A 144,179-nucleotide genomic window follows, 5' to 3' on the forward strand; every position below is an offset into this window, starting at 1 on the left:
CCAGAGTTTTTGGTGGGAAAACGGAGAACAAAAGAGATATCATTGTTATATGGAATAAAGAGCAAAACCTAGAAAGGCATTCCATGATCTTGCTTCGTGGTTGGTCATGCAGAAATTGCAGGACAGGAACTAGAAGATATTGGTTTGGTGGGGGCAGGTACGCATGACGAAATATCTTTTAGTGTTGCAAAGTTTCTTCCCGCAAGGTAGGGAAACTGATAATGTAAATATGAATAGAGAGAGTTGAGTATAGTTTCAACAGCATTTTCACAAACATAAACTATCGGGTACACAGTGACGAAGTTTTGATGGTGGGTTGGATGTCCAGGACATGGAAATGGATCGTGGTAAAAAGCCATAGTAATAGCCCCACCTCTCCCGTGCATCAATTACATAATGAAATGACGTTCACTCTGTCTAAAACCTAGATAACCATATTCAAGCAGATGGGATTTAGTCGTGGGGGCAGCGATGGGACGACAACATCAAGCTGGTGGCGTTGGAAAGACAACGTCCGGCGGAGGAGATTGGTTCGGGCGACATCAAGGGACAGATGATCGGGCATATCATGGGAGACAGCAGATATGCGCCCCTTAAAAGTTTCTCGCATTCGATTAAGCATATCATTAGCTTTTTAGGCGTGTTTGTAGTTTTGTCATGGACCCTTTTAAAATCTGCTCTTCGCATCTCATCCAATAAACTAGAGAATGCAGAGTAAAGTTCTTGCAGAAGTGAATATTATAGAAAGGAAAAAAATAAATGAAGAGAATTTGCTAAGTGTTGGTCGGAAAGTTGAGAATGAAGTTTATGATTATCCTAGAAAATCACAATCACCTGTGCCTAACCCAAAAGACAGTTCGATGCGCGTCACGTACGGAGAATCGAATTTCACACCGAACGACTTTTTCCTTAATGGATCGATCAATTTGCAAGAAGACGCTGTTTAGACGTAGACGAGAAAAGAAAAAGTAACTTTACATTTAGAGGAATCAAGGGACGACAAAGCGGGAAGAGGTACAAAAGTGGAGCTAGATTATAAACATCAATCCTCGTGAGGATTCAAATAAAATGGACTTTATTAGGTTCGACCAAATTAGAGAACATTCGAACGGCTGAAAAATAGAAAAACCAAATCTCTAATCCCAAGCAATGACACCCTTTCTTAAAATCTTAAGATACTCATTTATCTCAAATATCAAATTTCAGAAGTCGAAGTAGGTTATGTGGAGGTAGAGGTGGAGCAGCTTTTTGGATTCTCAGTTCTCATGTCGTGTGTTGCCATAGTGCATGGCTGGTGGGCATGATTATCCCTGATATCCCGTCTGTCGATGCGTGCACAGGTGCATTCTTTTATTGCTCCCGCTCGTGCCAAATTCTGCAAAGGAAGTTACCTCATGCGCACGTCCAGTGTCCTGTCAGTGAACTCTCGACTCTCATTCGTGAGCCATAATTCAAGTGGGCAGGTCAATTCGCAATTTGGAGAATCTCGCCAACCGATTGATATAGTGGCTCCTCTTCTTTGAGCCAACTCCATTCGCTCATTACTGCCTTGCCCAGATAAATCTACTAATTATTGCCCTATTAACCTTGGTTCCATGCTTGGCCCATGGCATATAGGAACCTGTTGTTACGGTTGGCCAAGAAAAAGCTTTACTTTTCATGTGGGGTTAGTCACAAAGATGTTTCGGTTTTAATAATTTTGTAAGCCGCTCAAACGGTGAAATGAGTGTCAAGAGAGGATGGGCAGATTGCATGTGATTTCTTGGAACTTTGAAATCACAATAGACAACGGGAACTGTTCATCCAGATTGATTTGACGGTGTGAAAGGTGCCACAGATGCACGAATTCATTCGGATCCACCAATCCACACAGGGTTAACTGTGAAATATAGAGTAACCGTGCTTTCAAAATGTCATGTTTCTTGATCATTTCATAAAGGTCTAGTGACGTGGAAGCAGTCGTGAAGGGCAGTGGTGAGCCTGAGGCGGCGACAACAGGCAATGATGAACCAGCTGCGGCGGTGCATGGTGGGCAAGGGAGAGAGGGGGGGTGAGGGAGGGAAGGGGGGAGGGAAGAGAAAATCACGTTCAACATTTGTGATTTTGCAAGATTTTGAGGGAATTTTGTTAAGGTCACATAGACTTAACCCGAACTCCATATTATTTAATGGTTTGCATATCGCTCATTGAAAGTGGATAACTTTAGAGGCTCTCAATTTTTATTTTTTTTTATATGAGGTTTAGGTTTAGGCAGCAATAGCTAGTATAATTTAATAAGACGGACACCGAAAGTCTCCACGACTGGTTCCAGCATTCCTGCAGACATCATGGGACGTGCATGTAGAATTTATGTGCGATGGGAATGCCGCGTGTTAAGTCGACTCACTTGACCCTACGCTACACCTTCGTTCCAAGTCATGGTGGGTCAATCTCCTAATTTGCATAGAACCTACGTCCATCACTGGCTTGCATGGTTCATTTCCATTTTGGAAATTCATGATACATTTGATAACGTTTCTATTTCGAAAAATAATCTTTTTCAAAAATACTTTTTTCTGTTTTTGTTTTCGAAAACAGTTTCTAAGCATTTGAAATTTTTAATAACTACACAAAATTTATGTTTCCTGAAGAGAAATATATTTGGTATGACCACATATATTTTTGTGAACTTAGAATTTCTTTTAATTTATTAATAATTTTATTACAATTTTCTTTTCTTTTTTCTTCTCCTTCCTTTAGCCAGTCGCAGGTCAACGATCAGACGGACAAGGACTAGCGAGGTCGCAAGCCTCGGGGGAGCCTCACCAGACATCGACGAGGTCACCTTGAGCCTCGCCCAGCCACAGCTAGGTTGGCGTCGCCCTCGCAATGGTTAGGAGAGGCTCGAGGGGGCCTCACCAATGGCCAGCCTAGCCTCCCCAGCCACAGCGAGGCTCCGGCAAGGTTGCAAGGCCTTGTTTGGCCAGTCGCCAACCGACGTCGAGGCCAGCGACCAGTTAGGAGAAGAAAAGAGGAAGAAAAAGGAAAAAAAAAAAATGAAAAGGGAGAAAAGAAAAGGAAAAAAAGCTTGATTTTTTTTTTTATTCTTGTTTTTGGAGTTGTTCTTGGGAACAAGAAGTAACTTTTTATTATTATTATTATATTCCAAATCTATTCTTGTGAACAAATTTATTCCTAGGAAAAAAAAAACTTACCAAACGCATCTCTGTTCTAATTCTGTTCCCGAGAACAAAATAATAAAAATACCTATTCCCGGAAGCTTTACCAAATGCAGCCTTACTCGTTCCATTTTTCTTTAAGGAAAAATTATCAAAAAGTTTTAAACCTATCATATATATATTCATATCTAAAGCTTTTTTAATTTGGTCAATTTTTTCTTAAACCTTTTAATAATTTGCTAATGTAATCTAATCAGACAATTTTGGCTTGAAATTGTTAACATGTATGATGACCGTCCTACATGGCACAACAGGTACTAATTTATGCAATTTTTGTATTTTTTAATTTTCTAAATTTTAATAAATTTCCCTTTTTCATTTATTTTTCTTTTCAATCTTTTTTCCTTCCTTCTTCCTCCACTAGTCGCCATGTCGACAATGTCTAGCAACTAGCCATAGGAGAGGGCCAGTGAGGTCTAGCCTCACCCAGCCATAGCCTCTTCGACCATTGCCAATGGCCAGACCTCGCCAATGGTTGGGCAAGGTTAGATCTCGCTGGTCGACGACCATAGCCAAGGTTCGCTGATTAGCAAAAGGACAAGGAAAAAAAATGAAAAGAAGAAAGAAAAGAAAATTTCAAAAAAAATGTAAAAAAAAATTGTCAACGTCAACACTAGCAATGTTACGAAAGATGGTTAACATCCATATTAGCAAATTTTTGGCCAAAATTGACTGAAATACTACATTGGCAAATCGTCTAAAAGATTATGACTAAATTGGCCAAAAATTGAAAAGTTTATAACTGAATTAGTGTCCATACAATAGTTTTCGGATTTTTTTTTTTTTTTTTTTTTTTTTTTGGTAATTTTCCTTTCTTTAAGAGTTCTTATATTGAATAATTGGGTTGCCTAGTAAATTTGAATTGATAACTTGCTTGGATAACCAGTTCAATATATGACCTTAGTTCAATTATCAAATTAGCGGGTTTTGTGCAAAATTATATGATATATAAAGTTTAGCTTATCATGAGGCTCATTAACCGAGTCCATGGTAGCTCTCTATACATGTGTGTTGAATTATCTCATATTGCTTAACTAGTTTTTATGCTCCAATACCAAGATAATAGATACAGTGGAAAAGTAAATATCCCAAAACCTTGAGCCATTAGATGAATATAAAATACATATGAATATAAAATGCAATATTCAAGTATCCTAATGACGTGCATATAAAAGGGGAAAAGTGTCAAAACAGTCATAAACTCTTTTGCATTTGTGCCAATTTAGTCCTAAATTTTTTTATTGATGTCAATTTGGTCCTAAAAATTTTCACTTTGTACTAATTTAATCCTAAACTTTTTCACTCAATGACAATTCAATCTTTTTCAGCTAATTTTAGCCAAATTTTGCTCACTAGGTGCCGGTTGGCTAATGTGACATGATTAGCGTTGACATAGACAACTTTTAATAGTATTTTAATATTTTTTGAATTTTTTTATTTTATTTTCTCTTTCTTTTTTCTTTTTTCTTTTTTCCTTCTCCTCCTCCTTCCTTCAGCCAATCATCGAACCTTGGCAACTGGCCAAAGACCTCGCTAGATCCAGTGAGGGCGAGCCTCGCCAACCATCACCTCTGGCTAATCGTCGAGGTCTGACGACTGGCTAAAGGAAGGAGGAGGAGAAAGAAAAAATAAAAAATAAAAATAAAAGGAAAATAAAAAAATTCAAAAAATATTAAAATATTATTAAAAGTTTCCACATCAACGCCGATAGTGCCACATCATCCGTTTGGTACCCAATCAGCAAAATCCGGCCAAAATTTGCTAGAATGACTAAAGTGGCACTAAATCAAAAGGTTTAAGAATTTTTTGACACTTTCCCTCGTATGAAAAGTACTAGCACCCTATATATAGGTTGAGAAGATGATCAGATTTAATTGCAATTAATGTCAATTATAACTTAATCTCAAATAGTGTTTACTTAAGGCAAATGCTTCAATGGATTCTTTTCTATTCGATGTGCGGGTTGCAGAACATGGAATCCATTTTCAGTCACATGCTAGCATGGGAAATTGTTGCCTCATTGTTGACCTATAAGAGATTTATTGCACACTTAGATCAATTTATTTTGTGGAAAATGAACAATTTAAACAATATTTTTCTGAAAATAATTGATTATATTTCTTGGAATAATTAACCAACAAAAAATACTTTCATTATCAATAATAATTTATTACTAAACTTTTTGGTAGATAATAAAATTATTTATCTTTCATACATTTATCTATCGAAAAATATTTTCTAAGATGTGATTTTTTCATGAAATAGACAAACCTTTAAATTAAATTTTCCTTTTCATGATATACCTGAAAATAGACGAGTGTAACTTCTTTTGTTGCTTCTTAATTAAGGGGGAGACATCTTGTCTTTCTTTATGGGGCAGAGTGCATTTTGGAGGGGCCTTGGGGGGAAAATTGTTGTACGTGTCCGTGGTATGGACCCTATGTTAATAGATGATTTTTGTGTCAATCCTCATATGCTAGGGACGAATCCTACACCACGTGTAAATCTAATCTTGTGGCCAGTGATCTCGACATGGCGTCCCGCAGATTATGTTGAATTGACCACTTTAGTGGATTGATTAGGTTCGACAACTTGTGTCGTTAATGGCAGTCAATTTGTTTTGTGGAAGTGGATGATGGAATCTGAAGATAAGTAACCTTGGTTTTGGAAGCGTCTAATCATGAGTAACATCAATGGCCCGATAAAGTTTCCACCAAAGCGGAAGAGATACAAAGCCAATTTGAGTGGGTTTCAATTTTTATTAATCATGTTCTCTTAATATACCTCATCCTCCATTGCGTCGCAGATCCATTTCCATTAATGAAAACGTTCACCCAAAAACCGATTATCTATATGGTTACACTAATCAAGTTTATAAAGGAAAGAATATTTAGGTAATTTCTCTAGCACTTACTCTCTATTGCAAGTAAACCAATCAAATGGACAGGTTGGATTTAGGTCCAATCAAAAATCATTAATCACAAATTGACTCATTTAACCCGTTTTGATCCATTTTATTATAATACAAATCTAATGACCCATGTTCAACCTGATTCATATTACTAAAACACTCATACATCAAATTGAAATAAGAATGTAAAGTAAGAGAGCACAAGATTGACTAAAGACGAAAAAGAATAAAGAAAAATTTTAGAGATAGATTGGGACTAAGTAAATTGTAATCTAATTTAACATCTATGTTATTTTAAGTTTGACCATTCTAAACTCATTTGTAAGAATATAACTTACCTATGAGTTTTTTCCATGTTTTTTTTTTGGTCATATCATTAAATATTAGTTTAAAATGGGGCTTTTATGACCTATAGTGTTGGGAATTTAGGAGGGGATGTGCAACTTGCCACTTGCAAATAGACCTATCAAAATAGGACATAAATTCCCAGCACAAATGCTTCACGATTAATTGACACATTTAGAACATTCCCCGTATGGAAACTTTTGTCCTCAATCAGCGTTTTCAAATCTCGCCCGGTCAATAACCGGTCTGGATTCGGTTCCCTGGTCAATTAACAGGTCTATTTGCAAGTCACAAGTCGCACATCCCCTCCTAAATTCCCAGCGCAAATGCTACGTGATTAATCGACACATTTAGAACATTCCCCGTATGGAAACTTTTGTCCTTAATCAGCGTTTTCAAATCTGGCCCGGTCAATGACCGGTCTGGATTGGGTTCCCTCGTCGACCGGTTAAACCGCCGGGTTGATGATTTGCACAATTCACGACTGAGGACAAACACAAGCACCTAGTAGTAGTTCTTTAGGCTTCGGTGTTAGGCACGGTGCCGACTCTGCTTGTACTTCTTCGAAGCTAGACGGGTCGCAGTTTTGGAGAAATTCAATTCAATTCTTGACCACTCTACATATTAACTAAAAACTAGATCGGACCAAGGTCTTGGAACCATTGATAAGTACTTTCATAAAGAGAAAGAGAGAGCCCCCCTCCTTATGTTGCATCTGGCTACACAAGTGAATGTTTCTTTTATTCAGTCACTGAAAAAATACAATAAATTTCAGGGTTAATACCTTAAAAAACCCCAAACTGGTACACTTATGACAAATTTATCCCAAACTATTTTTTTGACCATGAAAAACCCAAAACTGGTAAACTTGTGACAAATTTACCCCGACTGATTATAAAAAACCCTAAACTTGTACATTTATGACAAATTTACCCCAAACTAATTTATTCGGCTACAAAAAACCCCAAACTAGTAAATTTGTGACAAATATACCATATGCTAAATTGGATTAATACCACAAAAAAATCATAAAAATTGTAAACTGTGACAAACTGAACGTAAAATCCTAAATTGGTATACTAGTTAACTGTCACATGTCATTTAATTTAATAATTTGATAATAAAATTTAACGAAAACTAATATAGGGTAAATTTGTCACAAGTGTACCAGTTTGGGATAAATTTGTCAAAAGTATACCAGTTTTAGGTTTTTTGTGGTCAAAAAAATAGTTTGGGGTAAATTTGTCACAAATGTACCAGTTTGGGGTTTTTTATGGTATTATCCCTAAATTTCACCGAAAGTCTCAATTTTTTTTTTGTATAGCATTTAATGAAATTAAATATCATTCGATCAATGTAATCAAGTCTTAAAACTTCTCAAGAAAGATCAATCAAATTCTTTTAGTGGATAACAAAAAGGAATTTCCTCCATGATATTCGGATATTGCTAGTGTGTCAACCTCAAACGATGCTACTAAATATAAATTTAGGCTTGATTGCACTTTTCAAGAAAGAAGATTTAGTACTTAATTGGGTCAATCAGGAACATATAATCTAAAACACAATAACATTATGTATATAAATTTTAGAACTATAGAGGCATTCCTTTTCAAAGAAATGGTTATTGTGGTACACAAACAAACTTCGCTTAGGGCCTGTTTGGTAACCAGCCAAATAGTGTTAATTTATATTCTTTTGTTATTGGCAGTAAATTTGGAGTAGAATCGCGTTTGGTAAAATTTTTGTTTCCGAGAATAAATTTGTTCCCAGAAACAGATTTGGAGTAGAATCAAGAATAAAAAAAAGTTGATTCTTGTTCATAAGAACGATTCTTGTTCCCGAGAACAATTCTAGAATCAAGCACCTATTTTCTCTTTTTCTTTTCTTTTCTCTTGTTCTTCTTCCCTTTTTCTTCTTCTTCATATGTTGCCGCCATCATGGTTGCTGTCCGCCGCCATCTGCTGGCCACCGCCACCAGTTGCTGGCAATCGGTCCAGCGAGCTCACGGTGGCCAAGTGAGGCTCGTCTTGGCCTCCCCCGATCACCAGTGAGGCTCACCTGACCGGGCAAGGCTCAACTGACAAGGGCCAGCCTCGCCGAGGGCCGACGACGCTCCGGTGAGGTCGTCGACCGTCGTCTAGCCAGTCGTCAGTCATCCCAAGGCCGGCAACCAGCAACTTGAAGAAGAAGAAGAAGAGAAAGAAAGAAAGAAAGGAAAAAATAATAAAATTATTTAAATTAAAATAAAATGATTTGGAGTAGAAATTTTGAGTACGGTACCAAACGTAATTCTATTCTGGGAATGAAATTTTGGATAGTTACCAAACGACTTAAAATGCTTTAGAAATTGTTCCATGGAACAGAATAAAAAAGAATCATTTCTAATCAAAAATTGTTCCCGAGAACAGAAGTATTACCAAACGCACCCTTAAAGTCGCACAAGGTCTTGTCACCTTTGGTGGGGCTACAAAAGCAATGAAAAGCCTCCCCTAGAGAGCACATACGCAATATGCTTCACCATCTCCATCCATACAATAACTATTGGAAAAATACTAGATAATAGCAAATATTCCATATACCCTCTATCTATATTTTTTCTTCGATGGAAATGGAAGGTAAAGTGAATTCCATTTTGAAGTGAGGTCATTTCTCAAAAAATAGTCCAAAGTGGACTTTATCTTAGATAAGGGCCTGCCGGCAAGCATTTGATTTTTCCAATGACTGAAACAGGTGCATTTTCATCCATAACAAAATTTGGATAAAGATTAGAAAGAAAAAGACTGTAAAAAAAAATAATAATAATCTGAGATCGGCACCATCTCCAGCAAACTCTGAAATTGCTTCGTTTCTATATCCATTCTTCAATGCCACGAAGCTCCAATTAATCAAATTCGCAAAATAAGTTGTTGATATTGGTAGGGTTCTCTTGCTTCTTTTTCCTTTTTCTGTGTTCATCTTACATGGGATTAGTTCTTGATTTTCTGGAGAAGCATGCCCAAATTGAAAAAAGTTCAAGCATAATCCTCTGAAACCGTTCAAATTTAGCTAGGGCAAAAGGTGAATGGAGTTTTCAGCATCGTCCCATCTATTACTTCCTCTCCACCTTGATTGATACCAACACACGGACACACACATACTCATGGACGGACTTCCTGCAAAAAATAAATGAAGAAGGATTGAGAGCAGAAAGAAAAACGCAAGCTCAAGTTCCTCGGTCTCTCGCTTTTGCTTCCCACCACTACACACGGCAATCTGCCACCCCAGTCACCTTTAGAGGAGCATTGGTAGTCACCAACATCATCTTCGGTGGACCCAAACTGAGAGTTCCCTAGTTTGCGGCCATCCCCATGACTACGGATTAGGAAATGAAATTTGCGCCTCATCTTCACTTCGATTGAGCCAAAACATCGATTGAGAAATAAAGAATGGTCAAGAAACAAATAAAAAGTGAGAAAGAGAGAGAGAGAGAGAGAGAGAGAGAGAGAGAGAGAGAGTTGAAGATCCGATCAAAGCTGAAGCGAAGCAGCGATTTCATAGCCCTTATTCGTTTCTCGGTGTGGTTTTTCAGTAAGCCCTAATCGTCTCTGTTTCGCTAAGTTACAAGCGCAAGCTGAACCCTAGTTGTTTGCGGAGGTTTTGTCGGTGGAATTAGGGTTTTGGAGGTTGCTTTTCCCGGATGGAATGTCCTAAGTCGAAATAATTTAGGGATTTATTTCTAACCTTATCATATTTTGTGAGTGTTTATTAGTTTGATTAGGGTTTCTGGAGTTACATGTATAGCTTTGGGGATTGAGGTGATGATGGAGTGAGGAAGAAGCTTGGGTATGCAGAGAGCAAAGTCTAAGCGAGAAAATCACTTAAGGACTTAAAAAAGACGCCGCTGTGAACAATACTGGAATGGCTTGGACGAAGAAGAAGATGAGCAAGAAGAAAGTAAATGAAGGGGGGAAAAAAATAAATCCTTATGACAAAAATACCCCCATTTTGGCCACTAGAAAAATCAAGTGCTCGCCAACTAGCAAAGATTTGGCTAGCCCAATGAGGTCAAGCCCTTACTTAAGACAAAGTAGCCACTTTATGTCCTTATTTAAGACAAACTCCACTTCAAAGAGAAAATGACCTTATTTTGACCCTTATTTGGAATTTTTCCTAAATAATATTAGAAATAATAATTGCTGGAAATCTATTGAAAATGATTAAACAAATCAATTTATCTAAGGCATGCAAGTATTGTCCTTAAAGATAATTCATATTCCTTATAATATTCAGTGCGGAATACAAAACTTGAAGTTAGGCTCCAACAATTAAAAAAATCATTAGAATATTTAAATAATAAACCACATCTTTATCTAACAGTTTAAATTTTTAGAATAATTGGTTGTGATTCCTCCAAAACTCACATTTATATATATGCTCGACATCTTTCACACACTCTATATATGCACTAAAGTGTAGACAGAAAATACAAAAAAGGAACGATAGTCAAGCCAACTCAGACCTCATGAAAAAATTTGCAATTGGATCACCACAAAATATAAAAGTTTGGGTCTTAGATAAAGCAGCCGATACATAGAAAATTCTAAGTCATGGGTACATTAGGAGCCAATTAACCCACCGATGAAACGGTTTTGACTTGTTTGTTACTTGTCCCTCTAGCCATTGTAATATAAAATTGCGTTCCCTCACCCCAAAAGAAAAAACTTTTGCGATCGATCCACTACCTTCTGCATCAAACGAAACTTTTGTAGGTACAAACAACTGAGGTAAGCCTCTAAAATGGTGTCCGGAAGGCCTAAGCATTGTTGATAGTATTGTTTATTAAGCATCACTTTACACATGTTGCAAGTGTAGGAAGTCAGACACTCAAAATCAACTTCTAAAGCTAGAGCATATTCTTCAATTTTTTGAAGACGATACCTTTTATTTTCCAGCACAAGCATTAGCCTAAGATCAAAATCATCAATCAAACCCAATGATAATCACCAAAAGGAAGTTTGAAACAAAAACTTTGGAAGACCTTACTCCTTTCAACCCACTTTATCAAGATAACGACAGTCACGAAGGTGTCTGGATAGAATATAAGAGAGAGGGACAAAAGGCAAAGATGAAAGATAACGTAGTCTATTCTCCACGCATAAGGGTGATCAATATCTTGCACCACTCGACATTGTGTAAAAAGTTTATCATAGTGGGAGAATCTGTAGACTTGCGTCCTTTGCATAGTTACTTGTTTGATTACGCAGCCAGGAGTTTTGGTGGGAAAATGGAGAGCAAAAGACATACCGTGTGCACAGTGGCTAGGATTTGACAGTGCGTTGGATGTACAGGAGATGGAAACAGATCATTGTAAAGACCCATAGTAAAAGCCCCACCTCTCCCTTGCGTCAATTGAATCACGAAATGATGTTCAACCTGTCTAAAAACCTAGACTACTATATTCAAGCCAACGGAATTTAGGCATGGGGGCAGTGAGGGGACGGCGACGTCGAGACGGTGACAGTGAAACAACAATGTTGGGGAAGAAATTGGGTGGGCGACATCTGGGGACAGATGGTTGGGCATATCATGGGAGACAGCAAATATACACTCCCTAAGAGTCTTTCCCGTCAATCAAGCATATCATTAGCCTATTAGGCATTATTTGTAGTTTTAACACATACAATTATTCTCACATAAGGAGCGCTTACTAAGCATTAAGGGTGAGGGACCGTCTCATTGAGCTAGTGATATGGAAGGTAATAAGTAAGAAATACTTGCACTTTAAATCATGCTTTCCTATATCAAGAATGATGGGCTCCAAAGTGGGTGTATTAATTTTTATACTCAATTATTTGTATTCTTGTTTCTAGCTATGGAGATTGTGAGATTGCGTTTTTGCAACTAAGAAGCACTTGAGAACTATTTATGGAGTTTTTGGCCAAACCCTCTCATCACAATAGCTAGCATTATATTAAACCAATTAAGAAACATTATATCTCTCTTTCCAATACTAGAAAAGATAAATTACAACATTAATTAATGTAGCACACATCTAAAAAAATCTTACATTCTCTCGCTTGAGTTATATTAATTGAAATTATGCTATATGTGCTCACCTTGGTTTAGAGATAATTTTTAATATTCAATCATGTTTCATGAAGTTTCAAACACCGAATCATGGCAATAACTACACGAATATACATAAAGCCTCCTATGATCACAAGTGTTGTTAACTATATTGATATGAATTCAATATGGTAGTGGTAATAGATAACAACTCTCACATTTATGCGTCATCCTCTTTATCAGACAATATTCTTTTACCTTAAGTGTCACAAAAAACCTGATGTGCCACTAGAGAATATCTTTATGATTTCAATGAATCCATAAATATCTTATCCTTATAGTTAATCATTCTTTATATGTAACAAGACTTATGCTTAAAATTAACAACCGGATGCTCTTAGTCTTAACTCAAAATTTACACAATACCTTGAGATTTTCTTTAATATGTATTCAATAGTATATGGATTAGGATAAAGCGCATGGCCTCCAATGGCACCGCACCGAGCTGCAGAAAACCCTGAAGGTATCCAACCTGGCCTCGCCGTGAACTGCATGATGCCCGTCGATATCAGAAGTGTAGAGTTTGAGAACACTTCATCGAAGAGGCCAACGAGTACAGTCAAATAGCCGTATTTTCTTTCCAATCCTTAGCTTTGTGCATTATCATAAAGAACAACAAAATAAATTTTTCAACAATTTTCGTGTCCCTTATTTTATTTTATTTCCCATGATAATGGGAACTTTTTTTTTTTAAGGACAATTTGACGTCCATTGTCTTACCTTAATCCTGCCGCTCGCGTTCTCTCTTTTTTTCCTCCTTTTTCGCAGGCGCACATAAAGACATGAAGGATTTGTTGGAGGTCGACACGACATTTAGAACAACACATAACGTGACAAAGCAGTCGATTATGTCAAAATCCAAACATAGTGGATTTGCATTGAGTCTATATATAATACACATATTTTTTCTATATATTATAATTAACTCTACCTATCACATCATTTAATCAAATGAGTCTATCTAGTATCTTTTCAATTTGGCTGTTCGAAAATATAAATCTCTCTCTATCTCTATCTCTATCTCTGTGTAGCGAACACATAAAAACCAATATCTCCACTCTCAAGCAATGGTGAATTTTAGCTCAAGAAACGATATGATTGATCAAGCTTGAATTTGCACGGGCTGAGCTCTTTCAAAAATTTGCTAATTGGTTATCTGATTGATGACTCCAAAATATATGTAAGAGAACATGCTCTGTAACACAAAACATGTCACGATGGATATGCTGAGAGAGGTTGTTACCTACCATTTCAGTTCTCCAAATCCCAAATAACTAAAGTGGATTGCCCATGATACTTGACTTTCTTCATCATTAAAATTCACAAATTAATACCGTTTTTCTAGACATAGGCTCAATTGATGGGGCTCAATTGATGGGCAAAACACATGAATTTGATCATTTACCGAGTGAGAAAATTGATCATGAAAATCAGTGAACAATAGAAGACTGAAGGGAGCCCAATGATTTTAGGGTATCTCATTTAACTCATTTTCCTCGAACTTTACATGGAAAATTTAATTTTTTTTTTCATTGGAGTCTCGTAATTATAAAATCCATGTATTCTATTCGTTATTTAGGGTTCATGCGTAATAGGATGGCTCTCATTTTCAGGGACGAAATGCCTTTGATGACGATAGCATGACTAGGTTGAACTTTTTTCAAAAGGATTCGTTATGTAAAAATGATAAGAGTAGAGAAAATAGAGCAGGAAAAACAATACAATGAAAGAAGGACTAGGTTTGCTTGATCACGGATCGCATAAAGTTGCATGGAGAGTAATTTGCTCGCCTAAAAATGGAGGAGGACTAGGTCTGCTCAATCTGAAATTATGGAACAAAGTATTACTAGGTCGCATGTTATGGACTTATCTTTCCTCTTCCCTATGGGGTAGTTGGGTTTTCAGCACTAAATGCACAGGTACTTCAATTGTGCTACTTAAGATTACGGGCAATATGACTTGGAGTTGACAATAAATTCTGAAGCTGAGACCCGCTCTAATTTCGATCATCTCTAGCTCTAGCTATTGTTGCAAAGAGGTATATTAGGAACTTAGGCAAGTGAGGCCGATTGTGGAGTGGTGTGTTTTGACATGGACCAATGATATTAGCAAGCATAATTTTATAGGTTGGCTTGCCTGCAAAGATAGATTACCAACAATAGAGGCCATATCACGATAGAAGCCTTCAGTTGATATTCAGTGTAACTTTCATATGTCTAGTATAGAAGACAAAACTCATTTATTCTTTGAGTGTAGCTGGACTAGGGGTATATGGTGAGGTATCCTCACATAGACTACTATCTAGCGTTCTTCAAGAAGATGGGATTTTGAACTTCATTGGATAATAAAGTTATCCTTCTTAGCGACCGTGTATTGTATTTGGATGGAGCAATCATAGGCATTTGTAAAATAAGTTAGTTGAGACACATCTTTCTTTGGCTGGATTGTAAGAGGTACGGCTTCACTTTTCCATAATTGTAGACCCTCCCAGGCAAAAAAATTTGTTGGCAACCATGTGGAGGCTTCCTACCTCCATATTCTCACTTAATAGTCGCGGTTGTAATTTTGGGGATGCTTTTAAGCCTTTATACTTCAGCTGATTAATGCATTTACATTTTTATACCAAAAAAAAAAAGACAATGAAATTACATGGTTCGATCTACTTGACCTATTTCATTAATGAAGGGAAATGAGAAATTTCATGAGACAAAATTCGGAGTGCAATGAAGAGTAAAAAAAACTTTCATAACCCAGTTTACATTATTATGATATTTAAATAATAAACTATGTCTTCATCAATAGTTTAAGTTTTAAGAATAATTGATTGTAATCCCACCAAATCTCACATATATATATATATATATATATATATATATATATATATATATATGCTCGACATCTTTCACATGCTCTCCATATACAATGAAGCCTAGACAAATGCAAAAAGGAACCATACTTGAGCCAACTTGGACCTTATGAAAAAATTCGCAATTGGATCACCACAAAATACCAAAGTTTGGGTCATAGATAAGGCAGCCGATACATAGAAAATTCAAGTTATAGGTATATTAGGAGCTAATTAACCCACCGATAAACCGGTTTTGACTTGTTTCTTACTTGTCCCTCTAGTCTTTGTAATATAAAATTGCGTTCCCTCACACCAAAAGAAAAAATCTTTGTGATCACTCCACTACCTTCCGCATCAAACAAAACTTTTGCAGGTAGAGACAGCTGACGGAAGCCTCTAAAATGGTGTCTGGAAGGCCTAAGCATTGTTGATATTACTGTTTATTAAGCATCACTTTACACGTGTTGCCAGTGTAGGAAGTGAGACACTCAAAATTGGCTTCTAAAGCTAGAGCATATTCTTCATGTTGTTGAAGACGGTACCTTTCATTTTCCAGCACAAGCATTAGCCTAAGGTCAAAATCATCAATCAAAACCAATGATCAATCACCAAAAAGGAAATTTGAAACAAAAAATTTGGAAGGCCTTACTAATTCCACCCACTTCATTAAGATAAAGACAGTCACGGAGGTGCCCGGATAGAATAAGAGAGAAATGGACAAAAAGCAAAAGGTAAAAGATAACGTGGCCTATTCTCCATGCATAAAGATTATATATATCGTACCCCATTTGACATTGTGTAAAAAGTTCGTTATAGTGGGAGAATCTATAGACTTGCGTCCTTTGAATAGTTACATGTTTGATAACGCAGCCAGAAGTTTTGGTGAGAAAATGGAGAGCAAAAGAGATATCATTATTATATGCCATACGGAGCAACACCTAGAAAGGCATTCCATGATCTTGCTTCGTGGTTGGTCATACAGAAATTGCAAAATAGGAACTTGAAATATATCGGCTTGGTGGGAGCAGGTATGCATGTTGAGATATCTTTCAGTGTTGTAAAGTTCCTTCACGCAAAACAGTGGCGAGGATTTGATGGTGCGTTGGATGTGCAGGAGACGGAAACAGATAATGGTAAAAACCCATAGTAATAGCCCCACCTCTCCCTTGCGTCAATTGAATCACGAAATGATGTTCAACGTGTCTAAAAACCTAGACAACTATATTCAAGCCAACGGGATTTAGGCGTGGGGGTAGCGATGGGACGGCAACATCGAATTGGTGGCAGTGGAAGGACAATGATGGGGGAAGAGATTGGATCGGGCGACGTCTGGGAACAGATGATTGGGCATATCATGGGAGACAGCAGATGTACACCCCCTAAGAGTTTCTCCTGTCAATCAAGCATATCATTAGCCTTTTAGGCATTGTTTGTAGTTTCGTCACAGACCCTTCTAAAATCTGCACTTCGCATCTCATCTAATAAACTAGAGAATGCAAAAGTAAAGTTTTTTGCAAAGGCGTACGATTTTAGAAAAAAGAGAGAATTTGCCAAGTGTTGGTCGAAAAGATGAGAATGAAGTTTGCGATTGTCCTGGAAAATCATTATGGCATGTGCTTAACCCAAAAGATAGCCCGATGCACGCCACGAACGGAGAATCAAATTTGACGCCGACCAACTTTTTCCTTAGTGGATTGATGGATTTGCAAGAAGACAATGTCTGGACATATACGGGGAAAGTGTAAGCCACTTTACATTTGGAGGAATCAAGGGACGACTAGCGTCAAAGTGGGCTGAGATACAAAAGCTGAGCATATGAGGATTTAAATATCAACTATAAGCAATGTGATATGAAAGTAGGCTGTACAGATGTGAAGGGGGAAATTATCAAAACAGTCCAAAAAATATCATAATTTTTTCAATTTAGTTATATATCTTTCTTCTTTTTTTCGCCAATTCAATTCTAAACTTTTTACATTTACGCCAAATCAACCTATCCAATCAATTATGGCCAACTAATGCTGACGTGGACACTGACCAACATTGACGTGTCAATTTTTTATACATATTTATTTTTCCTATTTTTTTATGTTTTTGTTCTCTTTTCTTCTTCCTCTAGTTGGCTCAGTGACTAGCCAAAGGCTAAGGCCAATGACGTCAACCTCACCGACCACTAGGGTAGTGAGGACTAGGTCAAGCACGCCCAAATTTGGCTGGGCGAGCTCCACAATAGGAAGGGCAAGGGCTAGCTTTGCCTTTGCTAGGCAAGGTCATGGCAAGGCTTGCCCTCACCCAAATTTGCCTAGATGAGACCTCGGCCAGTGCTGCGACGGCGAGGGTGAGGGCTAGCCTCGCCATTGCTAGGCAAGGTCAAGCTCACCAAGGCATGGTTTGGCTCACTATCGCCTTGATCTAGTTGGGCAAGACCTTGGCTAGCACTGTGACAACGAGGGCAAGAGCTAGCCTCACCATATCCCTCACCCAACCATGGTAAGACCGTCCCCTGCCCAGATTTGGCCAAGGTGAGCCTCACCATGGCTACGTTAGGTGAGACTCACCCCGCCACCCCAATGGTCATGAGGTCAACCTCACCGGCCTAGCCTATAGCCAATCACCGAACTAGCCAAAGGAAGAAGAAAAGAGAAAACTAAAAAAAGGAAAAATCAAAAATTGAAAAAAAAAATTATTGAAAAAATTGATATGTTAGTGTCGCATCGGCCAACGTCCATGTCAACTCAAGCCAAAAGCATGCCTGATGGATTGAATTGGCACAAATACAAAAATTTAAGTCTAAATTGACCCAAAAAAAAAAGTTTATAACTAAACTGAAAAAATTGCAATAAATTTATAACTGTTTTGGTAATTTTTCTATGAGAAGGGGAGGGATATGTTATCAAATATCAAATTTCATAAGTCCCAGTAGGTTGTACGAACAGGGGTACCCCTTCACCTAGTTATGTGGAGGTGGAGGTTGAGGTGGAGGTGGAGGAGTTCTTTGGATTTTTCGGTTCTCATGCTGTGCGTTGCCATAGTGCATGGCCAGTGGGCGTGATTTTGCCTAATATCCTGTCTGTCGGTACGCGCGCGGGTGCACTCTATTATTGATTGCTCCCGCCCGTGCCTAGTTCTGCAAAAGGAAGTGCCTGATCCGCACGTCCAGTGGCCCTGCGGTGGATGGAGTCCTGCTCGTCGACCCTCTCGACTCTCATTTGTGTGCTGTAATTCGGAGAATCTCGCCAATTGATCGATTTAGTGGGTCCTCTCCTTTGAGCTGACTCCATTAGCTCATCACTGCCTTGCCTAGACAAAGCTTCTAATGATTGCCCCCATTAACCTTGTTTCTTCGCTCGGCCCATGGCAAATAGGAACCTCTTGTTATGGTTGGCCAACTAAAAAGCTTTACTTTTTATGGGGGTTAGTCACAATGATCTTTTTTGGTTTAATCAATATTGTAAGTGGCTTAGACAGTGAAATGGATTTATGTTCAGACTCTGTATTATTCGACGGTTCAAAAATTGCTCATTGAAAATGGATAAAATAATGAGGTTTAGGTTTAGGTTTAGGCAGCAACAGCCAGTAAAATTTAATAAGACGATGTCGAAAGTCTCCATGACTGGATCCAGCATTCTTGTAGACATCCTGAGATGTGCATAACGAATTTATGTGCCATGGGAATGCGGTGCCGGTGTGTCAACTCACTTCACCGTAGGCTATATTCATGCTCCTAGTGACGATGGGTCACTTCCTAATTTGCATAGAACTTAAGCCGTTAAATGAATATAAAGTACAATATTTATATATCCTAACAACATACATCTGTAATGGATATTAAGTTGAGATTTATGGTAAAAGAGAGAAAAACGTAATATTATGTACATCCTAGATGAAAAGAACAAGCCCCTATATGTAGGGTGAGAAGATAATTAGATTTAATTACAATAAACGTAAATTATAAACGTAAATCGTAATATTATGTAAGCAATACAAGAAATCATTATTTTTCAAAACGTGAATTTTTTATTCAACAAACAGAACTTTAAATCAAATTTTCCTTTTTGCATATATACCTGCAAATGGACAAGCGAACTTCTTTTGTTGTTTCTTAATTAAAGGGGAGACATCTTATCTTTCTTTTCCTATATGAGATAGAGTGGATTTTAACGGGGCAACCAGAAGGAAAAGTTCTTATACGTGTTCAAAACATATGAGCAAAATTTCATCTCTGCCGTTCAATGGAATGGATCCCAAGATCGAAAAAATTTGTGTCAATCATCGGATGATAGGATGATTTGCATATTGTATGCACAATTGGCTGATGACTTGATTGCTGATTAGATAACCAAGTGAATCCTACACCGCTCATTTGGCTATTGATCTTGACATGGCGTCCGGCATATTGAATTGACGATTCTAGTCGTTCGACAATAAGTTTTGTCGTTAATAGCAGTCGATTTGTTTTATGAAAGTGGATGATGGATAGTTAACTTGATTTGGGAAGCGTCTAATCATGAGTAACACCAATGGCCCGTTGAAGTTATCACCGAAGAAGAAGAGATGCAAAGTTAATTTGAGTGGGTTGCAAATTTTATTTATCATTTTCATCGACTATACCTTATACTCATTTTTATTGGGTCGTATTTCCATTGATGAAAACTTTCGTCCTAGAACTGATTACCTATATGGTTACATTAATCAAGTTTACAAAGAAAAAGATATTTTCATAATTTCTCTTACACTTATCCTCCCTTGTAAGTAAACTTACCAAATGGGTGAATTGAGTCAAATTTAGATCATATCGAAAATGATTCAACGCAAATTGATTTATTTAACTCGTTTTGACTCAATTCCTTACAATACAAATTTAGCAATTCATACTCAATACAACCCATATTACTGATACCCTTCTATATTTAACGCAATCTATAAAAACTTATACTCAAATTGAAGTAAGAATACACAGTGAGCAAGCGTAAAATCGAATGAGAGGGCAAGAGAGAGAATCATAGAAGTGGGTTTATCTTGATTAAATTGTAAATCCATTTAACACGCTATTATTTTAGGCTTGGTTATTTTAAACTTATTTACGACCCATCTACTAAATATAACTAATCAATTTAACAATCCAGCCCATTTAATATGAGTTAAGAAATGGATTTATGACCTATTTTGAAAGGTCTACTTACAAGTTACAAGTCATACGTCCCCTCCTAAGTTCCCAACACAAATGCTACCTGATTAATTGACCTATTCAGAACATTCCCTATATGAAACGTTTGTCCTTGATCAATGTTTTCAAAACAGGCCCATTCAATGTACCAATCTAGCTTCAGTTTGCAACTAGTTGAACCGTTGGATTGATGATTTGCACAATTCATGACCGAGGACAAACACAAGCACCTAGTTGTAGTCTAAGTAGCACCTACACACAATACAACACGACACGCTGACATGTCATTTTTCAAAAATAGAGAATTACAACACATCTAGACACATCGTATATTAAATGAATATTTTTATTTTTAATTAATTCGATAAATAATTGAAAAAAAAGCATACAATGAATTTACACTAATAACATTAATAAATTTATTTATAGGAAATTCGAAAGACATTCATAGTTAATGCGTATCCATATTTAGGGACATATTTCTAACTTTAACAAAAATTATTGATGAAACTAATGACTAACAAGAAATTAAAATTCTTTTACCAAAAAAACAAGAAATTAAAATTAACTTATTTAAATAAATATATAATTTTCTACGATAACCAAAATTTATCATTATTTAACATTCAGTACTTTTATTTTTCGAAATGATTTTATAATCTCCGTTATTTATTTTTCTGATAAAAAAAAAGTCCCACAGGGTCCACTGCCAACACCCACCCCCTAATTTATTTCACTTCCCTAGTTTCTCAATTTTTCCCTTGTTTCTTCACCCCACTTCTCTAGCCTGTCAGTTCTTTCTTGAAAATTGAACACCCTCTCCTCCACCCCCCTCCCTCGGGGAAAAAAGAATCATGCCAGAGTCCCAACAAAATCCCATTTTTAATCACAGCATCGCAGTCACCGTCCTTTAGGTTGCCTCGGTCTCTACTCTTCCTTTGGCGCTCCCTCGCCATCACTCACAACCTTGCCTCCACTCCTTCGCCCTCACCTCCACCCTCCATGGTCTTCTTCAATGATCCTCTCTCTTGGACACGCGTGTTGGAATGTGTCAAGAAAAGTTGACCACGTGTCGGAAAATTCTACATGTGTTGACCGTGTGTCCGAGCAAATCCAACACGTTGACACGTGTTGGACACGACACGGAAGCTCCAGCAACATGTCCGTGCTTCATATGTTGTAGTTCAGGAAGCTTAAATGTGAGGCATGATGCCAACTCTGCATGTACTTCTTTGAAGCTAAAGACAGGTCAAAGATTTGGTAAAATCCGGTTCAATTCTTGACCCCTCTGCTTATTAAGTGAAAACTAGAACGGACGATGGTCTGGGAAACATTGATAAGTGCTTTCATGTAGAGAAAGAGAGAGCCTCCCTCCTTATATTGCATCTGGTTGCAACAATGCCTGTTTCTGTTTTTTTTTTTTTTTTTTTTTTTTTGGTAAGAACCTGTTTCTGTTTTTAGTCATCAAGAAATACAAGAAATTTCACTAGAAGTCCCAATTTTATTTTATTTTGTACAACATTCAATTGAGTCATAAATCATTCAATTGGTGTCATCAAATCTTAAACCTTCTTGAGAAAGCTCGATCAAATTCCTTTAGTAAACAACAATAAGCGTTTACCCCCGTGATATTAGGATACTACCGGCATGTCAACCTCAAACAATGCTGCTAAATATAACTCAGGGCCTAATTGCACTTTTTAATAAAGAAGATTTAGGATATTATTGGGTAAATCGGAAAATACAATCTAAAATACAATTACATTATGTATGTAAATTTTAGAACTATAAGGTTTCCCTTATAAAGAAATGGTTCTGTGGAACAAAAACAAACTTCACATAGAGTCGCACAAGCTGTTGCCACCTTTGGTGGGGTAACAAAAGCACTGAAAAGCCTCCCCTGGAGAGCAGATACGCAGTGCAATTAACTATCTCCTTCCATTGCCATTACTTAATATTAACTCGCACCACAAAAAGAAAAAAACCAATGGGAGACTCCGTGACAGTCCACGTTCAAGCTTACCCGCATCCTCCTCAATCACCATCACCTTTTTCAGAAAAAATAAATCTCCCCACTTTATACCAAATATCGTCTTGCAAAAACCCATTCCATCTCTAGAAGCTACCGCTCAAACAAGTTGTGATAAACATAATCCCCACCTTCATCAGGAGCAGCAAGCAGTGATCCGTCGCAATTTCTCAGTGGAGGGTCCCCTAACTTTCTTTGTTTTCTTTCGAGGGTCAGAACATGTGTTGAGAGAGTTTGAGTCTTTCTTTGCCTATAAAAGGACAAAGCTCCTCAGTAAGTTCGTGGAGTGTGCACTCGCAGTAACAAGAACCGAAACCAATACCTCTTGTTCTGCAGTCCTTCGGTCTATTTTGGCCCATTCGAGTTTTGGCAATGGTGGGTGTAGAGAGCTCTTCCTATCTCTCATGGATTTTCATCATCCAGCAACAGTTATTTCACATTTTCCATTACTTTCCCTGATATTTTTCAGGAAGAGAAGTTGAGTTGGACAGTTTCAGATGCTGTGGACTACAAAGGGTCCCCTGCAGACAGGTCCAAAACTGGTGGTTGGGTTCCTGCTGCTCTCATCCTCGGTCTGCCCTTTGGCTCTCTCCTCTCGTTTTTCTCCGCGCTTTTCGGACACATTGAATGACACCTAATTATTACTGTCACGTCTACATAATCCTTCTTTCAAGATGCATGCTCATCAAAGCTGAAAATGATTAAAAAAGATCTTGATTCACCTCTAATGTTATAAACAAGAGGTGATGATGCAATCACCCGCGCGAAGGATCGGCAGGATTTGTTACAAGACATAAGAAATACAGTCCACACACACGTTTCAGGTGATGATGTGGTGTGGGATCGAGTCACGTCATTTTCTTTTTTTGAGGAGAAGGGATGAGATCCTAATCTCAGGATATTTGCAGATATTTTGCTGATATTGGTGCGATCCCTATTCCTCCCTTTTCTTTTGACTTTCTAAGATGTTATATGCACGTCTTCATGTATTAGTTATCGTTCCTATGTTTTCTTTTGCTCATCTCCTTCTTCTTTGGACTTGCGGGAGATTTCTACTTCTACAAAACGAGTGTTTTTCATGATCAAAAAATTAGTTTGGAGGGACAAATTTATCATAAATGTACCGGTTTAGAGTTTTTCATAGTATTAACCTTTAAATTTATTACATCAAATATTTATTTGCAAAGATCTAATCATATAATAGATATATTTTTACAATGGTTATCACTTTAGTAACCAATCATGAATGTAATTCCCCATGTTTATCAAGATATTGCAATCTTGATATATTTAAAATCTAATTATTATGTAATAATTTATCGGAGATAAATTGAATAACAGGAATAGAGGTATGTGAGAGGCTGTCGACAATGGGAATAGCGGTGAACCTAGTGACGTATTTGGGCGGGACCATGCACTTGCCGAGCTCAACCTCGGCCAACATCGTGACCGACTTCATGGGCACCTCCTTCCTACTTTGCTTACTCGGCGGCTTCCTCGCCGATTCTTTTCTTGGCAGATACAGGACCATCGCCATTTTCACTCTCGTCCAGACTTTGGTAGGTCTCGAATTAATTTTTAGGTGCCTAACTATCGCAATGTTTATCTATTTGTCTAGCTTGCTTTGGTCCCAGTTCAGGTTCATTAGTCTTCAGTGTGGGTCCAGAACATTCTTTCCAGAAACCTTTCAAGAATATTTGATGGTGCCTTTTCGACTTATTCCCTATCCTCATCGATGAGTTTCTTTTCTTTGTGGGTACACGCACGAATTTTATACAGGGCACGGCCTTGCTGGCAATATCAACAAAGCTCCCCCGGCTACGCCCGCCTCCGTGCCAACCCACCCTCCCGTGCAACCAAGCCGATGGCTTCCAAATGGGGATCCTCTACTTGGCCCTCTATCTTGTGGCCCTCGGCACTGGCGGCCTCAAGTCGAGCGTCTCGGGCTTCGGGACAGACCAGTTCGACGACAAGGATAAGAAGGAAAAGGCCCAGATGGCCTATTTCTTCAACCGGTTCTTCTTCTTCATCAGCGTGGGCACCCTGACTGCCGTCACTGTGCTCGTGTACGTACAGGACCAGGTCAGCCGGAGCATTGCCTACGGGACATGCTCGGTCGCGATGTTCACCGCGCTCCTCGTGTTCTTGGCCGGGACGAGGAGGTACAGGTACAAGAAGTCCACGGGGAGTCCCATAGTGCAGATACTGCAAGTTGTGGCGGCTTCGATTAAGAAGAGGAGCTTGGAGGTTCCGTACGATGTTGGTTACTTGTACGAAAATGGTCCTGAAGGGTCTAGGATTCATCACACAGATCAATTTCGGTACGTGTTCATGCTCTCATTTGTTGTTTGTCTCTCCCTAGTTATTTTAGTTAACTTTCAAAGGAATCACTCTTGTTGCACCTGAAATAAAGCATATGAAGAACTCTTTCCCCTTCTAAAGAAAGGAGAGATGTTACTGGACAATATCAGAATCCATTCCTTTTGGCTACAGTTGAGTCATGTCATTTTATGATCGTATTTAAATATCCACTTCCTTATTTTTGTTTTGACTACAGTTGCTTGGACAAGGCAGCTGTTGTTGCTGAAGGCGACTTCGTGCAAGGTGGTCATAATTCCGCACCTAACCCGTGGAAGCTTTGCTCGGTGACAAGAGTGGAGGAAGTGAAGATGATGGTAAGATTGCTTCCAATTTGGGCCACGACGATCATATTCTGGACAGCATACGCACAAATGATCACGTTCTCGGTGGAGCAAGCTTCGACCATGGAAAGGTCCATTGGGAGCTTCCAGATCCCAGCTGGCTCGCTCACTGTGTTCTTCGTGGTGGCCATTATGATCACTCTTGCTGTTAATGACCGGTTCATCATGCCCTTGTGGAAGAAATGGACAGGAAAACCAGGTATATATGCACACAATGCAATAGCGTGAGTTATAGGTACAGATGATATTTCTGTTCCCTTGTACTGTTGTTGGTTTATGAAGCATCGTTGAGAGATGATCATCAGAATAGGAACATTTTGCAAATAGTATTAAATTGATTAACACACACAAAATGTTTGTGTCTAACCATGCTAAGCATTTCTTAATACAGGTTTCTCCAGTCTACAAAGAATTGCAATCGGACTCGCTCTTTCGACTTTAGGAATGTTATCTGCTGCGATAACTGAACGGAAGAGACTGTCGGTCGCTGCATCCGTCGGCCGTGCTACCACCACACTGCCAGTAAGCGTGTTCCTATTGATCCCGCAGTTCTTCTTGGTAGGCTCCGGCGAGGCCTTCATATACACAGGCCAGCTCGACTTCTTCATAACTCAATCGCCCAAGGGCATGAAAACCATGAGCACGGGCCTCTTCCTCACGACCCTGTCACTCGGCTTCTTCCTCAGTAGCTTACTTGTCTCTGTCGTGAAGAAGGCGACAGGCAGCGGCGGGCGACAAGGATGGTTGGCAGACCACATCAATTACGGGAGGCTCGATTGGTTCTTCGGACTGCTGACAATCTTGAGCCTAGTGAATTTCGTTGTGTATCTTGTTTGTGCAGCTTGGTACAAGCCACAAAAACCTAAACCTACTTTGCAAATGGAAAAGATTGGCAACGGATCCGCCATGGAGGACAAAGTTTGATGTGTGCTTAAGTTTAGGAAGGCTTGGAATGATCATGCGGAATGGTAGATTTTGAGCGTGTTCATTTACATAAGGGAAAAGTGAAGAGAGGGGTTGGATATACCTTCCACTTGTAATTTTGACTGGTCAAGTTATAGCTTGTTTTTCCTCTATGTTGCCTTTACTTTTCCTGTAGGTATGTACTCTTACTTCCTGTTGTCATATATGTTTCATATGTTTAGGCCCTTTTATCAACGGTATTACAATGAATGGTACTTTGGCCATCCAAATTATCAAGAAAAGAGTTGCAATAACTACTTATTTTATCATATAATGGAATCACTATTATTTAATTGCTCAGATTTTCTCAAGGAGATTACGGGTGTGTTTGGAATTGGCTTTGCAATGGATGTTTGGGCTTCCAAGGATACTTAGGCTAAATATTTGGTGTTTGGGAACAACTTTGAAATTCCCATTAGGCCAAAGTTGGCCTTCTCAAGGCTGAAAGCCGAAGGTAGGTGTGAGAGTGCCTTAGGCTTTCAGCTTTCTCAGCATACAAGAGGCACTATTCACCTTTTTATTTTCTTCCAAAATTATTCTCACTTACTCTCGATTTTTCCAGTTTTGCCCTCGTCATTGTACTGTTCATCTTTTTCTTCATTAAGGTTGCTCGAAGCTATGAGTAGCTGCCAACGGCTTGGCATGGTCGTGCGGTGGCCCAGGCAACTGTCACCGAGGAGTGGTGCGACCGCCGCCCTATCTAGGTCACGGCAAGGTTTGGGTTGCCGACCTCGCCACCCCCAAATCTAGGTCGTGCGATCCCATCGCAACCCAAATTCGGGGGCGATGAGGTCCTCCTGCGACCTCGCCACCCCGAATATGGGTAGCGGTGGCCACCGGGAGGACCTCGCCGCCCCCAGATCTGGGTCGCAGTGGGGTTGCCCAACCTCGAGCGGCCCTTCCTCGGTGCTCGCCCGACCCTGGGCAGTCCTCGCCAGTGGTCTTTAGGGGTTGCTCAACCCCGAGCGACCCACCCCAGTTGTCTCCAAGGCTGCCTGAGTCAAATGTTGGCCACCAGCGATAGATTTCAATTGCCAGTGGCCACCTACCATTGCCGGTCAATTTTTTTTATTTTTCTTTTGATAATTTTTTTTATCACAAAAGTTATTTATAAATATAATTTCTCCAAACACCATTTTTCAAATATACTTCACAATGGACTTTTAAATTGTAATTTAACAAACACAATTTATAAAAAGTCCCTTCAACTTAAAATTCTTTGTATTTTCCCAATGACTTTCCCAAAAAGGCCAACCAAATGCCTCCTACATATACTTCCCTTTTACAAAAGTTATTTATAAATATAATTCCTCCAAACACCATTTTGCTCAAATGTACTTCACAATGGACTTTTAAATTGTAATTTAACAAACACAATTTGCATTCTAAAAAGTCCCTTCAACCTAAAATTCTTTGCATTTTCCCAATGACTTTCCCAAAAAAGCCAACCAAATGCCTCCTACATATACTTCCCTTCATTGCGGAGATCCCATTGGAATATCAAGCTCTTGTTGTTCGGTAAACAACCCCACTAATTGTCTCTTGGACGACCGAAGGAGTCACCGCATCCCATCTTTATAACTACATAGAGGAAAGTGGCGTTGGGAAGTCGTGTCGTGATGGGTCATGTTTTCCTCCATTCTATGTTGAAATAAGTCTAAAACGTGTGCAAACCCAATCGAGGACATCGAATGGACATTTTTGGATTTTCGTAAGTTGTCAAATTGCCATCTAATTCCCCAAATGTTGGTTGCTTATATTTTTGAGGATTCATCCGACAAAAGTTTTAATACTTTGACCGCGGGTCCAAACTTTTGTATAAGGTCACTCGAGGAAACAGTTGCATACTAATCCCTTCTTAACCTTTACTTCTTTGGATTTCCAACCCCACATATACGTAAAGTTCAGTTTGGTGGTGGTCCCTTGTGGTCTTTGCTTTCAAAATAGACAAAGAGGAAAAGTACTCCAAGGGGTCACAATTCCATGAGGAGAAAAGATGCAAATCTGCCCAACTCTTTTGACAATTTGGCACTTGGCTTCACTTCAAGTCAAGCTTCTTGATTGATCTCGAGTCCAGGAAGGGTCTCCCATCTTATACTTCCAATCAACACATTTGCAAAAAGCCCAGAGCCCACAAGGTTAGCCCACCAAATGAAACTCAAGCAAGGTAAGAGAGGAATCCTTTTTTTTTTTTCTTTTTTCGTCGGAAGATAGTGAATATCATTGTTATCCCGCAAAAAGGGCACCATTAGTTGGAAAGTCTAAGCATAGTAAGGAAATTAAGGGGCTGAGGAGTAAAATAAACCCAATTACTAGGAAGGGAATTGGCTCGATGAACTTTGGCGACCTAATCCGTGACCTTGTTGACTTGAGTCACTAGGAAATGATACTGGGAAAGTTTTTATTTCAACCATTACAAGCTTATAGCTCGCCACATGCGATGTCGTTGGTTGAGATGATGCGCGACGAATAACGTGGACGCGTCCCTTTGAACACGAGGCGGCTCTAATGTACGGCTTCAAACTTCGGATGGGTTGTGCTTGTCGATTACCACATATCGCGTCAATTAAGGATTTGGCTCGTGACTATTGTGGCAAAGATCTTTTTATACCCAAAGCTTTGATGGAATAGCTTCTGTTAAAGTTTCTTTTTCCCAATTTTGATGTCGACGTGAATGGTCATGACACGAGTGGTTGACCAAATATTCACTTTGTTCCTTGGTTGGTGTGGCCACCTTGAAAAGGCTATGAAGGCCCAAAAGGAGTAAATAAAAAAGAAAGTATAAAGGCCAGCATTTTTCAGCGACTGATACGGTACATCATGCAATTTCTTAATGGCAAAGATGATTAATCAGCAACTTCATAATTTAAAGGAAATTGTCGAATCAATCCTAGATTTATTATAGAATGTCGATTTAATGCTAAAACTTGTGCCACCTAAGACAATCGACAATTTTCAACAAAAAATTGACCAAAATGTACTATGGAATTCTGTAAAAATTTAGGATTAAATTAGTAAAATTAAAAAAATCAAAGACCATATCCGCATCATATAGGACCAATTGGTTTACCTGTTGTTGTGCCAATATCAATCGAAACAGGCTAAATTATTCCCTATACCTACTTCAACAAATTGCTGTATACTTTAGAAGCATTACATATATAAAAGACCGGGCCGATGCAAATACTTGGTCAGATGCATGACTCGTCGGTGGCTAAAGAAAAAGACAAAAGGAGAAGAAGATGCTTGGCTAGGAGACACGTGATGTGATCAATAGTTTAGTATAGTCCACAAATTCATCTTGACCATAAACATCTCTCTCGCGTTATCATCTGGACCGACGTCTAACCCAGAATATAGATATAAATATAAAAACTATATAGTATAAAATTATTGACTCCACTTTACCCCCAGAAGAGGAGGAAAGAGGAGATTATCGGATTTATTCATGCTAATCTTGTCCTCTAAACAAAACAAAAAAAGACGAAGCACGAAAAAAAATTGGGACATAAATCAATTTACCATGTAATATCTGAAATTCTTTTGCTCCTCTGAAATTTAAAAAACAAAAAAAAAAAAATGAAGGGTTTTACCAAATTCAACATCAATTTTTCTCGTCGCTTTTCTTCTCATACTCTTCTCCGTTCTTGGACTCCTTCTCCTCCAGCAGCTTCCCGGCCTCCTCGTCGCCGCCCTGGCCGGCCTTCGCCGTCTTGGCCTCCTCCGCGGCCTTCATCGCCTGGAGCTTCGCGTGGTTGTAGTAGGCGACCCCGAGGAAGGCGATGCCGTACCCGAACAGGTTCACGGGGGTCACCGTGTCCTTGATCACCGACCACGAGAAGGCGATGAGCAGCCAGTCCTTGACCACCCCGGCCACGTTCATCGTCAGCGCCGAGGTCTTCCCGACGAGCAGGAACACCGCGAGGTTCAGCGCGAAGGCGCACAGCGAGTTGGTCCCGAAGACGAGGAGATCGAAGTGGAAGCTGGACGTCTGGATCAGCCTCGGCATCTCCATCACCGCCCAGGGCAGGGACAGGAACACGAAGCAGCAGGGCGCGACGTAGTAGAGCGAGGTGATGGGGTTGAGCTTGATCCCGGCGGAGGTGAGGAGTATCTGGATCAGGACGAGGCGGGTGGCCTCGAAGGCCACCGCGCCGAGCTGCAGGAAGACCCCGAAGCCGTTGAACTGGGCCTCGCCGTAGGCGGCGATGGCGACGCCGAGGGTGATGGAGACCATGTTGGCCATGGTGTTGGACCGGAAGGTCTCCTTCTTGAAGGAGATGCCGAGGGAGTAGACGGCGACGGGCATGAGGGCCTTGAGCATCTGGATGAAGGAGACGGAGAGGTAGATGTAGGCGGAGTTGGAGAACCAGAGGGAGAGGGCGTAGAGGGCGCCGATGGGGACGACGTTCTTGAGGTAGAACTCGCGGGTCATGGTGGTGACGGGCTCGACGACCTGGAGGACGCGGACGAGGAGGTAGGCCAGGGAGGAGCAGAAGGCCATGTGGATCATGGTGAGGGAGATGGGGAAGGGCCAGTTGTAGAGCTTTGGGTCCAGGATGTACTTGTTGTACACGATGACGGCGAAGGAGAGGGAGATCCAGATGGCGACGTAGGCGTACGAGATCGCCACCTTCTTCACCACCTCCTTCGACAGCGCCATGGCGGCGGCGGCGGCGGCGACGGCGGGGGCAGGGGGCCGAGGGCGGAGGGCGGAGGGCGGAGGCGGCGGCGGATCTCGATCTCTTTCTCTTTCTCTTTGGTTGAAGGGGAAGGGGAGCGATTAAAAGAGGAGGAAGAAGAAGAAGAAGAAGGAGAAGGAGAAGGAGAGAGGAAAGGGGAGATCGAGTGGGATAGGGGTTTGAAGTTTCTTATTTGTGATGGGATCGTTGACTTGGAAGTTGGAAGGATTCTTCTTTCCGCTTTCTAACTTTTCTCTCTTTCTTTTTCTATTTTTTTTAGGGGTTTAGGGTAACTCTTTTTAAAAGAAAATTTTAATTTTTTTTCCATATTAACCACACCTATCAATATTGATTTGGATGATTCAGGTTTCTTAAGCAATTGTCCATATAAGGTGACTAATTGATTGGGAAACCAATAAATTACACAGATGTATGCAATGTATTGGTCCAAATTATTTTCTAGTAGGAAGGTAATCTTAGTCTGGTCATCCAATGTCTGCTTTTGTGATTTGCATTAATGTTCATTGCTTTCAATAATACAAGTGCTCGAGTGTAGAGATCCAACTAATTAGAAACAATAGAACACTTTACAAATTCCCTACATGGTTTAAACCTTTGATTTGTGTTTTGAATGCGGTTGGTGATATTCGATTGGGTAATCCCATTTATACACATCTTTTGAATTACTTAACAAAGAACTTTGATTTGCGTCTCCAATTTATAGATAACAAATTCACAATTGATTCCATGATGTGCTTAATTGAGCAACTTGTGTTGGTCAACTATTGGATTGAGAGTAATTAACATATTGAACACTTGTAATTTCATGGCTATCTTTTTATATATTATCAGTTAAAACATTTAACTGGCAGATAATTTGTTATTTTTAATTTAAATGATTATTAATTCGAAATCTCCGAAGACATATTTCCTATGTAGAAATAATAATAAAAATTGTTGATTATCACCATCCAAATGTGAAAAGAGAACTTCTTCAGTTTGGAAAAACAACTTCAAGGAAAGCACCTTTTCGTCCTTTCGAGGATCGCAAGCAATGCCGTGAAAGCCGGGGAAAAGGAGAAAGTTGAAAATAATTTTCATTGTATGATATCACTAATTAATCAAATATTTCTATCATAATATTATTTAAAATATTCAATAGTTAAATCTAACCCCAACTTTTACCGACTTCATAATTTCATATTCGCATAGTACGCAATAAGATCACCGAATATGCGATCACAAATTGAATATAATAATCATTTATTAGGCAGAGGTTGCACCATTCTTAGGCAGGGGTTGAACCAGGAGACACCTAGGTTGAAGTCCAATTTTTATGGTTGCACGTCTTTATCAGTTTGGTAAATTGCAGTCTTGACTGGGTTTAGATCTTTCGCTGGAATGATATATATATATAATTTAAAGATTTTGATTTGTAACCGGACCGAAAAATATAATATGATAATTGTTCTGTGTGAATTTTTCTTTGCTTTATATTGCTTTCTTCCCCTGAAAAGCACGCTCATCTAGACAGTTATTATAATCATAAAATCATAAGAAAATTACTTTATTGCTGAGATACCCCGATGAGAGAATTAATGCGATGGTTACCACCGTAATAAGTAAGTTAATTAAGCGGACTATCTCGAGACGAGCGGTCCATCTTTTGTCTGGACATGCTTTGATTGCGCATCGAACGGTCCACCAGATTTGGACTTGCATGTGTGGATCATGGAAATTTAATTTCTTAGGACCCCCGAAAAGTTGGTCAACAACTACGAACTCACGCTTTGATTTTATAGACTAAAGATTCGGGTCTTCAAAAAGGAAACCCTGATTTTTTAAAGCAAATTAATTATTGCTTAGGTTTGTTTTTGACCAAAAGAGAAAGAAACTTAGAGGGGGATATTGTAAACCTAAACAAATCGAGGATATAATTCGTTGGTCTTACCCAGTAATCCATACATGAATATATATTTAAAAAAAAAAAAAAAGACAAGTGAGGTGAGGTGGGATTGATAAAATCTCTTTTCGTGTCGATTTCTTTCGGTAAACATGGCGGCAACTTTTTGTGGATTTTATGGTATAAAATCTTGGCAATTCTCGACATAGATATTTTCCCAAATTTATCTATCTATAAGAAGGGGAAAGAATCTATATATCCACGTCTCTACTAAATAAAAAGCAGAGAAAAAAAAAGGATGGTCTCGACATCATAGTTTTATTTTTTAAAAAAAAGAATTGATGAAATTCCACGAGTTGTGAAGATAAATCTTATCGATAATTACTATCTTTTTAATTTATGGACATGACAATAATTCAAAAGTAGCTATGATAATTACAAAAGGGCGGCTTTGCAAATTTCTCGGACTTTCTAAAGTTGAATCTAAAAATTCCCCACTTCTACGAAATTCCAAATCGTTCCTTTCCAAAAAGATAAAATCTCTAGACGTTATTATTTTCCTAACTTAATTTAAAACTTATTTTCTCGTAATCTTTTTTCGCACACGACTCATGTACACTTTCGCTGGTCTAAATAATTAGAAAAATTTACAGGCCACCCTTGATTGAAGAGGTTTAATTCAGTGCAATTCCAGATCAAACCCTTTTTCTTTCCTCTAACCCGAAAATAAACAGAGAAGATAATCTCTTGTAGAAAAGCAGAATTTCTAACGTAAGTACCACGATGTACATGACAAGCATCAAGGTCTTGGAACGTGGACTCCCGTAGCACCCACGTCAATAATTTAATGGTTTGAGAAACCCTAGGACTTATGCGTCGGTGGGCTTTTCATTTAAAATTGTCCGATTTCTTATTTGAAGTTTTCAGTTCTTGCGTGTTTACATTTACTCGATTCACATGGGACTGCTGACCTAAACGCATGTATCGACCTCCGGTTTTATTCAATCCTTATTTAAAACTTAACGTACGTCCTGGAGCCATCAATGTGCTGCCCTTTGCGCCCTTTGCACCCTTTGCCTCTTGGGGAAAACGACGATACCCGTAACGTCGAGCAACTTATAAAAAAATAATGAGATTTATAGGGGGAAAGATCCAATCTCGTGATGGCGTATTCCACGATCTCGTGCATCCTTGACACCTAGTGAGAATTTGCTAAATAGGAAAATGCGGGTACAGCACCATGTCAAATCGTGATTGGAAGTTCATGGCCTGGCTAATGGCCGCTACCTAGATTGGTGCTGACCCGATTTACCGGACGGAATTAAATATCCTTATTTATTGAGCGGTGAAACCTAATATATTCTTTTCCACTTTTATGTTGCGATGAGATGGCGCTTTGAATACTGTCCGAGCATGGATTCTCCATCTTTTAGGCTCGTCGTTTTAGTGCCTCGACAAATCATGACCGTTGATTTATGAAAATCAGCTTTTTATTGACCATTAAGATTGGTCGAAACGTTAAAAAAAAAAAAAAAAAAAAAAACCATAGCCCGCAGTAGAAGAACAACGCCCATTCCAGAATAAATTCGCTTTCTCGAGTTTATGGCAAAGTAAGAATAATTTCCTCTCGGCCAAAGAGATTGAGCAAGCACAACGCTCTAATCAAATTAAAAGGTCTTCCTTTTTACAAGGTATACAATCTTAAATATCCTTTGAGGCACCCACCCTGTGGTGGACGAGATGGTTCACACCTTGCCCCTGAACCGGAAGGGAAGAGATTCGAAACTTTTCGCCCCCATACGACCCATGGGAAGTGGATCCCTGCAAGTCGCCCCGGGTTTATGCTGTCGGCTGCTGGCTATACAGCGGCTCCCGGTATATATATATCCCTTTGAGACCATCTGTTAAGCTAGTATTAAAACTTTCTGTTAAATAAAGAAATTGTATGGTAAACTTGTCGAGAATATACAGTGCCACTATCATTTGATATTCATCGAAAAGATTTTCGGTGGACACGTATGACTACACAGTATCAAGAGAAGGTTTTTAGGTCCTTCCAAAAGACCTCGTCGTCCATCCTCAATTTGGTCAATTATGAGATAAAATATTGGGTAACATTTATTAAAGATTTGGCCCTTTATGAAACAAAGAATTTTATCTTGAAAAGAATGCTTTAAATCTATAGAAGAGAATCACTTAAATTAAAATAATCTCTTTCTCATCTACGAAGAGTTGATGCGTTCATCAATCAAGATACGGTAGTTAGATCACCGAGGGCTTCATGATGGCAAATTCCCCGGATATGGAGATTGACTCAAATTTATTTTAGCCTATAGTAGTGAACCTTCGTGACTGGGGAGTTGGGGAGTTCAATATTCCCCACCTCTGGATAGAGTGGTTTACGGGGTTTCCCAAATGGACTCACTGGGGGCCCGCCAAGCTCCTCGTAGAGGAGCTCCAAAGTCTAGAATACACCCGACCGACAAAAAAAAAAAAAAAAAAAAAAAGATGTGGTAGTGAAAATGCAACATATTGACTATTGCCCTTCCAACACGACAAAATATTCAATATGATTGTCGTACCACATTGTAGCAATAATGTGATGTAATTAGTCAGTCACTATAGTTTGCATAATATACATTTCATCATACATGACGTCTTGTATTACGCTCCCAAATTTTAATTGGTGTTTTATACTAGGCAGACTACCACGTTTCACCGCAAGTGTTGTAACCATGGCATAACGTACATTCTCATAATAATCATGGATGCTTGTCGAAACTCGTTTTTTCTGCGCTTGTTTTTTGTTTTTTTATTTGATCATTACCATATGAGAATCTTTGGATTTTAATAATTGAGATATGGCCAAATCAGTACGTGTCGTCGCAATGATTTGCGTTAGAAAACCCTCCCAATCATCACTTTTTATATTTATTTTTTTTGTGTATTAGTTTTATAGGTCGTGTTGAAACCATGGCGCAATTAACGCGGTACCCACCACAATCATAGAATAAGAACATAAGTTTGGTGAGGACCCCTTTTTTTTTAAGGGGTTCAGCAAGTGTAAGCAGGAGCAGTTCCCAGAAGTGGACACGATCGATAATGGGGGGAGAATAATTCAAAGAGAGTTGCCGGGTCGCAATCAAGAAAGGGTTAGGCGGCAATACAATTCAAAGGGCACGCGCCAGACTAATCGTAGCTGGCCGTTTGAATAGAGCGAAAAAGCGAAAGCGAAAGCATGTAGTGCAATGGAAACATGTGTGCAGCCTTGTGTTAATGGCATTCGAAATGGTCATGGTCAATCGCTTCATCATCTAACTAGTAGTTCGGCATTGAATTAGGAAAGACTTTTCGGCTCCATTCGTTTCGTGGAAAATGTTTTCCAATAAGTCATTTTCTAGGAATATGTAATTATTTTAGGTGTTTAGATAAAATCTGAAAATAAAGTGAAAAATATTTTTCATGTTTAGTAAGGAAAGTATTTTCCTTCATATACTCTTTTTCATTTATTTTATTTTTTAAAATGGATTTTTCATATTTTTTACAAATTAATTTTTATTGATTTTTATTTTTTTTTATGTCCAAGATCCGTCGGGCCCGCCGGGCAACTCACAGCCCGTAGAGTGCGCGGTGCACCCCGAACCAAGCGTCAATAGCTAGCACAAGATCCAACCACCATGACCCCCTACTTAAGACATGTTGATAACGCAAATATTCGAACTCGTTCCCTCAAGCGGTAAGATAGTAGAGCTCAACCAACTATTGTCATAGATGGATATTGATTTTTAATTATTTTTAATTGTTAAAACCAATTATTAATTTTTTTTCTTTTTTCTTTGTTTTCCATCTCCTTCTTTCTTGGCCGGTTGCCGGCCACTAGCGATTCTCGAGCTTGCCAACGAGCACAAAGCTTGTCGCTCACCAAATTGGTGAGTGCGAGTGTCGAGCTCAAGGCTTGCTAGATCGACAAGCTCAAGGTTCGCCTAGCGACAATCGACGACTAGCCAAGAAAGAAGAAGATGGAAAACAAAGAAAAAATAAAGAGAAAAAAAAAAGAGAAAAGAAATAGAAAAGAAAAAGGAAATTAAAAATAATTTGAATTAAAAAAGAAAAATATAATTAAAAAATAATTCGAATAAAAAAAATAAAAGAATAAGAAGAAAGGGAGGAGGAAGTGTGTGAGATAAGAGAGATCAAGTGAGAAAAATGTTTTACACTTTTCAAAATTAGAAAATATTTTCTCCTAATTTAGAAGGCCTTTTTTTTTTTTTGGAAAACATTTTCCTCAAGGAATTCATTATGTGAAACAAACGCTATAAAATCCGAAAAACGTTTTTCCAAAAATTATTTTTCGCAAAACGAACGAAGCCTTCTTCATTGCCTCTCTCTCCCTCTCTCTCCCTCCCCCACTCTCTCCCTCTCTTGAGTTAATGTTCTTTTTTTCAAATCTATCATGCCAGTTATATAATATGGTCAAGGACCCGACAATAGTTAAAAAAAGTTAAGACTATGATTTAAAAATTATTTTTCTAAAAATGATTATTTATATCTCTCGAAATAATTAGTCAATTAAAAAATGCTTTTCTTATCAACAACAATATATGTCTAAATATTTTTGTAGATGAAAAAAATGTTTTCCATTTATTCATTTAATTATGTAAGCGATACAAGCGATCAATTTTAGGAAAATATTTTTTAGATCGTTCATTTTTTACGAAACAAATAGAGCCCAAAATTAGTTTTCGATTTAACAAGGGAGAATATTTGCTATACCATTCAAATTAAGGTAGCCAATCTCAAGTAAAAGTTAGTAATACGCAATTGTTAATTACACATATATATTGCTAGACTATTAAAACAATTGGTAATTTTAGAGATACAAAATATATCATTACTGTTTAAAACCTATTGGTAACTTACTCGAGTTACTTGTTACAACAAGTAATCAGTGAAAATTGGATGGGATAACGGTACCTTTAATCCCTATAGTTTTTCAATATGTTCAATCTCAATCCTATACTTGTTGGTTTTTTGTCAATGCGGTCCTTGAATTATATTTGTTTTCTTGTTCGACTTAGGCTTTCTGCTAAAAATGTAAAAAAGGGTTGCAGACGTCAATCACTGCATCAATGCCACATCAGCACTTAGTGGACAAACTAGATATTTTTATGCGGAATGGACCAAACTGTTGGAAAAATAAAAGTCCTCGAACCATAGAGAAGAAGTGGGACGAAAGAGAGGAAGGTGCGGTGGGGGTGGCCAGACATGGACATTGGACAACATCAGCCAGGCCCTAGCGACCTCGGTGCCACGGCAAGAATTGGAAGCTTGCTTCCTTTTTTGGCATTTATTGCTATATTCATTTTACTTCGTCTTTTTTTTTTCCTTATTTTGGATATATCAATTTGTTATTTTATTCTTTTAAACTTTTTAAAGACACATAGGATATAAATTTTTTGGCCAATGTCAGCTTATAGATTGAAGAATCAATTTAAAGAAAAATATATGATTCGGGACCATCTGACAAAAAGGAAATTGTCGAGACGAGATTGAGCGAACTGATAAACCACGTGGACGAGTGTTGTCACCATTCCAGATTGAGACTTTTCGACTTTTCTAGCACGAGAAAAAGCACTGCTTAGGTGGTTTCTGCACATTTGTCCGCTCTCCATGGCCCCAGAAAAAGGAGAAAAATCAAACACAACGTTGGTATTCTTCTGCTTTATTTATGCATAATTAAAATATGTAATAATCACACAAATGACCTCTAAAATTTAGTTCGATATGCAACGTATCCCTGAATTTCTAATTTATTTAATGTAGTCTTTAAACTATATATATATATATATATATATATATTCAATTTAATCAATGAATTATATGGAAACTTTCAATGTTTTTCTTGTTCAATAATAATACTAGGGACTATATAGAACCGATTGGAAGTTTATAAACGACATTGCATGTCAAGTTAAGAGATCTCATTGAATAAATTTAAAGTTCAGAAACTACATTTCACATCGTGTTAAAATTTAAAAGTCATTTGTGTCATTCTCTCTTAAAATATAAATGATGGATGTCATATCTAAATAGGTTGAATCTTGTCTTTGGCATTTCGTCTTATATATAGTAGGAAAAACTGACTCTTCCACTAACGTAAATAGGATAAACTAACAAAAGAATACACACGTTTTCTTAGCAAAGGAAAAGGGGAAAAATCATTAAACTTTCTAATAGAGAAAGAAATTTGTCATGGACCTTAGGAAGAGGTGTAGACTCCCACCTTGAGCCCTTTTTTTTTTAAGGATTGTATTATCCATAAGATAGGATTTGTAGCCTCTCCTAAACAATGGATGAGTCTTCATAGAATTCTTTACTCTTTAGGTATATCGACACGATGTTACGTGAATTATTACTAAACTATGGTTACTGGAAATTAAATAGTTTCAATTAGTGATTAATCCAATCGAGGGTGATTAATGATCAATTGAATTATTAGATTTAACTTCGTATAAAAAAATAAATGGATTCCAATATGCCCTACAAGTCTTTGTGAAATTCAAATTACTAAATAAGGTGCAAACAAATTATGAAAATGGCAATAAAATTGCGTGAAACTTTATTAATTAGAACGTATAGCTTACGGTTTTCCATGCTATGCTTGGTCAGTGACTGAACTTGAACATAGACTGCTAATGGAGATGACAAAAATGCATAGAGAAAGTAAAAAGTTCACAAAATCCGATTGGAAAGCTTTTTATAATTAAAGTTGACTACTGAAATTAGGAAATCTAATATAATTCAGGAAATCTAATATAATTCGAGTTTCAAATTCACGATTAGGCAATATCTAGTATAAACCGATTTGTTATGAATGATCTCCTCATCTTCACATCTTCGTTGCAAAGTCTAATGCGGTGTTGTAATCTTTTGTGATGTCTTGATTGCTCTGTCATTTTGTGTGAATGCCCTACTCTTAGATTCATGGATTCTTCCTTTATCTGAAAATAGACCCTTACGCATTGCGATCTTCCTCGGCATAATATCTGCCCGCCTGTCTTGACTTGCATACTACTCCGGGGATGATACGTAATTACAAATTCCTGGGCTGTAGTTATCGCTCAACTGATGGATTCTTCGGGACCCAGTCTTCGAATTCGGTTCATGCTTTGAGTCGATAGATCGTCATCATGCATCATCCACTTCACTTAAACTCCGGGCATGGAAAACTAATTATCAATGAGCTTACCAAGCATTCCATCCTTAGACATTACGGATTAATCACATTGTCACGTCCTTCACGATTGATGAGTCTTGTGAAGCATTCCATCAATTGGCCTTATGGGCTAAGCATATGGCCATGGCCTGACTTAGGCCATTACCTTCTTGGCATCTGGGCCCAAATTTCAAACATGGTGTCAACAACACAATTAGCAAGGCTATTAGATCGCATTCCCCACGGCCGGCCCCGCCCCGTGACGTGTTGTTGCCCCTTCAGGGCATGGGGCCAAGCACATGCTCACCTGGGGCATCGATACTTGCAAGGGGGCACGACTTCTCGTTATATTTATCATAAATTTCAAGATTAAGAATATATGATTGTTTCATAATCATCATGCTCCCTTATGTATATTCATATTCTATGATTATTGGAAGTTTATCGAGAGTTTGATCTACTTATTCATATTAATTTGTTTGTATCTTTCTCATTTCTCACATAATAAGATATACTTCACATGATTTTGACTTCATCATAATGAGTTGCATTTTCTCAATAGATCATTTACCAAACCACCCCTACTCCTTACATTAGATTACTCACATAATTTTGCGAAAGCAAAACAAAATTTCAAGCATGACTACTCATATTAAGAACGTGAGATTTTATACTCTTTTCCAATCATATATTTTGTGATCGTGTAGGCTTCTTAATTAGGGATCTTGTTTGTAAATCGATCTCATTTAGTACATGTTTGTAGCACAAGATATTTATTCACTAAAAAACAATTTACTACATGTTTGGATCCGGTTCCCTCGCCTGGTAGGATATACCAGCTCGCAATACAGGAAGAAAGTCAGCGTCTTGCGTCGTTGGAACATGCGAAGGTTGGAGAAAGCATTATGTTTGCTACTCACGCAACCACCGAAGGACCCATGACCAGACCTCAGCATGAAGGGAAGAGGCGGACAACCCTAGGGTTCAACAAGGAAGAAGAAAGGAGCATTAAAAACCTTGGAGTGGACGGTCTGGATCTCTCAAACCGATTGGACGCCTCTCGGTTGTCCTCCTCAATCGTTGGATCCGATGGACAATATGAGGCCACGTCAACTCCGAGCTTCAAGACATCCAATGGTCCACATTTTGCCACGTCATCAAAGATTAATGGGTAGAATTTTAAGGGAAAATGTAAATTGTTTTGCGATTATTGCAGACGGCCACATCATACGATTGATACTTGCTGGAAATTACATGGAAAGCTTGGAGAAAAAGGGAAAAGGGAAATTGCAACTACTTATCAAGTTACTAGTGGGCACAATGATAAAGTTCATCAATCAATTACCCATGGCCAATATCAGCAACTTATGAAGGCCTTGAAAAAATTGGATACTTCTAAAAAAAAAACATGAGTTTTTCAGGTACCTCTTACCACTTGATGACCTCAATACTGAATGATGCATGGATAATTGATTTAGGTGCTAGTGACCATATTATCTGTAATAAAAGTTTCTTTTCCCTATTTCTGTCCATCTTCAAAATGGGAACGTGACATCTGTCACTATGACTGGAACAGTAAATCTTAGTCCCCTCATTACACTCCAAAATGTTCTCTATGTTCCTAATTTTCATTTCGATCTAATTTCTGTTGCTAGAGTTTGCAAGGAAAATTCCTGTCATGTTCTGATAATTGTTTCTTTTAGGCACTTTCAATTGGCAAACTAATGGGCTGTGGTAGTGTCTCGGAAGGTTTATATTTTTGGAACAATCTTCCAAGTGACTTGGATTTGTCTTATGTTTCATTGAATAAAAATTCATTGTGTAATGCTGCTACCAATGATAAAAATTTCACTTCTCATCAAAGATTGGGACATAGTGCTGTTTTCCCTTATCCCTAGTGTCATATTTGTCCTTTAACAAAACAATCTCGTCTTCCTTTCCCAATAAGTAAAACTCATGCTACAAGCATTTTTTCATTAATCCATGCTAATATTTAGGGACCGTATCATACTTTGCGTCGAGACAGTTCCTGGTTTTTCCTCACAATTGTAGATGACTACTCTCGTGCTACATGGTTTGTTCTTATGCATTCAAAGAGTCAAGTTTTCCATCATTTAAAAGTCTTCATTTCTCTATCCAAAAATCAATTTGGAAAATCCATACAATAGATACGAACTGATAATGGAAGAGAATTCTTCAACAATGAGTGCAGTTCCCTGTTTTCTTCCCACGGAATCCTTCATGAAAGTTCATGTATCTACACTCCTCAGCAAAATGGGATAGTTGAGCGGAAACATCGTCATTTGCTAGAAGTAGCAAGAGCACTTAAATTCCACGCCTCTATTCTAGAAACTTTTTGGGGAGATTGTGTAGTCACAGTTGCTTACCTAATCAATCGCATGCCGACTCGTATTCTTAATGGTCGAACACCGTATCAGTTACTTTTTGGGAAGAAACCAGAGATTCATCATCCGCGTGTTTTTGGATGCTTATGCTATGTCACCACTGTGGGATCTCGAGATAAGATGGGACCTTGTGCTCGTCAATGCATATTCATGGGATATCCGAATCTTCAGAAAGGATATCGTGTTTATGAATCTTCCACAAGTGATTTCTTTGTAAGTAGGGATGTCATTTTCCATGAAGACAAATTTCCCTTTCATGACCAAGCACCTTCAAGTGGGAATTCCAAAGCAAGGGCAACTCCTCCTTATAATGATGAGGATCCACCTTATGATCGTCAATATGTCTCCCTTGTGCCTCTAGAAAATCCAGTAATGCCAGAACCTTCTAATGGTATTTCAAAGGAGGCATCGAAGAACTTGATTGAGGAATATGTCATGCCAATCGAGGAAGACCACGATCATCCTACAGAGGACATTGCTTTAGCTCGTATTTCTACTGGTCAAACATATTATGTGCCTCATCATGATCCACCTCGACGCTTTGGTCGAATCACTCGTCCTCCCACCTCGACCAAGGACTATGTCTGTGCTAGCTTGAATTCTCCAGATACTCATTATCCCATTTCCTTGTATGTTTGTTTTCATCGGTTATCACAAGAACATATGTGTTGTATTAGCCAAATATCATAGGAACGAGAACCTTCCTATTATACTGAGGCAATCAAAGACCTGTTGACACCTGAAATTTTCGTCGACATTTTAATCATTCTTTTTTTTGGCAAAAATATAAAAAAATAAAGAGCCAAAAAGAAAACAAAGAAAACAAAACAAAAAAGAAAAAAAAAAAGAAGAGAAAACAAAACAAAAGAAAACAAAAAGAAAAAAATGAAATGAAATGACGAGAAAAAAAAATAGAAATAAAAGGAAAACGAAAAAAGAAAAAGGAGAGAAAAAGGAAAAAATAAAAAAAAATATAAAAGGGGACGATTCTCTCTCTTGGGGGGGTCTCTCTCTCTCTCTCTGAAAATTTTTGGGCCCGCGGATCCTCTCTCTCCGCTGGTTCCCGTTCTTTGGGCAAAACGCCAAGAACGGATTGACAGACTCCCTCTCTTCCGCCGTAACAACCTCCTCTCTCTCTGGATTTCTTCCCGATCTCGGAGGCCGACGAAGGACCCTGGGGCGCCAGCCATGGCTCTGCTCTCTCCCTCAACGATCGCTTCCAGCTCCAGAAGTTCTCAATCGAATGTTTTCCGGCTCGTTCTCGGAAATTGAACGCTCGCTCGCTTGATCGTCGGCTCTTGTTCTCGCGCGACGTCCACCGGAAGAAAACCCCGGAGTCAGAGGTAGAAAGAGGAGCAAGGGAATCACCCAGCAGCGAGGTCGAGAAGTCGTCGCTACCGTCGTGGAGCGAATCCACCGTACGCGTGCCCTCAGCTCGAGCCCCTCGCCGGCCGCGAGCCCTAATTCTCGAGGTGAGGGATTTAGATGTGAAGCCGATCAGCGGCGGTGACAGCGACGACGACGACGCCAGCAGTTCTAGTTCCACCGGATCTGAGTCTCTCTCGGCGGACCTCCCTCTCTTGATTCTCTACTCTCCGGATTTGACTCGCCGGATCTGATCGATAATATCAGCGACGTCGACGGAGACTGCGTTGGTGGGAGGAGGTTCAGATCCGAAGCGGACTGGCGGTGACGACAACGACTCTTGGCCGATTTCTTCTCTCTGGATCGAGTTTGCTCGATCGGTGAGTTCTCTTTCTATCACTCTCGATCCGTTAGGGTTTCGTTTGCGGTTTCAATTCGTTCGGGTTGTGGATTCTGAACTCTCTCCCTCGGTTCTGTTTCATTGTTCTTTCCCGAGCTCCGGTCGGAGGTAAAGGTCTTCCTCCATTGGCGAGCGATTGAAGATCAAGTGCCAGGCGATTGAAAGTCGTGAGGACCTGATTTTGTCTCAGAGATCATACGCTTGCTTGCTCAATCGGTGCTTCTCTCTCTAGATCAGGTTATTTTTCCTTTTGGTCCAAAAGGGTCGCTATTCACAATTTTATTGAGCTGAAAATAAGTTTCTGTTCACATGATGGCCGTGACAAAGAAACTAGATGCTGAATTTCTGCTTTCGTTGCCATAGAGCTGTAGAAAATTATTAGAGCTGATGGTTCTGGATAAACTTAAGTTTGATGCTTAACTCGTCGGATTTTACCAAATTTTGAAACCGAGCATGATTCCTATTGTTTGCGTGATGAAGTGGATCCTACAAAGTAAGTATTACTCGAGGGAAGTAGAAATGACTGTTCTGGTTGTGGTAATAGGAGTTGTTGTTTGCACTATTATGGACGTTAAAGTCAATGCCAAAAGTTTTATATGTGCTTGTGTGGTTGTCTTCTCCACATTGATGCAGCAAATTTGAATATGCTCATCGCAAAAGAAATATTCGATTGGATCTTTTGAATTGCTGAGCAGGACAGCTACAATTTAAGTTGTCTTTCTCCTTACTTTTGGTCCAAATGTTATATTGATTTCTTGATTTGAGATATTGCTACTTGTAATATGCTGTTTTGCTTCTTTTTCTTTTGTGGCTAGCTGCTGTTAGTATTGAAATGGAATGGTCGATGTGTCGCGATTTTGTATGACTGATAGACTTTCTGTTTTGGCTTAAATGAATTGATAGATAAGGTTTTCTGGTCTTGAGCCCTTCTAGACACAAAAAATACACTTGTAGAGCTTCGATTTGATATGTTGCACGCCCTGAATAGACATCATCCAGTCATCGAAAAATACCGACAAAGTCTGTCAATTCTGCAGTAGTTTTTTAGGTTGATTTGCTGTTTTGACCTACTGCAATTTTCTGTTTTAACTGGATCGAGCTGGAAGATGATGTTATTAGGACTTAATGTCTTCTAGAGATTTGTAATAGGCTTCTCAAAATTTCCATTGACATATTATATGTGCGATTTGGTCATCATTTCCCCTGCCTTTCCTTTTTTCAAATCGAGCTTTGAAATCTGGAATTTGTCTTGAACTGCAATGTTGTCTTTTATGTGGCTAGTTGTTGTTAGTCTTAAGATGAGATAGTAGATTTGTCCAAATTGCTTTCAATATGTTGTAGAATGACGGTGTGACATGCTACTATGATCTATTCTTGATTGACTTGTTCATGTTCTTAATATTTTTAGAAATTCATGCGTTAGGAATCTTGAGGCGCTTCTTTCATGGAATGACATCCTTTATCAATTGTCTACAAAACGGTTTTAGGTACCATGTGGGTTACACATTGATTGCTCTGTTTGCCTTAAATACATATGTTGAGTGAATTCAATGGTGCGTGTTTTGGAATAAGTGATCTTTAGTTGGTTCATTCATTGTTTTGGGTTGATTGAGGACCAAGGTCATGTGGCTTGAATGTTTGTCATGTTATATGATTTGTGTGTGATCGTTAGATAGATGATTTAGGTGTAATACATAATGATGCTAAATCTTGGGATTTCACTTAGAATTTGGTGTAAGGACTTCATGACTTTAGTCACCATTTTTGAACACTAATAATGTCCTGTTCTTTGATGTTTTGATATGTTTGTTTGTTTCCTTCCACTGCATATACCTAGTTATAGGTTTATTAGATTAGGTTTAGATTAGGATACCGAAGATGGAGAAGGCGTGAAGATGGTGAAGGTCGATGTCCACTCCGACTGTTATCATGTAATGCTCATTTTCCCGACATATGTCTTGGGTTTTATGCATTGTATAAAGCCCGACGAGTTGCGGGTTTCCTTTCTTTCTCGATTGTTTTCTCTTTTATATTCTTTAGAATTGCATGATTAGGTTTACTGTTTTATCTTGATTGTTTACTTCATGTCTTGCAATTTAATTTTCATTTTCATTGTTTGATTTCCTTTCATTTCTCAGAAATAGAATAGAATGAAAATGATCAACCACGCATGATCACTTAGTCTAGGAATTGATGATCCTGAAAAATGTAAAAAGAAACGCATGGACATGTTAAGAAAAACACAACATACTGTTTAGGTACCGAAAGGGCGCTAATAGCAATATTAGCGTAACCCAAGTCCCCGAACCTAGATATCTGGTTGCGTAGGAATCGAGGGAACACTCCCGACCCTCGATTGGGTTTCTAGCCGACCCCCAAAGTTGAGGCTAGTGGTGACTCCTGTATATTCTTAAGTTTTTAAATACCTAGATTGTATAAATAAATCCGCTGTCGAGCGGGGTACGAGCTTGGGAGAGCTCGTGATCTCGTGAAAAAACTCTCGTGATCAAAGTACCCTTAAACCCGACCTTTGCCTTCCTTGGATGCTTTTCGAGGGGCGGCGAGATCGGGTCACGACTAGCGAGAGGGAGGATCCCTCTCTCAAGGAAAAAACGGCCAAACGGTCTCTCGGACTCTCTGTCTCTGATCGGCTCGTCATCTGGTGCGTTCGAAACCCTTGATTGGATCTCTGGATCCAATCGCGAATCGGCGAAGGAGCTCTATTCGATTCCTTGTCGTCGCAAATCGCGCCGGACGCCGTCGAAGAGTAGCGTTGCCGCCACCGCCGATTGGAGGCTCTCGGATCTCACCTCCTCGCGTGGCTCGGCCGGATCGACGAACACTCTCAAAGGGATCTCTCTTTGGATTCGTGAGGGTTCAATCGTTCTTTCGGAGGCTCCTTCTCCGTCGAAGCTTGGGTCGAAGGTTTTCTTCCATTAGCAGGCGATCGGAGATCGAGCGCCGGCGATTGGGGATCGCTAGGGAAATCTCGTTCTTTCTCTGTTCGAGTTCTCGCTCTCTCTCGTTCGGAGCGGTCCGGATTTTTTTTTTCTCTCAGCTCGAGGTCTCTCAATCGGATGTTTCTCTCGCTGGATCCGGCTTCGGAAGCTTTGGATTAGGTGTTCTCCGACTCTTTCTCGGAGATTTGACGCTCGCTCGCTCAATCAGGTTCGCCATCTCTCTCTCGATCGCTCTATCTCACGCTTAGCCTGTCGCTCGCTTTCTCTCTCTGTTTTCCCCTATCAATTGCCTACTATTGAAGTTCATTTGCTGTGAGAAACAAGCCACTAAATCTAGGAGCTGAATCTGGGAATTTTGACTTCAATTCTTCAATGATAATTTCTGGCATGATCTATGTTTGTTCTCTAATCATACGTTGTCTTGAATATATTGATATAATCTACTGAGGTTAATGAATTTCTGTGGATTGATGATCAATGATCATGAACTTGAAGTTGATTGAACTTGATTTGCCTTGGTATGTCACTTTCTGTTTTAGCTTAAATGAGGTGATAGATGAGGCTTTCTGGTCTTGAGCCCTTTTAGACATAGAAAATAGACTTCTCAAGCTTTGATTTGATATGTTGCATGCCCTGAACGGACGTCATTCGGTCATTGAAAAACACCTACAAAATCTGTCAATTCTGCAGTAGTTTTTTAGGTTGATTTGCTGTTTTGACCTACTGCAATTTTCTGTTTTAACTGGATCGAGCTGGAAGATGATGTTATTAGGACTTAATGTCTTCTAGAGATTTGTAATAGGCTTCTCAAACTTTCCATTGACATATTATATGTGCGATTTGGTCATCATTTCCCCTGCCTTTCCTTTTTTCAAATCGGGCTTTGAAATCTGGAATTTGTCTTGAACTGCAATGCTGTCTTTTCTGTGGCTAGTTGTTGTTAGTCTTAAGATGAGATAGTAGATTTGTCCAAATTGCTTTCAATATGTTGTAGAATGACGGTGTGACATGCTACTATGATCTATTCTTGATTGACTTGTTCATGTTCTTAATATTTTTAGAAATTCACGCGTTAGGAATCTTGAGGTGCTTCTTTTATGGAATGACATCCTTTATCGATTGTCTACAAAACGGTTTTAGGTACCATGTGGGTTACACATTGATTGCTCCGTTTGCCTTAAATACATATGTTGAGTGAATTCAATGGTGCGTGTTTTGGAATAAGTGATCTTTAGTTGGTTCATTCATTGTTTTGGGTTGATTGAGGACCAAGGTCATGTGGCTTGAATGTTTGTCATGTTATATGCTTTGTGTGTGATCGTTAGATAGATGATTTAGGTGTAATACATAATGATGCTAAATCTTGGGATTTCACTTAGAATTTAGTGTAAGGACTTCATGACTTTAGTCACCATTTTTGAACTCTAATAATGTCATGTTCTTTGATGTTTTGATATGTTTGTTTGTTTCCTTCCACTGCATATACCTAGTTATAGGTTTATTAGATTAGGTTTAGATTAGGATCCCGAAGATGGAGAAGGCACGAAGAGGGTGAAGGTCGATGTCCATTCCAACCATTTTCATGTAATACCCATTTTCCCGACATATGTCTCGGGCTCCATTTGTTGTATAAAACCCGACGAGTTGCAGGTTTTCTTTCTTTTCTTTTTAATTGTTTTCTCTTTTATTTTTTTAGGACTGCCTGATAAATTTACTGCTTTTCCTTGATTGCTTACTTAATGTCTTGTAATTTCAATTTCGTTGGATGTTTTCCTTTCTTTTTTTTAGAAATAGAATAACATGAAAATGATCAACCACGCATGACCACTTAGTCTAGGAATTGACGATCTTGAAAATATAAAAAGAAATGCATGGACATGTTAGGAAAAACACGACATACTGTTTAGGTACCGAAAGGGCGCTAATAGGAATTTTAGCGTAGCCCGAGTCCCCGAACCTAGATATCTGGTTACGTAGGAATCGAGGGAACACTCCCGACCCTCGATTGGGTTCCTAGCTGACCCCCAAAATGAGGTTAGTGGCAACTCCTGTCTATTTTTAGGTTGTTAAATACCTAGACCGTATAAATAAATCCACTGTCACGCAGGGTACGAGCTTGGGAGAGCTCGTGATCTCGTGAGGAAACTCTCGTGATCAAAGTATCCCTAAACCCGACCTTTTCCCTCCTTGGATACATTTCGGGCCTGTCACAACCCGATCTCGCCGCCCCTCGAAAAGTATCCAAGGAAGGGAAATGTCGGGTTTAGGGGTACTTTGATCACGAGGGTTTCTTCACGAGATCACGAGCTCTCCCAAGCTCGTACCTCGCGCGACAGCGGATTTATTTATATAATCTAGGTATTTAACAACCTAAGAATATACATGAGTCGCCACTAGCCTCAACTTTGGGGGTCGGTTAGAAACCCAATCGAGGGTCGTGAGTGTTCCCTCGATTCCTACGCAACCAGATATCTAGGTTCGGGGACTTGGGTTATGCTAATATTGCTATTAGCGCCCTTTCGGTACCGAAACAGTATGTTGTGTTTTTCCTAACATGTCCATGCGTTTCTTTCTACATTTTTCAGGATCATCAATTCCTAGACTAAGTGATCATGCGTGGTTGATCATTTTCATTCTATTCTATTTCTGAGAAATGAAAGGAAATCAAACAATGAAAATGAAAATTAAATTGCAAAACATGAAGTAAACAATCAAGATAAAACAGTAAACCTAATCATGCAATTCTAAAGAATATAAAAGAGAAAACAATCGAGAAAGAAAGGAAACCCGCAACTCGTTAGGCTTTATACAATGCATAAAACCCGAGACATATGTCGGGAAAATGAGCATTACATGATAACAGTCGGAGTGGACATCGACCTTCACCATCTTCACGCCTTCTCCATCTTCGGGATCCTAATCTAAACCTAATCTAATAAACCTATAACTAGGTATATGCAGTGGAAGGAAACAAACAAACATATCAAAACATCAAAGAACGGGACATTATTAGTGTTCAAAATTGGTGACTAAAGTCATGAAGTCCTTACACCAAATTCTAAGTGAAATCCCAAGATTTAGCATCATTATGTATTACACCTAAATCATCTATCTAACGATCACACACAAAGCATATAACATGACAAACATTCAAGCCACATGACCTTGGTCCTCAATCAACCCAAAACAATGAATGAACCAACTAAAGATCACTTATTCCAAAACACGCACCATTGAATTCACTCAACATATGTATTTAAGGCAAACGGAGCAATCAATGTGTAACCCACATGGTACCTAAAACCGTTTTGTAGACAATCGATAAAGGATGTCATTCCATAAAAGAAGCACCTCAAGATTCCTAACGCGTGAATTTCTAAAAATATTAAGAACATGAACAAGTCAATCAAGAATAGATCATAGTAGCATGTCACACCGTCATTCTACAACATATTGAAAGCAATTTGGACAAATCTACTATCTCATCTTAAGACTAACAACAACTAGCCACAGAAAAGACAGCATTGCAGTTCAAGACAAATTCCAGATTTCAAAGCCCGATTTGAAAAAAAGGAAAGGCAGGGGAAATGATGACCAAATCGCACATATAATATGTCAATGGAAAGTTTGAGAAGCCTATTACAAATCTCTAGAAGACATTAAGTCCTAATAACATCATCTTCCAGCTCGATCCAGTTAAAACAGAAAATTGCAGTAGGTCAAAACAGCAAATCAACCTAAAAAACTACTGCAGAATTGACAGACTTTGTCGGTATTTTTCGATGACCGGATGATGTCTATTCAGGGCGTGCGGCATATCAAATCGAAGCTCTACAAGTGTATTTTTTGTGTCTAGAAGGGCTCAAGACCAGAAAACCTTATCTATCAATTCATTTAAGCCAAAACAGAAAGTCTATCAGTCATACGAAATCGCGACACATCGACCATTCCATTTCAATACTAACAGCAGCTAGCCACAGAAGAAAAAGAAGCAAAACAGCATATTACAAGCAGCAGTATCTCAAATCAAGAAATCAATATAACATTTGGACCAAAAGTAAGGAGAAAGACAACTTAAATTGGAGCTGTCCTGCTCAGCAATTCAAAAGATCCGATCGAATATTTCTTTTGCGATGAGCACATTGAAATTTGCTGCATCAATTAGAGAAGACAGCCACACAAGCACATATAAAACTTTTGGCATTGACTTTAACGTCCATAATAGTGCAAACAACAACTCCTATTACCACAACCAGAACAATCATTTCTACTTCCCTCGAGTAATACTTACTTTGTAGGATCCACTTCATCATGCAAACAATAGGAATCATGCTCAGTTTCAAAATTTGGTAAAATCCGACAGAGTTAAGCATCAAACTTAAGTTTATCCAGAACCATCAGCTCTAATAATTTTCTACAGCTCTATGGCAACGAACGCAGAAATTCAGCATCTAGTTTCTTTGTCCAGAACCATCAGGTGAACAGTTTTCTATAGCTCTATGGCAACGAAAGCAGAAATTCAGCATCTAGTTTCTTTGTCACGGCCATCATGTGAACATAAACTTATCTTCAGCTCAATAAAATTGTGAATAGCGACCCTTTTGGACCAAAAGGAAAAATAACCTGATCTAGAGAGAGAAGCACCGATTGAGCAAGCAAGCGTATGATCTCCGAGACAAAATCAGTCCTCACGACTTTCAATCGCCTGGCACTTGATCTTCAATCGCTCGCCAATGGAGGAAGACCTTTACCTCCGATCGGAGCTCGGGAAAGAACAGTGAAACAGAACCGAGGGAGAGAGTAGAGCCATGGTTGGCGCCCCAGGGTCCTTCGTCGGCCTCCGAGATCGGGAAGAAATCTAGAGAGAGAGGAGGTTGTTGCGGCGGAAGAGAGGGAGTCCGCAATCCGTTCTTGGCGTTTTGCCCAGAGAACGAGAACCAGCGGAGAGAGAGGATCCGCGCGCCCAAAAATTTTCAAAGAGAGAGAGAGACCCCCCCAGAGAGAGAGAGAATCATCCCCTTTTTATATTTTTTTTTATTTTTTCCTTTTTCTCTCCTTTTTCTTTTTTCGTTTTCCTTTTTGTTTTCTTTTTGTTTTCTTTTTCTTGTTTTCATTCTTTTTCTCTTTTCTTTTCTTCTTCGGCTCTTTATTTCTCTCTTTTTTTTTCTTTTCTTTTTTTTCTTCCTTATTTCTATTTTTTTTTTATCTTTTCATTTCAAACATTTTTTTTTTTACTTTTACAAATTATTGTTTAAAAAGTCGACGAAAATTTCTGGTGTCAACAGCTGCCCAAGAAGTACTCTAAAAAATTTTGTCCAATCTTAAATTCGATCCCCAGCGGAGTCGCCAAGCCTGTCGCGACCCGATCTCGCCGCCCCTCCAAATGGTATCCAAGTAGGGGAAAGGTCGGGTTTAGGGGTACTTGATCTCAAGAGTTTCCTCACGAGATCACGAGCTCTCCCAAGCTCATACCCCGCGTGACAGTGGATTTATTTAAACGATATAGGTATTTAACAACCTAAAAATATAGGAGTCGCCACTAGCCTCATTTTGGGGGTCGGCTAAAAACCAACCGAGGGTCGGGAGTATTCCCTCGATTCCTACACAACCAGATATCTAGGTTCGGGGACTTGGGCTACGCTAATATTGCTATTAGCGCCCTTTCGGTACCTAAATAGTATGTTGTGTTTTTCCTAACATGTCCATGCATTTCTTTTTATATTTTCAAGATCGTCAATTCCTAGACTAAGTGATCATGTGTGGTTGATCATTTTCATGTTATTCTATTTCTAAAAAAAAAAAAAAAAGGAAAACAACCAACGAAATTGAAATTACAAGACATTAAGTAAGCAATCAAGGAAAAGCAGTAAATTTATCAGGCAATCCTAAAAAAAAATAAAAGAGAAAACAATTAAAAAGAAAAGAAAGAAAACCCGCAACTCGTCGGGTTTTATACAACAAATGGAGCTTAAGACATATGTCGGGAAAATGGGTATTACATGAAAATGGTCGGAATGGACATCGACCTCCACCATCTTCATGCCTTCTCCATCTTGAAGGTCCTAATCTAAACCTAATCTAAAACACTAATAACTAGGTGCGTACAAATAAAAAAAAACAATCAAACACATCAAGCAACCATTTTCATTTCTAAAGAAGTACAATGCGAAAGTCAAGTTTCGAGTGATATCATAAAGTTCAACATTGATATGCAAATCATGTGAAATCAGCATCATAGGAACAAATTTCAAGAGGACGCTTCTAAAAAAATTTTAACACGTGAATTTCTAAAAGTTCAAGAACATGAACAAGTCAATCAAGAATAGATCATAGTAGCATGTCACACCGTCATTCTACAACATATTGAAGGCAATTAGATGCATCTACTATCTCACTTCAAGACTAACAACAACTAGCCACAGAAAAGACAACATCTCCCTAATCAAATCAAGTCCAAAAGATCTAAAAGAATCATATGTTTGTAGCTTAGGACCTTCGAATCCAAGCACAAAATTCAATATAAAATTGTCAAACAGCAAGCATGTCCAACAATCATGACAGCAGTATCTCAAATCAGATTTCTAGCACAGTGCACAAACTTTTGAGATGGATTTGAGCTAACAAAGACCCACATTGGCAACGGGCCATGGAAGCAAAATTACATGCTTTAATTGAAAATCAGACGTGGGATATCGTACCATTACAATCTCATCGCAAATCGATAGGCTGCAAGTGGGTCTACAAGATCAAATACAAAGCAGATGGGTTAGTTGAACGTTACAAAGCCCGGTTAGTGGCTAAAGGCTTCACACAGCAAGAATGTTTTGATTATCACGAGACTTTCTCACTAGTGGCTAAGGATGTTACTGTTCGATCCTTCTTGTCAGTTGTTGCTCGTAGTGATTGGCCATTGCATCAAATGGACGTTCACAACGCTTTTCTTCATGGCAATTTGGACGGAGAGATATATATGGACCTTCCTGAGGGCTTACGGAGACAAGGGGGAGACTAAGGTATGTCGTCTCCAAAAATCCATTTATGGTCTTAAACAGACTTCTCGTCAATGGTACGCCAAGTTTACTAATGCACTCACTACTATGGGTTTCAAACAATCCAGGCATGATTATGCTTTGTTCACATGGACAAAATGTACGTTATCCATTTATTTAATGATATATGTTGATGACATACTTATTATGGGAAGTGATGAGTCTGCCATCAATAGTCTTAAGGAATATTTACATGCCACATTTCACATCAAGGATTTGGGATCACCCAAATACTTTCTTGGGATTGAAATTGCCCAATCAGACCAAGGAATCTCCCTTAGTCAACGGAAATTTGTATTGGAGATTATATTAGAAGCAGGTTTATCAGGATGCAAACTAGCTATCATTCCTATTGAGCAAAATACGAAGTTAACCACAATAGAATATGATGTGGATTTATCATCTCTAGATAATGATCCATTGCTCAAGGATCCATCAAGCTATCAAAGACTTGTCGGGAAGCTTATTTATCTCACCATGATTAGGGCTCCGTTCGTTTCACGTAAAATATCATGTTTAGGAAAACATTTTCCCGAGTTATTTTCCAGGAAAATGACTCTATTTTCCGATGTTCGGTCAAAATCTAAAATTTGAGTGGAAAATATTTTCCATTGTTCGTTAGCTCAAACATTTTCCTGAAAAAAATTATCAAAAATTGAATTTTAATATTTTTAATTGACCAAAAATTTATTTTATTTATTTATATTTTTTTAAATGATTTTTTAATTATTTATATTTTTAAAATAGAATTTTTTTTTTTCCTTCCTCCTTCCTCCTCCTTCTTCCTCCCGATTCCTCCCGAGCGCCTTCGTCCGCCGTCGCCTCCTTCCTCCTCCTTCTTCCTCCTCGTTCCGCCGCCGCCTCCTTCTTGCCTAACGATGGCCGGCCGCCCGGCCGACCAAGACCCGGTGGCCACCCGGCGAGCTCGAGACTCGACCGATCTCACCCGAGCTCGCCGGATCGGGCGATAGAGCTCGAGCTCGCCCGGATCCGGCGAGCCGCGAGCTCCGCCACGATCCGGCGAGCCGCGAGCTCCGTCGCTAGATCCGGCGAGCTCGAGGCTCGGCCGATCTCACCCGAGCTCGCCGGATCTCGGCGACAAAGCTCGAGCTCGCCCGGATCCGGGGCGAGCCGCGAGCTCCGCCGCGAGATCCGGCGAGCTCGAGGCTCGGCCGATCTCACCCGAGCTCGCCGGATCTGGGTGACAGATCTCCCGCGAGCCTCCCGGCGCCGCCGCTGAGCTCCCTCTTGAGCCGGATCCTCCCGAGCGGCTTCGAGCCGTCGGGGAAGCGGAGCGCGGCGGTGGCGGCGGCGCCTCGGCCGAGAAAGGGCGGCAGAGCGGCCGGGGAGGGCGGAGGCCGGTCTCGAGAAGGACGTCGTCGAAGCCGACTTCGCGGCAAGGAGAGCAAGAGAGAGAGAGAACAAGAACCGAAGGAAGAGAAGAGGCGAGGCTTGGAAAATGTTTTCCTCTTTTGAAAAGAGGAAAACATTTTCCAAGCTGCAAAGAAGGAATTTTCCGGTCAACAGAAAATGTTTTCCGTTGACCGTGATTTTCCGCTCACCCGAACACCGGAAAATCCGGAAAATATTTTCCTGGAAGTTATTTTCCGCGAAACGAACGGAGCCTAGATCAGACATATGTTATGTAGTATAGACATTAAGTCAATTCATGCATTGCCCGAAACAGTCCCATATGAATGCCGCTCCTAAAATTGTGAGGTACTTGAAGAAATGCCCAAGACTTGGGATGCTTCTTTCTCGAAGTTGCAATATGGAAATGACAGCTTTCTATGATACAGACTATGCGACTTGTCCTATGAGCCGAAGATCCATCATCGGTTTCGGCATTAAACTTGGGGAATCTTTACTTTCGTGGAAAACAAAGAAATAATCCATTGTGTCTTTGTCATCAGCTGAAACCGAGTACTGAGCGATGGCTAAAACTACTTGTGAAATAGTATGGATGCGAGGGCTACTTTTGGACCTTGTACAAGTTAAAAGGACCAACTTTGTTATTTTGTGACAATGACGCGACTCTCAAACTTGCGGCGAATCCCATAGTACATGAACGGATGAAGCACATAGAAGTCGATTGTCACTTTACTTGTGACAAGATTCAAAAGAGGATAATTGAAGCAAGAGGAATTGGAATAGTAGAGCAACCTACAGATATCTTTACTAAGCCCCCATGTCAAACACAACATGCATTAAGCAAGCTTGGGGACATATACAAGCCACCGACTTGAGGGGGAGTGTTGGAAAATATGCTTGATTTCTCGATCTTTGATCTGATTAAGATTGCAATCAATTAATTTTGTAAACCCATGATTATATTTGATTCTTCTTGATTCTTTTATATTATCCCTTCCTTTATTATTGGCCTTTATGTACCATATGTTGGGGCTATACATTGAGGAAGTAGTTACGATATACATACAGAATACAAAAATCCTTTTCTCTATCTTTTTCAATTTGTGTCACCTTACATTAGATTACTCACATAATGTTGTGAAAGCAAAACAAAATTTCAAGCATGACAACTCATATTAGGAACATGAGATCTTATATTCTTTTCCAATCATATATTTTGTGATCGGGTAGGCTTCTTAATTAGGGATCTTGTTTGTAAATCCATCTCAAGTACTACATGTTTGTAGCACGAGATATTTATTCACTAAAAAACAATCTGCGGTGGATTGCTTTAGTGAGCCGGATTTGAGATTCCATGTGAAAAAAACAAAAGAAGAAAAAAAAAGTCAAATTTCCCATCAGCCAATCATCTCCCTTCAGGACCCACATTCACAGCTGAGTGCCACTCCCAGAAAAAAGCCAACTTTTTCAGAATGCACGCTCTCTCTCTCTCTCTGTCACTCTCTGTCTCTGTCTCTCCATTAACTTTTCCATTGCGACAGCCAACCGAACTCATCACTCCCCCACTGATTCCGTGACCTCCGGCGGTGGTGGAGCAAACCCACCACCCAAAGTTGGATCCTTCCACGATCCCAGTGAGCAGAACGGCAGCCATGACCTTGTTCTTGCCCAATTCACTTTCTTGATGATGTTCTTGATCACGTTCTTGATCCCCTGAAGTCCACCCCCTGACCTCCCCAGTCCCCACCTCGCCTCTGCCATGGACGCGGCCGCCAAGCCCCACAAGAAGAAGAAGTGGTTCCTCCTCCTCGCCTCCACCCTGGCGCTCTCCACCCTCCTCGTCTTCTTCACCGTCTTCACCTCCTCTGCCTCTGCGCACTTTTCCTCTCAGTTCTCGCGCCGCGCCCGCGTCGAGAGGGAGCTCCCCGTCTTCGTGGAGGCCAAGCTGGAGGTCTCCCCGACCCTGGACGACCCGGTTCCGCGGCTGGCGTATCTCGTCTCCGGGTCGATGGGGGACGGCGAGAGCCTGAAGAGGACGCTGAGGGCTCTGTACCATCCCAGGAACCAGTACGTGGTGCACTTGGACATGGAGGCCTCGGCGGAGGAGAGGCTGGACCTGGCCCGGTTCGTGAGGAGCGAGCCGTTGTTCGCGAAATTGGGCAACGTGAGGATGAGCGCGAGGCCGAACTTGGTGACGTACCGGGGGCCGACGATGGTGAGCAACACGCTCCATGCGGCGGCCATCCTGTTGAGGGAAGGAGGGGAGTGGGATTGGTTCATTAATTTGAGCGCTTCAGATTATCCCCTGGTGACCCAAGACGGTATCCAAAGAGACTTCAACTTCGTTTTCTTGATGTCGTTCCATGATATGAATGCCTCTGTTTCTGCAACCGCCCTGATTTTTCGGATTTCCCCTTCGTGTTTAACCGATCCTTTAAGGTCGTTGGTCTGCTCTGCTGGGCTTAGATAAGCATTTTATCAGTGAGCCTCGAAGCCGAGCTGGTAGTTCTGGAAAACTAGTCTTTGTACAGGGTCCAGACTATATTAATTTACTAACATAGTAACATGATCATGTAAATTGTCTGCTGTGATCGGTCGAACGTTTCTTTTTCCGGGCTATGACTATGTTCGTGGGGATATCAAGTTGATACATTTCGGAACTACTGACGACTTGGTGTCGCCATTCTTAACTACCTCTAGCCGTTTGGAAGGGGGATGGTATTGTCTACTTCATCAATAGTTTCTTGAAGTAGGTAGAAGCCGTTATTTCTTCTTCTGTTCCTTGACCTTTGGGGCTTTTCCTTTTTTTATCTTTCCTTCTTAGGCAACTTGAGGAGAGTGAGTCTATGCTTTGATCTGCTTTCACAATCAGGAGTAGGATATTATTTAATTACTCCTTTGGCAGAAACCAACAGACTTGCTCATTTTTACTAGTCAATCCGCTGACTAACCACCCTGCACCTAGGCTTTTGGTCTCGAAAGGTTCAAAGTGGTTTATTCACTCAACGCCTTCTGCGGTGGGTTATCAAAACATTCTTAGTAGTGAAATGGGTTTTTTTGTCGCCAAAAATTCGATGTAAATGAGCATGGAATCGATATCTGTAGCATATGCCTACTGGTCACTTACTGAAGGTACTAATCATGTTTGTCTTTTCATTGCTACAGATTTGCTTAGCACTCTGTTGACTATACCCAGAAACTATAACTTCATTGAGCATACCAGCGATATTGGTTGGAAAGAGTGTGTGCCTCATCCATTTGTCTTTACCGATTGTGTGTGTTGCAGATATCTAGTGAGAATTTCTAAAGTGCTTGTTGCCTGCTTAATGTCTATAGGTACCAGAGAGCCAGGCCTGTTATGATTGATCCTGGGCTGTACAGGATGCAAAAATCAGATGTCTTCTGGGTCCCAGAGAAGAGAAAAGTGCCTTCTGCATACAAATTATTTACAGGTAAAGAATCCACCGAGCAGATATCTCGTTTCATATGTTATGATTTATTTGTTAAACAGTGTCTTGATGTTGCTTTTAAGGAACTTAAAAATTGAAATGAAAATTTCTCAAAGAACACTAATGCATATTATCTGTAGCACGAATACACGTATTACCCTCTCCACATGCACTATCCCTTGTTCTGTTCCTCCTGGAGTTAGGGAAGTTATACGTAGACCTGATCACCAGTAAGAATATTGAACTTAAATCTTCGAAAATGTCGCAGGTCAATTGCTAGAAATTCGTAATTTTCCTTCGCTCGAACTAGAAGCTGACTAGCTCTTTCAGTCCTGAAGAAGCTCATAGGATTTATATAGCTATTAACAGCTCTATTTGCCCGTAGGAAGTGTGAGTCAAGTTCATAAAGTTCCCTCGATTAGTAAGACTTGTGAGTTAAATTAAGAAATAAAAAATTGCATAGTAAAAAGTTAGTAGCCTCTACACTCGAAATGGGAAAATTTCTGTGGAGTTTAGATGCAATATCATCTGGCATGAGAGAATATTAAGCAAAAAAGTTCTATAATGCTCAAACTAAGTTAATTTCAGGTGCATATGACGCACGATGCCTGCAGTCCTTTCCTAAAAAATAAGCTTTGTGATAAGATCTAAAAATCAAGTCAGAGTTTCTCGCTGTTGCTTCTTTTTATATTTACCTTTCCAGAAGTAGCAATATGCAGATTTAGCAAATGACACGCATATCCATGTAGAACTCGTGTGCGAGTGTGTGATTGTGTTATGTATATGTATACTAAGATGCTGATCAGGCTGAGAGATTTTATCTGTCTGCAATATGTAAAATTGGATCTCTAAGTTAAATTCATTACATTCCACAAGCAAAATTTTGACATTTTCAGCGTGAAATTACTGCAGATGTCTTCTAAACAGTGCCTGTGAACACTTTTCAGGTTCTGCTTGGATGATGCTCTCCCGGCCCTTTGTCGAGTATTGCTTATGGGGGTGGGACAACCTCCCAAGAATTGTGCTTATGTACTACTCTAACTTCCTTTCTTCACCAGAAAGCTATTTCCACACGGTCATTTGCAATGCTAACGAATTCATTAATACGACCGTGAACCATGACCTCCACTTCATATCCTGGGACAACCCTCCGAAGCAACACCCGCATTTCCTCACGCTCAGTGATTTTGAGATGATGGTTGATAGCAATGCCCCCTTTGCGAGAAAATTCGGCAGAAATGAGCCGGTTCTCGACAAGATTGACTCTGAGCTGCTCGGTCGAAGTGCTGATGGATTTTCGCGAGGCGGATGGTTTAACAGTGAGGAAAGCATTAACAGTACATATGCCGATCATGTCACACCCAACATTACAGAGCTGAGGCCTGGTCCTGGAGTTGAAAGGCTTAGGAAGCTGATTGCTGGTTTGTTATCGGGGGATGACTTTCACGCAAATCACTGCACATAGCTAGAAAACTTCCGAGCCAAGGGACTTGTTTTGATCACCTGTGCACTGGAAGTCAGCTGTTAATGAAGGATCACCATAGGAGAAACTAGAGATTCTTCTGGGATTCACGAAACAAGATTTGAAAATTACTAGCTGAAAAATCTGGTTACACGTCTTCTCTGATCTGGAATCTCATTGAGCTGTTCATATCACAAAGGGACAAGTAATATATGTATCGGATCTGGAAAAGTCGAAGATGGAGAAGTTCTTATCTTCAACTGCTGCTTTAAATTAGTTGCGGGAGCGCAAGTTTGAGTTCAACAAGTGTTTGGCACATGAGCTGTTTACTATACTTTTGCAATTCTTTGTATACAACAGAAGCATTATAAACAACTGTAATGGTGTGCACTAAAGGTGAAGGTATACACGACCAACTTTTTTCTTTTTGCCACTGCATGACAGCATTTCTAACCCTCGTCCTTTTCACCATACTGCGCTTCATCAGAAGAGTAAGATTGACAGACATGAAGAAAGATGCTTATTGCAAAAGCAGTTTTCCCCCACAGTTTTATGGATTTACAAGCATGGGATAAGCTACTCAGAAATCATTCCTTTTGTTCCGAATTCCTTTGAGCAGATCGTGATGTAGTCCGAGAAATGTCCATTGTAAATAGAGTACGAAATCCACTTGCTAACGAAATAATACGTTATTTAGCAGCTCAAGTGTGGAAGGTGAACGTGAGGGAATTGCAGATTGTCTCGAACAAAGCTTAGCTAGTGCATCAATGTAAGTTGTACAGACTGAAGTTGGAGCAAGGATGAAGAAAGAGATTCGAACATAAATTTCTCGACATGGTCAATTACTACAGGCAGCAAATGAGATCTGTAACTTAGAAGCAACTTCACAAGTTAGACTTGTAAATCAGTATCATAAGCAAACTTTAAGTATAGCAACAAACTTTTCAAGTGGGTCTCCTATCTACGCCAAGGTAATCTGAAGGAGAGGATGGGACTCCTCCTCAAGAAGCAAGTCGAATCTCTAGTTTGATTCCTATAAATACCAAAGCTCGGGCTCTGTTTATTTTATGGAAAATAAATAATTTAGAAAATATTTTCTCGAAAATAAATACTTGTATTGCTTACAAAATGAATGAACGAAAAATATTTTCATTACTTGCAAAATTATTTAGATATAAATTTTTATTGATAATGAAGATATTTTGTTTTTGTTGAGAAAATAGATACACTTAGGTTGACTCAAATCCTACCACTATGATTTAAGAGCCATAACAAGCCTCGTACTATGTAGAGTGTTGTCCCTTTCGAGTCGAAAGACAATGATGATCGGTCCTCTAGCTGCTGAATTGACTCATGAGGAAGGAATTATGTCTAGTGACTCCAAATCATCCATCAAAAGTTAATGGGAATAAGTGTCCAAAAGGTTTGAGAGCTATTATATGATAACCAATTTAATCAATTTACCAATTTAATCCTAAATCTTTTAACGATTTGCCAATTTAAGCATAAATCTGTTAATTGTGTCAGTTTAGTCTTAAACATTTTTTAAAATTTGTCAATTAAGTCATAAATCTATTATTTGATAATTGGTTAGGAGGACTAAATTGGGGCAGTTAAAATATTTATGACTAGATTGGCCACCATACAACATGAGAGAGAGATTAGGTGCCACCCCTAATGTTGGCAGGGCACCCTCCCATGCTACCACTACCAAGCAATGAACTCATGGCCTTTGTCACCTTGCCACCGCCGCCGCCACCACCTCCGCTACTTGATTGGCCCTATAGGATCTCACCTCCAATAGGCGATGGCCTGCATTGCCCTAATCTCTCATGAGGGCTGGTCGACCATTGTCGGATGTCGGAGGCGACCTCGCTCCTTATTCTCCCTTCATTATTTCCATAAAATTATCGATTTTGAGTGTCATATTAATCCTATGTGGTAAACTTCTGTCACCCAACTAAGTTTCTAATGGCAATTGATCGAAGGATTTAATGCACAAATAAAATGATTTCGATAATGTGATTAAAAATGGTTAATGTTATGAAAAATCCTTAACTGATATATTTGTGACAAACTTACTTGAAATTATTTTTTAACCACCCAAAAACCTAAAATGATACAATCGTGATATATTTATCATTAATTAGTTTATGTTAAATTTGATTAATACCTCAAAAAATCATAAACCAATAAGTATGTGACAAACGAAGGGTAATTCATCCTACTTAATAATTTGATGATAAAATTTAACGAAAATTAATATATGATAAATTTATCATGAGTATACTAGTTTAAGAATTAAGTGTGAGATAATTTATTATAAGTATATCGATTTGAGATTTTTTGCGAAATTTTTTGTGGTATTTATTTATTTATTTATTTCAAAGTAACATAGGCGCCTTAAGTTCCATTAGGGCTTTTGTGGGGTTTATCACATCATATCTCTCTCTCCTCCTTCTTCTCCCCTATTCTTAATTTATTTTTATTTTATTTTAATAAAATTTTTTTCCCGCCTTCGAGCCCTAATTCCGATGGCCACATGAATCTGCACCGCTCGATCCGCAGCTGAAAAACTCCCTCCCTCCTTCTCCTCCCGAGCCCTAATTCGGAATCGGCGATCCCAGCGATTCTCCTCCCGTCGGAATCGGCGCCGGCCTCCGCCCCCTCCCTTCTCCCCCATTCTCCTCCGGCGATGTCGTCGGCGAAGCAGCTCCTCTCCGTCATCGAGTCGGCCCTGCTCGGCCCGTCGCCGCCGACGCCCGCCCAGCGGGTGGAGCTCATGCACGCCCTCCGCAAGTCCCGCCCCTCCCTCCAGTCGCTGCTCTCTTATCCCGTACCGCCCCTCCCTCCCTCCCTCCCTCCTCCTCTCGGAATCGCCTGTTTGCCTGCGGGTCGCGCTTGGGCCGACGATATTTTGTGGGAGAATTTGATGTTTGATTGATCTCTCGAGGGAAAAAGGAAGCTTCTTTTATCTTTTAGTGTAGGCTCATGGTGGATTGGTCAGGTGATAGTGGCGCGCGTCGATCGCGTGCGCAGGTTTCTGATGCTGCTTGCTCGTGCTTGGCCGACGAGAAACTGTAGGAGAATTTGATGTTTGATTAATCTGTTGAGGGAAAAGGAAGCACTTTTTTTTTTTTTTTTTTTTTGAGTTTGGTGTGTGTGTGTATGTATGTATCTAGTGTAGGCTCATAGTGCCACTGGTCATGCGATAGTGACGCTCGCTGATTGCGTGCGAGTTTCTGATGCTGTGTTGGGATTGGGTTTAATGGAGCTGACTTGTTGTTTGCATTTTTTTTTTTTTGTTGAATTCTCGGCTTCTGCAGCCTCCGAAGCCGTCAGATCGAGCGCAGGTTCAGGCGAAAGAAGTGAGGCTGCCGGATTCCTCGCCGATCTCGTTGGACGATCAGGATGTTCATATTGTAAGCTGCTATTGGCTGTGGCTATAGCAAACTTTTTCGTGCAGTGTGTCGTTTTAATTTTTTTTGTCTTGCATTTTGAATATTCTTACTTCGACTTCGGTAGGCTTTGAAATGGAGAATAGGAGAAACCAATTGAGTAGTCGAAATGACTTACCGAGGCAGGACTTTTTTGTGGGGATCTTCTTATGAATGTGCTGATTTTTCTCCTCTCTCCTATAAGCGATTGTCGGATACTCTCTCCTCATGAAGTTCTCATTTTGCTCGTTACGGGAACGATCTATTTGTAGTTATGTTCTCTGCTTCATCTTTTGGGCTGTAAATGATTTTGTGTTTTATTTTTTCTTAACCTGGTTTGATATATGATTGATAGGTGGGTTAATGCCTGTCTCATTTTAAGGCATCCATTGTTTTTTATATGAACTGGGTCTATTGAATTCTCTGATTGATGGAGAAGTTTTAAGTTTTTGGTGCATCATTTGATTGTCCTATCATCGATCCATTTTGTATTATGCTATCTATAGTAGATGATCTTTCATAGATAAAGAGATAGATCTACTTTCTTATACACAATGCAATCCTGCCATTTCCTTTTCTGTTATTGCGTGAATGCAATTTGATTTTGTTTTTGTGACAATGAATAGGCTCTGAAATTGAGTGATGATCTTCACCTAAATGAAGTGGAGTGTGTTCGATTGCTTCTTTCGGCCAATCAGGAGGTAGTGTTTTTACACATCTTTATACTTCAGTCTCTTTTTGACTAATTTTATATGCAATCTGCATTTGTGGTTATATTCTTACCAATTTAATTTATTCTTCTGCCTAATTGTTTTGGTAACTTTGTCGGCAATGATATCTATGTGATTTCCCAACTGCTTGCTCTGGAAACTTCTGGTGTCACTCCTAGTGGGGTCTAATGGGAAGAGAGCCCCTAGAAATTTTGCGTCTTGCGGCTGGACTCTGGTATACTGAGAGAAGAGATCGGATGACAGCCTTATATACACTCTTGAGGGTACCTTCTCATTCTTATATAGAATTTTCTTTTGTCATAACTTGAAACTCTTATCCCTTATATCGCCTTTTCAGGCTGTTGTGCTAGATCAAGGATTTGAACCCGATATTCTAGCTGACATTCAGAAATACCTGGAAGAACTTATAAATCTCGGTCTTAGACAACGGTTCATCTCTTTAATTAAGGTTAGTACCTCAGAGTCTTCAAGGATACATTTCTTTGTGCGATTTGAAGTGAATTTGCTATTTCCTTTTATGTGAAGGGGTTTTATATGCCGTCTTCACTGTCACTGAATGTTTTTGTTTGTGCGATCTATTGTTGGTTATTATTGTGTGTTGTAATACAGTTTCAACTCTCACTAATTCTTGAGATTGCGGGTCTCATCTTATTTGGAGATCAAACTGACACGCTGATGTTGTGTTTCAACTTGGGGTCTGTGATTCTGGAATGGTGGACAGTTGCTTTATTTTCTGCTCGATGAGATGCAGTAGATTCAAATTGTTTTCTGATTGTGCTTTTTTGAGCTATAGTAAGATCATAGATTTAAAGGATTTCTTACTGATGAAAAATAGATATCAGTGGCTTTTCCATATGTTTGTGAAACATCTTCTAAACACTTGATCGTCTTACCCTCTTGTGTGGTGATGCCACGCGTCAACAAATAAACGAGCAATCCTTTCTTTCTTTACGTCTTTGTTCTTCGACTTGTTTTTGCTTTCTTCCTCCTTTTTCTTTCATTAGTTGAACTATTGATGCATGTCTTCCTTTTTTAAGCAGGGAATTCACATAAATTAGCCTTGGTGTGGAACTCACATAAGTCATTAAACTATTATGATAATTATGATTTAAGCATTGCAATTGTCACCTTTAAGTTTGTGAAAAATAAATATGTTTAGATGTCTTTCTCCTTGGTCGAGTCTAAAGGAAAAAGATAAGAACATGTAAAGAAAGGATGCTCGATTGATGACATTCTGGATTTATTTACAGAGAGACAATGGGAGATTTTTTCTTGGGTCAAACCAACAGAAGATTGGTTGTGCTTGGTGTAATTATATAAGAAGGAGCTGAATCCAAACTCTCTGCCTCTAATGCTTATTATTTGTCATTCATCCTAAAAGGGTTTTAATAGTCAGAGGGAATAGACTAAAAGATGTGATGCTGCAATGTTCATTGATGAACAATTGCAGTAAAGGTTGGTCATACATTTGCAGAGTTTTCTTTTACACAGAGTGTAAAAAGGAACCAATTTTGTGGACGTCATGGTAGCTTTAGCAATACCATTGTTAATATATCTCTACTTTTTGCATTTCTTGCTCAAAAAGATTGATGGAAAAATGCACAAGCGTTATTGTTACAAACTGAGACAAATGTGTTATCTGGCCTATGAGTTGTAACTTCTGCACCTTTGGCTTTAACCTAACCCAGTAATACCACATAAATTGCTGCTAATGAGTTCCTAATGCATCAGTTTTATAATGGTTCTTATTCCTGTAATTCTTAAATGTGAGGTACTTGATCTCCATTTGGTGTTTACGACTTCTATGCAGTTGTTGAAAATAACATCAAGGTCAACTGCTGTATTATTTTTCCTTCCTGGTATTTTTCTTTTTCAGTTGGCGAAACTTTTCAACAATTCTCTACAAAATCTGGTGGCGACCTTTACGGCAGGATATTTGTATTCTGCATAGTCTTCCAAGCCACGTGAAATGCCCACCAAAAGAATTGCCTTATATATCATAGATAGGCAGCTCACTGGAATGATTGCTACTCTAAATTTGGCTTTTGTGTTGCTCTAATATATGACAACCTACCTGATTAGTGCAAAATCACTCTGCTAACTAATGCTTAAGTAGCAGATTCTTCTTTTGCCATTACTGCTGTAATGTCTTTAAGGATTTTGTTTTTTAATTGATATATGCTCATTAGGGAGTGTGGGGAAGTCCTGAAAGAAAACATTTGAGTGTTACGTAACCGAACTCTTTTATATCCTTGTTCCTGCTGAGTTAACAAGCTAAATTGCTGAGTTTCATGCTAGGAACTCAATCGGGAAGAGCCTGCTGGTTTTGGTGGTCCACAGTGTGAACACTATATTCTAGACTCTAGGGGGGCTCTTGTAGAGCGGGCAGCTGTGGTTTCCAGGGAAAGACTCATTATTGGACATTGTCTTGTCCTCTCTGTTCTCATTGTTCGGACAAGTAAGATGGAAAACATTTATGAGATTTGGCTGTTTGTATACAAGTAGATATACAATAGAATTTGCAGATCAAAGGCTCTGCATCTTTCTTTTCATTTCTCTTTCTTTTTTGATATCTGTGCAGCATATTTATTGTTTAATCCCGAATCATGTTTCTTTCTTCTACAACTGAAAGAAATTTGGTAAATGAAATAGAGAACCATTATTAAAAAATAATTATCAAATCACACCCTCTCTGTAATAGGTAAAATGCCTCTTTTCCTATCTAGCCATGAATTTTCCTTAGCAAGATCCTTGCTCTAGATTTTTTCTTTGAAAACTATTTTTCTTTGTTTTTTACTCTCTTTCCTAGTGTAGAGATAGTATACCACTTAACTGAGAAGATTTGAAAAGCCGGTTTGCATTTTAGAGAGGAGGGAAAAAGATTGGGGGGGGCTTGGGGTTGCATAGGGATTGTGGCAGTGACTTAAACTTTGGCTGCCAGCCAGATATCTCAAATTAGAAGAAACTTAAGTTGGATTGTGTTTTCTCTTGGATAAGGTGGTGGGTTGGTTCCTGGCCTAGAACCAGAAACGAACCCTATGACCCCCAATTCCAATTCCAAAAGTGGGACTGAGAAGCAAACGGGTCCATTCTTATGTTAAAAATTTTTGTAAAAAAATATGAAGTTACACCATTTCATTACAAAAAACATTCCATGGTTCAAATTTTGATGGTTGCAAAAGTTTTTTTTTTCCCCAAAAGAGGCGTCAAAACAGGTTCAAGACCAGTTCAACTTGGGAACTGGCCTGGGAACTGAACCAGTCCTAGATGTAGGATCCTGGAGTTGGGAATTGAACCAGTTTTCCCTGGAATGGCTTGGAATTGACCAGGATGGTTTTGGCTGGTTTCCAGGTTTAATCGGACCTGGTATTCACTCCCAAGTTCTGGGTTCGGTGAAGTTTTATTGGGTTGTTACCTATCAGTTGGTTTGAGAAATCAGACCTGCATTTACCGGGCTAAATCAGAGTGAATAAATTAAAGCCGATGCTGGGGAAAGTGAGGTATCTCTTGAAGGGGGATTGGATCGATTAATTTGATGGATCATCCGCATATGCTCAAGGGGAAGAGGTCAGACTATTTGATGTGAATATGGCCATTCATGTCTGTGGGGTTTCTTCGAAGTTGTATAACTTTGGAGGTATTCAAAGGGCTGATGAATCATGAAGGCTATAGACTTGGCTAGCTTTTCTCCTGGTTGAGTCCTATAATTGTCCGTTACCTCTGTGATACGAGATTAAACTGTGGTTACTATGAGCTAGATATTTGAAATTGTTAACCCTTGAGCTCTCTGAATACGCATCATACTGAGTGTTGGGTAAGACTGAATAGTATTTTAAGAATCTTTGGAGTTTCTCTGAAGATTTTAATTGCAAGGAACTGGTCGTTATATTGTTTCAAGAAGTTGAAATACTGCACATTCTATAGGATAATCACCCGGTCCTGAATAATTATTGATCCTCATGCTGTATTAAACCTCCACTGACTTCTCCAACACCCACTTTACACAAATTGATTACATAATTGGATCTCTAATGACTGTCTGCAATTGAATATATGCCTTGGCAGTACTTTTCCCAGGATGATGACCTGTTTGTGGCTGTGTTAGATATTCTTTGGGAGTGCAAGGGAGTGCAAGGAAGTGCTAGAGTTCTGTATTTGATTGTTAGAGTTAGTTATTTGCAATGGACTACTTTCTCCAGATCTTAGCATTGGGAGCTCCACATTAGATCTTTCTGGTTGATTTCAGAAGATTCTTACTGGAAATTCAAAATTAATTGGTGCAGCCTTCAATATATAGACAATTTGATCATTCCCAAGTCCTAACCAAGCTTTCACACATTTCAGCCTTTAGCCTCATGCTTTACTATCTTGCTTATGAAAAGCAGTTGCATGTTATTCTTCCAACATCAAGTAGATGGGAAGAGGACTAGAATTTGTAGAGTATGTTCGCTACCTTGACGAGGACATCTTTGATTTTTGGTATGGGTGGTCTTTGTAGGTTCATTGAGGATGAAGTAGAGGTACTGGAGGGTGTAGTTGGAGGTCTAGAAAGGGAAAGAAGATTCCCCTATATATATTTTTTTGTTGGTATGTGGGGACAAAAATGAAGACTATTTTGTTTGACTTTCTTTAGTAGCTTTCCCGGCAATGATTTTTGTTGTCCAAGGATTGACAGAATAGTGATGGTTCCAGACTAAAATTCTTGTAGTTTAAATTTTGTCATGCAAAGCTACCCCTAGTTACTTGGGGTACCCTACCTTTGGAACGTGGAATCTGCCTAAGACCTCTTGGAGCATGACATTGACCACCTTTCTAATGAAACAATGACTGATCAATTAATGGTTAGATTTTATCGTCTACGTTGAAATAGTGACAATTTATGACTTAAATACTTCACAATAGTTAATGAAATAGTAAGTTCTTGAATTTAAAGATATCAGACAGTTAAAGATAAGAAATGAGATCATTTTTTTTTTTCAAAGAGGAAAAATAGCTAGTGAAAAGCAATCAAGTTAAAGTGATTGATATTAAGTTATGGATCTAGAGATTTTGGTCTTTAGTTAAATATGTTACAGCAGAACCTGGAACATGGTCCGATGCCTTGGGTATAAGGCAATTAGGGTGGGGATAATCCTACACTCAGGAACCTATATGCACTCATACATTCCAAGATTTTGACCCTATATATTAGGTATCTCCAGGAAACCTTTTAGATCATGTTAGTTTTGTAATTTCAATGGTTTTAGATAGAAGTGTAGAATGACACTTTTTGAGGGAATAAAGTAGGTCTTCTAATATGAGGAGTCTTGATACTTGACCATTAATGCGATTTAAGTATGACTAGACTTGATGCAATCGATCTAATAGCTTTTTTGGTCATGTAAGACAATGGCTAGTGGCTCGCGTAAGAAGCACCTTTTGCCTGTCCCATGATAAAGTCTGCGGCTTGAATGCTGGACCTTCCTTCTTCAAAAGAGAGTAGATGCTGCTGAGGAAACAACTTCTTGCAATGACCTGAGAGTTAGTGGATACATAGGTCGTAGATGAATTTTGTATAGCGAAAGGCTTTCTTTGGTGCCATATCAATTTAAATTTCTTTTTATAATTAAAAGAATGCCATGCATTGGAAATTAAAGTTCTTTACTTCTAGAATACTTAAATAAAAGAGCGCTTACAATGCCCTTTTTTTAGGTGCCAAGGAAGTCAAGGATATTTATTCTATTTTGAAAGACAGTGCTGCTGAACTCAATGAGAATAGTTCCACTACCAAGCAGCAGGTATGTTAATATATAGTGGTTGATGAAAGCAATGGTGGTTTCTGTTTTTCCTATGGAATCAATTTTTTTAAGGTTAATATCTTTCTGGAGATGGAAGGCATTCTGTAAAACTATATTACCTACTGATAATTTTCTGTTGTTTTTGCAGATCGCATTTAGCCTTATTTTCTCACTTGTAATTGCTTTCATATCGGATGCTTTGAGTGCAGTACCTGATAAAGCGGCCATCTTGTCCCATGATGCTTCGTTCATAAATGAGTTCCATGACATTGTAAGACCAAAAACAGAGTGATTTTTGATCTGTATGAAGTGTAAGCAATTTGTTCATTTTCATGCTTGCTGTAGGTAATGACTTCTGGAAATAATGTCGATACTTTTCTGGATGGTGTGAGACTTGCTTGGGCTGTACACTTGATGCTGATTCAAGATATGGTTACTCCTAGGGAGCATGTCCCAAATGCTTCATCAAATGATCTGGAGAAGATTTTTTCGTGCTTAGAAGTAATTTTCAAGAACAACGTTTTCCAGTCATTATTGGACAATGTTCTTCGAACTGCAGCCTATCAGGTATTGTAGTTGTCTTTTCATCCTGATTTACATCTAAGTTCATTTCAGTCAAGGCCATTCTTTGAAGTAGGTAGGAATGTGAGTGTCGATTGTCAACTTTACAACTTTGTAATTGGAGTGTTTAATACTTTTGTAAAGAGGTTTTATTGGTGGATTGAAAGCAAATGGAAAGAAAGTATTGGTAATGAGAGGATTGAAAGTGGAAGGGACCCACAAGAAATGATAATTTTGGCTTTTCTTTGTTTTTAGAATAGGTCCATTGTTGATGAGCCACCTATGTAATAATTTTGGCTTCAGATAATAGTTGACCTGTCTTTTAGCTCCTTATGCTTTTAAGAGAACTGCATGTATTCCAAGGCCTGTATGAACCAACTTTGGGCTTAGAGAGGGTTTCAGTTCGTTGTTGGAAAGAAAATGATTGCTAAGGTGATTTCTCTCCTTGTTTTCTGGCTTGTTTGGAGAGAGAAGAACAAAAGGCATTTCAAGGAGTTGAATCCTCATTCGGATTCTTTTAGCGATAATTGGTTGCATACTCTTCACTTTTTATATAGCAGGAAAGTTCAATTTCATACATCTAGTTTGTTGGAAATGTTAGAAACAGTATTTTCTGCATAATTTGTATATGGGTGGCTTCTACCTGAAGCCATCTTGTATGGGGGTGGTCTTGCTTGATGTCTTCTTAATGAAATTCTATCTTTCATTCAAAAAGGAAAAAGTGTTTTGAGGCTGTGAGCTTGACCAATTGGAACAAGAGAACTTCTATTTCCTGTGAAGCTGCAGCATTTTTCCCATATCCTATCTCTACTTTGCTATCTAAGTAAACAATTTAAGGAGTTTCTCTCTTTGTAATTTTCTTTTGGAGATTTATTCTAATGTCAATTAGTGCTCTTGTTGGATATCTTTGGTGCCTGGATTTATTTCACGTCTGCTATACTGCTTATGGTGCCTAGGCTGTGAGATTTGTCAACTTTTGGACCAAGACAAGTGTTATGACTATAACCCTGCAGCATTTTCTCTCATTGTAATCCTTTTTGGAGTTTAATTCTCATGTCTACTAGTGCTCTTGTTGTTGTCTTTGGTGCTTGGATTTTATTGCGTGTTACTATACTGCTCAATCTACATGACCATTGCAATATTGTCATGCGCAAGGATTATTAAATTTGCATTTCGAGACTTGATGTGTTTGTATTACTTACATATTATCTTCCCTCTCTTCTGTGCTCTTAAGACTGGTTTCTTTATTGTAACTGTCTTTTGGGCATTTGCTTCTCATGTCTTGAGAATATGGCCAGATACCTAGATGTACTTTTGTTAGGCACTTTGTCGCATAGTGGCATTTTTGAATGCATTACATGTCTTGAAGTAGTTTTTCGGGATCCTGATTCTTGCTGCACTAAAGAAATTATTATTTTTCTTTGCTTTGTTGTCTGTTTCTGGCAGAATAGAATGATTGATGATGGCCAGACCACCTATTTCTTTTGATTCATACCTACATCTTGTTGCTTGTTTGGGTGTGATAAGTCTGTCCTCTTTCTTTGTCTTCCCCTATTGATATTGGACAATTACTGCAGAACGACGATGAGGACATGATCTACATGTATAATGCCTACCTACACAAGCTGATCACTTGCTTCTTGTCTCACCCACTTGCCAGAGACAAGGTTAGTTAGATGGTGCTACAGCTAATTATCAATGCTGATCTTTCTACAACACTCAATCTGAATCTTCCTTTTCAGGTAAAAGAAGCAAAGGAGAAGGCCATGAGCATGCTTATTCCTTACCGAACAGCTGGATCACATGATACTTTTGCGGATAAGAACCTGAATTCTGAACCGGCCATTGGATTTGGTCCTGCACCATTTGTATCTCTTTTGGAATTTGTCAGTGAGATTTATCAGGTTAGTCTTGCAGGGCTTTAGCTAGATGAATTGCTGGGGAACATCCTGCGCTTAATAATATTACTTTTGAAATTAATGGAAACTGTATGATGCTCTCTTGCTTGTTTATGGACAGCATACGGAGAATTTCTTCCTTGTTAGAATCTTCTTATCATGTCAAACTAGAGGCAAGCATAAGTTGTCAAGGGCCTCAAAGCCCACCTCCAGAAGTGGATTTGGATCCTCTCAGCTATGGAAGTTAATATCTTTCTTGTTGGAGGGTGCGGCTAAGCTTCTGAATTAATGACAGTGCTCAAAGAAATAAATAAATCAATACGGCAAAGGATATAGGCCATGAATAATGACTGTCTTTATCTGTGGAACTTCCAAGACTATATATTGATTGTATTAAATACTTTTAAGTCTCAGTTTATATTTTAGCTGAATTCTGCACGTGTTTTGATTCAGAGAGAAGAAAAAGTTGATGCTTTTAATACTATGTTTTGTTAGAATTTTGTAATGATTTGAAAAATGACTAAGTTTGTTCTAATGATTGTAGAGCACAAGTCTCCATTAATTTCTTTAGCCTTTTCTACTTAAATTTCTTTTTCTCCCCTTTAGAATTGTGCTTCCAGAAGGCAAATCATATCTACCCAGATCATAGAAGAGTCCACTGTTTTTGAGAAGACAGAAATGACTTAGCTGTTTACATTCTCTATCTGACGACAAGTTCAAGGCATTTACCTGGTCAAATTGTTCAGGAATACTAATGTTTTTATAAGGTTACATGTTAAATAGTCATATTTCGTAAATCTATGTATTTATTCAGTTTCAAATCTGTCTCTCTTTTTTTCATGTACATAAAGTAGAAGGTGCAACCTGTCACAAAAGAAGATGTGCTTTATGTTTAGATGGTTTGAAGTCTACTTTAGCATGTCTACATATAGCTTCGGCACTTGAAGCTCTTTTTATGCATCTCTGTGTAGGTTAGCTATTCCCTGCTTTTGCTGTAAATCATACTTGCTCTGTCATCCTTTTCTTTATGATGGTATTTTCTTGAAGTTAGTTATGACCATCTTCTTATCTTAATTTGGATCAGAGGGAACCAGAGCTGTTGGCTGGAAATGATGTATTGTGGACATTCGTTACTTTTGCTGGAGAGGACCATACCAATATTCAAACACTTGTTGCTTTCTTAAAAATGTTAAGTACATTGGTATGTCAAGCTTTTTTCCCCCCCGCAATGTGGTGAATTTATCTTTAAGAGAAAATTAGGTACCTTTAATGCTAAAAGAGCTTGTCTATGCTTAGTATGTCATATGTATTATAGTGTCTCATCTGTGCATTCCTGCATTTGACCCAATGCAGTAGTCACTAAACTGGTATTTTCTTCAGGCTTCTAGCCAAGAAGGTGCTTCAAAGGTTTTTGAGTTACTTCAGGGCAAAGCGTTCCGTTCAGTTGGGTGGAGCACTTTGTTTGATTGCTTAAATATCTATGCTGAAAAATTTAAGCAGTCTCTCCTAACTACTGGAGCAATGTTACCTGAGTTTCAAGAGGGGGATGCAAAAGCCCTTGTTGCATACTTGAATGTTCTTCAAAAGGTTGGTTTCTTTTAAATGTCCAAAAATCTGCTAGATAGGGTTCTCATTTCAGCAGTTGAGTTTGCAGGGCATTTGGAGTAGCGTTATCTTTTTCCTTTGATGGCTAGTCATAATTAATTTAATAAGAAACTTCTTAAGAACATGCTCTATTAAGTGAATTCATTATTAATCTTTTAGATATTTATTTTTGAATGCATTTATAGATAGGTGTAATTGAACAAGAGCTATGGTTTCTTGCTGTAGGCGTGCATGCACTTTTGCGTGTACATGTGTGTGCATGGGTGTGGTTGTGGGCATGATGCCCATGCATGTGCGATATTGTTGCCTGTAGGACCATTTTTTCCCATTTCATTGAGATCCAATTCTCCATTAATCTGCAATATCCATGGCAAGGTAGTTAAAATACATTTATTGCGTTAGGGAAAGGAATGATCTCTTTGGCCAGAAATTATAGAAGAGTAAATATTCATCTACTCAAGCAAACACTAAAGGCAGTAGCCTCCAACGTAGTTGCATTCCAAAAAATTGTACATGTATAGGGCACCTCTGCCTAGCATGGTAGCAGAGTAATTAGATGTCACAGCCCAACTGATTGGCCCTGTTTAAGGACTGTGCGACCAGGGCCATCAGGATTGGGATATTGGGTAGGGTCCTTGAGGGTCTTTAATGATTGGATTGAGGATCATAAGATGCTACAAAAGAACGTGAGGCCTATATTGTGAAGTGTTACTTTCTTTAGCACTATTGCATACCTTTTTTTTTTTTTTTTTTTGGGGGGGTGTGAATTTTAGCTCTAATAGAGAAGAGGTGATGGTCAAATTCTTCCATTCCTAATGTCAACTTAAGCATAAATTCTAGATTGTTCAAATAAAACATGTCATTTAAAATTTTGAGTAATTTGCATAAAATTAATACAACAATACTCATACTCAGCCAAAAAAAAAAAAATCCAACAAACTTTCATTGACATCACCCCTCAAAATCAACTACTACAAAATATTTCTAGAATTCACTATTAATATAAACTTCCAACAAAATCCGAAGAATTTAACAACATTGCAAACAAATAGTTAAATAAGTAAGTTCAACAAGAGAAGCAGCATTGTCAACTATAAACTTCATTCTGTTGAATGAAAAGACCAAAAAAATAAAATAAAATCGGATGAATGGAAAATGAAGGAAGAAAATCAAAGAACAGAAGCAGCTTCACTAGTCTTAATATCCAAAGAAAAGGCATTTGTCAATTGGAAAAGAGTTCAGCATGGTGCCACAGTAAAAAAAAAAAAAAAAAAGCAAGAAGGTGAAGTTAAATTAAGGTAAGAGATGTAGGTGAAGTTTTGATTCCCAGCAAAATGCCCTTCCTTTGACGGAAGATGAAGTTGAGGTAAGAGATGTAGATGAAACTTGATTCCCAGCAAAATTGCCCTTCATTTCACTGAAGATGAAGTTTGACTCCCCTTACCTCTGCCTCTACTTCGTTGCTGTCTTCAAAGACATCAGGCCAAATTTTCATTTTATTCTTCAGCAGAAACCTGAATTCTGCTTATGAGATGGGCTCATTATTATCGGATTGGATGTGGGATCCCAATCCAACTCTGATGTCCACAGTCAGTGATTTTTCTAGAAGATCCTGATCGCTCAGTGAAAATTGAGTTGTAGAAACATTTGAATCTCGATCCTGACAACTATGTATGTGAATTGTATTGTCCCTACTTGCATATAGTACACCAACTGACTTAAATGCTTAAAAGCCCCAGATCAAAGGAGCGCACACAGTTCTTTGTTGAATAAGTTAGCTAGCAAGCAAGCAATGGTTCCATTGTTTGTGAATAAAGTTGTACTCCTGTGATTAATGCAAACAATGGACAAGGTGGGAACTTGAGTAGGAAGGTTGAGTAGTTGTAGTCCCTTAAAGGGATTTTGAAGCATATTGCCCCCTAGAAGAGGAGATGTTACATATGCTTGAGATTGCACCGCGCCACAAATAAGAAATATAATAAAAATATATATCTACATCACCGCCCCTATAGTAGGCGTGTACGATCCAAGTGGCCTTGGTGACTCATCCTGAACAAGTCGGATTGTGGGAATCACAGGTTGTGACATTAAGGCTTCTGACTCTTACCAAGTAGTCGTGTCTGAACCCAAGGGGTAAATAGTTGCATGAACCAATCCCCTTCAAAAGAGGGTCACAACACTTGCACTTCAATGGGGTTGCAGTGACTGGTTTGCCCCTTCCCGAAGGTTCCCCAGGGCCTTGTGTGGGGTTATGTAGCTATACCTCAAACAAACATTTATAGTAGGTTTGGGGCTCTTATAAAAACACTGAGGTTGCCATGTTGGTTCCCTGTTCTGACCCTGTTACCAATAAGGAAAGAACACCATGGTGCATGTCTAGAGTCATGCATCCCCTATATTGAGTTATTCTATTACCTGGGCTTATCCAAAATTCTCTCAAATTATTCATTATCATGCTTTACAAAATTTTAATTGACCCTTTAATGTGGATTTCTATGAAAACCACTAGCAGTTTTCTATTTGTCAGGTTTATTTGACTGTTTCAAATTGACGAGCACATGTCTGTCCTGATTTTGCTTATTTCTTCTTGGTGAATAGATTACACTCTGAGGTATTGGCACATTCCTTTAATATTGATAGTGGAGTTGATTATGTTGAAATGGTTACCATGAGGATTGCATACTTCATTACGTTGTTTGGAATGAGAGCACTGATTACTCTTTGGATTATAAGTACTTGTAGCTTACGTTCCGCCTGAATCTTTAAGAGATTGATTCTGTCTCCTCTTTGAAGTACTAACTACTGGAAATTATTGGTTTGCCTTTTGCTTCAGGTTATGGAAAATGGGAGTCCTACTGAAAGAAAGAACTGGTTTCCTGATATTGAACCTTTATTCAAACTCCTTAGTCATGAGAATGTTCCGCCTTTTCTCAAGGTCATCATGGTTTTTCCTGCTTCATTTCTATCTGCGACTTTTTTGGACTAGAGGTCAGAAGTAGCCAATTGTTCATGGCTTTTTAATTTTCCTTGAATCAAGTCTCTGTTCACTTCTACAGGGTGCTTTGCGGAATGCCATAGCTACTTTTGTTCCTGTGTCTCCTGTTCATAGAGATACAATTTGGAGTTTTCTTGAGCAGTACGATCTACCAGTAGTAGTTGGTCCTCATTTAAGGAATGCAGCACAATCAGTTGCACCGGTCAGTTATAACTTACCTTGATTATTGAATTTCTTCCTCCTTTCTTTGTTTATATATTTATTTAATTTTTTATTTTTCGGTAATACTGAGTTGTCTTGTCAACTATATGCCAATCCATATGGTCAATGTATCTAGCCACATAGGATTTTGTCATTCGTATTATTTTTCACATGTTTCGATATGTATTTGTAGTGTACACTTGGATTTTGTTTTACTATCATGAGCTTAAATTTCACTAAACCTAATCTGAATAGCCAAAAGTGGTAGCCTCACTATATGTAATGGGAGTGTTTGATCACATGCAAACACTTTCTTGAGGAACCCTTATTTCTATCATTATGCAATCATCTCCAACTTGCATATAGATATGTGCATTAATCAATAAGCTAAAGGTAACATAAAAAAGATGAAGCAAAGCGAACCAAAAAATAAAGGAAAATAGGAAAGACCAATCATGGGTTGACATGTGGCATATCACCTGTAGGCCATTCCCATTGCTCGCAATTAATGGTTAGGTTTGAATTCTACAGTGGAGCCCCTCATGAAATTTGTTCTTTGGTTCACTTGAAGCAAGCGTGGCTGCAGTGGCTATAACACTTCCTGTAGTTAGGTATTCACACAAAGCTTGGCTGAAAGAAGTGCCTTATTTGTTAAACAGAAGACCATATTTTTTGTGCCTCAGGTCTATGATATGCAATTTGAGTTGAATGAGATTGAAGCAAGAAGTGAACGATATCCATCTACGGTTTCATTTCTCAACCTGATAAATATCCTCATTTCAGAAGAACGAGATGTCAGTGACAGAGGGCATAGGTACTGGTTATCTTATTTCTCAATGTCGTATAACATTTCTAGTTGCCAAAACTTTAATTAGATATTCAGTGGTTTTTTTTCTTTTGCAGATTCATTGGGATCTTCAGATTTATATATGACCATGTATTTGGGCCATTTCCTCAACGAGCATATGCAGATCCTCATGAGAAATGGCAGCTAGTCGTTGCTTGTCTCCAGCATTTTCACATGTGAGTTCCTTTTTTCATTTTCTTGCGACGGTTTCTTCCTGCTTTTGCCCTTTTCCACCAATCATGCGTTTCTTCTTTTTTTCTATTTAGTACAAACATTATTTTTGTAAAGACTAGTGTATCTCCCTATTATCTGCCCTTTATCCTCATTGAATGTTGATAAGCTTTATTTATTGTCTGATTTTCAATTAAATAGAAAATATGGTAATTTTTATATTCTGGACATGCATCACACAGGATATTAAAAATGTATGAAGTTAAGGATGAGGATATTGTCAGTGGCATTGAGAAGTCATCACTCGCGGTGGTCACACAGTCTGCTTCGCTTCAGACTCAGCTACCGGTCTTGGAACTGTTGAAAGTATGTGCTAGTTTTTATTTTCAGTTGGGAGCATAATGGCTGTTATTTGTGTCAACTTGGATATCGTCTTTAGGTTGCATATCTTGTCTGGTTATCGTATAATTCTCACGTGCTTATGTATTTTTTTTTTTCAATAGAAGGAAAAAACTGTAAGTGAGCGCAATGTCGGAGGTATCAGGAACTATTTAAATTTTGCGTTCTCATGAGTCAGGTCATCCCCATAGTGAAGCTGATTTTGCATCTTGCAGAGAAGATATTTCCCTTCTATTTAGATATCTGCAGCCATTTTGTTTCCTATTTAGGATCACATAATCTCCTCTTGGAATTGGCCCTAGTGAATTGCACATGCCTGTGGAAAACGCTCCTCACCAACTGAAGCTAGTTCAATGCCTAAATTGCCTGACCCTAAGTGGATCTGTTCCTGGAATTGTATATAATGCATGATTTGTCGTTCACTGCCAACAACTCCTAAATAGCTTCCAAAAAAGTGCTCTTCCCAACAACTGAGAGCAAATAAGAGAAGTTGCAGTCACAATTGTTTACTGAATGGTTACCTTACAGATTTCTCATTTCAAGATCCTTAATAACAACTTAATTCTTGTCTTCCATTTTGTTTTCCATTGTGATTTTTCAATCTGCTAGTACAACAGCCACTTCTTTTCCGCTTTAGTCTCCTTTTGTTGGTTTCTTCACTTCCTTTTCTTTTTTGTTTTTTTGGTTTTCTTAGAATTCTTTCCATCAATGTGCTCAACATCAATAGCAAAACTCTTCTTAAGTGGATCTGCTTGCACAACAGAACAAATTTTAGATGGATTCTTGGCTTTGGTTCTTGTTGGGCTTGATTCTGTGTCTCTTCCTCTATGAATTGCAACTATTTCTTCATTTCATTGCATCGTTGAGTGAACCGGCAAATAAAATGGAAATTTGTTTTACATATTGTTGGCTTTTGGTTCTTATTGCTGTGCTTGATTCAGTGCATCTTTCCTCCATTGCAATTTCCTCATACATGATCCTCTTTTTTGCAGCAAGTGGATAGATTTTTTTTTAATTTTTTTTATGCTACTTTATTTTTTTTACTTGGGGAGGGGGTGTATTTGCTCGAACTTGCACTCATTTCATGACTTAATTAACAAATATTGCATAGAATAGTTTCTTAATCAAACTTTTTCTGGCAGGATTTTATGAGCGGGAAGACTGTCTTCCGGAATGTCATGAGCATTCTTCTGCCTGGAGTAAATTCAGTTATTGCAGAACGAACTAGTCAAACTTATGGTCAACTCCTTGAGAAGGCTGTGCAACTTTGCCTAGAAATTATTGTTCTTGTTTTGGAGAAGGATCTGATTCTTTCTGACTTTTGGCGTCCCTTATACCAGGTGAGATCTTAATATTTGCGATGTAGCTTGTTTGGGGCTTCCTTCTTTGCATGATTACCTTTTCTATTTTTTTGTTCTTATAGTATATTTTCTGTGTTGACGTAGTTACCTCGACATTGAGTGAGTTATTCCACTTAATACTTTAGATGCTACACCAACTTTTTTTTATCTTTTTCAATCATTTATTTTTGCAGTACTTTTCTGCTGTCTTTTGATTTTATGAGATTTTAGATTATCTCTTTTAAAGCAAATTTAACTTCTTTTTTTCAGAACAGGACAGTGGAAAAAATTATTATTATTTTTTCTTTTGGTAAAATTTTAATTTTTTAATTTTTTTTTTGGTAAAAATGGAAAAAATTATTTTATATCTTAAAAAGTCAATATTTATATGTCATGAAAGTTTTAAGGTATTTTTTGTTTAAAGTCAAATTGTGCATATCCCAAGATTTGATATTGTATTGTGGAAGGGTTTTTAGCTTCTAACAAATTAAGCTACTATATATTGGTTCTGATAAATCTATTTAAAGGGCCTTTTATTAAAGCGTATATATGGCTTGAAGCACCTAGAGTGTTTACACCCTGGATCATTTTCTTTTTTAAGGGCCTCTTTGTTTACACTTAAAAAAGAGCAAAAAGTAATCTTTTACCCAGCCAAAATTTGAAATATTATTTGATTTCGAAAGTTATGAAAAATTACATGTGAATCTACATATCAACGTTTTAGTGTTGTGAAAGTTTCAAGAGTTTCAGTTGGGCTGTAGATTTGGATTGAAAGGAAAAAAAAGGAAGTAAAAGTCAATCCAAATAGACTCCAAGGGTCCACTTGTTTGAAGGAAATCTGTTTTCGGGAAATGGTTTTCCAACTTTCTGGTGTTTGGAAGACAGAAAATTAGTTGATCTACGGAAATGTTGTTGATGGATTGAAAACAACAAGCTTAGATTGGGGAAAATGACTTTTCCTTTTGGAAAGAAGGATATCACTTTCCCTAAACCACCAGAAAAATGAAAACTAACTATTTTCCTCGGACATGATTTCCATGGAAATATTTTCATTTATCATGAAGTTTTCAGTGAAACAAACACATCCTAAATCTGATTTCATCTTTAAAATATTTATGTGGTAAATTAGGAACTCGTTGCTGGATATATATGGAATGAGGTACTAAAGTTTTTTTATTGTCCCTATTCTCTGTAAATATTGCTCTTATGGATGGTAGTTAGAATCGTGATTCGGGTCATGATATAGATGATTTTACTGGCCAAATGATGAAGACTGAGTCAACTTGCTTCAAAAGATTTTATAGTTAAAATCAAAGTAAAATCATGAGTGGACTCAGTAAACTCAGTAAAATCGCTAGTTGACTGGCTTTGAATCGATTGCTGATTTTCTTCTGCGCAGATGCAATTCACCTGGATCTGGGCTTCTTAAAGCTGAAAAGCTTATTAAGCTGAAAAAAGCCCAGAAGCTTTTAAAACAGAAAGTATCTAATGAATTATGAGTTCAATGCATTCTGTTTAGCAAAAACACGAATATTCCTTGCTCATTATCAAAAATCACTTATTCACAAACCTCGTGTGGGGCTAATAGTTTTCATTTCACATCTCATGGAAAATCTTTTTCGCTCCGCTTAGCCCTATCCCCCTCTGGACGATCCTATTTGGCAAATACCTAGTGACAAACTCCTATGTACCTTTCATTACAGTATTTCTAAATCAATGAAATGCAAAATAAATAAGAAAAACAAGTAAACCGCTAACAAGTCGGGGCACAAAATTAAAGGGCTCTCTCTCTCTCTCTCTCTCTCTCTCTCTCTCGTACTCAACTCCATCTCCATCCATCTTCCATCCATGACTATTTTGAGATTCTATCTCTTACTTTTAGATGTAATATCTCCTTGCTTTGTCACAATATTTCATCAATCTTTCCTCTTAAATTATTAAAGAAAAGAGATTTAGAAATTTTGTTTTCATTGATTTATACCTAATAATCTAATTGTACTGTGAATATTTACCATGTAATTTGCTTTTACGGCTGAATTTAATTGTTCAAAATATTGTAACTAATTCATAAAGAAACTGAATAATTTCCTTGAATAATTTAATAAATTTGTGAATTCTTACGATTTGATTTTACCAACGACTCATCAACCCTAGGTGAAAATGTGAATTTGACAACTTTGCTATTATGTATTCTTGACGTAAGCCATTTAGGTAACCTTATAGTCGTTTCTAATTCACTATTTGTCTCTCTTGCAAGTAGAAAATCTTAACATGGTATCAATGGAGAAACATTGATTGGGAAAAGGACACAAGTGCTTTAACTTTTGCAAGGTGCTCACTTGAGTGCCATAACTTTTTAATTGCTTACTTGGATGTTATAACTTTATAGAAACATTCACTACAAGTGTTGGAAATTTGTCGTGGCATGGCACTTGTGGTGAACATTTTATAAAAGTCATGACACTCAAATGATGGATCAAAAGTTATGGCGCTTAGGTAAGCACCGTATGAAAGTTATGGCATTTTTGGAAGTATCCGGCTCATTGGTTAAGCCAATATTTAGTGATTAATAGAATGCAAAAAACTCACGCGTCGTGAGAAAACTGATCAAGCAAAAATTTATGTTTTTTTCTTTTTTTTCTTGTTCATTACCAACTGTATCTCAACAAGGGCCATAAGTGTGCTAGTTAACAATTTCATAAAAACTACGGCATTCATGACCTGGATGTAATTTATTGTACCACTGTGAAGATCTGTGGGAATCTATCCTTTTTTTTTTTTTTTTTTTTTTTTTTACAATTGGTTACTTTCCCGCCTCTTGTGGTAACTTCGGATTTCTTGTGTAGTATTCTCTCTTTTTTGCACATTTGTTCGGTTTCATAATGCCTATGGCACCATAGAAAAGCCCAATGTCGAAGCAACTTAGTTTTATGTTCTGTTTTTTTGGTTTTGGTAGATTGTTTTACATAGATGAGACATCTAGTGAGGCATGCAAAGAGTGTCAGATATTTGCTTCTGTACTTGGGATCTTTAATATGGGTACTTTCTGAACCTAGACTATCAGCTTTCTACATCAAGCTTGTGCTTGCTCAGTTAAATTTGGGAAGTGGGAAATTTAAAAGAGACCGCTGAGCTTGGATGTCTAGATGATTTTTGTTAGCATTTGACTAAAGAAAGTCTAGCATTATGAAGGAGCTGTTGCTTCCACTAGTTTTTTAAAATTATTTTGTGACCTTGTGAACGCATCCTAGAACTCATTGTTCAGCCTTAATATTTTGCAGCCTTTGGACATTATTCTATCTCAAGACCATAATCAAGTTACTGCCGTACTGGAGTACGTCAGATATGATTTTCAACCACAAATTCAGCTTTGCTCTATCAGAATAATGAGCATCTTAAGGTATCCTCCTTTCTCTTTCTTAACAAATTATTTCTGGTTTAGAGTTTTTTATTCTATTTGGAATTAGTAGCAGTATGTTTAAGTGGTAGTTTATAGTTAACACTAGCCTTGCATAGTGGGGGTAATGGCCTAGATGGACTTTTCTGAATCATGTGTAGGGAACTGTAGAGTTTGAGTTTCAACAGCACAGAATTTCTTACCTAGTGGGTTAGGAATTAGATGGTGTTATGGTGGTGGCTGTTGGGTGGAAAGTCATTATTTCACGCAACAGTGTTTATTGGCATTGTCATTAGCATCTCTGCCTTTCATAATGACCTGCAGTATTATCTTTTTGTGGCAGTTCTCGCATGGTTGGGCTTGTACAGTTGCTACTAAAATCAAATGCTGCTAATTGTCTGGTTGAGGATTATGCAGCTTGCCTTGAGTTGCGGTCAGAGGAGTCCCAGATTATAGAGAACAGCAGTAATGATCCTGGTGTTCTTATAATGCAGGTCTTGCTGTTTTTTTGGTTTTACTTCATCTGAAAGAGCAGTTTTTTTGTAACTTAGTCCTTTTATTATCTAGAAAAAGAAGAGAAAGCTACAATTTCTCCTTTCTTTTTTTTTTATCTTTTGTAGGTTTTAATTGATAATATCAGTCGGCCTGCTCCAAATATTGCACATTTACTGCTTAAGTTTGATCTTGATGGTCCTATTGAGCGGACTATGCTGCAGCCAAAGTTTCATTACAGGTACATTGAGGAAAATGTGCTGTATCATTTCTTTCTTCTTCTAATGTCATCTTGGTTTGGTTTCATTTATGATGCTTCTGATCTTTCATGTAGTTGCTTGAAAGTTGTTCTTGAAATTCTGGAGAAACTTCAAAAACCAGATGTGAATGCACTTCTTCATGAATTTGGTTTTCAGGTTAGCTTTGTTTGATCTTGGTTGCCATGTAGCAAAAAGAGAAAAATTGTGCCTAAGCACTCAAAATTTGGGTCAGAACTTTGTCGTTATTTGGAACCTCCAATTTCATGTTTTAGATTCTTTTCTTTTTCTCTTTTGTAGCTTCTTTATGAACTCTGCTTGGATCCAGTTACAAGTGGTCCTACCATGGAATTACTCAGCATCAAAAGACACCAGTTTTTTGTGAAGGTATGAGATTTTTTTTCTATTTTAATCTTGCATATATGGTAGTGTTAAAGAGTTCTACATCTGCAAATTTTTGACCTTTCCCCTCAGAATCTCACTTTTGCACTTCATTGCAGCACCTGGATACAATTGGTGTTGCTCCACTACCTAAACGCAGTAGCAACCAGGCACTTCGCATTAGTTCCCTTCATCAGGTTTGGATCTATGACCCCAACTACTATGTTGTTAGAGAAGATTTGGTGAAGATTGAATTGTTCATGTGGTAAGGTTCCACGAATATCCAGGCCACGGGATCATCATGCCTAACACATGCTGAAATCTGAATTTTTCTCTCTGATGAAGTTCAGGCTTTTTTCTGCATTGCATTAGTTTGTCATTTTTTTTTCTTTTTCCGATTTTCGGGGGTAGCACTTAAATGCTCATCAAATTTCTTCTGTCTAGGTTATTACTGCTCGCTTTCCTATGCCTATACTGATTTCTGTGTTGTTGTTTATTGCAACAAAATCAAATTGCACTTTCAGTGGATGGCAATATATATTTGATGGACTCAAGGTACATAAAGTGACCTTGCTATTCTAGAAGCGCTATCAATCAGGATTTTCTCACATTTCATGGTTATAAACAGTGTCAGACATCTGATAAATTGTTTTAGCCTTATTAAACATCTATGATATACTGATAGTTTTGTCATGTTTCTCCTTAAGTGTTAAGCAAGTGATACTCCTTTTTTTAAGTTGGTGTACTTTTTGCTGATTCTCGGATAGGATCTCATCTAATATTTACTTGTGGCTTGCACAACATAAAAACATGCTTGGAAGATATGCATTTTTTGAATCATTGATCTAATTAGCATTTGGAAATTTTGTCCTGGACATCTTCACCCAAATGAGTGCTCAGTGTATGGTTCATATGTTGTGGAGTTGGTTGCATAGTCTATGCTTTCTGCCAGATGCTGGATATCTGTCTCTGAATGATGGTTGTTGAATCTTGAAGGTTAATTAAGTTTGATTGTTTTCTTAATGCCAGTGTTTAACCTGCTCTTATGTTTCTAGAGAGCGTGGCTGCTAAAGCTTCTAGCTTTGGAGTTACATGCTGCTGACATGGATAGCACCAATCATAGAGAAGTGTGCCAGAGAATCCTTGCTCATCTGTTTGGTCAGCAAGCTACTGATCTTGGAGGAGATCACATCATTGCTCATCAAAATGATGCAGAACAGATTGGAACTAGTGCTGTTGATAAAAATAAGGTATTGAGAACTTTACGTTGCAATATTTTAACAATAATCTTACCAAATGCAACTCACCAGATTAATTTTCCCAAAAAATAGGGTAGTAAACGACATCATTGAAAACATTATTTGCTTCAAACTGAAATTGGGTTTTAAATTGAGTGCAAACGAAACCCTAGCCTGATAAATGGGTGTTACACTCCTTAGCCTGATCATAGAAGATCTTTGATTGCTCTAACGACTGATCTTAGATATGATGGAATCATGATCAATCAGGAGGCTCTATCATAATAACAGAAAAAGTCTTTCAACCATTTCTCTAAATTCACTGTGAACCATAATTTACTCTTCCTGGAACTGAACTCAGGTTCTAGAGTTGCTTGAGGTTCTCCAGTTTAGATCTCCTGATACCACCACAAAGCTTTCTCAGGTTGTTACGAGTGGAAAATATCAAGTTATGGTGAGTCTTCAGAACCTTGGATTCATAGCTTTTGTGACTTTTATTCCTCTGAGCTGCATTTGACATTATACATATGATAGGCTGAGGAGATACTCATTAATCCAGCAACTTCAGAAAAAGGTGGAATCTATTATTACACCGAGCGTGGTGATCGCCTGATTGACCTTGCCTCATTAAGTGACAAGCTCTGGCAGGTCAGTCATTCGCTGGCAGAGTGACTTTGTGAGATCCAACCTCTTCTATTCCTAATGCTGGGCTTTACTTATTTCTGCTGATAAATTTTTTCTGGTGCTTATGTTTCTTGCTGTGCCAGAAGTTGAATGTTGTTCATTCTCAGTTGAATAGCCTTGGCAGTGAACCTGAACTAAATGAAGTAAGAGAGACTATTCAATTGTTGTTGCGATGGGCATGGAAGTACAACAAAAACCTTGAGGAACAAGCTGCACAACTTCATATGCTTACAGGGTGGTCGCATATTGTGGAGGTCCTTCTTTCCCTCTACATCTCCTTTACCACTATGACCTTTTTGCAATAATGGATACACCAGATGCACCTCTTCCGATAATCAAACCTTCCAAATTTTGCCTTTATATTCTATAACAGGTTTCAAGACTATGCCTGGGATTGTCATTCCTTTTAGCCAATATGGTTTTGATGCATCCATCTGTTGGTTTTGTAGATCTCTGCATCTAGAAGATTGTCACTACTTGATAATCGATCGGAGAACTTATATCAGTGAGCATCCTCATCATTGATTGTGCTTGTTTTTTTTACTCATGTAGAAGTTTAATAACTGCTTTGGTCATTACAGGGTGCTTGATGCCACCCTGAGTGCTTCAGCCTCTCCAGACTGTTCACTGAAGATGGCATTTGTATTGAGCCAGGTAGACTCTGAACCTTCATCTCAGTGTCAGTTGGCTTTATAATTGTTGACAGAAGCTTTTTTGATGGTCATATATAGGTTGCTCTCACATGCATGGCTAAGCTGCGGGATGAAAGGTTTCTGAGCCCTGATAGTCTTAGTGCTGATGGTTTTACGTGTCTTGATATGATCATGGTAAAACAATTGTCAAATGGTGCTTGTCACTCCATATTATTTAAGCTCACTATAGCAATATTACGAAGAGAATCATCGGAAGCCTTGAGGAGACGGTACGTAGTAACTGATGGAAATTGATTTTGCTTCTTCATTTTCTTTAGCTGTTAACTAAACTTCCACCTCACATATTTTGTTCAGGCAATATGCATTGCTTCTCAGTTATTTTCAGTACTGCCAGCATGTGCTTGACCCAGATGTTCCTGCAAAAATTCTTGGATGCTTATTTGATGAGCAGGATGGTGATGATACGGATCTCCAAAAGGTGTCTGCCTTTCTACATTCATGATGAAACACTTACAAGTTTGTGATCAGCTTTTGCTTGGAGCTATGAAGTTCCTGCTTGATTAGTTTTCATTTGTTTTCTTTCAGCTTGATAAAGAGCAGCTGGAATTGGCTCGTGCAAACTTTTCTATCATCAAGAAGGAAGCCCAAAGCATCCTTGATCTGGTGAGTAGTTTTGTTGACTAGGGTTATGAGGATGTATTTTTGAGAATCTCAAATCAGAACAAAGTTTGTTGAAAGGCATATTGTATCCACTTAGATGAAGCATATTGGAAGACATATAGAAATCTCAATGGATTTCATTTGTTATGCTTTGATGTGTTCATTATCTTAGCCCAAGGAATTTTCTGCATTATCTTTATCATGAACACGCTATGAAAATGATTAGGAGTGGGCAAATTCTTTTTGGCTTATGAACTCACTGTTTTGCTCTTCATCAATGCAGATGATTAAGGAAGTTCAGGATCCTTTGATCCATCTTTTTTACAGACTTTTATCTTTGCTTTTTCATCTTGCGGTAGCAGAACATAACTTAAACATGAAAGTAAATTCTGTGATGCAACAAGAAGGTTGATGATGCTTTATGATACAGAATGCTAGGTTAAGCATTGATCTGCACAAAATGAACATTGATGAGAATGCTACATTGGATTGATAGGTGCTTAAGGAAAGATATGATTTGGACTGACTGTGCTTGAGAAAAGGTTGGTGTGGCAACAATTAGGGTTAAGATAAGAGAACCTCATTTGAGGTGGCTTATTCATGTGGAATGGTCGCCATTTAATTGTCGTGAGAAGATCTTAAAAGACTTGGCATATGAAAAATCTCGTGTATTTGGACTTTTTGAAGACTTGAAATAAAATAGATGGAATTTCTTAAGAGAATCCATCTTGCAGACCCCACGTAGTGAGATAAGACTTGGTGGTTGTTGCTTCTACTAAGCTGCGCTACAATTCCTGTAAAATAACGGCAACAACATAGAAATTTTATCCCACACGAATTTAATCTTGTCAAGTCTAACAATTCCTCTCGTATTCTGTCCCCTGTATTATTATCAACATGGACATTGTTTGATCATTTTCACTCTTATTGGTCCTTAGAGTTGTTACTTTTATTGCTTCCCTATTTATTTTATTGGTTGCAATCTTCAGGTGATAAAGGATGCAAGTCAAGGCAGTGAACCTGGGAAAACAATAGCATTCTACGTTTTGGACGCGCTTGTTTGTATTGATCACGATAGATATTTTTTGAACCAACTCCAAAGCAGGGGATTCTTGAGGTCTTGCTTCATGAACATTAGCAATGTGTCTTTCCAGGTTAGTTGGCTTGTAAATTCATGTTAAATATTTTGTCAGCTCATGTGAGTTGCTACAATATGAGCTATAAATAAAAAGATTAAATAAAAGAAGTCTAATCCTAAATTGAAATGTGGACTTAAGTTTGCAATGTCAACATCTGGCATTTCCTGCTATTTGGTTCATTCTTATGGTTGATGCATTCCATGTCAAGTTGTTTCAGTGCTCCCATGATAAAAATTTGAAGGCTTCTTTCTTACATTCACAGACTTTATCGCCATGACTGTTTTTGATGATGCTTTCCTCTAGTCCAATTACATAAGTCATCTTTCCAAATGAGCGTCGGAGTTATAATTTAGGGGTTTTTTTCCTCCTCCTTTTAGGACGGTGGTCATTCCCTCGACTCGATGCAAAGAGCGTGTACTCTTGAGGCTGAACTTGCTTTTCTTTTGAGAATCAGCAACAAATATGGCAAATCTGGGGCCCAGGTTTTGTTATCCATGGGTGCCTTGGAGCATATTTCCTTGAGCAAGGCAGTGAGTATGCAGGTGATGTATCTTATAATTTGCTTAGTCTGGGTATTTTATTATTATGTTCTTTTAAGCTGACATAAATCCTGTGTCAGGGATCCCGAAGGCTTGTAGACTCTAAGAATCGAAGTTATATAGCTGCTGAAGTGGACAAACAACGGATGGTTGTCACTCCCATTTTACGATTAGTGTTCTCTTTAACATCACTGGTAGAAAAATCTGATATTTTTGAGGTCAGTGAATTTCTCTCTTCCTAATGGTTCTATTCTTTGAATGTCTTCTTTGCCAAAGAGTGTATTTACTGTTATTCAGCTACTAATGAATTGATAGGTTTTATATTAGAAAGAGAATTTCCTCTTTACCCCCTCTTTTGCAGTTTCTATAGAGCAAATTCTATAGAGAATATATATCACCAACGTTTCAAGGTTACTAACTCTTATGGAAAATCAAATTACTTATCTTAATTGAGTGACTTAACAACTTTTATCTGATTATGTTTCTGACTTGTTTAAGTTCAGTAACTCTTATCGAGTGGCTTACAAACATTCGTTTGATTTTTTCCAAATTACTAAAATTTGTAATAACTGATCAAGTTTTTATCTGCATAGTTTACCAAAGGTCTATTTACACATGTAACCCATTTTTCAAAATTTACTTCCTATAATTAATAACATTAATTTGAGTGAGTTCCTATCTGATTCAATTAAATTACCAACTAGCACTACTTTACCGATGCTTATTTGAATAGCTCACTGACATATTTGATTGTTTTCAAATTACCAACTTTTGTAAAAATTTCATTATGTCACTTTCATCAAGTGGAACACAAAGCGATGTAAAACTTAAACATCACTTTTAATATCGAACATATGACCGAAATGTCATGCTCGAAATTTTCATGCGGTGGTGGACTACATCAGATGTGATGATTCTGGACCTTGATTAGATTTTTAATGCACATACAGGATCAAATGACCAAAAATAAAATGCTTATGACTAGTGACTACTCTGGCTCTGTTTGTTTAATGGAAAAACAACAATCTGGAAAATATTTTCCTAACTTTAATCATTGTTATCTCTTGCAAAATTGAGTCAATGAGAAGTATTTTCATTATTGACAACAATTCATGCCTATACATTTTTGTTGATGATGAGAATATTTTCTGTTTCCTATTTTCCTAAGAGATACAAATGATCACAATAAGGAAAATCTTTTCCAATTCATTGTTTTTCTGTGAAACAAATGGAGCCTAAAAAAATTTTAGCACGTCATTTGTGATTTTCCTGACTGACCACCCCCATATTGTAGGGAACCAACAATTGAGTCTACATACAGTTCCTGTTTTATTGATGATGCTTTTTAAGTTGTATGTAAATTGATGACGAGAGCTCGTTCTTCCTGAATACCTACATAGCTATGTGAAGCTGGGCATGATGCCACAATGCCCCTGATGAATTTGTCATGTGCAATCACATTCTTTTTGTTTGTCAACATTTTGCTTTTATTTCTGTAACAGGTGAAGAATAAAATTGTTCGTGAGATTATAGATTTTGTTAGAGGACATCAACTACTCTTTGATCAAGTTCTTCGGCAAGATATTTCTGCTGGTGATGAACTGACAATTGAGCAGATAAATCTTGTAGTTGGTATCCTAAGTAAGGTAATGACCTTTTTTATGTATTGTGCAGTTGATAGCTTAATGCATTCATCTAGCTTCATTGAATCATATATGGATTTTCGCTAATTCTGGTTAGCTGTTGCATTGACCAGCCTGTAATTATCTTTAAGAATTGTTCTTTATTTTTACATAGGTTTGGCCTTACGAAGAGATTGATGTGCACGGTTTTGTCCAAGCACTTTTTGCCATGATGCGTGATCTCTTTTCTCTTGAATCTGGCGTTCCTAGTTTTGCTCAACAAGTAGGTGCTCTTGAGGTAATCTTATTGTACTTCTGAATATGATGAAATATCTTATTAATACGACTTAGCTGGTTAATTCTTTTTGGCATGGACAGAGTCAAAAGAAGTCGGAGCTGAGCTCATTTCGGCTATCCTTTAGCCTGATGTCTTATCTGTATTTTCTCGTCACTAAAAAGATGCTACGACTGCAGGTATATATGTGGAGATCTTTATCACTGAAGATATGTTTGTAGATTCTGTCAGGTAGATATAACTTTTATTGACCAGAATATCTCGTTGCAGGTTTCTGATGGTGGTGATTACCATACTGCTGCTGCGTCACTACAACCTACATTAACATTACTTGCTTCTCTTCTTAATTCTGTGACGAGTGCACTTGAGAGAGCAGCTGAGGAGAAGTCTTTGCTTTTAATTAAGGTGAACTCAGGCAAAAGACATGAATAATGCAGCTCTCTCTCTCTCTCTCTCTCTCTCTCTCAAGCGTGTGTTGTGTTCTTACAAGTGGTTAGGTTACAGTTACACTGTAAATATTTCTATTGAAACAATTGTTGCTGTCTGTTATAGTGGTGGTCGGTTAGGTTGTTGTCTTTGTTCTTATTATCTATGTGTGTTGCAAGTGCAGATTCAAAACATAAATGAACTGTCAAGACAGGAGGTGGATGAAATCATCAACATGTGTCTTCAAAGAGATACGCTTTCAGCATATGACAACCTGCAGAAAAGGTATCTACCATGTAAATGAAAGTGTTTACAATCTGGAACTTCATAGCATGGATTTTCCTATATCCAAAGGATCTTGTCATGTAGTGTGATATTTTGGAAACTATGGCAAGGACAAATAACTGTTATTGTCTGAGACAAGTTATGCTTGTTGCAGATTTTGAAGGATTGAACAAGCAAACCAATGCAAGCCAATGCAAGGAATTGAAACATGAAAGTTTAATTAACATAGTGAATTTTAAGAACGGAGAATCAATTTTAATGATTCTAGGAGGGGATGAATGATCATCATGTAGATATGCTATGAGGCCTTCCCAGAAATCTACTATGTACCAGAGTTGTTTCAAATTTGCTGTCCTGTGCCCTTCTTGTTATCCTTACATCACATATAGTGACAAGGAATAGGTTGACTTGAGAGTAATTTTAAAATTATCAGAAATATCTTTAAAAGAAAATGATGGAGGATGAATGGAAGGTCATTTTTAGTGATAATTAGAATTGTATGGGCATCCACCATTCTTGGAATGGAATAATGATTCCCTCTACTGTGTTAATGTTTACCTGAGCAACTTCTTTGTTTATGATTCATGTGTCTGCCGTCTCACATAATTTGTTCAATCCTTGTATGCATTGTTAATCTGTGGTATAAGAATTTGAAGTCATCTATTGTGTTTTTTTTTGGTATCAGATATTCTGATAAATTTCATGATGTTTTCGCTCTCTTTCAGGAGGTATATTGCTATGGTAGAAATGTGCCGCATTGCTGGCAATAAAGATCAGCTTAGCACTTTGTTGCTTCCGCTGGCGGAGCAGGTTCTTAATGTCCTCCTCATCCATTTTCAAGATAGGTACAGATATTGCCCTCCCCCACTTTTTCTCTTTTTCCTTACCTACCCCCCCCCCCCTCCCTCCTTCCTCCTCTCTCTCTCTCTCTCTCTTCCTTGCACTTGCATATGAACATCCCACTTTCTTGGCAGTTCACTTTCATCTGATGCAACGGGAACTAGTGGAGCAATTACATATGGTTCCAAGTCCAATTCGGCACAGGATGTATCTCCATTGTGCGAAGAATTGATTCCCATCTTGGAACGGCTTGAGTTGCTAAATGAGGTATTGCATGTCATTTCTTCATCCTATTTTTCGAAGCCCAGCATATTGGCAGGCCTATGCCTGTTGCTGCTATGGGATCATCTTTTTGACGAGTCTGTTTCTTTTTATAGGAGAAAATCGGTAGCAATCTTAAGGTGTTCCACAGACTGGTGAGTTCCCTCAAGGAAATGATGATTGAAAAGTTATCGTCGTGAAGTTTGCTCGAAGAGATCTGATGGTTGCAGAGCTCCTAGGTCATGGCAATGATCTTTGTAAATATTGCAAAGCTAGTGTAGTTTAATTACTTCTTAATGTGTCTTAATTAGCTTATGTTAGTTGAAATGACACGACTGCAAACATTATAAAATGGCAGCGATCTTTTTTGGCTCAGCCAATTCTGTATCACATCAAAGTCTCGGGCGGCTGGTGCTGCAATTTTCACTGGTAGGGCATTTCTTGTTGTAACCTGAGTAGAATCTTCAACGTGAATGACTGATGATATATTCTTTCTGGAACTTTATAATCTTTCAGAATGGAAATCCATAGGATACACTGTTGTTACATCCGTTTGCGATATCCTTGAACTCAGTTTGAATCCAAACTCCTCTTCAGTGCCAATTTCACCGTCTTCTGCTCGCTCATCTTTTTGTGCAGAAACTCTAATGCTTTATATGTCATAATCTGGATGTAAACTGTCTCAATACAAGACCACTGGTTTGTAAGGTTGTGCATTTAAATGCTAAAATTGAGCATCGGTGTATACTGATTTATCAACTTTAATAATTAGCTATTACTTATTCTTACCAAGGTATAAGGAAAACGTTCAATCAGAAAGGCATTCTAGTTATGCCTTAGATATGGAAATTTACTAGTGAAAAGAGGCAACCATCGATCTTTATTATGGGCAGCGATGATGAATTATGACGAAGTCTAAGAGAAAGGAAGGGCTGTCTTGACGAAGTCTTGTGTAAATTGTCGTAAAGATATTTACACGGTGTTTTACAGTAAATAATTATTTTCCTTTACATCATGAACACAAACGGAACCGATGAAATGAAGAAACTACATCGGACGTTTAACCCGTGCATCCACGTGCCCTTATTTACACCGGTGACAGTATCAAACGAAGGATGTCTCCTGAGTACTTGAAAGATCTTTCTGTTTCCTCCAAACAATGATTCTTCTCCTCCATCGTCCAGCCCTAGATGACACCAAAAGAACATGTTTTAGTCACTGCAGGAAGAAAAAACAGCTCGACATCCACAACAGGAAATGGAAAAAGCAATAAGAGGGAGAGGCAAGAGCAGCACCAGAGTAATTTTATTGATTTTGTCCCTCAGATTCTGCAACATCTGCTTGAGTTCTCCGTCCCACTTGTAGAACTCTAAGTCCTTGTTGTTGAGTATCTTCCCAGCAACCTGAAGCATCAGAGTTAGAGAGGGAGATTTTTAATTTAATCTTGTGCATGTCCCTACTCCTACTTGTTTGTGATTGCTTATGCCACTCACAGTTCCTTGAGACAAGTTATGCAACTTTTGGATATTTTGAACAAGAAAGAAAACAAAGTAATGTGACAGGAAAAAAATTAAAAACAGATGGAAAGTAAAAGAAGTATTTATTTTATAAGTGGGTTAGTTTTCATCTTTTAGTTTATTGGGCTCGGTTGTGGTTTAGACGTGGACAATGTAGAATCATAAACATATCTGATGGTCGACATTCCAACCCAATGGTTAACATGTCGACATCTTAGCCGTTGACACCATTGGAGTTGCACCACCTGGGCATGCCACAAGTACAATATTGTCCATTTTGATTATGGCCCACCTATTCTTTGTTTGCACTATTACATCATGCACCTTGTCAATTTATTATTGGATGGGACTTATCTAATGGGGCAACAATTCAAGCACAAGCAACACCGGATAATGGATATACCAGTGGATGCATACAAGCACATGCAAGCTTATCATAATATATTTTGTGCGGACTAGAGTAATGAAAAAAGAAACTTAGTAACGCGAATCGCAAGTATTATGTCGCAAGTATTATGTCTTTGTTACCTTTTTGCCAATTATTCGGCCGCCGGCGGTGTGGGCAAAGTAAAAATTGTAGAAGTGGCAGAGAAAGGCAGGAAAGTCTTTCTCTGACAGTTCTTGAATATAACATGCATAGTTTACACCTGGACCAGATGGCCCTGGGATTCCATAGCCTTGGCCTTTAAACCACTCAAGGTCTTTCCCCAATCGCTCTGATCTTTCCAGGCCAGTGTTCCTCAGTTCAGCATCTGAAATCAAATGAAAAGAGTAAGAGTAAAGTTAAATCCAAAGATTCATCTAACTAATGAAGGGATGTGACCTAATATATATACCAAGAACAATCAAGGTTATAGCTAAGAATAAGATCTGATTGTGTTCATCAAAGATGCTTGATATTTTAACTTTCGAGGAGCACCATAGGGCATAAACTAATCTAGATATAAATCATGAAGCAAAGTATCAAATTTATGAATCATGAGTCGAATATCAAATTGAATGGTGAAATTTGATAAACATCTCAAATTTGTTTCTCTCTCTTTTCTTTTTTTCTTTTTTTTAACTTTACATATATGTTCAGGTAGGAAAATAGTGAAACTATAATTTATGAACATTTTGTGGAGGGATTCGGAAGGATTTGTGTATCATATTCTTCTTTCTCATATTACATCTCTATGTTGATATATGAAGGATATCCATTTTTTTTTAACTCATTTCCCTTGCAATCGTCCAAATTATCTTGCATGTCATTTCTCTGTTTCTCCCATTATTATTTTAATCCCTTCTTCCTGATCATTTCATCCCAACTAAATGTAAGAGAGAGAACAACAAATTCAGCCTAAAACCATACAAATCAGAGACGATAACCCCCGCTAGCCAATCTAGATCGATGCTGCTTCCAATCGACACAATCGATCAAGAACTTGACCGGATCAAAATCTCATAAACTCGACAGCCTCCACAAAAAAACCACCACTTTTTCATCAAATAGTGAAAGGAAAAAGTCTTCTTGGACCACAAAAGCAAAATCAAATTGAACTCCAGAAAGAAGGGGAAAAAAAGGAAAGCATGGCGATCAAGAATCAGAAAGACGAACTCACAGTAAGGAAAATCAGGCTTGTCAACGATGCCCTCAAGTGCATCATACACCGACTTGCTCTCCACAAGAAACCTCAGATACCCATCGACGGTTGGGTTCCACTTGGAGACCGACCTCTCCTCTGGCCCCTTCACTTCCTTCTCTCCCTCTCTTGCCTGCTCTCTGGTGTGCAGCTTCATCGCCACCATCCTCATCTCATCCACAAATCCCTTCCCCTGTAATGCCATCTTTTGAGGTGGAAGGGAAAATTGCTTTGTGATATTTGGTGCCTTGATTAATTAGGATCCGCCCAGGTATATGTAGCGTGTGAGGAAGCTGTTGATGCTTGAAAATATGGCCCGCACACAGGATTAAGAAATGAAATTTGGTCATGGCTTGAGATTTCCCACGGATAAGTTTGGCACTGCCTTGACGGCAAAGACATGAGCAAAGAAAGTCTTTATCTGGTCAGAAAGAATCAGCCATTTCCATGAAATAAGCAAGAGTAAAATGAACGGTTCTGCTCATGGGGACGTGGACAGCTTGCTTCATTAGGGTATTTAAACTGCAATCTTCCATTAATTTATGCAATCCATATCCTCAGAGATGCTTCCACTGGTCAAGGGTCAGTGTCAAATAATAATATCACAATCGGATGATTTCCAAAAGATGATTCAATCCCTAAAGGCGTGCAGGTGCATACGCTCTTGCCAGATTAGAAGTCTTGCTGCATCCGTTTCTTGGACAGACAACTAGTCACGAACTCACGCTCTCCGCGAGTAAATTATAAAGAGAAAGAAATCACATCAACTGCGAGATGTTATGTCCCCAAATCTTTATCATGTTGTGTACGCACCGTTACAATCGAATGCTTTGTGTGAATGGTATGCGAAGTGAACTAACCAAAGCATCGACAAACCTTCAAACATTTTATTTCATAATCCATGGCTGCGATCCTAATCGCGAGGCAAATTACTTATTTCCTACGTAAAAGACATGGAATTTCGGTGAATGAGTACTTCCAATTAAGAGACAAACCCAAAATCCTCAAGATTCTGTCTCACCTCATTTTGTCACCATGCCGTTTGTTTAACTTGGCGTGCTTCAGGAAGGCGTGTTAATGTCAGTCATTGACCCTCGAGTATGCACTGAAAGAAATCTGAAAGTAGTAGAAGTCATAAAGCCGGTGAATTGTGTTTCATTTTATATTCTGAAAGTAGTAAAGATGGTATTAACAATCGCACTATATTGTCATCAGGGCGTTTGTTGTGGTACCGATGGCCAATAATTACCTCAAAATGGAGCGTTTTAAGAGATTGATCAATCCCCAGAATTGATCGATTCATTATTGAAGCTAGAGGGTAACGCTTTAGGGCTAAGGCACAGGGACACCAACCCACTCGTCTAGCAATCCTGCATTTTCTCGTGCCATGCTTTTATGGAGTTCCTCTTTATGAGTGTCTATTTGGAGGAGAAAAGAGAAGGAACTTTAACTTGAGATCGCTTTTGAAGACCTTTCTTCGGGTACATAAAGATTAAGGCTTGCCTTTCGCAGAGGAGTAAAAAGCTTGAGATGTATACAACTAAAGTGAAACTAAGATGGTGATGCCTGAAATACAATGCCCGGGAGATGCTCGTCATTGAAACTACATTAACATGAACTTCAGAAAAGCTGAAGACAGGTTTTTGTGGTTGATGATCTATCCATCTTGCAAGGAACGAACAAGTTGACCTTAGCATTATCCTCTGCACAAAGAGATATTTGAAAGAGGGTATTCAAATTTCAACGATAAATAAGTTCCACAACAAGAAAACTACACGATGTCCTCCTTTTCAGTAAGATAGGGGGCACAACAGTCGAAAGGATTTCTATGCCCAAACCTACTCATATGTAAAACTTTCCCATATATTTCAGCAGCTTCTTACACAACTCAGTCTATAAATCATGCATCTATGATGCATGGAAGGAAAAAAAGGGAAAAATATAAGTGTTACACGATTCATTTGCCAAACAAATGTTCCTGTTATTTGGCAGCTTGCTCCAGAATGGGGAATTTATGTCATGTTCCGTCAAATCCCTGAATCTGCAGGGGTGGTAAAGAGAACACACTCACAGTCGAGCTTCCCCTACGGATTTCCTTCATAACCCTTAATGCCGACACAATGCTCTTCATGTACAAGCTCTCCATTGGCTCGATTTCTATGAGTTCCTTGTTCACCTTAAACAAATTGCCATTCCCAGTTGAGGTGGAAGCCATCGGATCATACCGTTCATTCGCATGAGTGACCTCAAATGAATCTGGGGTGTCATTATTAGGGAAGAGGTGATCGAGCATGCTCTCGCACTCTTTCACGAGTTTGTAAAGCAGATCAGTGGTGAAGAATGGCTGTTGCAAGACCTTTTGGATGAAGGGCAAGCGAATGAGAGCTCCTGTTCTCTTGTCATACTTCTTCAGGATTTTCACCAGTCCTGTTCAAAACCACATGAGATATTGATATCACACTAAATCATGAAACACGACAAAATTCCTATAACAACGTTCCAATTACTTATAATTACTTGATGGAAACATCTCTGTGTTATGTCATATAGAACCTCTGAGAAACGAGTAGATCACTTCGCCTTACTGGCCTTCTACTTAACATCACAAAAGACACAGAAATGAAAATCCGTAACATGATTCCTTTATACTGACCACAATTTGGTGAATTAGCAAATTTTACCAATTCATAGAGCTAAACTTTGTTATCAAGCATCAGACGGCAAGCAGTATCTCATAACGCACAACCATCTACCGACAAAGCTACAATACCACCAAATGAAATCTAGGTTTGCCTAGAGTTATCTTAAAAGATCATTTGCTTCTGAGAAAATATTCTTTTAGAAGAATAGGGACAAAAAAGCCACCCAAAAGGTTTGTGGGCCAAATACTAGCAGAATCGTGCACAAGATAACAACTGGACAAGTTGAACCAGAACGTAGATATTAGTCTACCTTGACAAGAATGCCATGAAAAATGATCAACTCAAAAGGGCCCAGGTCAGAGAGAGCATGGTACCTGTATAGTTGAGGGCACTATAATTCTCTAACAAAACCATCTCCCCATGGAAGTCTACAATTTCCTTCCTAATTTTTATCAACTCTCTGCTAATATTCTCTGAATTAGCGACCCTATCTTGTAATTCCTGCATCAGATAAAGAGAAGGCACAAGTGTCAATTATTTTCTCCCAGTATGCGTCAGTAATCTCTTAGCACACCTCTCCCTTAAATTCATTATCTAAAACATGGATCAGTTTTTCCCACCACTTCCATTTTTTACTAGGAGATTAATCATTACAATTACATGGAAGATCATATCCAGACACATCTCAATTCCGACATTCAAACAGAGCTTGAGGACCCCACGGCAGAAAACAGTTAGCTAATGCTCCAGGAAAGGAACCATTAAGGGTGGCTTACGCTTTTAGGTTCCATGGCCTTCTAACCTGCAACTACTGTTGAATTTGCTCTTCGAAAGTGACACCTTTCGTAGCTACTTTTGGCCAGAAAGAGTAAAATTCAGCAAAAATGTGTTAATTTTATTCCATACACTCTAGAACATTACTTGATAATTTGACATTCCTTTTCAAGAGTCAAGAGCTGCGTGAGACTAGCTTCTATTTCTGATTTACTTAGAACTGCCAGCCATTGAGATTTTCATTCCCTTTGGACGTCAGATTTCGAAATCAACGATGCTTTTTGCTGCCCTTCTAAGTTCTAACAGTGTTTGTCCCATCATCACCATGTTTAGCTTATATTACTTAGTAAATTTACAGTCACACAATCAAAGTATAGGAACAGGTTGGATCTGTCACTAATAACCGTTCGAGTCTGTCCACTTTATGTGATCCAAGATGGTTGCACCGTTTCCCAAAGTTATCGCACTCTCGTCACTTCCGTCCTCTAGTATGAGTTTCAGTAGTTCAGATATTAACAATCAAATGAATTTGGATAATAATTCTACATGTACTCTCGTTGCTCTCAAATGTCATAAATGAATTTGGCCGATAACTTTTGTTGACTCTAGGCAGCTTAATACTAGAACAGTCTAACCACACTATAAGAACCAAAAATATGCTCTTTCTTCTTCCATTCTAAACAAGGACATCACCCCGTTTACTCTCTGCTATATGTAGAACGGGGTAAAAGAGAAACCCAGTAATCTTTAAAGCCAGTGAAAGGACATACGAAAGTGTGCCAACTTCGTCGACGCCTATCCCCTATTAATCTCTCAGGCAGGGCTGTTGTGGAGCTTGGAGACCAAGCTGCAGCAAGGCAATCTTTTTCATAACCTCAGGGCAAGACCTTAGTTAGCTGGGTACCCGGAGGGGAACTCGCGCAACAACCCACTGCCACGGCTCTCCCACTTATTCCTACGGCAAGACTCTAACCCCCGGCCCTTGGTTCCCGGAGCAGAAAGCATGGAATCGCCCCTACTACTGCAAAATCCCGGGTGCAGCAAACACATTTCGGCACGCACATCGTGTTTTCCCTCGTCAGTGTTTGAAGCAGTAGACAAATTCGCACCAGAACCTCGTATGGTCTCGCACCACAAGCACATGCTTAAATCACTAGAAAGAGAAAAAGTTCTTGATCAAGATGCGCTTGAAAAAGAGCACCTTTCGGAAAAGCTACCGATATAGGAATAGAAAATTACATGCATTCTAAAGCAAAAAGTGATCCATAGATAAGCGCGTTACTGCTCAAATACGTCCCTAAGATGGACATCACATTACCACCATAAACCAAGTCCCTCCCTCCCGGTTCTACTGCCGACCCAAGAAACAACGAAGACGAGAACCGACGCGAGAACAGAGCAAGAGATGAGAACCGGCGTTACCTTCAGCCTGATGATGTACTCCTCCTCCTTCTCGACGAAGAATGCGTTGAACTTCTCCAGCTCGTCCTCCAGCAGCCGCACGAACTCCACCTCCACCTCCTCCGCCAACGCGGCGTCGGCGGCGGCGGCCTCCTCCTCGCCGTCCTCCCGCCTGGGGCGCTTTCCGGGTCGCTCGCCGGGGTTGGGGTGGATCGACTTCAGCCTCCGCTTGAGCTCCTTGTAGGACAGGAACTTGTCCCGCCAGTCGGGCAGGGTGACCTCCATCTGGTTGCTGAGGCTCTTGCCGAACTTCATGGCAGCGTCCGGCGCCGGCGAGGAGGGAGGCGGCGGCGGAGCGGGGAGGCGAGAGGGAAGCGGCGGCGGAGGCAGGATTTAAGGGAGGAGGCGGAGTGAATATTCGGTCCGGGAAGAAATGCGGCGAATATCCTCTGTTCTGGTTCTGTTTTCTCTTCCTCTGGTCAGCCGAATATCCTTGGCTTCGGGGAGAGTTTATTCCCGCCACAGGACCAAGAATATTATTAAATTCTCCGAAGAAATGGTTTGGTTTGACATTGGACCTAAGTGACGTAGGACATGATATTTTAAATTTTTGGGAAAAAGTGCCACCTAAAAAAACCGGTAGATTATACTCGTCACGACTTTGAACCTGTCTGATTTTTTTTATAGTGCAGTGGCTGGCTGTTTATAGGCTGACTAGTCGCACCCACGTTTCTTTTCTAGAGTTTATAGTGGTAATACAGTTCATCCATGGATAAATTTAATACAAATTATTAGGCTACGGCACGAGTAAAATCCTAAACAAAGAATAATCTTAACCCATTTGGAAGGATCCCATCTGATAATTATCTATGGCTGGTTATGTCTTTAGCATAACAACTTGACGAAAGAAATGGTGGAGGGAAGTGGGATAAATGGCCAATACTATTGGAAGGATTCGTCTTTGGATGATAGGTAATGTAACTGGTATATTTGTGATTAGTTAGTTTAATATTTTTTTTTCAATGGTTTATACTCCGAGTTAGATTCATCTCTGTAATAATCTAATAATAAGATGAACTGAGTTGGAGACATGAAGGCTTAAGACTTGCCTTCTTAAGCTTTCATAATATTTTATTAATATAAATAAAAAATAAACAACTTTTCCCAATTTTAAAAAATATTCATTTCATTATTTTTTGATAATATCCTTGGAAACTTTATTAATTGATTTAGAACATCTCTTATTCACTGCTAGTCTTATCTATCTTTCAAAGTTAGAAAAAAGAAGGAATCACTTGATCTCATTTTCTTGAATGACACAATTACAATACATATCTCCATCTACCATATATATATAAAACCTAAGCTTTGCTCCTTGTGACGTTAATACCACAATTTCTTTCATGTCATGAAATTCCAAACTTATATTTATGTAATAAAAGTTTGAGGTAATGGTGTCGCAATGAGCACCTTATAAGAAATTTTGGTGACTCAAAAAAAATATAAAAATTTAGGGTATTGATGTCACAAAAATTTATGGTCTAACGTGTCAATTTCGTAAGCCGGGGCCTCAAAAGCAAAAACCTTGCATTTCAGGACTGGGGATGCATTTTTCCCTTTTGTTAGAAAGGTTTGAGTTTCCTTTTCTAGCTTTGCCACTGATTACCACCGGTGATTTTATGCAAATGGTATATCCAAAAGTCATTATTCCTAATTTTCTATTTTATGCAAAGCATATTATTTGTGAGATTATCGAGTGGTCAATGAATAATATTGACGGAAAATTGGAAAATTAATTGGTGATGGTTAAATAATTTGTAAGGGATCAAATGTGGATATCCTTTATTCTTCTATTGGTCTTGGGCCTTGGGCCTTTGCTTGTTGTTTGCTTATCTAGGCCTCCGTTTTCCTATATTTCTATATATGCTTCTGGGCTTTTTATTCTTTTTTTTTTTTGGGTCGGTGGCTTTTTATTCATTTCATCTGTGTAATTGGAATACGTATTTCCGTATAAATTTTCGTTAAATTGTATATGAATCTTCCTCTATTGAACAAAAGAAGACAAAATTCTTAGTCCGTATCATATATCAAAGTAATTTCTTTAAAGCTTACACAATTTACTTTCTGCTCACAGGAGAATATTATCTAACTTTAATTTTGATAAAATGAGAAAATTGTCTAAAAACTCATAAATCCAATTCAGTTCTAAATTTTTCAATTTTGTCAATTAAAACCTAAACATTTTTATGCTTTACCAATTGAGCCCATTTAGTAAATCTTGACATGAAATCATTGATGTGGATACCGTCCAACCTATATGATACAGCTGACGCTGCTGAGAACAATTTTTTTATAATATTTCTTTATTCTTGAATTCATTTATTTTATTTTATTTTTCAATTTTCATTATTTTTCTAACCCTAGTCCTGGCCACAAGCAAGGGCATTGGTCCTCAACAAGATCCAGGTGCAGCCCTTACCTAGATCTGAAAAAGGGTATTTGTGGGAATATCGATTGCTCGATCAATGATATTGACGGCGAAATGGAAGATTGATTGGTGATGGCTAATAATATGTATGGGATCAAATGTGGATGTCCTTTGTTCTTCCAGTAGTTTTGGGCCTTATGGCCTTTGTTTTCCCGTTTGCTTATCTAGGCCTTCATTTTCCTATATATCTGTGTATGCTTCTAGACTTTTTATTCATTTCATCTGTGTAATTGGAATACGTATTTCCGTATGAATTGTTCATTAAATTATATCATATTCCATATGAATCTTCCTCTTTAAACAGAATGAAGACGAAATTTATAGTTTGTATCATAATTATTAACACAATTTCTTTAAAGCTTACATGATTTAATTTTTCCTCACAAAAGAATATCATCTATATTCAATTACTTATTGTATTTTTACCAATTCAATCCTAAATCTCACATTTTTTTCCAATTTAATTTTAAACATTTTCACGTTTGCCAATTAAGTCAATATGATTAATTTTGGCGAGAAATTGCAGTTGCGAACACTATCCATCCTATGTGGTAAAGTTGGCCCTAAATAAACAGTTTTCAATAATGCTTTAATATATATATTTTTACTTCATTATATTTATTATTTTTTTTCTAACCTTAAGCTAGCGAGGGTCGTTAGCCACAAGCAAGGGCATTGGACCTCGCCTAGATCCAGGCATTGCCCCTACCTAGATCTGGCAAGGGCCTTTGTGCCCTTACTTAGGCTAGCTAGGGGCATCATAGCCCTCACCCTTTGACCATCAAGGGCAGAGCAAGGGCAACCACACCCTTGTTAGGACTAGGTGAGGGTTGGTCGATGACCTTGCCATCATAGGGTTAAAAAAACGAAAGAAAAAAAAAGTAAATAAATAATTCAACAAAATTACCCAAGTCAACCTTGATTGTGCCACGTAGGAAGGTCGAAGCCCACATCAATGATTTCTGGTCAGAATTGGTCGTATGAGCTCAATTGTCAAAACATGAAAATGTTTAGAACAATTGGTAAAATTGAAAATTTAGAACTGGATTGGTAAAAGTACAACATATTTATGATTTTTTAGACAACTTTCCCCGATAAAACATATAATTTCTCGTTGCACTTATAATGGCATAGGGGCCATATATGTTTAAGCAATGTGACTGTTATAATTTACCGCATCAAGAACCACAAGTATAATCTATCTGGTACATCTTCGGTCATAAGAAATAATCTTGTAATGGACGGATATCATGCAAAGTCTGCAATTTTCAAAAGTTGTCATTTTATTGTAAATGTATTCTCACAAAAAGTTTGAGCAAAAGCCTGGAGCCCCCCAAGCTTGGCAGAGCAAGTGTGACGCATACAATAGCACGGATGAGAATAGAATATTTGATAGATCATAATTAACCCAAAGCATTAAAACTAACAATTTGGACGATAATTGTTCCAAATGATTCTTTCAAACAAGAAAGTCTCCAATTTGCAAAATAGAGGTTCTTTTTTTTTTTTTTCCTTAAATTAATTTTTTTCTGAGCTTACTACTAAGAGTTCAAATTGAAGTGCATGTTTGTTTCACCGAAAACTTTATGATAACAAAAAATTATTTTTTAAAGATAATAATTTTAAAGGAAAATGGTTAGTTTCCAATAGCAGGATCGAGTATAGGATAGATAAGAATAAACCCAAAGCATTATAACCAATAATTTGGACAATAATTATTCCAAACAATTCACTCAAGCAAGAAAGTCTCCAATTTGCAAAACAGAGGTTCCTTTTTTTTTTCATTAAATTTTTCTTAAATTGTTTTCTTAAGTTCACTATCGTAACTTCAAATTGAGGGGCACGTTTATTTCACTGAAAACATGATAATAAAGAATATTTTTAAAGACAAATTTTAAAGGAAAATGGTTGGTTTCTATTTGTTTGGTGGTTTAAGGAAAGCGGTTTCATTCTTTATAGAAGAGAAAGTCATTTTCCCCCAATTTAAACTTGTTGTTTCAGTATATGAAAACTATGTCCATAAATCAATTAGTTTTCGGTAATTCAAATATTAGAAGGTCAGAAAATAATTTCTAAAAAACTGTTTCCTTTCAACTAAATGGACCCAAAGTTTTCATATAGAGGCCCTTTATTAAAAAGCACACTTGAGCAAAATTCTCCAAGTTTCCTTTTGAAGTGAGACAGCGAGGAAAATAATTCTCCATTGTTTGACGCGACATGCCAAATTCTATCCACGTTTCCTTTTGAAAATAAGAACAAAGCAAGTGGCTCTTCCGTAGATTGTAAAAAGAAATCTTAATATTGAACTATGAACATCAATTAAGTAAGTAACCACCAGCTCAGGTGGCTCCGCTGGCCAGGTGGCTCCGCTGGGTAGGCTCTAGACCTCCACGGGGAGGTCGGGAGTTCGAAGCCCCTGCAACGCAAGTTGCAGAGAGGCTGGTGGATCATTAGGTGATTTAAGCATGGCGTTGGGGTGGTGGTTTCCTTGCTAGCGTCACCAGGGGGTTTACGGCGTACTGTCGGTACAAACTGGTTTCTCCTATCAAAAAAAAAAAAAAAAGAACATCAATTAAGTAATAAATTAACTATCTAAGGAAACAAATTGGAGAAACTGTTGGAAGCGCCTTTTTTTTTTAGGGTCTGTTTGGAAGTGTATGCTCAACTGCTTTAATGTAAGAATTTTCTTACCTGTCGACAATAATGATAGAAAGTAAATAAGGAATTACCATCATAATGAAAGCAAAATTGAAGCATGCCATTGTAGTCTGTAGTCTTCTAATAATGCCCCTTAATTGAATTAAGTATCTCTTGAAAAGTTACGGACTATATATGGTTTGCTTAAAATACACAAAAATCCTTGTCTGTGTGTCTCATTCAAGCAATATGCAATTCTGATTATTATATATTCATATAGATATAGGTTTATCCATTTCATCCAACAGCTTATAGAGTATTCTGAAAATATTTATGGGTGTTGCACGATTTAATAAATAATGTGCAACCTCAATCCAGCTATGCATTTCTTAATAATTTTGATGCGACGGTTTTGTTGGATATGAAGAGTGAATATATACTGCAGAACTTATTAATCTCATCCTCTGTACAAGTCATCAAACTTGGCGGTTCTAACGCGGTAGAAACCTTATACTATTAGCTGAGAGATCACCAAGTATGCTCAAGTTCGAACCTGTTGACGTATTCAATTTAAATCCATATTTGCCCAAAAGTTTAAATTAATAATTTGTGAGTCAACTATAAAATGTTAATTACACCAAATCATACTAGCAATCCGTTATGAAACTTTTCTAACACAATTCACACGTCCACATTAATATAACTTGCGCACAAACTAAACGTCGTGATGTAATTGCAGCAAAAACAAAATGCATATTGCTGTGCTCGAGTGGTTAAATGTGAATTTTACCAAGTAAATCTCTATGCCCTTAAATGCTTAAATTTATTTTGAAGTTATTTCGGATGGTCCCTATGTTGTGGATAAAATGGTCGATCCCTCTTTTATGGCTCTTTATCGGTCTGGACCCATCGGTGACCAATCCACTAATTTTGGGGGAGAGATCTGGGACCTATTATTAAACCTCTTGAAGACAACTTTGGCAAAACCCCAATGAACTTTATCGGAAACATTGATGAATTGCCCAACCACTTGGGTGATTACATGGAATCCTTCCAAATCTTTAAAACCATTTTTGATCGACCTCTATGAGCATTTTGGCCGCGGTCTGTGGTCACGGTGAGATTTTGTGGGGTTTGAGTGCGGATTTGGTTAGGTTTTTGGCAAACATGTGGTTTGTTCAATCTCGATTTATTCTTTTAGGCAATCAAGTCTGTTTCATCTTTTGAATTATTTGATCTAGGCCATTTATCACTATTATTCATATCGCCAGATTGATGACATGAGATCCCTAATATGGCACGTCTCGGACCTATGGTGTTGATGTGGAAGTCATATCAAAGACAAATTTTGTAGAGAGAGAGAGAGAGAGAGAGAGAGAGAGAGAGAGGCGGCTGTACACCAACGACTGTAGCGGTACTTAGGCAAGGTCGCCAAACCAAAGAGAGCTGGCCTCGATCATCCGTTGTGGCGATGGAGGGAAGAGGCAAAGTCATGCAAACCTATGAGAATACTTGTATTTTACTTCCAAACCGTCACAAAAGTTACTTATTGACTTCCCAACAAAAATTTGAACTATTGTCTAAAATCAATCCAAAATTTTGAAATTGTGAAAGTCAAGTGATTGCAAGTGCAAATATTGCTCACCGAAAGATTTAAAATGTTTCGTGTTAAAGAAAAATCACATTATGATGTTGTTTTTAGAACTGTAAGAAAGTGAAAGTCACTCGAAATATATCATGGAATTTATAATTTGTCTGCTTTTAATCAATAAAATTTCCATAGACGACGCCTAATATCTAAAAGTCAACCCGACCTGCCGTTTTAGATTGGTAATCACCTTTACATCTTATCATAATAGTGTTCGACTTTTGATCTTCAGTTATGGCCAGTCGTTAATATACGCACTTGAAATAGCCATTATCTCTTCAATTCAAGTCGTCATGGATTATTCTTGATACAGCAAGACAAATTCTCGAGGTAGTTTAATACACACACACATATTATATTCTCTTAATATAGATTATCCTACATAAGAGAGGATATTAAGGTCAAGCCATATGATTCGAAATATCTCTTGGTTAATTTTGTTTATCTCCTGCTTTTGGTTTTAATTATGTCTTACTTAGGGCTGAGTTTAATCGAATCAATCGAATTGGGCCGAATTAAAGTGGTCCGTTCAATTTGGGGGATAATCTAAAACCTTACCTTTTTGAAAGCACAAATAAGTTGAACGTCCCAATTGCAGAAAAGATTAAACATTTATGTGTAATACAATTTTTTATATTAACGTAATCATTAGTTATTTAGTTTAAAGATGCCACTTTCTCAAAGATAAATATTGATAATTATTAACATAGTTATTTGAATTACAAATGTTTGATCACATAAACCTTGAAAATTCTATATTCTAAACGAGGCAACTGACTTCACAATTAGAATAGTGGTCTCTATTGATAAAAAAAGTTATCTGTTAATATACATGTTAAGATAAGTAAATAGTGTATAATATATTCCCCCCCAAATAATTAATAGTGTATAATATAAATACTTGTTTCTACATTATTCCATATAAATGTAATTATAAATACTTGTTTCTACATTATTCCATATAAATGTAATTATAAATACTTGTTTCTACGTTATTCCATATAAATGTAATTATAATTTGTATTCCTTTATAACATACTATATTGATAACGCTTCATGCCATGTAAGCATTTAAGTTGCTTTTGTTAATTTTTGACATCTTAGATAGTTAAAGAAAACTTATAGAATATGGCTTTTCCAATGGCACAATGAGTAACCACTGGGATTCGCCCCAGTGACCACCCTTCCGTTGAGGGGTTCAAATCCCCACATTCTCAGGAGGGATGGGGTGGGGACGCATAAATTTCAAGAGTGGGTTTCGACTCCCACGCCCTATAAGAGGTAGGGCAAAAGTTTGAGAGTGAGTGTAGAGTAGAAATAAAATAGGCCTGACAAAAAAAAAAAATGGCACAATGAGTCAAAAGTCACAATTGCAGCAAATGATCAAATTCATCATGGAAAAGTTGTGTCATAACAACGAAGATAAAATTTAAGATTATTTGATCTAGCACTACAAAAATATTTGAACCGTTGTGACCTTCACCTTTTGGCAGAGATTCTTTACTTTGTATTGAGGTAGTCGTTTCACAATTGCTAACCGACTAGACTCAGGCATAACAAGCTATTCATTTTATTTTATTTTTCCTCCACCCCGACAAATGTGGTACTAGCCACTTCTAGTATCTAACTTTTATTGGGTACAATCTCAGCAGACCACATGGCCAAATAACTAATCTTGATACAGAGATCCATAGGCACGCTCATCCACCATAGCAGCTGCCATCAAGGGTTCCATTGGCGACTCTCCAGTTACTCTTTCTCTGGAGGATCTCCGTACTCCTTTGAGAATCTGTTCGTTCTAGCTTCTGTATCACTAACACATCTACCCTGTCTATCACTCTAGGCACTTTTCATTCATGATTATTTGGCTTTGCGTGTTGCCATCACACGACCTCTAATTTTGGCCTCTTTACGTCAAATTCATTTACTTCACAAGCATCTATTATCTGTACAGCGATTAATTCACATATGATGGTAAATCATATAGCAAATATTTTCACTCCCATGTTATCTTTCCCAATCACTTCTATTAAAATGTATGTGGCCTTTGATTGCATGTGCAACCAAGCTGTACGTAGACAGCAAATATAATAAATAAAGCCAAATATAAGAGTGACAAAAATCTCTTTGCGTCTACACAAACCTCTGTGATTGATAAAGACTTCGTAATCAATAACTTTCCAACCAATCGGTATCCGTTACTCATTTCTAGCGACGAGGTTGCGTATCAAACCTCAGATCTCTCTCTCTCTGAATTTAATAGTACAATGATGGGTCATGATTATTTTACCAAAAAGTAAGGTGAATGAAATTTCTAACGACTCATGCTTCGATGGGATCAATGCTATAAACAACCAAACAAGCGATGGAATTTCATAATGTGGGTGCACGACGATCGGAATCGGAAATGATAATCATGACATTTCATTTCCTAAGCAAACTAACATGTTTCGAAATTGGGATGTGCATGTCCCATCGACAGCATGCTGGGTTTTTGACCTTTCCGCAATGCATTAATTGGGAGTGGTTAGTGTCAAAAAGGAGTGGTCGGGATCTAACCGAGGGTCGTGCATGCTGGCCTACAAACCTAACAGCTCCGTTTAATTTATTTAACATTGCTAAATGTTTGGCTTTCTTCGTTATTAATCAATCGTGCGTTAGGACAGGAAATCAAGTTGACTCTAACTAATCGCGAAGAAATTAGGGCTACGGTGACGAAAATAGCTAGGTCACTAAAGGTGACCGTTTCGTCGCCATAGGCCGAGCAATGGCCACGGAATTTGTGTTTCAACGATTGCACGATGAGACAATTCCGTCGCCATTATTGCACCGACGAAACAAAATGTGCTTTGCGCTTGGGCAGAGTAATGATGACAAAACTTGTGTTTCGTTGCCATTGCCCGACTGACTGTGGCCAAAATATGAATTTGTCTTTGTTGTGGTGAATTTAATTAAAAATGCTACACTATGTGTGGTCGATCTACAAGATGATTTTTACTCGCTAAGGCAAATGTAAGAGTGAACGATCAGTTAGAGTGACGATATGAAACCATAGAAAAGTTTTTTTCGCTCAAAATATATGCAGAGGCTCTCCAGCAAGTGTTCTTTAGGATATTCAATTTTATGCATAGCCAGTGTAAGAAGTAAATCCAGCGACCAAAGCTATAATTAATAATTTCCATTAGAGTTTATGTATTTGAAATAACACAATCTTAGTCGAATTATGCTTTCTCCCTCGTTTTACGTCTGCCTCTTATTTTAACGTTCATGGTTCTATAATAGTTTAATTGGAGAAATCCTTTAATATATAGACACGCACTCATGTAGAGAGAGAGAGAGAGAGAGAGAGAGAGATAGAGACAGAGACAGAGACAGAGAGAACTTGGTGAGAGAGAACAACCCTAAAATCTCTAACATTAATTGCCAATTGAGCGAAATGATTTTTAAAAAAAGAAAGAAAACAGTTAGCACCAAAGCTCCAAATTTAAGCCATTTTCAATAGCTTTCATTATAGACAAGCGCATAGAATCAAGGTCATATTTGCTTGTGATGTATCGTGATCCTACAAGCCACTACATGCATCAAAAGGAGATTTTTTTTTTTTTTTAATAACTCATCAAAAGGAGATTTAGAATCTACAACAATTACTCCCTTTCTGGTAGTTGGTAGAAAGATGCTTCTTTCCTTTATATATATAAACATGATAATTGATGGTCATTTTCGCTTACCAATTCTGGCATGTAGTTTCATTACTGTCCTTCGTGAACATTGAATTCTCTCTCTCGATGTCTCAATTCACAATTTACCAGAGGCTTTTTTCTGGTACCATAGTGGAAAGAACTTCGTCCTCGATTTGGTCATGTGGGGGGTCCCTCGATTTTCTTAGTAAGTTTCGCGGATATTTCCTCGTAGATATAAGACCTCGACGGAATCATGCTAATGGCTATCCTTATATTTAATATTTTGCCTGTCGTTATTTTGCAACGAGTTAGAAATTACAATTTTCGAATGTAAATAAGGTCCCCATTTCCTTGTTACGTTTCTGCTGGATCTTGCGCTAGTCTTGGATAATCTAACAATGAGGCGCCTACATCTGTGTTTTACATAGATGAAGTTGATTCTTACGGCCCAATGGTGTTTGATCTTTGGTCTTGAATGCGATTTCCTTTTTCCCATGGTACCATGAATTTTGATCTAAGACGCTGATTTGCACGTGACGTTGTCGCTTCGTGTGTTTATTCACAAAGAAGTCATTTTTCTCTTAAACATCTCTATCGATATACTAAATTCCTCACCATCCCAAAGTCCCCAAGTCAATTCTAATCCTAATTCAGCCACCTACTCTAGTCGCTGTCTCGTACCTCCCCCCTCTCTTCCCGGTCCGGTGTGCCGTCTGTCGTCAACAAGCCCCTCCATCTCTACTGGTGCTCGCAACTCTCTCTCTCTCTCTCTCTCTCTGAGACAAGCTGGATATGAAACCTGAAGTAGCCGCGAACGAGCTCAATTTGAGGTCATCCATGGCCTCAAAAAGGCTCACAACCTAGAATCTTCACAGTGGAGAGAGAGAGAGACAGAGAGAGACAGAGGTGGAAGGCGATGAAGGTAGAGATGATGACTGACGGTGGAGGAGCGACTGTCGACAGCAGCAAGCAACGATGGACGAAAAGAAGTTACGATCTATGATGATAGGTTTTTTTTAGAATTTGGTAAAAAGCAAGATGTTAAATTACCTTTTTGTTCCACTTAAAAGAAATTCAAGGATAAACAAAACTTGCTAAAGTTAAAATGTCTCGGATTAACGACAATTTCATCGTAAAAGGGGCTACTGGCAATCTTTACCCAAAAAAGAATAAATTAAAACTCTTGTTATTTTGTACTCGATATTCTCAAAATCAGTGCTGATCAATTCCGTATATGCAAGAGCTCCTTGTGCTGCAAAATATCGGATCTCAAAACACGAACGATTCAATCAAGATATGCCTGGTCTCCAATCACTGTGCACTTGGTAATCTAGCCACACATGATACCCCAAATGACTGTCTTTCTGGTGGACTTGTCGTATAGACTCGTACAAGAAGAGATCTTTGAGAGCTTGTAAATAGCCTGGACGTTGCTGTCGTGAAAAGACAGCAGAAAAAATGGAGATACCTGCATATATCACATTTATATATTTGTCTGGTCCTGATATTCCCACGTAGTAATTGGATCACATGCCTTTTAGATGGTGGATGAGAGGAGGTGACAAAGTTGGGAAAAAAAAATTATCCCAAGCCGGAGCATTGAGTGCTTGTTGCGAAGCTCTTCATTCAACAAACTACCATATCCATGAAATCTCAAGAAAAACTTAGCATTTGAGTAATTCTTCTACTACATTTGATATGGAGACTGATCACCCTTCTCTCCCGTTCGCTATGTAAATAAGAAAACCTTTCTTTTTCTTTCCCTAGTGTCATGGCCAATAGGAGAAAAAAGGCGAGTTCACGTGGATTTCGAAACCCTAACTTGCAGAACACGGCATAAATGGGAGCAAACTACTTTTCGAATTACTAGACTCGGAACTTTCCGAACATTCATACATCATGGTAAGCAATCATGGTGGAGACAGACATAAGCAGCAGAGCTCCTCGTTCTACTTTTCTTTTTTTCTTTTTTCACACATTATCCAGCACTATAATAAGGTTACAATAATATAAAGTCATACTGTCATTTTATATGAACAATGGAAATTATAAGATTTTTATTCCATCCACCGGAATTATATAAGACTATCATTTTCCACGGGCTATACTTATGGCCCGCGCGAGTTTAGAATTACATGCTCGTATTATTTACTATTTGGCGAGCAAATTTTATGATGGATGAAATAAAAATCTTAAATAGTACATATATATGTCTGTATATAAGTATTTGATTTTTGGTATCCTTTTTTCTCACTCTTGGCGACTAGAGGGAGAAAAGCAATCCTCACCCTCGGGACAATCACTGTTGAGGAGCTCCTCAATCATCTGCAATGCGATTCTCTGCTCTTCCTCCATAGCATCTCGCCCTCTTCGTTCCGGCTCGGACACAACGTTCTCGGAATCGTCCGAATTCGCCTTGTTGCCCTTCGGCTTCTTGGTTCCGAGCTGTACGGTCATGACCCAGTTGGAGTCCGGCCTCTGGCCTGCCCGCTTCTGCCACACGCCGATGTCGGAGCTCTCGGTGTCGAGTCTCAGGCATGTCAGGGACGCCGTCGGCTGCCTGCTGCATTTCCGGAGCTTCGCGTGCAGGACCTCCGAGAGGCCCTTGATTGGCGGGGCAGCGGCGGCGGCGGCGGCGGTGGCGGTGGCGGGGAACGTTGTAGGGTTGGCAGCAGGTGGGGCCTGGGAGACGGGGAAGTTGGTCTTGGCATTGCGGCCGCTCATGAGGACGGCAGCCTGGTCGTAGGCGCGGGCTGCTTCCTCAGCCGTATCGAAGGTGCCAAGCCAGACTCGCCTTTTCCTGTAATAACCGGAAATCGAGCCACAAAGTTCAGACATCGACAAAACATCGGCGTTTCCAAATCAGTGATGAACAAAAGGGGCAAGGCTTACAGCAAGGGGTGGCGGATTTCGGAGACCCAAGAGCCCCAGTGACGTTGTCTGACTCCTCTGAACTTCTTTGATTGCACCATCTTGATTGAGAGAGAGAGAGATAGAGAGAGAGATAGATTGACAAGAGTGAAGATGGAGGAGATATATATAGGCGAGAGAGATGAATGTAATTTTTGGAAAAGGTATCTGTAGTGTACAGCAGCTCTTCCTGTACACGCCCCCGATGTGCTCTCCACATCGTGAGCATGGCAGCTGGCCACGCAACTGTTGTACTTTTGAAATCCGGTTTTATTGGCTGATGGAAAAATCTTAGGCTTAGGAAGCTTTTGTGATGTTTGTACGAACCTTTTTCGCGAGGTTGGTCATTTTGAGCACACAAAAAAAAAAGCTCTCGGCCGTGCCATTAAAAGGACCCTCTATAGTTTTCGTCGTGTTACAAGGTTTTTGCAAGAAATTCACAACAACCGCGTGTGATTACAATCGGTTAAGATAAAAAAAAATTGATCTCTCGAGAGACTATAAAAGCGTCTTGGTCGAGGCTTTACTTAAACTATGAGCACAACTTATGTTTGTGAGGTTAATTTTCTTCTCATCCTTGATTGGAGGCCTTTTCCTTTATTCTAACTTTTAAGAGAATGTAATCGATTAATAAACTAAACATAGAAAAATGAACATAGTCAAAACCCAACTCTTTCACCATGGAAAAATTGTTCAAAAAATCCTAAACCTATTGATAACGGCTAATTTAGTTATAAACATTTTAATTGTGTCAATTCAGTCCTAAACCCCTTATAAGATGGCCAATGTAATTCTAAAACTTTCAATTGCGCTAATTTAATCATAAACTTGCTAACAAATTGTCAATGTAGTCATTTCGACTAATTTTGATTGGAATCGCTGACGTAACGGTCTAGTTAACGTTAGTCGCTTTACGTAATGCAACCATCATTAACATGAGATTTTTTTTTTTTTAATTTTGTCATATTCTTTTCTTTCCTTTCCTTCCTTTCATTTTTTTTTTTTTTATCTTTATAAGGCCAACGACCTCCATTGGCCACTGGGCAAGAGCCGGTGCCCTTTGCTAGCCCCTGGGTGAGGATTGTGATGCCCTCATCTCACCACATCTGGCAAGGGTATGGTGGCTCTTGCTGGATCTGGGGAGGGCTAGCGAGCTCTTGTTATGGCCAACGAGGGTGGTGTGAGCCCTTGCCTAGGTCTTTGTGAGCCACAATGAGCATCACAGCCCTCACTCACCCTTGCTACGGCTGGTGAGGGTGCTTGTCACGGTGAGGGCCAACGAGGGTTGCGACCCTCGCTTGCGGCCAATGAAGGTTTTGTAGCTCTTACCCTGGGGTTGGCGGGTGTTGCCAACCCACCCGGTGGTTGGTATGGTGAACCCCCCTTCCTCCCCAAGCCCTGTGAAGAAAAAGAAGAATAGAAAATTTAAAAAATCAATAAAGAATGCGAATTTTTTTAAAAAAACTAAGAAATCATATCATCCACATTAGCTTTGGTCCTGCCATATAGGATGGCTAGCACTAAATGAACCTTTCATCAACGATTTCTAAAAAAATTAGCTAGAAGAACTATATTGATTATTAGTTAAAATGTTTTAGGCTACATTGACAAATTTTCGAAAGGTTTAGGACTAAAGTGACATAATTAAAATATTAGGACCGAATTGGCAAATTGTAAAAAAGTTGAGAACTAAATTGGTACAATTGAAAGATTTAGAATTGAATTAACATTTGTACAATATATAAGACGTTTTGGACAACTTTCCTCTTAAACCACACACCAACTCACATCCCCATCTCCTCTTTCTTTTCATTCTCCCTCTAGTCTATATAGCACCATCCATTGCCGCCGTGTGTTCCTTCGTCTCCAACCACCTCCATAGTTGAGAAAGAGAGGGAGGGAGGGAGGAGGGAGGGGAGGGAGGGAGAGAGAGAGAGAGACTTGAATTGACTAAATTAAAATATTTGAGGTTAAACTAGTACAAGTGTAATAAGTTTAGAACTTGTTTTTGGTAATTGTTTCGTTCTAAATGCTTGGACATGGTAATTCTCGAATACCAGTGTTCAATCTGTCGCATCCACCTGATGACATGACTTGGTTCAACAGAAGCACTGCGCATAATGCAGACTGTCGGTGAAGAACTGAGAACGGTTGGTCGATTGCTGCATGCATTGGGCGTCGCGATGGATCGAGGAATGGCTGATGCGGAGCGAAAAGGTAATAGAACAGCATCTTCCATTTAAAAGAGTGACCTCCAACAATTAATGAAGGGGCTACACAGCCTCATCATCATTGAATTGAACCCTTTCCTTTGAATTTAATATGATCTAACCCCTTCTCCAGAAGATTTTTGGTAGGAAGTCGCCCGTTCATTCGTGCACTTACACGAATCCAGGAGGGGTAGAAGGAAATAACACAAAAGGATGATCCGTGATGATCCGTGAGTTCATGAGTACGAATTGAGAAAGCAATGATGCATTTTGGTACGATGGAATTGAAAGGAGAGCGCAGTCGAGATTGCAAGCCATACGCTTTCACCTCGTGTTAGGATTTGATGCACAAACACAATGAATTAGAGAGTAGAAGTGAAAAAGAGAAATTGAGGCATAATGTATTTCTTGATTCACCCTTAAATTAGGATTACATCCGGGATATGATTTTACTATAATTAGCACATCTCAACTCTCTATTATAATTTTTAATTACGAGAGAGAGAGAGAGCATATATAGGGAGTAGTAGTTATCCATGGGTATAAGTCTAAATTATCAATAAAATACGGGCTCAAGTTATAAAAGTCATTTGATGAACGAGGGTGCTACCTCCTAAACCCCCATTAGGTTGGTCCCTTAACCCTTGCCTACTCACCGAGGCGTGGGATTCTCATGTTTTCCTATCAATGGGAAATATAAACTACACCCAAACATCTCACTCCAATTTCCCCATGCTCCTTTCGCTTTGCATGCTCGTGTACAGTTGCTAGAGACGCTTTTTGCTTATTAATTTAATAAAAGTACTCCTGAAAAATGCTATTCATCGACATTTTCTTAACATCGATGAGATAATTTAAACATCACCTCAGTTTTTTCATCTAATTACTATCTTTTTACGGATTCTTTCGATGTCCCCTCTACCCCGCTCTTGATGCACATATCTTGTACCATACTCTACCGAGTGTAAATCAAGTTCATACAGCGGTTGTCTTTTAGGCCCTTTCCCAACTAGTTGGAAGGGAATAAGAACATGAATTTAGTTGTTCAAATATTGAAAGGAATATAAAATTATATACCGTCAGTATGAGAGAAAATTTTCACGAGCCGGTCTGTCCACTTTCGCTTTGAAGATTTTAACAACCCACTCTCTCAATAACCATCAAAGTAAAGAGTGGATAAGCCCACTTATGAAAGCTTTTTCTACACCTCGAGAAAAAAGTTTCAATATATAAACTATACGCCTGATTTTTCTTTTCTTTTATGAGATGGAAACTATATTTACAAGTACGTCGTTTCATTGAGAATTTCAGATGAGACCTTGTGGATTCGTACTGCCTAAACCGTGATATAAATAAATAGATTTTTTTAGAAAAAATATATAGACATGAATCAACTCAACTTTGGCTAAAGAACAAAAGAGGGATAAAGCAGTGACGCGAAGGGACGCAAACAGTTGGCTCTGGACCAACTCCGCCATGAAGTCTGACCCCACAGAGGACGACAGTGACACCATCGCTGTCAGTCATTGGCAGACGATCTTCGCAGCTTCCTGCGCCCTCCAAACATGGCGGATCTACGACTAGACAGTCAAACAGACCCCATCCTCATTTCGATCTACAAGGGGATTATCGTATTCATTTAGGACCATTCAAGGTTCTCCCAATCCTCAAGCTTTGATATTTCTGTTTTGAAATGTAAAATCTCACTCAAAGAAGATTTTTGATCTGATAAGATTTTAATGGTTTGCTACGGATTGGATCACAACGTAGCAAACATTATACATGTAACTTTCTTTCTAGGTCAACTTTTGGCTTTCTCATTGGGTAATTGGATTGTTGCAATTTGATATAATAAAACTTGTTTGTTTAGAATTAAATTCAAGTGAAAAGTAATTTTTTTTTTTTAGCTTTCGCTTCAGGATTTATAACAAGTGATTGGGTGTCTATATTCGTGCTCCTGAATTATAATAAGAAAAAGAATAAAGAAAAGTGTCACGTTTGGTTCATGAAATATCAATGATTTGGGAGATACTTCCTTAAAAAATGATTGTTTATATTGCTAGAAAAATTAGCCTACGAAAAATCCTTTCATTGTCAATAACAAATTATGTCTAAATATTGTCGTTGATGATGAAAGTACATTTCACAAATTCACTTCTGTAAGTGATACAAGCGATTGTTGTTCAAAAATATTTTTCAAGCAAATGATTTTTTGCAAAACAAATGTACCTTTTAAAACATGGATTAAGAAGAGTAGTTAATCTCATATGAATTGTAGAATTTAGGGATAAGTATACTAGAAGTATTATAACTTTCGCATGGCCCTCATTTGAGGGAACTTTTTTTTGCTCACTTGAGTACCTTAAATTTGAAAAATTGATCATTTAAGTGCCATCAGTGACTTGTTTCGTTGTAAAATTAGACATTGATGCCGATTGTTCTACGTGATATCGCCAACGCTAATGTGGATAATTAATAAAAAAAAATTAAGGGGAAATTTCATAAAGGTCATGAAGTACTCTCATTTTCTCAAATAATGGCTTAAAGTGAACCTTGTTTTAAATAAGGATTTGAAGTGCTATCATTTTTTCAAATACAGATATAAAGTTTTTTTTTTTTTTTCAAATAAGGGCCGAAATGGTTACGTCATTTTCAAAGAAGGGTCTAACTTTCCAAGTGGTTTGGGCATTTTTGTCCTTTAGCTTTTTTGAGTTTTTCCTTTTCTTTTTCTTTTTTTCTTCCCTTTTTCGGTTATCCCTTTCCACTTTGTTGATGGCTAGTAGTTGGCCACCGGTGATGCCCGGTGAGGGCTAGGCCAGAGTTGCCCACATTGGAAAGAAAAGAAAAAAAAAGAAAAAAAAAAGAAAAAATTTAGAATAAAATTGTCTTTTGACGAAAATGGCCTTGAGTAGCTAGAAAAATTTAGCTAGCTAGTGATCGGCAAGGTTAGCTTTTATTTGAAATTATCATAATCACTTTAACCCCTTATTTGGAATTGATATAGCCACTTTAGGCCCTCATTTGACATAAATGCTACTTTAGGTCCTTATTTGAGAATGTTTGAGAAAACGATGACATTTCAGGCTCTTATTTAAGATATTCCCAAAATTAAATCCACATTGAAATGGAAATTAATAAAAAAAAATCCGTGGAGGACGATTTGTCAGGAATGATATTCAAATGATCGATTTTACTTTGATGTGAGACTTAAATGAGCAAGAAAAAAAATTATGGTACTCAAGTGAGCGTTGTACGAAAGTTATGACATTTTTGTTGTCAATATTTCAAACATTTTTATTTATAAGTGAAAAGGTTGGGTAGGGCCAATCAATATAGCTAGCCCTCTTAACTTTACCATAAGGGTCCCACATAGACAAATATGTTGCATTAATTAATTCTTTATAAGACATATTAATAGAAGTGAGAACCATATATATAAAACTAGGTATTTCTTATGAATGAGGCACATTGCATATAAATCCAAAATATTTTAAATTTACTTTCAACAAAGATCAATAAAATATTCTCAAAAAAATTATTATGTACTAATACATAAGTAGTAATAATAATAAATTGCCTCATTCACCTTTCCTTTTTCCCAACCATTGTACGACCCTTGACTCTAGATACCCATCGTACTCTCTCCTTATTTTACTCACATCAACTCAAAAATAAATAAGTAAGTTAGGTTTAACATTTACATGAGTAATTATGTGAAAAGGATAAACGCATAGAGGCTCGTGCTTATTCCATCCATTTTTTGGCTTCTGACGTCCTTGATTACCTTAAATTGACCGCAATATCTCTTGCAGGTCTCGGATTTAAGATTATTTCTCACCTTTTTTACTTCTCTTTCTTTGGAAATTTTGATGTATTTAGAATTGACAAAAAATATGTATTTACCAATGGTTTGATTGGATTGTCTTATAATGCAATTGCAATTGTCATAATTTTTCTGTTAAAAATTGATTAATCCAATTAATCATCCATACTTTTTAGTTTTGTTAATGTAGTCCTAAACTTTTAGATATATTTCAATATAGTCTTTCCCCATCAATTGCCAATGAAAATTGCTAACGCTAGTCTAGTCATCACTAGCCATCCTAAGTGGCATATTGGGCAATTTGTTGATTTCTACGTCACAATTTGCGTTGACAATTGACATGGAAGGCTACATTTAAATATTGTGCAAATGTGTATGATTATATTGACAAAAGTGAAAAGTTAAAACTCAATTGACATCGGTATAATATGTCTAAGACTAAATTGATAATTTTTTCAAATATTAAACTTATCACTCCTTCAACGGACACATGTATTAGATTTTTGGGATATATATATTAGAAATGCCATAACTTCATATGGCTCTCACTTGAGTATCACAAATTTGATAAGTGCCATTGGCGATTTGCCTCTTGGGGAGCTCCAATAATTTGGAGTTGAAGTTTCAAGGTAGAAAATAGCTAAGGTTGTCTTATGTGGTATTACCAGCGCTAACATAGACAATTAATAAATAAATAAAAATCTATGTTGGAAATAGCACTCAAATGATCAATTTTATTCCAATGTGGTACTAAAGTGAACAAAAGAAAAATAATGGCACTCCAGTGAGCGTCGCCCGAAAGTTACGGCACTCTTACTATACTTTACAGCATTCTTACTATACTTAATCCTAGAATTTAACCATGAAATGATGTTACCTCAATAATGAGAAATCATAAAAGCTCGCATGTATGCCTTGGTAATTCAATAGAACTGGCAAAGCTCATTCATTTTTCTCCGTGCCATTAATAATGTGCGTCTAACAAGCATCGACCTCGATGGCTTGGGACCATCGACATGATATCGGTGGTTTTCATATCACTATCTCCATAACTCTTGGAACTCCCATGGACCTAAAAAAATGGAAAGCCTCCTGACTTTGCCGGGTATTGGAACCGTAACTCCGAGCACCTCATTTTCAAAACCAAGAAGACTTTTTGCGTGGTCGTCAATTTTCCTTTAACAACCCATTTCAATTCGCTAACCACAACCGATTCAATTGGGAGACTCGGAATTAGTACACTAACAGGAGCAAATTAACAAGTGTCAGATTCAATCTTAACGGAGTCAATCGAATCGTTTTCTTGGTGGAACGGTCGCGTGGGCTAGAGGGTTTGGAAGGAACTATACATCGTGGCTTAGTCCTTGAAGATTGTGTCGCGGAGGAACCGATACCTTAAATGAAACTTAAAAGCAGAGTCCTAGTCATTGTATCACTCCATCGGTCCCTCTGAATTAGTCAAGTCTCACTTCAAGAGATGCAAACGGTCAGAAGCCCAAGTCAATCTCCAATTTACATTCCAGAGAAAAAAGCTCTTGTTGTTTATTAGCTTTTTAATTGCGCGTTCGGTGAACTTTCATTTTTCAACTACAACACTTAATACTTTGATCTGTTCCTCTAAACTTATAATCCTATTTTTTAGTCAATTTGCTTTAAGAGTTTGTCTCTTACCCATTTGGGAATCGATTCAATTAAGTATGAGAAAAGGAAAACCAATAGGTGAAAGATTATATTCTTGAGAAATTGACTATATTTGAACTTTTACTAACACATATGACGCATCTTCTTAATAGATTGATCAATAGTTGAAACGCATTATGAGATAGATTGAGTTGATTTACTCTTAAATTGAGAGTGGAGCGAACCTCAGCTGTACGAGGAAGGTGTTTATACATAAATTGATACAACGATAGTGTACTCAATAGCACAAAAGGTTTTTCTTGGATGTACTAGATTGGGAGGCACATCGGTGTCTTTAAATATGAAAAATGTGAATGATTCAAACTTCTAAATAGATTGATAAAGATCTCACAAATTCGGTACGGTATCATATTACAAACATGATAATAATCACAACAATTTTTTTTTGTATAACCCATGAAGAATTTCAATCCAAATATATTTTGAGATACATATGGGGTGTATATTGTGTAGAGAAGAGAATTGCAATTTATCATCTTTATATATTTATTAATACAAGCTCTTTCATAAGACCTTCTAAGTTGTTGCCAAGTGTACTCATGATGAAGTTTAAGTAAAACATCTTCATATTGCAAGATACAACTAAATCTTGCTTCCGAGGAGTATTAGGAATATATTATCAATGGGCAACGGTTTTGTAACATGTAGAGTTAGCTTCAATTAGTGAAATTAGTACCCATCTAAAAGAAATGTAACTTTGAAATCGTTCAATTCCTTTTCGAGTATTTTAACTTGACCTGCATGTGGCATGGCGACAACATCTATCGTCTTATCAAATCAAGTGACCAGCTATATGGGGGTCACGTGATGATATATATATGTATACAACGTTTGTAACCCAAAAATGTGGTTTTGTGTCGCTTTATATTATTAATTGCCTAGGAAAAATGGACATACTCATGACCTGTCTCCTGGTTGTACGATTTTATGTTATGCATGATTAGATCTGTCGCAGGGTTGTTAGGTTTCATGGGAATGCATGACTTCTTCTTGGAGGATATAGAAAGCTGAAATATCTCTCAGGACCCTAGAGATGGACATGGCCTATTTCATAATTCGGGGGATGGCATTCATCATTGTTTATGTGCTTTAGAATGCTTACAGCTCCTGAACAGGGACGTGCTGCCTATTGTCTCGATCAGCAGGCGCGTGTTTGCGGGGGAAACATTATATTCGGTGCTAGATTAATTCTGTCGATTAAAGCCCTCGCAATTAGAGTTTTCAGAGGGTACCACGAGTCTTGAATTTATAGTTTGTGTAATCTAGTAAAAATGACTTGTGATATGATGCGGGACATCGTTCGTGGGTATATCTGCCTGCCCCATTCATTTGTTTGTGTAATCTAGTAAAAATGATTTGTGATATGATGCAGGACATCGTTCGTGGGCATATCTACTTGCCCCATTCATTTATGCTTATAAAATCTTCACGGACTCATGTGGTCGCTAATGGTCTTTAACCACTTCCGTCCTAGGAAATGAATGAGGACAAAAGTCGTCGTTTCTTGTGAGCTCTAAGAAGCTCAGACATTTCTCTGGCCAAAATAAGAGGAAGGGGGAAGAAAAGAGTAATGATAGAGTTGCCGACTTCAGGAGCCGACACCCCAGTCCGCTGTGCAGGTGACCTGCACGATGCTTGACATTAGGCTTTTTCCACGTACTTCTGGGTCCATGTCCTTTGAGTACTGTAGACGAACTATATGAAAATTACATCGATCCTTCTTTGCCCGGGTTATATGCAGTCATCTGTATGTTTACGTCAAATGTCCGAGGAAATACCGAGAGGTCGAGATATAGTACATCGTACCATCCTTGAATAGCATAGTTTCTACCATCGAGCTTTTGAAATTACCATGCCGGCTTTCTTAATGGTTTGCACAAAACGAACGCCGGATTAATCCACTTGTTCATACTGACTATTCAAAACCTGTTGATAAGTTTCTATCTATGGGTACAAAGGAAAATAGTTCAGAATGTCACTCTTCAGTAGCGACGATAGCAACAAGAAGGAACAAACAAGAAATGGAGAGAACATCTTGCAAATGCTGGAGCGTGGTTGGGGTTTTATGGCATATGCAAATGTCGGAAAATGAAAATAAGAATTCGATTAGTTGAGAGTTAAGAAAAGAATCCGATTGGTTACTTCATTGAAATTCCTATCCAGTTGTCAAGTAAACCCTAGAAAGCATTTATTAAGACGCGGACTACACAATTTCAACACCTGAGTTTGGAGTAACTTGGTGGGAACTCTCACTTACGCTTGCAAAACATGGAAAAACACCAAACGACTGAATAAAAAAAATGAGGAAGAACTCCTTTATGGGAAAGGACAGAGGCCCATATCTTTTCATTATCAGCATGGATGGTGGCGACGTGACTGTAGAGCCAATCGAGGGGCTTTGATGGTGGGGCAGGAGCGCGACGATGGTGGCACCCCACGGTGCTCCGAGGGAACATAACATTGAGGAACGATGACCGGTGGATTCAATAATTTGTGCAATGGACGTGGACATTGTCAAATTGTGGTCCTCCTCGGCAACTTCATTGTCAGCACCAACTCCCCATATGATGATGAGCCTGTCATCGTTCACTGGAGAAATCCTAAGGTTCGGTCGACATTGATTTCTGATATTCCTTGTTATTTTCGCGCATGGTTTAAAAAAGATGAGAAAAGAGAAGTATAATTGTACATACTTCTTTTTTTGTCAAATATATATATATATATATATATATATATATATATATATATATGTTATGACATCATGTCTTCCGTAAATCTCTCACAAGATAAGGAATCAAATATGTGTGCATTAGTGGAAGACAATCTCCATCGAAGCTAGTCACATCAACTAGTGTAGAAGAGCAGAAGATCTCTATAGCAGCACATGGATTGTATTGTAACAATTACATGCAATGTGGTGTAACATAACCATAACCGAAAAGACAATCATGTCGGCAAATTACAACATCCCATGCATTGTACTGTAGCAATCACATGCACTATATTATAGCATCACTATAACCAAGCAGGCAGTGTACCATAAATAAGCTTGTGCATTGTATGTATATGTATTGTTAACCCATTTTCTAATGTTTCTGGTTGACACTTGATATCGGAACCTTGCATTTATCCTCATCTTTATTATGCTTGTGATTCCATCTGTTTTTCTTATCTCCCATGATCTGTTTGATGTGATTATATTGTTCACATGTTGTGTTTGATGTGTTACTGAAATTACACGTGAGATGTATAAAAAAAAAATTAGCTGATGGAGATATTAACTCTTTTGGGAACTAGTAACGTGTAAATAATGTCAAGCCAAGACCGATCAATATTTGAATGGAACGGATTCAAACCTCTTTTAGAATAGTTTTCGGTGCAAAATGAAGTTCATAGGATATATAATTGAGTAATTCAAAGGAGAAATAGAAATATGTGATAGGATTCGCGCGAGAAGTATAAAAAGAAAATGCTCAATATACATTAGTAATCAATTTCCTAATAGGTTAAATGAAAACGGGTTTCTAATAAGAGAAATCAACAATTCTAAAGAAATAAGCAGTCCTCACCATGGGCGCACACGTGTGCACAACACATATCGAGGGATAGTTTTGTAAAACCCGCTTGAGATTTTGGGTGGTATGGATATCCCATTTGCTCTTGAGCTTTCAATTTATATATATTACCCCCATGAACTTTCATTCTACTACAGGCAATTTCTCTCCGTCAATTAGAGACATATTTCCCATAAAGAAATATCTCTCTGATTCTTAAATTGCTTTTAAAAATAAACAATAAATTACTAATGAAATATGGAAAAGAGAAAAATATAGTAAACTAACAAAAAGATAAATGATAAAGAAAAATATATATATTTTTATCTTTTTCAAGTATGATAAAAAAATCAATAATAAACTACCAATAATCCGAAAAAAAAAAAAGAGGATGATGATATCCTGTCGCCTTGATCCGGGTTACGGTAATGTAAAAAATAAAAATAAATCTCGAAACAAGCTCATATTGGCTTTGGATTTTTTTTTTCCTCATTTTATATAATGTTTCTGTCAAAGAGGACATTTAGAAATTAAGTTCTCAGAAGTTGGAGTGTTGAATTCCACAAAGGAAAGTTAAGGTAGTAATGTTATTATATTTATCATTGTAATTAGTTTCTTATTATATTACGTGATACTAAATTGTTTAGCTTTTGTTTTCTTGTTTTCTCTATACTTTATTTGCAAGTGCTTTCTATCCATAGTAGTCAACTCACCATAAAACAGATATTACATGAGAAAGTACAATTTTATTCCAAAATGAAACTTTAGGAGAGCAACACACAATGATTAAAATTTTCAAGGTCAAATACCTATTACTCCGAAAATTTTGGGCGCTTCATGGAAAATTTCCGTATCATCTTTTTTCTATGAGCCACTCTAAAAACATATTTCTAGTTATTCTTGTGCATAGTTGAAAAAAAATTAAAAAATAAAAGCGGCTGTACACGTGTAAGAAATGTTATGATATACGTTACATATAAATTGTTGGCCATTTTTTAATGGTTACGGTTGACCTGGGTTTTGGATCCCTGCATTTTCTCTTATCTTTATTCTGCTTGTTGTTTTGTTTCATTATCTTATCTCCCGTTTCTCGATTTGACGTGGTTACATTGTTCGTATATCGTGTTTGACGTGTAGCCGGACTTACATGTGAGGAGTTTAAGAAATGTGGTATAATTAACACATTTTCTTATTAGCTTAAACATTCGATAATAGTGGATTGTCTAATAAGAAAAGCATTGATTCCGAAAAAGTAAATCCCCACCGCACGCCCCTACACACAAACCCAAATTTGAGATAATTTGGTAAAACCCTATTGAAACTTTGGGGTGGTATAATATACCGTATTTGCTCCCAACCTTCCGATCTTTAACCCATGGACTTTCATTTTATTATAGACTTTAGGAGACATGTTTATGTGTCTGTCCTTATTCTACACTGATATCAACAGCCTATGTTGGGTCACAAAAAGAAATAAATAAATAAATAATTATAAATTATTATAGGGTCCATTCATTCAAAAAACTATGTCTTACAAGTGGCCCAAAGATTGTTAGTAACCCAAACATCAGCTTCCCCTCAAATTTCAAATTTTTATGCTTGTTTTGAGGGTGGAAACATACTTTACAAAAAGAAGTACTCTCTCAATCGAAAATTGCTTTAAAATTAAGGGTTAATACCGCAAAAAATCCAAAATTAGTACATCTACGACAAATTTACTCAAAATTAATTTTTCGATCACAAAAAATCCAAATTGATATACATGTAACAAATGTATCCCAAACTAATTTTTGTTAATGCCAAAAACTTCAAATTGGTACATTTGTGACATATTAAGACTCCGTTAGTTTTCGTTAAATTGGATTGATATCTCGAAAAATCATAAACTAGTACATTCATGGCTAACGGAGGGTATAACCCCAAACTAGTACATCCATCAAGTTTCACGTGTCACTAAACTCAGTTATTCAACGGTACAAGTTAACAAAAACTAATAGAGGGTAAACTTGTTACGGGTATACTAGTTTAGAGTTTTTGATTGTACAAAAATTAGTTAGAGAGCAAGAGATCCTTTTGCTGTAGGGTGTTTAGTGGCCACATGGTGCAAATCCAGCGATAAAAATTTAGGATAGCAGGATGTGGGCAATAGCACATGATAACAGCAGCCCCTGCACCAATGTGTTTCCCTGAAAATGAAGAAGTAGAAGGTTCGCAGCACCGGAAGTGAAGAGCCAGCGTGCATTCCTTAAATGCTGCACGAGCACGGGGCTTTTAAAGGTCCACCAGTGGTGAGTGGGATATGCTGTCAACTGCGGCCTCTTCCCTCTTGGAGCTCTGTAGGATTTGCCCACCAATGTTGGGTGGGACATATTCTTTTCTTTTCTTTTCTTTTCGAGAGTAAAAAGCTCGAAGAAATAGAAATGTTGTTAAATAAATGGGAAATACGATAACATATAGCGTTTTTCATTCACTTACATTTTCCTTATTATTATTATTATTTTGGTTACTGCGATTTATATATCTCTAAGGAATTGCTCACATTGAAAGGACCAGATTGCTCTTCCTTATAGGCTCGTTCCATTGTCTTGCTTAGGGTTTCAGTGATTTGGTTTTGAGTGTTTTGGGTAGATAAGAAAATTTAAGACATGGAGATGGGTATGTTTGGAAAGAAAATTTCATTTCTGTAAGAGCATTGCTAACTTAATAGTATTATTAACTAACGGTACAAGTCATATCACAAGTTGAGAGAACTTTAATTCTTTTTTTTTAAAAACAAATCTACTCATATCATTTAAGATGGAAATCTAAAGATGGAGAAGCCAATGTTCCATTTGCAGTACAGTACCGTCACGTCATCATTACCTTTTTCGTAATTAAGGATACCAGAATAATTGATCTCTATAAACTTAAGTACTTTCTATTTTCATTGGTTGAAAGGCCCGATATATTTTTGGCATTTTTCCAAAATAAACTCTACAAGAACTGTTTTGGTTTCAAAACCCATAGAGGGCAATCTAAAAACAATTGGCTAAATTTTAATTTTAAATTTTCCTCCCTGAAAAACCTAATAGAATAATTCATTAGAGGGCATAGATTTAGCGATCCTCCTCTCTCTCTCTCTCTCTACCCTAACTTGCGTCGAGGGATCAGCAATGTTGGCGCATTGTATTCGTATTTGTCGTCATTAACTTTGATTCAATCAGCGAAAGAAAATATTATTATGAAAATGTCACTACCATTATTAGTATTGTTGGCATCGCTGGCTCAGCTGCGTTCACCATTGCTCAACCACCTCAACTATCCCTTGCCCCCTCTCATTTCGATCACCGTCCACCTTCCTCAGCCATTTCTCAACCAAGCATTGGGAAATCGCTTGCCTTAGGGGCTTGCTTGAGGCTGCAATGATGACGGAGGGGCGGCTTGTAGCGGTGGGATGGGACGGCGGGTGGTGCGGCGACTGTACATGAAGACTCAAGAAGGAGGATTGTGTGCTTACGGCAAGATGTTAACATTGCTACATCTTTATTTATGAGCATTGATGTTGATATTGGTAATATTGTTTTTTTTTTTTTTAAATTTTAATCATGTGTTTGAATAATAATTGGTGCAAGTTCAGTCCAAAATAAGAACGATCTGGAAGACGTACTAATTTTCCATCTGTCAATAACGTGGAGTCAATAAGTGTAATAAATTTCTAACTTGCCGCTCACTATTTAGAATAAAAAAGGTCATAGAAGTAAATCCATTCTAGTCAGATCAGGAACAAAAATCTTCTATCCTGGCCGGTGCTTCCATTAGTGTCATATCTTTTCACTGGGAGAAAAGGATCTTCTTCATCCCAATATAACTTGAACTCGGTCCCTACCCAAGTAGTCCAGTGACCAGGTTCAACTAGCTAGTGATGTCCAAGCACGAACTTCGCCAATTCCCAATACAATACCAATCGTCTACTGTTTGCTATCATTTAGTTGTGACGTGATTTATCCTAAGTGATATTTAACAATGGATCTTCTAAAACAACAATTAGGTCATTGCCGATGTCTCGTAGAGCATAATGGAATGGACTATTATTCGTTCAAATCAATTTGCAAAAGAGCATCACTTTCCCTATTATAAATGCCATTTCTACTTGAGTAGGAAGGAAGGAAGGAAGGAAGCAATTGAACATGCGATATCGTACTGGTGAAGCTTATGCAACGCATATGGGCACAACGGTTTGTGTACATCCCCGTAGATTAATTGATCCCAACGGCACGGGGATGCTCCGTGTTATCAAGGGAAATGATGCGAAACCCTAATTCTATGTACTCCACATACTAAGCATCTTTTCGGTTGAGAGGAAGCTTTCTCTTCGTACATATATATTGGAAAGCAACCTGAAAAGAGAAGATCATCAGGTCATCAGTCATCATGGGTGAGTAATCATGGTAGAACATTAAAAATCTCATCTACTTTGATTTGGAAGCGAACCCAATGAAATTTCAGGAGCTTTCATCAACCACGTGGATGTGTGCATGGAGGTGCTTTCTTTTGAATTTTCTCTGGGTACAGCGTTGAATAATTGCAGCACGGTTTTTGTTTTGTCGAATTCAATACACCGTTGCGGGAAAAAGCAAGCTCACATGCATTGCGACCTTTTCAAGGAACATTTAAGACCAAAGGAGGGTGCGCGGCTTTGTTAAATTCAATCGTAGCAGGTTAGTGAAAAGGAAAGGAAAAATGTTGCCTGAGCACAGAACAAGCAAATGCAAACCGCCGTCTGTTCGATCCACGACAAAGATGATGGTGACACTGACGATCCCTACGATCCTTTTCTTTCTTCGATTGTGTGAATTTTGCTGCGAAAAGAAGGGTTTGAGAAAACGGGATGAAAAGTTAATGCTTCGAAACCAGAGGGTGAAAAATGTTACTAAGGGTTAACAAGAGGATTCTGCTTGTAATTTTGGACTCCTACTTATACTGGCCACCAAAAAAAAAAAAAAATCTCTGCAAGTTACTGGGGTTGTATGCAGTTTCTGATTTCTGTAGTTGCATCCGTTGCCTTACTAATTCGATATTTTATGACTGCTTGTGGTATAAAAAAAATGCACAAAGCTGTTCTTAATAAAGTTCCTTGTAAGCTACCCTTGAAAGAAACCAATAAAAGATGAGAACTTAAGATTGGAACCTTAATTTGTGACCTGAGAGAGAAATAGAAGTCGCAAGTTAGATTGATGGTTTGCCACGAAATACCATGGAAACGATGCTAGTATTCATCAAGATGTGCTAATTTGTATACCTGAATGTGAAGGCCAGACCATGAGAAAAATCATATCTCTGTAAATGAGCTCTGGTAGCGCCAGCGCTCCCACGTTTGGTTAATTGCCATGTCCCTTTGGCATGATCTTTGCGCTCCTTCGCCACGATCTTCAAGATCCAGGATCATAGCGTAATTTTTCTCCGCCTTCTTCGTATTGGCAGTTTTAGATATGCCAAATTTCCCTACTACCCGAACCCAACGCCTATCTCCTCTCGATCGGCATCGATCGGCATATGTTCCAGATCATCGAGCCGGGTTTTCCATCGTGCCAACTCGATCGAACTTTGGTGCCAGCAGGTTGTCATGTCATTTGATATATAATTCTCAGTTAAAAAGTTTAGTACCTCCGCTTCTGATGCTATGGTAAATGGTGGCAATTATGCCGTAAGGGATACAGACATATATATAATCATCTTTCTTAAGAGTAGATGAAAGAACGTCAGTGTTCCCGATGATAGAATGGATAAAATTGTACAAAAAAGGTGACCCTTGTGAAAGCCCGCAGCAAAAAGAAAAAAAAAAAAAAAGAGGAAAAAAATAAAATAAAAAATGAGAAAATTCAGAAATTTTTTTCAAAAGAATGCAAAATTTGTTATTTGTTCACATTAACATTAACCACACAATGTAGAATGTTTGACGTCCATGTCAACAATACCTAAGCAAAATTTGTCTGAAGGATTAAGTTGGCAATTTTTAAAAAGTTTAAGATTAAATTGGCATGGTTGAAAGGTTTAGAATTCCAAAAAAAAAAAAAAAAAAAAAAATTAAGATAAATCGTTAAAATGTTTATGACTAAATTGACAAAATTGAAAGACTTATGATTGAATTGACTGCCGTACCATAAGTTTAAAACTCTTTGGACAATTATCCCCAATGGAGTGTATAAATAGTTTTATCATGAGTTTACATCAATAATGTTACAAAGAGAAAAGCCTACAATAATAAAAGGGCCACACTTTTTCCACTCCTTCTTTGCCTTAGACACTCCCTGGGTAATTTAACTAGGACCCACTACTTTTAATACAACTTTATAAAAGTGATCCTTTTTTTTTATTTAACACTTTTTAAAAAAAAAAAATTATAATTTTTTTACCAGTGAGTCCCACATTCCTTCTTTTTCTTTCTTTTCACACCTTTGATGTTTCAGTTCTCCACTTTTGTAAATAGTCTCTTGTTTTCTCTTTTGCAGGGCATTCTCTTCTTTTTACACCTCTCACTCCTTGTATTTCCACAAATCTCTCCTGCATCTACAGTCTAAAAAAAATGTTTACTTCAATGGTTGCAACACAAATGAAAGAACAAATGCAGCATTGTAGCAGTGTATTCCAAGAATTAATTTATGAAAACACAATTTTTATATCAACACTCGAACAAGGTAATGAAAACTGCAATCAAATTAAATCATTAATTCGAATCTTGCTTCATATTACCTAAAAGAACACAACTTGCCTATTGTCCTTGAATTTTATGCCTGCACATGGAGGAGACACCTTTCCTTTCTCTATACACTCACATGTGCAAGAAGAGGAAAGAAAAATATAGAAAAGGAAAGAGAGAGAAGCAATGCTTCTCAATTAACTTCCATGGTGCAAGAAATGCTTGCATGTGATGGAGAAAAAGGGCTTGTTGGGAAGGTCACCAGTGAGCCCAATTATGGTGCCAGCTAAAATGTGGAGGACAACATAATTGACATGATAGATAGAAAATAGAGGACGATGGGCTTTGTGGAAGAAGGAGTGTGGGGCGTAGAAAGAAGAGAATGCCCTACAAGAGAGAAAATAGAGAGACAATTTGTACAAGCAAATAACTAAGAAGTCAAAGATGTGGAAAAAGAAGAAGAAGGAAAGTGATGCCCACGAAGAAAAGAGAAGAACGAAAAAAATAAAAAACATTAACCAAATAAAAAAAAAGAACACTTTTATAGAATCGTAGCAAAAGTGGTGGGCTCCACAAGTTATAGAAGTGGTGGGTTCCACAAGTTATAGTATGGTCAAACATAAAGAAAATGGAGTATCCAAATTAAAGGAGGAGTGGAAAAAACGCCGCTCTAATGGACCATTTAGATGTAAGATTGTACATAACATATTTTTGCTAATATATAAGGTTTTATACTAGTGCATCCTATTTGATAAGAATTCAAAAGGGTGTTATACTATCCATTTAATAACACAAAATGATGATTTGGGAATATTATCCAAAAAGTCATAAACCTATTGCATTTTTGTCAATTCAATTTTAACTTTTCAATTTTGCCGATTCAATTCTAAAATTTGTTCACGCTTGCCCATTGAGTTTATTTGATCAATTTTGAATGAAAATTGCTAACATTGACACTGACCATTCTACGTGGCATGGCCGGAGCAAATGTTGATAACTTTTAATAATGTTTTAATGTTTTTTGAAAAATTTTATTAATTTTTTTTTCTCTTTTATTTTTGTTTTTTTAACCCTTAGCGCATGAAGACCCTTGCCCAGACCGAGTGAGGCTTGCCAGCCTAGGGTTAGAAAAAGAAAAGAAAAAATGATAAATGAATAATTTTTTTTGAAAAAGTATTAAAATATTATAAAAGAATGTTCACATCAACGTTGGTGGTGTCATGTGAGATAGCCGACATCCACATCTGGAACATCCATATCTGGTTATCTAGTAAAAATTGGCCGAATACACTCAATTGACCAAAAGTAAAGATGTTTAGAAGTTAATTGAAAAAATTATAAGGTTTATAATTAAATTGATAAAAGTAAAATAGGTTTAGAATTCTTGGGACAATTTTCCCATCATAATTTTGATATGAAATGATAATGTTACATAATTAATTGATTGACCAGAACATATGCAATAAGTTTATAAATTTGCACTATTTCTTCCCTGGTATTGTAACTCATGCATTTTGTTTTATACATGTATCGATTATTTAATTCTAGAAGAATGAGTACTTTGCCGTAAGCTCAACGAATGTTATTGAAAATCACGTACAAACGGGTACTTTATGTGAAAGTGCGACACTTTACTGGCAGAGCCCTCCGGCATTACTCAGAAAGAAACAATTTTCCATGTTATTATGCATATTAAATACCAAATCCACTTGCATGTTAAAAAATAAGATCACTTGCTCAGTTCTTTGGTTGACATTTCTAGCATGAATTAATGTGTTTGTCATCTCTTCGTACTTCCTGAAATGTATTGTATTTCCAAAGGAGGAGGCTAAAGTCATTCCTCTAATCAAGTCCTGCTATAAACCAGCCTTTTGATTTCATAAGGTGCAGATAACTGAACTGACAATGGCTAAGGGTAATCTCCACGTAGTTCCTCGCATTTTGTTTGCTCTGGTGCCGTCCATCACGAGACCGAGCAACGCCGACAATGAAGATAGGAACGCAAGCACGGTCCTTCACAAGTGGTCGGAAAATTACTGTTACTGAGACTCGATGATTTGGTAAACACAAGCATGGTGGTCGGGTCATTCTTGTTGAAAGCTTTAAAAAATAATCACTATAGTGAATGCAGTACATGATCGAATTGATTTTCTTTAGCGAGATCGTTGATTAGACACTCATTCTAACCTTGTTAATCATTAACAGGTATACATTGTGTATATGGGTTCACCTCCGGTGGAAGGGTATTTGCCATCGTCCGAGCATTTCAACATGACAGGATGAGAGGTAACGTTCACATGCTTGAGCCTGGTATTGCTAATTTGCGAATTCTGATCTCTCTCTCTCTCTCTCTCTCTCTCTGTGACATACAACGCCCAGCCCTCTGAACAGTTTTCTTGATTACAACTCAAAGGAGGAGCTTTAATGTTTTCACGGCCAAGCTTACAGAACAAGAGGCAGATAAAGTGGCCAGCGAGTCTTGCAGGAAATGTTTCAAGCACTTTTAAATTATTTTTTATTATCCTAGACAAGGACTCTTGTAAACTGACTGGAAATGTGAAGTGCAGGCATGAATGGAGTACTCTCCGTACTTCCCAGCACAACTCTCAAACTTCAGACCACAAGATCTTGGGACTTCCCGGGCTTCTCCTCCAAAGCGAAAAATCCAACTGCCGAAAGTGATGTCAACATCGGCCTTATCGACACCGATGCTTGGCCCGAGTCTGAGCCATTCAGCGACAGAGGATTGGGTCCCTCCACCAAAGAAGCGGGAGGGCGCCCTCTCCCACGCACCAAGTAATACCTCTTGAACTCAAAACATGATTGCTGATTGATCTTTAAAGGCTTTTCCTTACCCATGTAAAACCTTTGAACCATAACCAAACTTGATTCTGACACATCAGTAAGCACATAAAGATTTAGAAGTAATGCATATTATTGGATAAAATAAGTATCCAAAGATAGAAAGAAAACTTGAGGGGCAAAAAAAAAAAAAAAATCAGACCAGGCCCAAGTTAAATTCGACTTGGGGCTTGGTGACCCTCGGCAATGCTTGGCAGAATCACATGATCCCGGACCAGATATGGGTATTGCCGGCATCACCCAACGCTGGCATTAACAATTGGGGTCACACGACCCCAAGTATCACCTAGCTAGGGTTGCATGACCTGAGGTCAGATTTGGATAAAGCAAGGGCTTGGTTGCCTTGGTGGCGTCTCTGCCAGTCGCCTCATGCATCTTTTCTCTTTCTCTCTCTAGTTAACACCTAAAAATTACATGTAAGTGTCACGGGCCGATCGATTGGGATTGTGACCGCGAGGTAACTTGGGCAACTATGGATCACCCAAGCCAAGCCTTGCTCGATCGAATGACTACCCGCTCGCTTACCCGGATCGTTGAGAGAGAAAGTAAGAGAGAGGAGCTCTGGAAGGAAAGGAACTTTATATTGCTAAAAGGATTGGATTCGATGATTACAAATGAAGGAGGACACCCCTTTTATAGTTGAGGGCCTCGGCTTACAACCGTTGATCTACTTTTTATCTAGCGGGTGAGATCGCACCGTCTCAACTACCGACATAATGTCTAACTACCATCTACCGACATAAATAACGGAACATAAATCTAGAATATGACTCAATGACGGTTTCGCCCGCCCTTGGAACCTTCGGGGAGAAGACTTGGTGGGAATCCGAGTGAGAGCAGGAGGTCCACGGGTGAGTTGGGGTCGACTCTGGGGAACCTCTCGGGTCGACTCTCTTTAGGCCCGTGACATAAGCATCGATTTACATAGTTTGTATAGACATGGCAATTACCGATTAGTCCACTTCATCATCTGTGCTTTATATTAATGGAAGAACTAACTCGAACAAAATCATGTCCTTTAAAGCCCCGATTACACAAAAAGTAGTACAAGGACCTTATTGAATAACATGGAAAAATTTAGGGGCTTTTAATACGTTTTCCCTCCATTCCATTGTGACTCAACTTTCTTTTATTAAATCCACAGTGAATGTGCTTGTCGAAATATAAATTTTAAGTGTAGTTTATTATGGCATTATTAGAATATTTAAATATTAAATCGCGTCTTCATCTATCATTTTAAATTTTTAGAGTAGTTGGCAGTAGTCCTACCAAAATTTCACAATCAGTATACTCACAATGTGAATGTTGAAGCTGCTCATTAATTTTCAAAAACAAAGAGCATAAAAAGGATAAGGTATTCATTTCTTTTAAGTCAATCCGATACTCTTGTTTGGGTCAAGATGTAACTAAATAGATACTACCACATAGTTTCAGCTGCTATAACATTATATTTTTCTTAAGATAATATATCATCGTAGTTTGCAATTAGTTTGGATACAATTAGTTTGGATTAATTGTATACATCAACAAGGCTAATTATAGACAAAGGGGAATTTGTCACTTGTTGCCACATTGGGGAATTTCTTAACTACCGTTAACTTGGGAAAGATGGTAAACAAAGCCAATTATAGACAAAGGGTCTTGGACCATCCACTGGTCCTAATCCTTATCAAAATTCCAGCGTTTCGATTTATTGGTTACAAATTCACGTTACTTTGTAGATTCGATAAATTAAGAATGGATTCTAGGGAAATTTTCATTTGTGCCCTAATTTTGGGAGTAGTGCACTCCTGTTTGAAAAAAAATAGAGAATATAAAAATGAGAATTGTTGGAATATGTTGGAAAAGATGAAAAAATAAGATGAACTATATGAGGTCGTTGGCCATGGCCGAGGCCAGCGACCAACCAAAGAAAAAAGAAGAAGAAAAGAAAGAGAAGGAAAAAATAGGAGACAGAAAAATTGTTTATCGGAAGTGTTTCCGGGAACAAGAAACAAGTTTTTCTTGTTTTTTTGTTTTTGTTCCAAATCTGTTCTCGGAAAGTGTAAACAAACGCATTTTTGTTCTTTTTTTATTTCTCGGAACAAAAGAACAAAAATTGTGTTTCAAGGAACAAAAAAAGAACACAAACAAATATGCCCTAAGTATAATTTTGCCCCTCGGAAAATGAAACCCAATGTGATTGGTTCTAGCAGTCATCCTCTCAAGATACAACATATATATATATATATATATATATATATATATATATATATATATTTTACTCTGCACTAAATAATGAATAATAAAAGAAACACAAACAGTTAAATTGTATGTATAACCAACAAAGAAAGGAAAGAAAAATGTAATGAGAGTAAAGATGATCATGTTGTTCTTCATATCTTTTCAATTATTTCCATCAATTCTAGCATTAAATTGAAAAATGTTGCAAAAACGTTATAGAATAATGACTTTCATGACTATCATAATTTCTATAAAAGTCATTCCAAGACAATGGCTTGCAAATTTTCAAAACTATTGAAATACACAACAACTTCAATAGCTGAACTTAAATGGAGTATATATACAAGCGGTATCTCTAAAAAACAATGCTATCACCTTGTCATGCAAATGTGGCAATATGAAGTTGGGATTTCTATTTTGAAAAAAAAAAAAAAGCTGGGATTTCTAGAATGCATATTCCTACCTTTTGGAAGCATCTTTCTACTAAATCACATATTCACACGACAATATCGTTGTAAAGGAAATACAATGAAGAGCCTTTCAAAGAATTTGAGTCAACTTTATAATTGGCAGGCAATCATCAGGCTTTAATCTTTTCAACATTTTTTTATAGGGAAAATGACTCGAATGGTTTTTAAACTTTAATTCAATGTATTATCTTGTCCTTGGACTTTTAATTAATTCAATTTGATCCTTGAACTATTGGTAAATATCGAATATAGTTTGTAAACTATTGGAAAATGTTCAATTTCATCCTTACATTAGTTAAAGTTAATGGAATTTGCTGACGTGGCTTTTAGTCTTTTAAATAAAATAAAAAGACATGAGGAATATCCACATAACTTATTTATTTCAAATTAAGAGAAGAAATATCCACATGAATTAATTATCATTAAAAGTTAAAACAACGCAGACTAGGGCCGCCGACCAAAAAAGGAATAGGGGCACTTATTCTTCTATTTCTACGATCGATGCTCTCAATCTCCGACTAGTCCAAAATGTTGTCTCAAACCATGAAGAAGAAGGTAAGCCTTACAATCTCCATTAGGAGTAAGTATAAAGATTTTTTTTTTTTCAGGGCATATATGTGGATTTATGGTTGAACACTTGAGCTTCCTCCAATTGGTGACTCTATCATGTCACATAGAAAAAGTTACTTTATGCTCAGAGTGTTGTCTTGGATGTAATGCTTTCAATGAAGACTCAGGTCTGCACACATGGGGTTCTACAAGGACGACATATCATGCGGGCTCCTCCATGGCTATTATTTAGGGTTAATTAAGGCTTTCTTGAAGATGAGTTGATCAGGGTTTTCTAGAAGTTGATAATGCACGGTTCATCTGACTCGATCAAAGATAATCAAGCTATTATGTAGCATGTTGTGTTATGCAATACCCTATGAGAGTATCAAAAAAATATCGAATGAACGGTGGGTTTTGTTATATTAATTTAATGCGGTCCCAAGTTGCCGTAGTTTTAGGTTATAGCTTTCTCATGGCTTTTCAAACATGGTCCCAATTTGTCATCAATTTCTTGTCTTTAGATAATACTTTCAATATTTGTTTGTTCATATGGTATAAACCATAGAAATGTATTGATTGGTGTCCTTTCTTCTTCTTCTTTTTTTTTTTTTTTTTTTTTTTCAGCTGATTCTATGTGTAAGTTTTTGTAGACTTACATGATTGATATAAGACATTCCGATTTATTCTATGTGTCGGGGGTAGGTTTGCTCATAATAGAATAGTGGAGTTTGTTGATGGTCATAGTAGTGAGTGGCTTTATGATTTGGATAAATTGAGTTATTTTGATATTTTACTTTTAGTAAAGGATATGGGTTACTCTAATATTGAGAAATTTCACTATTTAATGTTGAGGAAAAATCTTGACAATAGTCTAAGATTTGTTGAAGATGATACTTCGGTACAAGAAATGATGGGACTTTCGGCAAATTTTGGCATTACGTGTGAGATATTTATTGAACATGGTGAAGACATGAGTGTTGGCATTGGTGATGGGTTAGTTGAGGGATTGATGAACACATAAGAAGATGAGGCAGCTGTAATACTTATTAAAGATGATGATGATGAGCTTGTTGATGTGCCATGGTTATCTGATAATGAAGAAAAAGAACTTTAAGTGGCTAGGGGGAAATTAGAACTTTTAAGGGAGACGATACATATGGAGTTGCTAGGTTGTTGGAGATACCTGGTGAAATAGATGTTGAAGTAGAATGAAAAAGGAGGAGGAAAGAGGCTATAAGATAATGTTGAGTTTGAGACTAAAGAACTAGAGATAGAAAGGCTATCAGAAGGAAGAGCACACATGTGCAATATGATAAAACCACGGAGATACCTCACTTTACATTGAATATGGTATTTGATGGCCCTAAGTAGTTTAAGTTATCAACAAATATGAAGCCACTAGAAGAGTTGATGTTGATCTTATGAAGAATGACAAGGTGAGAGTAAGGGCAAAATGTAAGGCTAAAAATGATTTAATTTAGGTAGTTAGAGATAACAAATCAAGCTTGTTTCTAATGAAAACTTTCAAGGATGAGCATATGTGTTCTTGGTCTTTCCAAGTAAGGAGGTTTACATCTACATATATGGCAAAGCATTATTTAAGATTATGGACGGCAGCTCCTTCAATGAAGTTGCAGGAGTTCAAGAAAATTGTGTGAGAGCATATCAGCTTAGATGTTATTATAAGCTAGTGTAGAAAGACTAAGCTAAGGGTAATCGAAGAACTAAATGGGATGTACTCTTATGAGTTCAATAGGTTGTGGAGTTATTTTAAAGAAATTATTCATAGAAATCCTCAAAATGCCTTGAAGGTAAAGTTTATAAGAGAATCACCAAATTCAAGACCCATGTCTAGCGGTTTTATGTTCATTATGATTCCGTGAGAAAGGGATTCCTTGAAGGTGCAGACCTTTGATAGGGTTGGATAGATGTTTCTTAAAAGGAATATTGAATGGTGAATTATTGACTGCTGTTGGAGGAATGCAAATAATCAAATGTACTCTATTGCATGGGCCATTGTTACGGTAAAAAATAAGGATTCATGGGGCCGATTTGTAAATGTCTTGATGTATAATCTTGAAACTAAGGATGGTGTGGGATACACGATGATCTCCAATCAGCATAAGGTAATGTTATTACTCTTCCTTCATTTTGTATTTTCCAAGTGTGCCATATTGTTACCTCATTATATATGATAATATCACGTATTCTATTATAGGGGCTTGTGCAAGTATTGGAGGAGGAGATGTCATATGTTGAGCACCAAGTATGTGTAAGACAATTGTATGTAAGTTGGCGCAAGAACAATGGGGGGCAACGACTATTACAAGTAATTCTGGATGCGTGCAAAGTCAACTACAATCCCGCAATTTAAAGACATATCAAGGAATTGGATAAGATGAGCAAGCCAAGCAAGGTTGACTTGATAAGGATTACTCCAAAATATTGGTGCAAGGCTTACTTTAAAACTATATGCAAGTCGGATATTATGGACAATAACTTGTCAAAAGCATTTAATGGATCAATATTGGAAGCTATGCTTGAGGATACTAGAGAGAAGATAGTGATAAGAATGCATGAGAAGAGAGATGCATGTGAACGATGGAAAATGGACATTGCCCCGAGGATATTAAAGAAGATAAAACACAAAAGAAGAAGAAGAAGAAAGAAAGTGCCTTTTGTCATGTGCTTTGAAATGGAGAAGATGGATTTGAAGTGCATCACGGGAATGATAAATTGTATTGGACATAAGGAACAACTAATGTTCTCATAGGGTGTGGGCCTTGAGTGGGATTCCATGCCCTCATGCAATTTGTCATTCTATTCAAAGGGGAGGAGATAGAAACTTTTGACACCCATGATACAAGAAGGATATTTATTTAAAGACATACGATCACTACTTGGAAGCAATGAATGGTGACAACCTTTGGCTTCCAGTGATAAAGAACCTTTGGTGGCATGAACACCTCGGATTATGCCCGGTAGGCCTAAACAATAAAAGGACAAGAGAGGAAGGATAATTTAAAAATGGATTGAAAGTGTCAAGACAAGGCACAAAAATCACATGCCATTTTTACTTTAAGTGAGGCCACAACTCAAGAAATTGTCCATTGAAACAAAAGAAAAAGGTAAGGTTTATCCATTTTGTGTCTCTAATATCTATTTGGGTCAATAATTTTTACTTCATTTTCTAAATGAATAGGATGAAGAGATATTTAGACAGAGAGAAGCCATACCACTTGTCATAGAGATTTATCATAATAGTGCCACCACTCAAAAGGTACTCTTGATCTTTAACTAAGTGACTAGGTACTTTAATAATTATAAATGTCATTTTAACTTGTGTATTGTTGTTTTTAGTAGCCAGTATTGGAAGAGAGTTGAGCCATTTCTCTACTTAGAAATACCAACCATAATGCAATGAAGGTGGAGAGCACATCTCTCAAACTAATCACTACAATGGACTAGAGGTAGAGTGTTATGGTAGTAAACTTGTTATGCAAAGATTTGACGTTTGATTGATTGATGCGTTTCTTTTGTTTAGCAGCAAAAGACAGGCATTATGAAAAAGAAGCAAGAAGAACGGAAACAAGCTAAGGAGCATTTGACTGATATTGGAAGTGTTGATACGACAAGATCTCTGAGAAAGAGGAAAATTGATCCAAAGTTGCTGTTTGAAGAGTTGGAAGTAGGATATGTTCTAGTCTTTTTTCTTTTTTTTTGACATGATACTCTTGAATTTAAAATCAAGAGATGGAATTTGTTTTTTTGTAGTTTGAAAAGTGTCTAAGATGTGGCAATGATGCTGTTAAGAGGACAAACAATCTGAGCAAGAGTTTTTTGTTTTTGATAGTACACTCAATATTTGAAAAGAAATGGAGTTGGCCATCCAATCTGTTGATGTTTAAAAAGACATTCAATACAATTGAATGGTTGGCTTGAGCGCAGCTCCTTCGTTTGTAAGAATTTTGTTGCGTTGGATTGCTACTTCAGTAAAATGGGTCTCGATGAAGGTTTACCAAGAAGAGGTCTAAATAAAGGCAACTGCAGTCTACGTCCCCATTCTCAAATGGTTTGATAGCCATATGCATGTAATCTGCATGTCTCCCACTCCTAACAACTTCGACAAATTCATTCTAAGAGCGTCAATCTTCATTGCAAACACCGGCAATGAATGAATTTATCCTTTTCATTCCTAAAAAAACAATTTTCTATTGCAACAAATCACGATCACTAGAGCCTATTGCTGATATCTCCTCCTCGCTACGTCTGCTGTCAACATATCTGACTGTGTGAGCTCAATCGATGTCGGACTGGAAAGAGAATTTGATAGACCGGATCATGATGCCAATATTCACGATGATAGTGAGGTAAGGAAGGCCAAAAAGGTCTCTTGAATTGGAATTATGAGCTGCAGAGTCTTGAGTTCATCCATCAATTTTCCTTCAGGAGAGGGATGGATTGCCAGAACTAGTTGGATATTCAAAATATCCTCGCAAAAATTATGTTATCTAGGAAAATAACTCACAAATGAAATGAGCATGTATCTTGCAACTTATCATGAACAGAATCAATTTTGTGCTCAGGGTTTGCATAAATTCAGTTTAATTCTTCTTTACCCAACACTTGGGGACACCCAAGAATATGACTTTCAGTCATAAGTGGCGAAAATTCATCTTCTTCCTCATGTCGTGATGCGATGAAAACTAAAATCCACCTCCTCCATACATTCAAACGCGAACAACTGATGCAGGGACTAGGGCGTTCCTGACGAATTAACTCCCCAGATGCCTATCCTGAAGAGGGGTTGCGTAGAGCAAGAATTGAAGCAAAGACCCTCGCATTGTCATGCTGCTGAATAGAAGTGATTTCTGGATACTGAACATTTGCAGCGACGAGTACAAACGGGGTCAACTATGCAACCAAGTTACTCTATGCCAATAATTTGTGTATGCTTTATCAGCTATATAACCTTCCCAGCTCTTTTCATTGTAAAGCACTCCAAATTCCAAACAAGTTTTCCAGAATTGAAGCAAACGCCACCCATACCAGATGAAGTAGAGAAGCATTATTACCTAAGCCAAGATCACGCTGACCCCTCGAGAAGC

The 144,179-nt window shown here is 38.0% G+C and overlaps 7 protein-coding genes across 10 annotated transcripts; 3 read left to right on the plus strand and 4 right to left on the minus strand.

Moving 5' to 3' along the window:
* The first annotated feature begins 22,865 nt into the window (after positions 1-22,865).
* LOC104438533 (protein NRT1/ PTR FAMILY 6.2) lies at positions 22,866-26,512 on the plus strand. 2 transcript variants are annotated; one of them, XM_010051696.3, is made up of 6 exons: positions 22,866-22,998; positions 23,093-23,195; positions 23,965-24,182; positions 24,403-24,944; positions 25,181-25,524; positions 25,717-26,512. In XM_010051696.3, the coding sequence occupies exons 1-6, from the start codon at positions 22,996-22,998 to the stop codon at positions 26,247-26,249; spliced, it is 1,743 nt and encodes a 580-aa protein (XP_010049998.2). In that variant the 5' UTR covers positions 22,866-22,995; the 3' UTR covers positions 26,250-26,512. The 2 variants fall into 2 exon arrangements, with proteins under 2 accessions (XP_010049998.2, XP_010050000.2); XM_010051698.3 differs by having other exon boundaries at positions 22,938-22,998; positions 23,093-23,548.
* A 3,043-nt stretch (positions 26,513-29,555) lies between these two features.
* Positions 29,556-31,124, minus strand: LOC104438534 (probable sugar phosphate/phosphate translocator At2g25520). The gene has a single exon (XM_010051699.3). It carries the CDS (start codon positions 30,949-30,951, stop codon positions 29,893-29,895), a length of 1,059 nt encoding a protein of 352 aa, XP_010050001.1. The 5' UTR covers positions 30,952-31,124; the 3' UTR covers positions 29,556-29,892.
* Positions 31,125-57,126: 26,002 nt separating this feature from the next.
* Positions 57,127-60,983, plus strand: LOC104438535 (beta-glucuronosyltransferase GlcAT14B). The gene is made up of 4 exons (XM_010051700.3): positions 57,127-57,960; positions 58,805-58,880; positions 58,976-59,091; positions 60,036-60,983. The coding sequence occupies exons 1-4, from the start codon at positions 57,399-57,401 to the stop codon at positions 60,551-60,553; spliced, it is 1,272 nt and encodes a 423-aa protein (XP_010050002.2). The 5' UTR covers positions 57,127-57,398; the 3' UTR covers positions 60,554-60,983.
* A 2,227-nt stretch (positions 60,984-63,210) lies between these two features.
* LOC104438536 (nuclear pore complex protein NUP205) lies at positions 63,211-94,229 on the plus strand. 3 transcript variants are annotated; one of them, XM_010051701.3, is made up of 45 exons: positions 63,211-63,386; positions 63,877-63,972; positions 64,614-64,688; positions 64,877-64,981; positions 65,056-65,166; positions 67,017-67,176; positions 70,410-70,495; positions 70,644-70,766; positions 70,841-71,062; positions 72,634-72,723; positions 72,799-72,960; positions 74,039-74,155; positions 74,335-74,541; positions 77,393-77,494; positions 77,616-77,756; positions 78,439-78,569; positions 78,659-78,778; positions 79,016-79,139; positions 80,315-80,512; positions 83,794-83,912; positions 84,253-84,403; positions 84,530-84,642; positions 84,736-84,817; positions 84,959-85,045; positions 85,159-85,236; positions 86,095-86,289; positions 86,639-86,731; positions 86,812-86,925; positions 87,045-87,215; positions 87,411-87,466; positions 87,543-87,615; positions 87,693-87,883; positions 87,969-88,092; positions 88,200-88,277; positions 89,264-89,428; positions 89,791-89,955; positions 90,033-90,170; positions 91,455-91,598; positions 91,750-91,872; positions 91,953-92,048; positions 92,140-92,274; positions 92,480-92,580; positions 93,306-93,425; positions 93,555-93,687; positions 93,798-94,229. In XM_010051701.3, the coding sequence occupies exons 1-45, from the start codon at positions 63,246-63,248 to the stop codon at positions 93,879-93,881; spliced, it is 5,640 nt and encodes a 1,879-aa protein (XP_010050003.2). In that variant the 5' UTR covers positions 63,211-63,245; the 3' UTR covers positions 93,882-94,229. The 3 variants fall into 3 exon arrangements, with proteins under 3 accessions (XP_010050003.2, XP_010050005.2, XP_010050007.2); XM_010051703.3 differs by having other exon boundaries at positions 91,750-91,857; XM_010051705.3 differs by lacking the exons at positions 63,877-63,972; positions 64,614-64,688; positions 64,877-64,981; positions 65,056-65,166.
* Positions 94,230-94,597: 368 nt separating this feature from the next.
* Positions 94,598-97,237, minus strand: LOC104438538 (heme oxygenase 1, chloroplastic). The gene is made up of 4 exons (XM_010051707.3): positions 96,800-97,237; positions 95,727-95,950; positions 94,977-95,084; positions 94,598-94,867 (listed from the first exon to the last, which is right to left on the minus strand). Exons 1-4 carry the CDS (start codon positions 97,023-97,025, stop codon positions 94,769-94,771), a joined length of 657 nt encoding a protein of 218 aa, XP_010050009.2. The 5' UTR covers positions 97,026-97,237; the 3' UTR covers positions 94,598-94,768.
* Positions 97,238-98,552: 1,315 nt separating this feature from the next.
* Positions 98,553-102,119, minus strand: LOC104438539 (SPX domain-containing protein 1). The gene is made up of 3 exons (XM_010051708.3): positions 101,659-102,119; positions 99,837-99,963; positions 98,553-99,247 (listed from the first exon to the last, which is right to left on the minus strand). The coding sequence occupies exons 1-3, from the start codon at positions 101,950-101,952 to the stop codon at positions 98,838-98,840; spliced, it is 831 nt and encodes a 276-aa protein (XP_010050010.2). The 5' UTR covers positions 101,953-102,119; the 3' UTR covers positions 98,553-98,837.
* Positions 102,120-114,003: 11,884 nt separating this feature from the next.
* LOC104438540 (ethylene-responsive transcription factor WIN1) lies at positions 114,004-115,141 on the minus strand. The gene is made up of 2 exons (XM_010051709.3): positions 114,983-115,141; positions 114,004-114,890 (listed from the first exon to the last, which is right to left on the minus strand). Exons 1-2 carry the CDS (start codon positions 115,060-115,062, stop codon positions 114,341-114,343), a joined length of 630 nt encoding a protein of 209 aa, XP_010050011.1. The 5' UTR covers positions 115,063-115,141; the 3' UTR covers positions 114,004-114,340.
* Positions 115,142-144,179: the final 29,038 nt, after the last annotated feature.

The sequence above is a fragment of the Eucalyptus grandis genome, chromosome 3 (assembly GCF_016545825.1).
Source record: "Eucalyptus grandis isolate ANBG69807.140 chromosome 3, ASM1654582v1, whole genome shotgun sequence".
Classification (NCBI taxonomy): domain Eukaryota; kingdom Viridiplantae; phylum Streptophyta; class Magnoliopsida; order Myrtales; family Myrtaceae; genus Eucalyptus; species Eucalyptus grandis.

Excerpts from the sequence above, each read along its gene's own strand:
- LOC104438533 (XM_010051696.3), top strand. Across the intron at positions 23,196-23,964 it reads TCCTGCTGCTCTCATCCTCG|GAATAGAGGTATGTGAGAGG; the intron begins GTCTGCCCTTTG and ends ATTGAATAACAG. Across the intron at positions 24,945-25,180 it reads CATCACACAGATCAATTTCG|TTGCTTGGACAAGGCAGCTG; the intron begins GTACGTGTTCAT and ends TTTTGACTACAG.
- LOC104438539 (XM_010051708.3), bottom strand. The coding sequence starts at position 101,952 with ATGAAGTTCGGCAAGAGCCTCAGCAACCAGATGGAGGTCACCCTGCCC. Across the intron at positions 99,964-101,658 it reads AGTACATCATCAGGCTGAAG|GAATTACAAGATAGGGTCGC; the intron begins GTAACGCCGGTT and ends TATCTGATGCAG. Across the intron at positions 99,248-99,836 it reads TAGTGCCCTCAACTATACAG|GACTGGTGAAAATCCTGAAG; the intron begins GTACCATGCTCT and ends GGTTTTGAACAG.
- LOC104438534 (XM_010051699.3), bottom strand. The coding sequence starts at position 30,951 with ATGGCGCTGTCGAAGGAGGTGGTGAAGAAGGTGGCGATCTCGTACGCC.
- LOC104438540 (XM_010051709.3), bottom strand. The coding sequence starts at position 115,062 with ATGGTGCAATCAAAGAAGTTCAGAGGAGTCAGACAACGTCACTGGGGC. Across the intron at positions 114,891-114,982 it reads GAAATCCGCCACCCCTTGCT|GAAAAGGCGAGTCTGGCTTG; the intron begins GTAAGCCTTGCC and ends CGGTTATTACAG.
- LOC104438535 (XM_010051700.3), top strand. The coding sequence starts at position 57,399 with ATGGACGCGGCCGCCAAGCCCCACAAGAAGAAGAAGTGGTTCCTCCTC. Across the intron at positions 57,961-58,804 it reads TCCCCTGGTGACCCAAGACG|ATTTGCTTAGCACTCTGTTG; the intron begins GTATCCAAAGAG and ends TCATTGCTACAG. Across the intron at positions 58,881-58,975 it reads AGCGATATTGGTTGGAAAGA|GTACCAGAGAGCCAGGCCTG; the intron begins GTGTGTGCCTCA and ends TAATGTCTATAG.
- LOC104438538 (XM_010051707.3), bottom strand. The coding sequence starts at position 97,025 with ATGGCATTACAGGGGAAGGGATTTGTGGATGAGATGAGGATGGTGGCG. Across the intron at positions 95,951-96,799 it reads CAAGCCTGATTTTCCTTACT|ATGCTGAACTGAGGAACACT; the intron begins GTGAGTTCGTCT and ends ATTTGATTTCAG. Across the intron at positions 95,085-95,726 it reads GCCGAATAATTGGCAAAAAG|GTTGCTGGGAAGATACTCAA; the intron begins GTAACAAAGACA and ends CTGATGCTTCAG.
- LOC104438536 (XM_010051701.3), top strand. The coding sequence starts at position 63,246 with ATGTCGTCGGCGAAGCAGCTCCTCTCCGTCATCGAGTCGGCCCTGCTC. Across the intron at positions 64,689-64,876 it reads TTCTTTCGGCCAATCAGGAG|TGGGGTCTAATGGGAAGAGA; the intron begins GTAGTGTTTTTA and ends TGTCACTCCTAG. Across the intron at positions 74,156-74,334 it reads TAAAAATGTTAAGTACATTG|GCTTCTAGCCAAGAAGGTGC; the intron begins GTATGTCAAGCT and ends TATTTTCTTCAG.